Below are 106,565 nucleotides of genomic sequence, written 5' to 3'. Positions count from 1 at the left end.
GTGTGTGTGAAGCAAATTTCTCCCCGACGCGGTGTCTGTTCGAACTGAAACTTTTTTTTAAACAGTTTCCACATAGCTCAAGTGTGTGCAGCCGTTATTTTGGACTTATTTGGTGTTGCAAAATGTTTATTTTTATTTTATTTCGTCCGGACAGCGCATTCATGTTTACTCAGAAGTGAAACCTATTCAACTTTTGACCTCAATGTGAAGCGGCGCTAGCGCACTAATCTCTTCATTTACAACCTCTAATAATCAGTACAAGACCACATGGCCCCATGGTGTGCATTCATTATTTTGGACTTATTTGGTGGTACACGCATCGGGCGTGAGACACGCATTTCAGCAACCTGTGACGGCGTATGCGCATGCGGTTGATACGCGTGTGCGTGTGTGAGAGAGAACCCACGGAGGAGATGGAGAGAGTCCCACACAGCAACCAGGAGGACAGGTAGCAGCTCATACACACACACAATCTCAAAACACACCCTCACCACACATAGGTATTAATAATAAAAATATACTAAATGAGTAAAATAAAACAAAAAAACTGAATATTTATGCAAAAAGTACACAAAACAACAACAGAAAAGCACAAAAATATACAAAAAGGCTCCAAAAAACATACATTACAGAAAAATACACCAAGCGACAACAAAAATGACTCAAAATACACAAAACGAAATATTTATACAAAACATACACAAAATGACAACAGAAATGCACAAAACTACACCAAAAAAAAATAAATACAAAAATAAATGACTCCAGAATCATACAATGGCAAAAAAAATAAATAAATAAATAAAAAATGCACGAAAAGACAACTGAAAGATACAAAAATACACATAATGACTCAAATAAACATACATTACAGAAAAATACACCAAACAAAAAAATATATATAAAAATGAGAAGAAAAAAAACAAGTCTGGCTCTGTTAAGCGGGGTTCTAACTGGAACAGTGGTTTCATCAACGAGAAAACACCTTGGTTACCATAGTAACACAGTCCGTGGGTCAAACCTGCTCCTGACCAGGTTTAAGCAGCAGGCTTGGCTTAGCTGTAGACGCACTCTTATGAAACCACATCATTTTGAAAAAAGTCATTTAGTGATGCTTTAAAACACTCAACAAAGATCTACAAAAGCAAAAATGAGTCAAAAAGATTTGTTAGACTTTTTTTTTTAAATACCGCTTTAATACGGTATTTTAAAAGGAAACTAAACAGAATATCATGGTAAATGTTTTAATACATTTTAAATCCATACAAATGATGATAGAATAATTGTCTTATGACATGTTTAATGAGTATCATATTTTTAATGAGATATCAGTTTCCATGTGTTTAAACCATCAGTAATAATATATAACGATACGTGCGCAGCCATCGCCTCCGTTTACCGCACAGTATAAATTTGTCCATTCATTGATCAGAAATTAATAATGAGAAAGCTGTGGATATACAGAGAGGGAGGGGCTTCAGGGACAGTCACAGGGCAGAGCACTATGGCTCCCAATGACAAAGATACACAATCACTTTTAGGGATGTGCACGCAGAGCACAGCTCACCTGCAGAATCTACTGTGTTGGATGTGACATCCAACAGCACCGCTGCTGCTCCCGCTGTTCATTTAGTGCTGATTTCAACAAACTATTCATCAAAAACTCACCAGTCTCATAAATTACATATTATTTACATTACATTATTAGCTACATCATCTGTTTTATTAAACGCTGATAGGTGTTAAAAAAAACTTATCAAACGCACACGATCAGTGTATGATCACATGCTTCAGTTATTCTCTATGATAAATTGACTAAATAACACATTTTTTTAACCAGTTACTACTTTTAAAATGTTCAAACCACAGTCGGTCCTTTTTTTTTTTTTTTTTTTAACGTGTCCATCATTTATTTTCACTGCTCAGTAACAGATGATGTCACGTCCTGTTGGTCTCAGCATTGGTTCCTATTGGCTTCTCATTCATCGTAAAAAAGCTGCGGAGCATGCGCCATCACTCAATTAAATGTGATCGATCTTGTGGAAATTGATTCAGCGATATACATCACCCAGCCCTAGTGTTGAAACTAAAATTTTGAATGGTGACAAACCTTAAATCCTATGATTTAAGATTTGGTAAAGTGCATAAACAACACAATGAGTGTGGCCAACCCAAAGAATAGAGCTCTTAGTGTGGAACACGTTTTCTTTCAGGACAAAATTTCCCTTTAGCTTTGCATCAAAACAAATTTTCTTACATTGGATTAAAAAGTCAAAAACCAGTCGTATGCTTTTCTTCTGTTTTAATGCCGACAACATTGAAAGGAAACAGGTTTTCCACAAACACAAAGAGCCTTTAAACAGCAGCTAATGACCAGAGTTAAATAAATGAAGTGGAAAGTGTCCACCCAGGAGGAACCCCGCCCGCACGCAAGCACGCACACACGCAAGCACACACATACACACAGCAAAGCAGAGGACACTCATAGACAGACAGGAAGAGACAACATGCTCATGGAGGGATCCACAATGACCCACTTCCTCTTCAGCAGCGATGCAAACCAAACCAGAAACAAACTGGACTCTGACTATGAATGTTTCAAAAAGAAAAGATCTGATGAAGCCAGACAAGAGGACGACCATGGCTCACTCCTCGCCGCCGTTAGCCGTAGCTCTTAGCTTCTTCTTCTTGTAGCTGGGCCAGCGACACACGGGGCAGCAGTGGCGCCCTGCTGACAACCACACCACGATGCACTGCTGGTGGAAGGCGTGGCCACAGGGTAGACCCATCAGCAGGTCCTCCTTCAACAAGTTCTCCAAACACACCACACACTCGGAGCATCGCAGCATGTCGGAGGGCCACGCAGACCAAACACACGCACCCTCAGTGGTGAGGGGGCAGCTGTCCCTGAGCAGCCTATCAGCAGCCGGAGAGCTGGGGGGCGTGTCCTGTTCCGTCTGTCCGTCCTGCTTCACACCAGCATCTCCAGCAGCCTGCAGCCGCCATGTGGGCAGGGCTTTAATGTAGTCCATGTTCACCAAGGGGCGGAGCCAAAGATCAGGAAAGGCCAGGCGCTCAAACAGAAGGTTGGGATCCTCCTCCCAATCGGAGAAGTCAGATGGGAAGTGCTGCAGTGCTGCGATGGGATGGAGCAGGTAGGAGGTGTACCAGTCCCACAGACTGGCCAACCACTCCAGGTTGGAGGTGCTGTCATCCTGACTCCTGTCCCCACAACGCCGTTTCTTCTCAAAATAATCCACCAGCAGGCCGTGTGCCAGATAGGTGGACAGGAAGAGAGCTGGATGGGACGAGTAGAAGGTCCAGTCTGCTCTCACCAGACTGGCCAGGGTGGTGGTGTCAGCATAACGAAGCAGCTTCAGACTGTAGCCGTACAGAGAGTCCAAGTAGGGCAGCTGAAGAAGAGCCTGGATGGAGAGGAGAGCCAGGAGTGAGGGCTTCAATAACAGCACAGAGCTAACATCAGATAGCTAGCGTCAGAATAGCATCAGAAAGATAGCATCAGATAGCAACACAGAGCTAGCATCAGCGAGCAAGCATCATATAGCATCAGAAAGCTAGCATCAGATAGCAACACAGAGCTTGCATCGAGTATCTAGCATCAGATAGCTAGCATTAGATAGGATCGGATGGAAACAAATAGTTAGCGTCAGACAGCATCAGATAGCTAGCTTAACATAGCATTGGATAGAATCAGATAGATAGCATCAGATAGCATTATCAAAGAAGAAACAGGCTTTATTCTCTCCATGTGACAGGTTAGTAACAACTTCCTGTTATAATAAACATGCAGAGGAAGGACATGCACAGTCATGAAGTGGGTGTGGCTTCCTACTAACAACAATAATAACAAGAAGACATAGTCATCAACATCCCCTGCCAGATTGGTTGTCATTATAACTCCCAACCTTTTCCTAAATGTCCTAAATCTAAGAACTTAGATGTATACATAAGAAAATATTATAAAACTACCATCTTAAACGGTTTCTAAGAAAAGCTGTCCCCTTTGAAGATACTTCAAACAGAGTAAAAAAAACAAAAAAACAGGACAAAGGACAATAACTCCAGAAAAAATATTTGCGCACTTCTCATTTTTAAACTCCATCAACGTATTGATACCCTGAAGCCACACACCAAATTTGGTTATCTTATCAACTTGGACTACAGCTCTTCCTTCAATATGATCAGGCCTCTGAAGCTGACTACTAAACTGGCTGACGTGGGAGTTCCAACACCCACCCTTAACTGGATCCTGGACTTCCTCATGGACAGACCACAGGCGATAAAGATAGGAAAGAAGGTCTCTGCAGAGCTCACAGTTAGAACGTTAGCCCAAAACTCTTCTCCCTATACACATATGACTGTGTCTCCCCACGCTTTATAAACACAACACAGAGCGTGGGGGCTGGGCGTTCGCCTTCACATTTTGTGGTGGAGGACAATAATGTAACCTTTATTCATCACCGTAGTGAAAATCTCTGTATTTTATCCATTTTTCCCGAGGAATAGCAGTTGGATTGGGATTAAGGGACTTAATCCCACAGTGGTGGCATGGATGAGATTCGAACCGGTGACCCTCCGATTACAAAGAAATAGGTCACATGATGAAATTGCGTTTACAATATTAATTATGCATTAAAATAAGGACCAACATGAGCATTCATTAATGCAGGTAACAACAAAGGGTTTGTGTGTTTTTGTTGTTGGTACATGTAATTTAGCCTGTTTTTTGTGTAATTTTGTTGTTGTTTTGTGTATAATAGTTTCCTTTTCTGTTATTTTTGTAGTTTTCTTGTGTAATTTTGCTTTCCTTTTGTTTAATTTATTAATTTGTGGTGAGAGTGAGAGGCAGTGAGGAACATCTCCATCATTACTCATACTGCTCTTTTTACCAGTAAATAAGTTAAACAAGTGTGTATCAAACATTTGGATCAACTCCAGAAAAAGAGTGAGAACACGGCTTCAAGAATGAATTCGAACGATGTCTCACCAGGACAGGAAGCCAGGACACCAGCAGGATGGAGTTGTATGTTCCCAGAGTTCGTATCAGAACCACAAACCGTTTCACTGTGGCTCCCTGTTCCAAGGAAAAGGAACCATTAGAACATGAACATTCTGGAATATAAACATTTGTTTTATGATGGAACAGGAATCACACACACTGAGCCTTAAAATAATCAACCTTTTCAGTCCACAACCCCCAAAATGAAGTTTCCAGAGATAAGGTGGTTGAACACAGACATGAACATTGAAGAACAGTCATGTGGAGACAGGGCCATCTATAAGGGGGAATAACAGGGAGAGCTTTTTGGGACCCATCCATAGAGTTAGCAAAATGATAGTCCATTGATCTATGAATCAAATAGTCATCTTAAAGATTTAATCAGAAATAAAATGGGTTAAAAGCGACCAAAAATGGTGGAAAAAGTGGTGAAATGAGATCTTAAAAACATAAGAAATTGGTTAAATAAAAGAGTGGCCAAAAACTGACAGAAGAAGTAATAAAAAGGGTTCAAAGTGTCAATATTGCAACATTTAGTTTAAACTGGCAAATAATGGACATGACAAATCGAGAATGCAGTTAAATTGGTAAAAATAAGCATGAAATATGGTGAAAAGAGGTTAAAATAATGGGTCAACATATGCAATATTAGGTGGGAAAAGTGGTGGAAATTAAGGGTGCACCGATCACCGATTTTTTTTTAAAAGCCTGACCGGCCGATACTGATTTTGGCTGATCCCGATTTTTGTTTAATAACTGACATCATACACCTTAAATGTTTCAATCTTAGTTTATTGTAAAACATTCAACAATACAAACATGTTGTTTTAACTGCACATGAGGTAGTTAACTGAAATATAAATGAAAAGCTTAGAACACTGCTGTCCAAAATACTAAATTACATCACTTCCTTTAGTCTTTCATTTTTCACATTTTAAAAAGTAAATAAACGTGTCCAACAGGTTCCACTGCAGACCTGTTTTCAGCTCTTTGACAAAACTAAAGTGCACAGCAGTATTTTGGTTTTACATATAAACAAAATCACAGGGTTTGGCGTAGGTGACAAAATAATAATAATCGACAAGACAAACTAACAAAACATCTTAAACTACCAATAAAGTGTCCTGAGTTTTAAGTTTCCTTGCAGTGCAAAAATAAAAAATGTCCAAATGCAGCAGCTTTGTGGATATTTAAATGTAGAAATATTATTCTAAAAATAACTTGCAACAGCTGACAGGACAAAAGTCAAACATTCTACAGAAATAATAAAGTGTAGAATGTGTAACATTTTCATAAGTCAAAGGAAAATGACAGAATGACCATGACACAAGTTAGTTGTTCTCACACTTATTACAGTCACTTATACTGTTATAATTGTGATAATTGTATAAATCTTTGAATGGGTTTGGTCCAGAATACACCAGTGAGATGTTAGTCAGGTATGAACCTATCAGGTCTCTCAGATCTATAGACACAGGTCAGATAGTGGAGCCCAGAGCTCACAGTAAACATGGTGATGCTGCTTTTAGTTGTTATGCTGCAAAGAAGTGGAACAAACTGCAGCAGAGCTGAAGTCAGCATCCAATGTGAACATTTTTAAATCAAAGTTAAAGACACTCTTTTTCTCTATTGTGTATGATTAAGAGGGAGATTTTTGGTCATGTTGTTATTGATGTAATGTGTTTGTTGATGATTTAAATTGATTTTACTGGTGATTTCAAAAACAAAATTTGCCAATTTTAATGTTCTTATAGATTTTAAGCTGCTGAATGTTTTCTGTTGCACTTTTTGATCACATAAAGCATATTGAGTTGCCATGTGTATGAAATGCGCTATACAAATACATTTGCCTTGCCTTATACATTAGTGGAAGGGTTTTCTTCAAATCCAAAGCCATGAACTCCATCATTTTCCTTGTAGTAGCTTTGCTCTTTTCACAAATAAGGATTCTCAGCGGACCCCTGGTTCTGTTTACTATAGAGTCAAATGCTGCATACTTAACGGTGTGGTGGTTTATTAAATGGTGAATGAGGTAGCGTTATGTTTGCAGCTCCACCAAGGCTTATTTCTGCATTACAGGAATTATGAATTGCGATCCTTTGCTCTCTTTTTTTGTGTAAAACCGCCAAACTGCCGACATGCTAAGCTAACCGTGCTGTTGTTGTTATCCTGTGTAGCTGAGGCATGCACACACGCACACGAGCTGGTGGGCGGGGCTGTCAGTCAACTCACAGTAGAAGGGGACAGTGGCTGACTTTATGACCGACTTTAAGACCTTTGCGGAGGTTAGGGTTGGGCAAAAAAATCGACTTAATCAATTAGAATTTTAGATGAAAAGGATTTTTATTTTGCAAAATCGAATTAAAAAAAAAAAAAAAAAAAGTAAATTTTTTTTACATTTATTTTTTTTCCCACCACAGTTTTTTCGGACTTTTTTGCGTTCCGTCCTTGTGGGTTACCATAGCGCGATGTGAGCCAGCCCCCTCTTTGTTTACATTTGTTTACCCTTTGAATAGGCTATATGTGTGCCACAGGCATGCTTAATTTCTAATTCGCACTATGCTGAGATGCTAAGGGAAGAATTTATTCTTTTTTTTAATTGTAATGTTATATGTTATAAAATACGTAGTTATCTGATTTATAAATCAGAAATTTTAAGCTACTGTGAAGTTGCAGTTGCACCTTTGCTTAAACCTAGGTTAAAGCTTTTTAAAACTTTTTTTATTTTGGGATTGTTCTATGCATTTTAACTCTCAATATATCTGATGTCTGCAGTCATTTGTAAGCGCATTGAAAAAAAAATTTTTCTTTAAAAAAACTGAGATTTTTTTTAGGCAAAATTGCCCAGCACTAGTGGAGGGAGAAAAGATTGGCGGAAATTATCAGTTTCATATGCAAGAATCGGCCGATCCCCCAAAAATCAGGGAAATCGGCATCCTTAGTGGAAATGGTTTATAAGCACCAAAAATATTTTGAAAGTGGAAAAAATGTGTAGAAAAGGCTTTGAAATCTGATAGGGAAGTGACATAAATGGGAGTAATGTAGCAAAAATGCATTAATAGAAGCAAAAAAATGGCAAAAAATGGGCTCAAATTGTTAAAAAAATATTTTTAGTTTCGTGAAGGCATCTGGCGAGCCCCTCACAGTGTCTCACAAACCTAAATGGGGTCCTGAACCCATAGTTAACAACCCCTGGAATAACAGACCTGCAGACTGTCTAGCCTCCAGGTTAGCATTAGCATTATTATGTAAAACACCAAAAAGCTTTGGAAGAAGTTTCTATTGTTCCATTTAACACAAGTCCCTGTTTTGGATTGAAATCTGGAGTGTTCCAGAAGACGTGGCCCTCTACACCGGGAGTGTCAAACTGATTTTAGTTCAGGGGCCAAATACAGACAAGTTCGATCTCGAGTGGGCCGCAGAGGCTGGGAATCGAACAATTTCAACATTAGTACTACTTTGCATTTTCATGTATAAATTAAATAAAAATATGTTGAGTTTATAAAGCACTGACAATATCCATGCAATAGGTGACAGGCAGTGACAATTATTATTTAATTTGGGGAAACTTTTGTCAAATGATTTGAGGATTGAGCAGGATTTTGGAAAGATTAGGTTTCTATCAACAATTTGATCATAAAAATGACTTCCATTGTGATCTACAAGCATGGAAAAACTGCCAACCCCTGCAAATATCGTAGAGTTTAATTGAATTTGTGACAAATTCAGTGAAACTCTACTTGAAAGGTCTGGATGCCAATATATAGTTTGGATACAATACAGTGATTTAAATTTGCTCCCAATTTGTGCTTCATTACAATAATTCATTCCCATGAAAACTTTTTTTTTCTTTGAATATTGCCAAAATTCCTGAGCTTAACTTCTCATGGAAATTTGCCAGATTTTTTACGCCCCTTTGCAACCCTACTGAGATAACCACAGCTAAATTATTTGGTACTGTACACAATGACTCATGGTTTCTCAGTTATTTTTACCTTCCCCTGCGGGCCAATTTGGATGTTTTTAAACACATGTTAGGGGGCGTCTCCAAACCAACAGACTATGAAACATCATAGTAGTGTTAACTTCCACCCACGTCACCTGTGTAATGAAGAGGTCCATCCAGGCCAGCAGGTTGATGAGGACCAGACTGAGGACAAAGAGGTCATTGACCTCAGGCTGGACGGAGCGCAGGAAGGTGTCCATGGCAGAAAGAGAGAGGAACTCCCCCGTGCTGTGAGCAGGAAGCAGGAGGAGGATAGAAGGATGAGGAGCTGCGCTTGGAAAGCAATAGTAGGACAGTCTTGTGTTCATTAGGAATGTCACGGTATTGACGATGTCACGATACCGTGGTATTACAAGTGCTTCGATATTGTCGTGGTTATGTCACAGTATAAACTAATGAGGCGTTGTGCTTAAAAGGACGTTCCTGTGTTAGCTGTAGCAGACCCTTTCAGCGTAAACTACAAGTATCATAATGCTTTGGGGCGTCGTTATATGTTACAGACAATTGAGCCAATGGCGAGCGACAGTGCGAGCACAGAGGGGAAAGAAAACATGGCGGATGGAGGCAGCGAGCACAGCAAGAAGCGGTGTAGAACTTGTGGATGATGCAGCGGCTACAAGTCAGAGGTGTGGAAACATTTTGATTTCACCGCAACAACAAACCATAAAGGAGAAATGGTGGACGATATTTGGACTGCGATATTATTTGAAGTGTACCGTGTGCTACTCTTCAGAAAATACAAGCAACATGAGAAGCCATTTAAAAACTTGACGTCCTGAAAAATGTAGGAATTGTGTCAAACAAACAATGCAGTCTGGTCAAAAAACGGTAAAGGAAGCATTTATAACCAAACTTCCTCAGAACAGCTCAAGGGCTCAAGAATTATCAAGAAACGTTGCACAGTTACGGCCATTTTCTGTCATTGACAACATGGCTTTTAAAAAGTTATTGATACTTTAAATGCTCAGAGATACTAGTACTAACCTTTAACATTGACTTCATCTTTCTCTAGAAAAACCTAAAATTAATCTTGACACAGAATGAGGCAGTTTGCACTACTTTGATTTCCTTGGCTGTTTTTTAACAGTATTATTTAATTTAGTGTTACAAGACTGTTTTTGTACCTGTGTTCCTGACTCGTATAGAATTATTGCACTTAAGCTCAAGAATCTGTATCTGTCAATAGAACAGTGTTCAGTTTCTAATGTCAGAAATATAAAAGTACTGTATGACAATAAAGATAGTGAAATAGTGAACAGACAATTTCTCAATGGTCATCATTCTTGTTATTGTTAGCATTGCTGCTAACAGTGTGCCTCCCTGTAAAACCGTGAGCTTTCACACAATATGAGGTTAATACCGTAATTATACTGCACCGTGAAATTTAGATATTGATACATCCCTAGTGTTGCTCACCTGTTGCCATAGCGATAGATCCCCTCAGGCATCTTCAGGATGTAGGCGGGCCACTGCGTGACGCCGATCTCAGACAGGCTGCTGTGGTTGTCCCAGTGACGCACGTCCACGAAGATGAACTCGATCCTGCCGGTGAACTTGACCGACAGAGACGAGAAGAAAGCAGGAGGCTGGGACAAGTGGGCGAAGAGAAACATCTTGACTGGGTGCACCGGGTCCGCGCGCCACTCCTTCTCCAGCTGCTCCGAGCGTCGCAGAGTTTTGATTCGATGAGCCACGTGTGACGTCATCCAGCGGAAGATGTGCTCGGTCTCGATGCGAGGCCCCCTGTACTCTTTGAGCATGACGGTGCCCTTGGAGGCCGACGTCTGAGGAACGGACATGATGAGAGTGGAGCGCTGCCAGCCGCGTTTGATGCACGACCTGCAGGGAAGAAACGCCAGGTCAGCACGGACGCTCGCCATCGCCTCTTTAAACGCTGATTAACACCCAACCATAGATCTAAAGCTTTTCTTCCACAAACAAATGTCAAAGGTTGAAATTTCCACTGGCAAGATTGTTTTTGACTCCATCACAAACAATACATTTGTTGACAAATGGTCATGTGACTTCACAACACATTCAGCAAAGTTAGATTAAATCTGTACCGACAGAAGAAGAATCATCGACTTTTTTGTCCTGGTTTCACTGCATTTTAAATGAAATATCTCACATTTTCATCTTGCTAAATTCACAATACAAGCTCTGATATTTAAGGCGATCCTCCACTGTTTTACAAATGTGACCTAAAAATCTTAGAAATGTACTTATTAGAAGATCTATGCCTAATAAAACACATTATTACGCACCATATTTGTTTAATTGCCTTTTAAAAATGGGACTAAGAGTAATCACGGACTGTTGAAGACACAAAAACCCTTTTTGGGCACAGATTCACAGCAGTCGTCAGCAATGTGTGCGTCGTCGGTGGTGCAGTGGACTCCTCCTACCTGTAGTCATTAGAGCAGTTGAAGGTCCCAGTTCTGATCCCAAACTGGGACACTTTCTGAACCATCTTCCTCCAGTTAGAATGACTGAGCAGAGCCTCCCTGTCCTGAGCGATCACCTACAAAAAAATTAAGATTGTATTTATATTATTGGTTAAAGTAAAAGTTTTCTGCATGCTTACGTCAGCACATAAACAGGTTTTGACTGAACTGTTGGTTCATTCATTCAGAGCATGGACTTCAGCCCACACCACAGCAGGAAGGCTTACTGGCCTTTCTGGTATTCCTTTAAATGTACTCAAAGTAAAAGTTACTAGTTACTTTCACTACCCACGTTTATTGTTGGTAATAAATTTTAAACACAGTATGTATAAACTTTAAAAGGAAGAGACCAAATTTTGCACTATTGGAACTTAATTTATTTTCCAGAAACAGCATTTGTATAAAATAAAAAGTTTGTCAAAATGTGGAATTCTTTTTTTTAAAATAAAATAACACCAAAAAATTCAATTCAAAACAATAAATTCCCAGGCTAGCTACATTTATGAACTCTAAAACTGAGAAAATAACCTCCATTAAATGCTGTTTTGGTGCTGTACATTATGTTTAATCTGATTGGTCGGCTATGATGCAATACATTTGCTTGTTGTCTGGTCATTTCATTTTTTGTAGTTTCACAATGTCCGTTAATCATTTCAAAACAAAAAATATATAAATTACTCAGTAACTGTTGGGTGTAGAAATGTACAAGTACCCATGAAAGCAACTCAATTACAGTAAAGTGAGTAACTGTAATCCATTACTTTCACCTCAGCTTTTAAACCAGTTTGTGACGCCTGATCTTAGATTGAATCCAGTGTTCTAGTGAAGTTATTGACTCGTGGGGCGAGGTTTGAACGCTTTGATCATCTGTTGATCTGATGTCGTTTCTTTTATACAAATGTATCCAGTGTTGATCTACGATAGAGCTGTTGACTTAAACATTCATTATCTGTGGTTGAATGTACCTGGGAGTTATTGTGCTTATTGATCTAAGGTGTAAACTGTGAGTAGAACAAAGAGTATTACCATATCTCACATACTGTGCTGAAGTTTGAGGAAATAACTACAAAACAAGATTACAACCATTAGTTTCACTTAAAAAGCGAGCAATACGTTATGTTCATAATACAGGACATTTGGACCACACCACACTTTTCCATCATGGACAACAAATAAAATAGCTTTTGAGTGTCAGTAAGTGGTACCAGGTTGTGGAACAGTTTGTGTGTGGAAATAACAAAATGTCTGAATTTAAAGCCATTCAGACAAATACATAAAATGTATCTACTTGCAACATAAGTGTCAAAGGGAGAAAAAAATGATAAACAGGTGTGTGTATATTTATGTATGTGTATGTTTGGACAGATAAATGTATAGTTGATTACATGAATTGTATAATTATATAGATATATATCAATTAATGATGTCTTCTTTTAGAGTGTAAATAGGTGTATATTATAAGAACATGAATGTATAGATATTACAAGGGGTAGGATCACACTAGTTTATATTCAGGTTTATACTTCCTCCTACTTCGTTTCCAACATGTACAGGCTTCATGTGCAGCATTTTCTTTGTTTTTTTTTTTTTTTGTTTTTTTTAAGTTAGTGAGGATGCAGGACGCATATATTATCCGTTTTTTTCTTCCGTCACAGAATTTTGGCATGTTTCAACTACCTCAGTGTTTGACAATTAAGATGATCAAAATGTGTCAAAAAATTCAGCACAGGGGCACTGGTACTTTAGTGATTTGTAACTTTTATTAAAAAAAATGTAAAACATTTTTTTGTTCAAAATGTCCCCATTAATTTTGATTGGAAATTTCAGCATTTTAAGTTTTAACGGCTTTAACTTTAGCTGTTCAGCCATTCTTCAACAATTCAACTTTTAAAATACGCAGCTGTCTGATTGTTAATGCTAGGCTAATGCTAATGATAGGCAAATGCTAGCTATTGCTAGGTCAATGCTAATGCCAAAAAATGTTAATACCAGTCTTATGTTAATATTAGCTAATCAGTCCCTCCAGGATTTCGCGATATTGCGATCGTAACTATTAAACTATTAAAATCAAGCAAACGCTTATGCTTATGCTAGCTAATTGTTAATGCTAGCTTATGCTAATGTTAATGCTAGTTAATACTAAGCTAATAGTCATGCTAGGCTAATGCTAAAGCACTGTTCAATGACGAGGGCCAGCACCTGCATCCTCACTAGCATTTTCTTCAGGAAATGCAAACATTCTCATTATTATTATTATTATTTTCTCATCTCACTGCTGTTGTGTTCATGTTTGAAATAAAAATTAAATGACATCCAATCAAGTCATCATCATCATCATCATCATCATCATGTGTGGCTGAGCTCCTGACCTGAACCAGCCAGATTCCATCTTTGGTGTCCTCCACTAACTCATAGAAGTGCATCTCTCCACTGAAGTGTGTGCTGCTAGAGTCTCCGGCCTCGCTCTGCTCGTCCACCTTCTTGATAGCGGAGTACAGCTCGCCCTGAGTCAGCTCCCCTGTGGACCACCACATTCTTCATCAGAAACACTGAAATTACGTCTCTTATGATTTCTACAAAACACAAATTATCTCAAGGCTAAAGGTTTCCCAGGATGTGTGCATCCTGCATCTTCTTTGTTAGTTCAAAATTCTAAACAGTGAAACAAACAGTCCTTTAAAGTAAAACGGGTCAAAGAATGTCTTAAAGCTCTAATCTTCTTTGGAACATATTCCTTTGATACACACGACTCATTATTGAGTTATGGGTGTTTTGTTTAAAGAATATAACCAAACAAAACCTCTACAATCATATATGATCTTTGATGGACTAACGTAAAAGTACAAGTACAGTTTAAAACCATAACAGTGGCCATTATTGTAGGGTTTTGCATCCCCTGGTGGCATTTCCACATACAAATTTACAAATCACAACACATGTGACAACAGTATATGTAAAAAAAAAAGTCACAAATATTCCTTCATAGAGAAGATTCTTAAAGGAGAAGTACCATTTATTTTGGCATATTTTTAGGGGAGGGTTGACCAGTAAACAAAATAAATAATACAATAAATCATATTTAAAAAAAAAAAATAAAAACCCTTGGCACAACTTTGGAAAAAGTTAGGGCTGGTCGATATGGACCAAAACTCATATGTCAATATCTTTTCTCAAAATGGTGATATACAATATAAATCTCGATAATTTCATATTAAATAAATTCTTACCAGAAAGACAATTGTGGGTTAAATTTGCTAATTCAAAAAGCCACACAGGCACATTTATTAATGAACAGCTGCACAATACGTGACACTTTTAGCTTTTTCTCCTCCTAGGGGAAGGTCTGGGTTAGGACGCACTCAGAAATCCATCGAACAGAGCTTTTTATGTTTTTTTAAGAAGCAGCAAAAGCAGCCACTCCTAAAACAAGTATTTTAATGTAAAATAAGCTATAAAATATATATCAATATAGGCGATATTGTAATTTGATGTAACTGATGTAATTTGAATCTCAATAAATCTCCCAGCTCTAAAAAAAAAAAAAAAGCTGCTGCCAAAATCAGGCATTTTAGGCCGTAACAATAGCAGAAATTGGTCTTGAAATCCTGAATGTACTGAAAAATAGGAAAAGGTCTTGTTACCAATTTATTTATATTGGAATATATATCTGTTAGGGTTTCATTTTTTTCAGACAAGGTTTATCTCCTGACATGTTTCAACTGTCAACTGCCAGTGGAAACATGTCAGGAGATTTAAAAAATCCTGAAAAACCTTGTCTGAATAAACAAAACCATGTTAAAACCATGTTTAAATAATAATAATAATAATAATAATAAGAAAAAAGACAATGAACTTACTGGAATTATTACACTGGATATACATCGTTATCAGGATATAAATCTACCTATATCGTGATGTAACATTTTCTCCATATCGCACAGCCCTATCTGATGGATTTGTATCAGAGCTCCACAGAGAGCAGATGACGTGATGTTTTTGTTATTGTTTTAGGTGACGTAATGTTTTTGTTGTTGTTTTAGGTGACGTGATGTTTTTGTTGTTGTTTTAGGTGATGTGATGTTACCAGACTTCTCCACCAGCTCGCTGACGTCCCTCTTCTCGGCCAGCCCTGAGTATCCCAGTCCTCTGCACTCCAGGATGGTCTTTAACTTCTTGTAGCTCAGTGTCACCGGGTCCACCAGCTGCGTGGCCACTATTCCGGTCTCATACCAAACCGCAGCTTCGAAAATCCTCGCCAGCACGAACAGGACGAGGAAATATAGGAGCAGGAAGAAAAGCTTCAACCACATCTTCAGGCGGAGCGCTGTCAGAGGCCTCCAACGGGGCAGGCTTCACTGCTTCAGGGCCGCCCTCATTCAGCCATCTCTCAGACAACGGTCACCAGTTAGGAATTAGCTCCAGGTAACACACGGAAGCTGAGCTAGCTGGTTAGCTTAGCATTCCCTGCGCTCCTACGCGGTGAACAGGCCGGTGAGAGACCGCAGTGCAGCCCGTTGCTGAGGCCGTACAGGTCCGCATTAAACTACAACTGCACAGCAACGTCTACACCCGTAAACAAGCTCTTATTCTGCGGCTTCAGCGCAACATCAGCACAGCGCCACCTACTGCACAGGAAGATACACGCAACAACATATTAAATATAATTATTTTTAATATTCATTATAGACCCCTTAATGGCCACGTCAGATGACGTCACAACTGTAGCTGGAGGCAAAAACAGGAAACGCTGCTGGTTAAAGACTGTGGAGGCTAGTAATGTTACAGCTTTAGAATGACGTCTTGTTGAATGTTCATCTACATAAACGTTTACAATTTAAATGTTTACCTGCACTACTTTCCTATTATTATCATTTTATTTAGATTTGCACACATTAGTCTTTTACTGTTTATATTTTTAATAGTTGATCGTTAGTATTTAACATTTACATTGTCAGATAGAGCACAGTTCACCAAGTTAAATTCCTCGTGTGTATAACATATTCCATGGCCAATAAAGTTGATTCTGATTGTTGTGTGTTTGGTACTTTGAATAAAAAATGACTGGTAAAAGAATTGAAGTTGCTTGAGTAAAAGTAAAAAAAAGTACATGCTATTAAATGTTAAAAAATAAATAAAAGTAAAACAATAAGACAGGGGTTTTAAACCAGCAATTTCCATATCTTTAATTTTTTTAAGAACTTGTAGAATACTGGTACATGGAAACAAGTTAAATCTGTTACCTTTGAACACCTGGAGAATTTAGCACTCATAATAAATATGAATTGCAGATAAAATGTGTCAAGAAAAAAAAAAAAAAGGTCAATTAAATATTCTCAAAACATGAAAATGTTAACTATGAAACTAAGGAACCTACCTACAGAAAAAAAAAGCTTAAACTACACCAACATTTTTCATTTAGCCTGAAGAGAATCATGTTCTCCAGTTTTCTGGAATGGAGACGTGTCCTTTTTGGTCTGAAAATGAGTCGTGCTATGTGCTGAAAAGCCTTTCACAAGCAGCAGAAGCAGGTAGTGGCGTGTTTAGTTTTAGTGACAAGGTCTTAAAAGTAACAAGCTCATTTCTAAAATGTAAGGAATAGATACAGATACCGATATTTGTAAAAAAAAAGTAAGGAGGAAAATTTAAAAAGTCGCCAAAAAATATATATATACTCAAAGTACAGATAGTGATACCAGAAAAAAAACTACTTAAGTACAGTAACTTAGTATTTGTACTTTGTTACTGCTGGACACTGAGTGTACGATATGACACACTGTAGAAAGGCTAACAGTATGTGTCCTTTTCATAGTTGTCATTTATCTATTAATAATAAGACAACTGAATTAATCAATGATTATTTGTTTGATTTCACAGTTAAAAAACAGAAATTATTCTCCCATGTCTAAATAGTAACGCTAGGCACCTGTTTTTTCCCAGCTTTTTAGAAGAGGGAAACGTCCCCTATCCATGGAACAATACATTGAATTCAATGAAACCAAATGAAACTGGTAATAATAAAAGTTTATTAAAGCTCCCATGATGCTCCATGGAGGAAGCAGATATAAAAACCCAGTGAAATAAGATGTGAGTTTTTGATCAGTTTCATGCGTTACTCTCAGATATTTATTCATTAATGAAATGTTTGGGTGTTAAAGCAACAATAGAAAAGTATATTCTTAATATAATTAGCTAGAGTTTATCACCTTTGGGTGTTTGATTGAAACATGGCACATTTCTAAGTTGGCGTCTTAGCTTCAATCTTCAGTCACATAGTGCAAACATCATGTTTGAATGCATGGTTTTATGTTGAGTGTCAGGTGATCCATCAGCAGGCGGAGAGAAGAGATCTAATCAATGTCAAGTCAAGTCGGGATACTTTCGGCAGAATCTGGTGAATGCTTCGTAAATCGCCTGCCTGGAAACGGGAAAAAAGAAATGAAGTTTCAGACTGAATTATTCCATGAAAAAAAACAGTTGGAAAACTCATTTCGTCGAGCAGCGTGGGATCTGAAAACAACGATTAATGAGTTTATGAAACATGAGAAAACAGTTAAAAAATAAAAATAAAACGGTCTGCCATATTTGGGATCTGTTTGGGAAATCTTGGGTGCCTGTAGTGTAAATGTATATAACAATAAATGTGTTTAATGTACATAGTAAAAGTACTTTTTAAAGTCTTGAGGCATAAACTATGGAGAGCTGCCATTTTGGTCAGGATATGACACACTATCGTTGATTTGGCATGACCTGTCGCTTTAAAGAAATGGTGCATTGTGGGAGGTAGAGGTGTAACAGGTCTGTTTACATTGTGGTAAGTGTAGTTTTCTGTTGTGGTTCCGTGTGTGCTCTCGGCACCACTACCTCTAAGGATTGGCACCTGACGGCACCCTAACAAACAATAATGTTTTTTTTTTTTACAGAAAAACAGAAAAAGGAAGAAATAACAATAAAAGTAAAGGAAAGCAAATTCTCCTGACAAACTTCATCTTTTAGCCACAAGGAAATAAGAGGGAACAATGTGTGATGTTACAATCAAATAAGTTCATGCTAATTAATTGAATTAGTGACGCTGACTATTTATTTGAATACACAAACTATTTTTTTATAGAAAATTTACCAAAAAAATGCTGAAAAGCATGAATGTAGTTTACTTAAATTTAAGTTTGTGCTTTGTGAACAATGCAGTCATAATGTTCTTTATTCGTATTACACATTGTTAGCACAGTGATGAAAATAATAAACACTATTTGGTTGTTTAAGATCATTCATTGTGTTCATTGATTCAGTCATGTACCAAAATCCATTTAAATTGAAAAACGTTGCTTCTCGTGTTAAACATTGTTAGACCATTAATTTAGTATAATCGAGATTAATTACAAAGTCTCTAATTAATTAGATTAATTTTGGTAATCAGGTCCCACCTCTAATATATTTTGGGGTCAAACATGGCAGGTTGAACATTTCACATGATTTCTACAGCAACATTATTGTTGACGTTTCCTTTGGGTATTGCACTTTGTAGACGCTCCCTCACTCCGCTCTTGTTCTGCAGCTCATTGACATCAATGTTTATCTTAGTGGATAATGAGACTTTGATCCCATCACGCCTTCTGTCCACACCTCCAAAAATAATAATAATAAAGTGTGTTCAGAAGTATATAAGGCTGTACTTGTTTATAATACAAATGTATTGAATATTAATGCGAGGGTTACACATGAATAAACAGTTCCATTCAAATAAAATAAAAAATAAAAACTTTTACCAGTGAAAAGAGAACAAAGCAGGATAGTAATGTGTTTGAATACCTGAAGGCGTTCTGTTTAAAAAGGTATGCACTTATGTGTCCTCCTTTCAGATATCGGACCTCACAGCCGGGCCAGATTTCCTGCAGACTACGGACTCCAGTCCGAGGAATGTAGGCATCTTCTTTGGCCTGGACCACAATGATCAGACTGGTGTCCACGGGAACTGTTGGAGGCAAAGAAAGAGACAGAAGTTCTGAGCGTGTTCTGATCATTTTCCATTAAAACACAGACATGAACATTGAAGAACAGTCATGTCGAGACAGGGTCATCTATAAGTGGGAATAAAGGAGAGAGATTTTTGGGGTCCATCCATAAAGTCAGCAAAATGATGGTCCATTGTTCTAAGAATCTATGAAAACCACATTTATTTATTTATCTGAACATTATCCAGTTATCTGGGAAGTTTAATATTATTTACGTCATAGTATATAGTCATTTTAAAGATGTAAATCCTTGTTTTAATCACAAATAAAATCGGTTAAAGTGATAACTGCAACCCAACCCACTACTGTGAAGTGAATTGCTCGGGGATGAATAAAGTTTTCTGAATCTAAAATGGTAAAAAAGGTGGAAAAGATAGTGAAATGGGATTATAAAAACCACAGTAATGGATTAAAAGTTGTAAATTAGAAGTGGCCAAAAACAGACAGAAAAAGTGGTTCAAAGTGTCAATATTGGCTTGAAAGTGGTAGAAAAATGTAGGAACAATTAGTTTAAACTGGCAAATAATCAGCATGACAAATCGTGAATGTGTTAAATAGGCAAAAAAAAAAAAGAGGTTAAAAGTGATAGTAATGGGTCAACATGTGCAACATTAGGTGGGAAAAGTGGTGGAAAGAGTTTGTGTTGAAAATGACTAGAAAGAGGAATAACGTGCAGAAAAGTGGCAGAAATGGGAGTAATGTAGCAAAAATGCATTAAAAGGAGCAAAAATATGGCAAGAAAATGCGATAAAAATAGGTTAAAATATGGTAAGTTTGGTGTAGTTGCAAAACAGGGCTTAAATTGTTCAGAAAATATTCTTAGTTTGGCAACCCCCTTCCAGTGTCTCGCAACCCCAACCCTAAGGTTGAGAACCCCGACAGGTGGTGGGAAAACTTCATGAAACATATCTTAATAGGTATTAACTACATATTACTTATTAGTAATTATTAAAACATGTGTAAGCCATAGAACTGTAACTGACAGAATTTACATGACATTTACAATTACAAAGTCAATTATCTGAACTCAATCACGATTAAATTACAACAGCAACAGATATTTTCAACTACAATGGAAAAAAAAAAAAAAGTCATAATTGTAATTAATGGTCAATCATGCAATTACAATTATAATTGACCCCAACCCTGGCCTATAAAGAGCATTTGTAGAATGGAGGGATTTTAAGAATGAGTAGAAGAATGTATTTTCCTCATTACGGTGCTTTGTGTGACACCCACCAGAGAAATTAGCCATGTGTGTGCACTCGTCCATTACTCCCTTCATGAAGCCGATGGACTCCTTGTGCAACGACGGCCGGCAGCATTTCAGCACTTCAGCCGTTTCTACGCCGAGATTACTGAAAGAAAGAAGATATAATACTGAGCAAAAACAAACGGTGACGTTGAGCAGAGACGACTTCTTACACTGTTAGAGCAGACATCATGTCACTATTAAACCCAAGCACAATAAGTACAGGCCCTTGTGTTCAGGGCTTCACTTCCTTGTTTATTTTCTCATCTCCAATTCCCTCATCGTTTGAGACCATTAATACAGATTGGAAGGAGAACAGGATTTTAGAAAGATGATAACTGTGTATTGAGAACTAGAGCTCTCAATAGAAAAGGTTAATGCATCCATGCAATGTGTTTAAAGGGCACCTGTAGTTGAGATGTAAAAACAAAAAATGTGTTTAATGTATCACCAATATACAAAATATGGTGCAAAAGAAATGTTTCTGTAGGGTTTTTCTCCTGTTGTTATAGCAACCATTGGCTTTGCACTCTGCCATTGTTCAGAAACTGTAGCGTCTGAAGATAATTACCTGGACAGGGTCTCCAACCTGGCTCCGTGGCCGTTCACTGAGGTTAGTAACTGGTCCATCCTGTCTCCAGTTGTGTCTCTGTCATTAGCACCAACCTTCACCTCCCATCCTGACTGGGAGAACTGACCCAGCAGCTGCTGGAAGGAATCCACCTTCTTCAGAAACTCCGAACCCATCCTGAAGGAATCAACCTGAGATATGCACCATTTCATTATTATTATTACTATTCTTATTATTATTTTTACCTACAACAGAGTAAAAGCATCAAGTAAATTCTTCGACTAAATGCATCAGGTTGAGTTTTTTGGAGATTATCGCATCACACTTTATGAAACTTAAATCATATTCAGTGTTACAGTTATGCACGAACTTATTGGCACTATGGCTGGGTGATATGGACCAAAACTCAAATCTCAATATCTTTTTTTATCAAAATACCAATATACGATATGAATCTCGATAATTTTATTTCAAATGAAGTCTGACCAGAAAGACAATTCTGGGTTAAAATTTGCTAAAATGCCACACAGGCACATTTATTAACAAACAGCTGATCAACATGTTCCACTTTAGTCTTTTTCTCCTCTGAGGGACAGCATGTGTGAGTGAGTTCTGTAGTGTGGCTTGTTTAGGAGAAGGTCTGGGTTAGAACGCACTCAGAAATCCATCAAACTGTGCTTTTCATGCTGTTCTGAGAAGTAGTGAAAGCAGCCACTCCTAAAACAAGTATTTTAAAACAAGGAGAGTTCTGAGCAATGAGTCCAGATCTAAATCCCATCGAACAAGGAGAGATCTCAACATTGCTGCTTCAAATCTAAGAGACCTGGAGCAGTTTGCAAAAGAAGCGTGGTCCAAAACTCTAGTGTGGTGTAAGAAACTTGTTAATGGTTATAGGAAGTGACTGGTTTCATTTATTTCTTCCAAAGGGTGTGCAACTAAATATTGGATTGAGGGGGCCAATAATTTTGTCTGGCCCATTTTTGGAGTTTGGTGTAAAATTTTGTAAATTTTGGCTTTTTTTTGGTGTTCTTTTAATGCACACAAAGGAAAAAAAAAAAAAAACACATTTAAACCAAAAACATTTATAATTGTAACTATTTCTGGAAGAGAAAAATTCCAGGGGTTCCAATACTTATGTCCATGACTGTAATAATTGGAAAAGCTGTGACAGACAACAGCGCCACATCTAATGGATGAGGTCATGTTACCATGGTTACCCGTGGAGCAGACAAACACATACCCCACAGTACTCCAACAGATTAATGATCTCCTCCTCATACACAGAATTGATGGCGTACTGCTTCTCCAGCTCTGACCAGTTCACTGCTTTACTCAGGACACCCTACACACACAGACACACACGTACACACACACACGCACACACAGGATTCTTTGAGTCACTTAATAACTATATAATGGATATACAACAGTTAGTTGGGACTAAGTAATTTGATTGGATGACAGACATTCCATGAGTGATGATATAGTACTATACATACAGTATATATACATATATATATATATATATATATGTTTGATATAGTATAACAGCACTGGGACTTTTTACAGACATCGTCACTCAATAGCATTTGATCTTAAAGGGATCCTCCAATTCTTTTACAAGTTTGGCCTAAAATCTTTGAAATGTAGAGCCTGTGTCCCACCATCTTGAAATCATGTGATTGATGATGTCACACGGCCCCACTGCCTGTAATCATCCCATTGTTTTGTATTGGAGTGAAACATTCAGCCTGATTTTTTAGATCATTTAGTAGCTTTTTCAGTCAAAATGAAAACTTGTGCTGCTTTTGTTTGCTCTAAATAATCAGGAAAAGTTAAAGATGTCAATGTAAACCTCTGTTTTTTACAGAAAGTGAATAAAACAGTTGTGACCTAAAGCAAATCTGAGACTGCAGGAGGTGACTGTTCCAACTCTGCGGTTTGGTAGCAGACAATGAAGCAGAGAAGAAGAGCTCTCCTAAGGGACCTTTACTCTCCCTTAAACAATGTGTGGCTGAAGTTAGTGAGTAATCACAGTAATTTGATCGATACTCATTAATAAACAATCAACTGCTGGATTTGTATTATTTCCATAAAGTGAGTGGTAGAGATGTCAGTGATTAATCTATATCTATTGCTTCCAATGAATAATAGTGAGAGAGGTGAGAGACGGACTCAGGGCGTTACCGTGGTGAAAACACTGGAGGCAGTTGACCAGGACAAACAAGGAATTAAAGGGATGGGCTTTGGCCAGTTGGTCACAGCTAGAGAAGCCATCTGCAACGAAAGAGACATGTGGAACCTTTCATTTCATCACAATACAAACACCAGATTATATATGACATGATGGGTGCATCATCAAATTTAAAGATCTGAAGGAATTTTTATGACCTTTTGGATTAAATTAGTTCAGCTGTCGGTTCACTCGTCACTAGACTTTTCATTTTTGTCATCAACCTTAGGTCTCTTTTCCTTTAATAGTGCCATGTTTACATTAGAGCCATGCTCTCTGGCCTATAGACATTAAGAGTGTAAGAAAAAAAAACAATTTTAAATTGATTTTTTTATCTTTTTTTTTGGCAAGGTCTTTTCATTGTTTCTTTTTCAATTATACATACAAAAAAAAAAACCATGAACATCAATGACATTTTAATTTAGAACAGTGAAACACCCCCCTCCCCCACCCCACAGATCCAGCTGAGCTATTCTCTCAATGTTTTATCATCAATAACAGAAGTTCAAACATGCTGTGAAAGGGCAAGTTACAGTAAGTATATGAAATACACAAAATATATGCATATGTACACATACACAGACACACAATAGATACATGCCAATATATATGTACGCATACACACACTACATTTTTTTATATTTCTCACGGCTTCTTCTCAGAGTTCATTTAAGAAGAAACAAGGCCAACACACCCTTCAGAAGATGAATTCAGTTTCAAAATGAAGTCTAGGAGAGAGCTGGTAGGTGTGGATGGAAAAGAGGAGATAAATGTTACAGATCTGAAGATATCTAAAGAAAAGTGACCGCGGAATATTACATTTTGATGTCAATTGATCAAAAGAGGCAAAAGGGATCCTACACTGTTTTTACAAATGAGGCCTAAAACATTTGAAATGTCCTTATTAGAAAATCTATGCCTAACAAAACACATTATTTTGCACCATATTCGTTTTATTAACTTTTTAAAATGGGACTACTTTACAGTGTTCGAGTCTGTGCACCGCCAAGTTGAAATGACGTCAATGACGACGCAAATCACCCCTTCAGACCATTGAGTTCTATAGCAGTGAAGCATTCAGGATCATTTAGCTGCTTTTTCAGTCGAATTGACAACTTGTGCTGCTTTGGGTTGCTCTAAAAATCAGTAACATTTAAAAAAGTCAATGTAAACCTCTTTTGTTTACCGAAATTTGATAAGCAAAAACTTGTTCCAACTCTGCTGTTTCGTAGACGGCATGAAGAAGAGAAGAGCAGCTCCAGTTCCATGTAAATATACAGGCAACCAGGATCAAACTGCTGCACAGAGCAGCAGTATAAGTGATGGTGTCACGCCAAGAGCTGTTTTTAGTATATTTTACAGCTGATTCAGGACTCATTATCATAAGAGATGCTAACAGAAAGCTAACACAAGAGGAAGGTTAACTTTTATTAGGTTATTTATTAGGGATGAGCGAGTACAGCATTATCTGTGTATGTATCTGTTAACCATATGAATGATCTGTATCTGTAGCTGTACTTGCAGTGGGCGGGGCCTAACCCGAAAGTGGGTGGAATTTAACACGGAAGTGGGTTGGGTTGTCTTGAAACGGGCAGGCCTTTAACCGGTATGTTATTTTAAGCATGCAATTGATATGGGTAGATCAGAAATTATATTTATTGCTGATTAGAAAACTATTTACAGGACAACATCAGCATTGAGCTTCAGATCAATGGTTTTGATCACAATAGCAAACAAACTATTTACAGAACAAGTTTTGCGACAATGAATAAAACAGATGTCGTTGCAATTATGAAGTAAAATGTAATGAACAAGAGTTCAACATAACTTTCTTATTTATTGTGCGAGTAAGTGTGTGTGAGAGAGAGAGAGAGAGAGAGAAAGAGAGAGAGAGAGAGAGAGTGAGTTAAAAAAAACCAGCAGAAAGGAAAAAAAAAAAAAATCTCCCCCAGACAGAGACACAACGCGCTCGACCAAGCACCACGTCTCAACGAACCCACATTTACCAGAACTCTGCTGGTTAATAAGTACAAACCGAAGTAAAAAAAAAAACCTGAAGCTGAAGAAACCCTAAACGTTAATGGAAAACACCCGCAAACCTGAGTGACGGAGCACGCAGAGTGGAGCTGCGGGACACATTCAGTGACAGCAACACATCTGTATGTGTGTAGGGGAGGGTCGCTGTGACTAGCCTATCACAGAACGCAGATACAGTCAGCTACCCAATGAGGGTTTTCATTCAATCCAAGCACAGATATTGACTCGTATTACTTGTACAAGTGCTTTATCCGTACCTGATACTCGTATCAGCCAAGTATCCGGCTCAACTATAATTAATTGTTATTGAACTTTAGTAATTTTGAGAACATAATTGTAATTTACTTTCTGAGGATAAAAAATAATTGTGATTTAATTGTAAATAAAAAAAATTCTGGTAACTGTAATCATAATTGCACTGTAATTGAATATGGGTAATTGAAAATGTAATTGTAGCCGAAAAATGTAATTGAACCCGACTCTGCAAATCGCGAATGGCATCATATCGTCATATTCATGGCAATGCACTAGGGATGTAACGATTAATCGTAAGGCAGTTAAAAATCGATTCATAGGTATCACGGTTCACATCAATACTGTGAAAATTGAATCGCAGTACTTTTTTTAAACAGCAGGTGGCGCTATATATATTTATCCTTCTCTTGTCCAGAAGTGTTGGCGGCGGGCGGAATCTGCCACTACTTTCTTTCTGGCCACCTTCTACTCATAAACATGTTCATAAATGATTCCTTATCCCTTTAGCACCGAAAGAATATCTGTAATATTACGTGAATATCTGTAAAAGTCATGTTTTTCTATTAGCTCTGTCTGCTAGCACATAGCATCTCTTATTCACTGCAAGAATATCTGCATGCCAACCAACCACTGGGTTACCAGCGCCCTCTGCTGGTCCAAAACAAGTATCTGACGTAAATGCAATGTTAAGGCACAAAATACATTTTCAGTTGCATTTTTTAAAAAAAAAAGAACTATTATGCAGTTTTGCATTGTTTACTATAGAATTAGAATTAGCGGCTTCTTCTTCATTTGTATTATTCCTTTATTTATTTCTTTCAAGATTTATTTTTAGTTAAAGCATTGTTTTGAATAGTTTATCAAGGGATTCTTTTGACAATGAAAAATAAAAGGAAAATAGTACAGTATTTTTTCCCCCAAAAAAATAATGGATTATTCTTTAGTCATCATTTGTCTACAGTCCCTTTTTGTAAAACAAATCCTGACAGAATCATATCGTGAACCCAGTATCATGAATCGAATCGTATCGGGAGTTGAGTGAATCGTTACATCCCTACAATGCACACCACTAATAGACATGATACATGCATTTGTATCTATAGAGATCAGTGGCCAAGGCGGGCAAGCTGAGCTCATCTATGTATGAATATCTATGTTCTATTCGCCATGCGTTTGGACACTCCTGCTCTTTGGCTTTAGCAAAACAAAAAGGGGAAAAAATCATTTCCTGAAAGAAATCTTCCTCCTTTGCAGACTTACGTATCCTCCCATGGAGATGCCAGTCATTCCCAGAGGCCAGTATCCCTCTCTCTCTAACCAACGAAGAAGTACGGTCGACTCCAGAATCAAAGCCCCTCCCATCACAAAGAGGTCGGACACGTTCTTTAGACACGAACGCCTACAAAGTCAGGAACAAATAAACAGTGTGGTTACACCGTCTGAATGAAGCTACAAAGCAATAATGTTTCAATTAGAATGCACAACATGATCAAAGGTCATTAAAAATATAAATCCAATTATGTCATTAAACTAATAAATATTTATTTTTCTGAGAAAACATTTCAACACTATGAATTTTGTTAGTTCAGTCCACAATGATGCTACATTTATCACAAAATTCCAATTATAAATAATGTAAATATTAGGCTGTGCTTGGTATAAGAAGCAGTTGAATAGAAAATTAATAGCAAATAAAAAATGATGAGCGTAAACTAAACTTACAGTTGTTCCTTAGGTTTACGACAGCCATGTACACGCACAGTTAAGGAATTACAGTACCTGTCCCACAGAGCTGCTAAGCAGTGTTAGTTTTAATCTGAACCTATAGATGGAAGGATATAGTATGGGTTCTCCAAAAGCAGCGATGCAATTCCTGCCTCTTTGATCATCGGTCTGGCCATCAGGGTCCGCCGACGCCAGAAATGCTGCACGACGAGTCAAACAAATAAACAAAACAAAAATGAGTGAAAAAGAGTGTGTTTTTTTTTCAAATAAATTTATTTGGAACGCAACGTCTCACTATATTAATAAAACTGTAAGTGAAATGTAAATAAACTGACAAGCATATTTATAATAAATTGCAGCCTGATTTCCTAAAAATCACAAAAGAACATAAATTTGACATCAGTGATATCAAGCGTTATTAAGCTCTACTAGTGCTTAATTTTGGTTTACTAGTGCACGAGTAGACGTTAGCAGTAAAGTAAAAAGGGTCACGAGTGGCGGGGAAAGCAAATTCAGGTTTGCCATTAGCTTTTAAGAGTATTACGACCAATCACAGAGCTGGATTTGGTTCTAATCCCTCCCACTTCATTTGCATTAGGTCTACTAGTACTAAATTAAAAAATAGCAAATAACAAATATGGGCGGTGGCTTAGTGGTTAGCACGTCCGCCTCACAGCAAGAAGGTCCTGGGTTCAAGCCCTGGAGTGGACTTGGGTCCTTTCTGTGTGGAGTTTGCATGTTCTCCCCGTGCTGCGTGGGTTTCCTCCGGGTACTCCGGCTTCCTCCCAGAATCCAAAAACATGGAGTCTCTAAATTGCCCATAGGAGTGAATGAGAGAGTGAATGGTTGTCTGTGTCTGTGTTGCCCTGTGATGGACTGGCGCCCTGTCCAGGGTGTACCCCCGCCCAGCGCCCTATGAGAGCCAGAGATCGGCACCGGCAGACCCCCGCGACCCTGTTAAACGGGAATAAGCGGGTATGAAAATGGATGGATAGACAAATATGGGCAGTGGCCCAAATCCAATCACTTGTGTTCCCTATTGTGGCCCGCGGGACGGCCCTGGTCTAAAGGTTTGGACGAGTTGGCAGGAATATTTAAATGAGAAATATGTGAAAACGAGGTCAGCCTTACGTGGTCTCCAGTCCCAGCTAAGTGGATACATACTGGTCGGTTTTTCTGCCATTTCTTCGGGACGATGAACTGGAACCTGAAAAACACACGGACTGCTTTAACAAAACTTCTTCTGCAGTAAAAATGACATGACCACTGTTTAATTCATTAAAACCTTCTGAGGTCAGAGAGAAGAGTTCAAATCAAACATGCAGACAATATACATTTTGAAATGTTTGCTTGTACTTTTTAAAACAAGATTCTCTTGTGTGTTGATTACTAACTCTTTCCTATTGTGCATTTTCTCTATTGTTTGGGACTTTTTCTGCAGATGTATTGAAAGATTTAAAGCTGCTCACAATGATATATATTTTTTAATGATCAGATACAGACATAGCGTCGGCCTCATGGATCAATAAATCAAACATCGTTTGCTCAAAAAAGGAATTGAAATTGCTGCTGGAAAGCTTGCTTTGGTCTCCACTGTAAACGGTGTTGGACAAGTTTGATACATTGCATTGTGGGATGTGGAGTCCTGTAGATGAGTTTTTACTTCATTCTAACTGTGATTTCTAATGATTTTCTCTTTCTTTTGGCAGTTTTTTAAAATCCTGGGAAGAATGCAGTAAAAACACTTCTATGTATCTATGGCAGGGGTTCTCTTTTTCAGCCCGGGACCCCAAAAATAAAGGTGCCAGAGACCAGGGACCCCCACTGTAGCTGTAGGTGGTTGAACACAGACATGAACATTGAAGAACAGTCATGTGGAGACAGGTCCATCTATAAGGGGGAATAAAGTGGAGAGATTTTTGGGGTCCATCCATAAAGTCAGCAAAATGATGGTCCATTGTTCTATGAATCTGTGATAACCACATTTATTTATTTATCTGAATAATATACACTGGACGTTTACTATTTACTATAGTCATCTTAAAGATGTAAATCCTTGTTTTAATCAGAAATAAAATGAGTTTAAGTGAACAAAAACAAGGTGGAGAAATGGGATTTTAAAAACCAAAGAAATTGGTTAAAAGCTGCCAATTAGAGTGGGCAAAAACAAGTGGTAAAAAGAGGTTCAAAGTGTCAATATTGGAACAATTAGTAGGAACAATTTGTTTGTTAAACTGGCCAATAACGGGCAGAACAAAGTTGTGAATGTGGTTAAATTGGCAAAAATAAGCAATAAATATGGTGAAAAGAGGTTAAAAGTGACAATAATGGGTCAACACATACGACATTAGGTGTGAAAAGGGGTTTATAAGCGCCGAAAATGTCTTGAAAGTGGAAAAAATGTGCAGAAAAGACCCAAAGGTCCTGGCCCAAAGGTTGAGAACCCCTGGTCTATGGGGACTACACATCCCACATTGCAATTTGCAGCTTAGAAGTATCGTGTTCAATACCTGGCATTGACAGCTTCTGGGGGCAGGATGCCGGGGACCAGGTGTTCCAGGGGGGAGATGAAGTATCCTTCATGGATGTGACAGTCAGCGTGCTGCTCTGTCTGAAGGCAACACAATCAAATGTCATGAATGAGTCCTTTAGAATGGGAAAACACAGGAGGAAAGACAACTGACAACCTTATTTATACAAACTGGATAGTCCGCAGGAACCAGGGACTTGCATTTCTCTCTGTTGCCAATGATCTTTCGAAACTCAAATATTCTGCAAAATAAATAAGACCTTCACATTTAAATACACAAAACACTTTGAAACAATATCACAAGCATTTGGAATTTGAGGTAAATACACCTCTATCATGACACCTGTTGGTGGGTGGAATACATCACAAGTGCCATTACAAATTATGCAATGTATTAGTCATCTGCTAATTTTACGAATGTGGTAATGTGTAATAAAACAAGCAGGTTATCTGACTGCTAATGTTATTATTTATCCGTTGAGCCAAGATTGCAGTTTTTTTTTGGTTCTTTTCTAACCTTTTCAAGTCTTCAGGCTTCCCCCATCCCCCGATGAAGAGTTTGGTGAGGAGCAGCCTTCTGTAAACCACATCCAGTCGACTCACACCCATGAACCAGGCCCTGGCATCTACACAACAACATACAACAACAACAACAACAACCTGTGAACACCTCACAAACAGTTACAGCCATGCAATACATCTACCTACCACCCACACCCACACACAAAAGTTTTAATAAGCTCAAAAAGATACAAAAAGGCCAAACAGCTAAAGAAAGCAAGAAATATTGAAAAAGGTTGAAGGATCTTAGCATTAGCATTAAACTAGCATCAACATTAACCTAGCAGTAGCTAGGGCAGCACGATTATGGCCAAAATGATAATCATGATTATTTTGATTAATATTGTAATCCAGATTATAATCACAACTAGAATAATTGTATTTCCTGAAGAAAATGAAATTGAGGATGCAGGTGCTGGCCTGCATTAGTTAGCATTAGCATAAATGTATATTACCATTAGTATTAGCCAGCATTAGCATAACCTAGCAATAGCATAAATATATATTACCATTAGTATTAGCCAGCATTAGCATAACCTAGCATTAGCATTGATTTAACATTAGCCTAGAAATAGCATTAACCTAGCATTAGATCTAACCTAGCATTAGCTTAATGTTAACATTAACCTAACGTTAGCATCAGCTTAGTGTTAGCATTAACCTAACAATAACATTGGCCTAACGTTACATTAACCTAGCGTTGGCATTAACACTCACCTAGCATTAACCTAGCATAGCATCAACCTAATGTTAGCATTAGCCTAGCGTTAACATTAACCTAGCGTGGGCATCAACCTAGTGTTAGCATTAGCTTAACTTTAACATTCGCCTAGCATTGGCATTAACCTAGCATTAGCATTAACCTAACGTTACCATTAACCTAGTGTTAGCATTAGCCTAACGTTAATATTAACCTAGCATTACCCTAGCGTTAGTATCAGCCTAGTGTTATCATTAGCCTAACATTAGCATTAACCTAGCATTATCATCAGCCTAGCATTGGGATTAACCTAGCATTAGCACTAAGCTGAAAATTAGCAATAAGGTTGAAATGTGTTGAAGGTAGAAGCTGAACATGTTAAAGGTTAAATGGTCAAAATCGGCTAAAGAATATCTGGGGATGAACTAAAGGGTTTGAAATCTCCAAAAGAAATGAATGGGAAAGATAAAAAATGGAATAAGTCAAAAAGTTTAAAAGTTACAAAATGCCTCCTGCATCCTCACTAATTATTTATCATATTAAGGAAAAGTCTGTGCTTTTATTGCACTATTTTTTAAACAAACATACAGTTTACAGTGCAAAAAAAACTTTAAAATGGAATTATAATTAAAAATAATAATTAAAAAACAATTACCCCGAGAATTTAAAATGTACCAAAGGCTAACTGAATAAATACACGATTACAGTGTGAAGAGCACGTATTTTTATTTATTTTTTAACAAAAGCTTGGATCGAGGGATGACTTTCAATAGATCGCAGCGTGAAGCTGCTGCTACATACAAAATCCAGACCCAGAATCAGGTCGTCTGCAAGTGATTTAGCATCAGGTCCTCCACGAAAGTGAGTTCCAAGATGGGAGTGGGCTGACCGACTTCCGGTTGCTCCCGTTGTGCACGTATTTTAAATGGAAATATTGCCGACGATAAGGATAATTTAATCGTGGCAACCAAAATCGTGATCACGATTAAAATGTGACTAATTGTGCAGCGCTAGCAGTAGCTTAGCACTACCCTAGCATTAGTTTAATATTAAATTAGCTGACACTGCACGATTTTTTCAACGCATGCGTGAAACGCGTCTACATCCGGTCGGCCTATCTTACAGCAGTTTGAGAACTATTTTATGGATCGGTTGACTGTCACCATGGCGACAGTGTAAGCAATAGAGGATTTTGATTTTCCATCGGTCGAGTTTGGTTATATTACGTTTGGTTTACACAAAAAGATAAAAATAAACTATTTTTGTACGACCCTATTTTGATTTTGCCTTTTTTATTATTCATAATTGCAGACATTATTTAAAAAAATAAATAAAAATAAACTATGTTTGTCAGTTTTCTTTGAATAAATTAAAATATTTAAAAATAATTAGTTTGTGCATTCTAAACCTGCTGTGAAGATTTCCCAAATTATTGGAAATGTATGTTTTGAGTGAATCCTGATTTACTTTGGCTTTAATTTTATTCCCTGTTTGGTTTTTGATTGTAAATGTTGTGTATTGTGTTTTGATCATTTTTTTGTATTTTTTGTAAATGCTAATTTTTTTTTTTTTCAAACATAGTAGTCTATCTTTATTACTTTATTTATATCAAATACATCAATTCACAATACCGCCCATTTCAATCTCTAGCTTTTGTGTTAGCCTGCAGATATGGATTTAAGTGTTTGGTTGGATAAATTAAAATGTAATAAAAATGGACTCGTTTGGTGCATCGTGTCAGTCAGTTGGTATCATTATCTCATGAATATTATGTTTAGGTTTTGTTATTTCTATCAGTATATCATTGTTCCTTTAATATCTAAGTATTTAATTAAAGTATTACTTCGCTGCTGCTGGTACATAGACAAATCCATCTTGACAAGCATGTCATTTGGTATTTTTAAATTACAGACAAAGGCCAGAAATGTTTCTTATTAATATTTTATTTATAGTGGCTCAAAACTTGCTTCCCAAGCATTTATTTCAGAATTTAAACACAATACGACTTCATCAAGTGCTCAGGAAATATCAAAGTTTTAAAGACTGTTCAAATAAATAACACGTAAACATCTAATCAATGTGGATGTTAGTTACACAAATCAGTACATGAAGCATTTGTGCCCCCAGGGGGAGCTGTTACCCTGCAGCAAAGCACTCATCTTACCATGGTTTTTCCTTTTTGTCTTTTTTTCTTTTTAATACACCTTTTCGCGTGATGTCAGCACTTGACCTAGCAACGCGTGCTACCATTTTAAGAGGGGTATGCTTTTGCAGTCTGGCAGATTTTTATCGTGGAATGTCCAAATCCTGGGTAGTATTTGGCTGTCCTAACCATGCCTGGCTGAACAAAAATATATAATTTTACAGAATACCAACAGAAAAAGGCCAGAAACGGTAATCATGGATCCAAGCACTGAGGTGAACGTACAACGACGAAACCACATGGATCCCAAAATCAAAGAGGTCGTATGTTTGCAGTAGACATTTCGTTAATGGTAGCCAATGGGTCGGTCCATGAGAAAGAAAAAAATAAAGGGGAAATAAACATACCGGTCAAGTATCCTGTTTTGGCCGGGAAACTCCCGTATTTTACCCATCTTTCCCAGTATTAGTATTTTCCCGTAAAGATCCGATATTCAATGTAATGATAATTAAAAGATAGATAAATAAAAACTTTCCTCTGCCTTAATAAACTGAACGCTGTCACCTGAAATATCCTGAGTGGCAGTTCTCGCAATATTAGTGCCGACAGCGGCAACAAACGAACAAATCAGAAGAGAGATGGATGGATGTAAGAAGATGTTACGGCTAAAAAGTCATGTAAACCAACCAGATGTCACTTTTCTTCATAATGGTGCTTGGCCTTTGCCTCTAATCTGCTGAAATATTCCTAAGACATTGAGTAAATATTTTGTGTTGTACACGGTAAATAGCGGTTGTCAAGCAAAAGCATACCCCGCTTAAAATGGCGGCGCGCGTAACTAGGTCAAGTGTCAGGATGCTGATGTCACCGTGAAAAGGTGTATTAACTATTAAAAACACCAAAAGAACAGTCACATATTTACTAAGTAATATTAAAACATTTAACAAACGTCGTGCAGTCGGTTTACATTCAAATATCATGCCCCAGGAGCTCTATTGGCGCATCAGTTAGCATTAAAGTAGCACTGGATTTGCATTAGCTAAGCATTAATGTTAACTTAGCATTAGCATAAACATTAGCCTGCCAATATAATTTTCTGCCTCAAAACCTTATTTTATTTAAAATAATAATTTTTTCAATCAACTTTTTTTTTTTTAACAAGCCTACATTTGCCGTTTACGTGCGTTATAATAAATAGATTTTCTTTTTCTCAAAAAAAAATATTTTCTGTTGTACATTTAAAATTGAGCTTTAATTATGCAAAAGTAGACTTTATCTCAATGGAATTAACGCTTGGATACTCTATTATTAAAATGTTTATTAGCGAGGCTAAGTCTTGATATTATTTTAATTAGCGGTGATGTTTTCAGGGACATTTTTTAAGACCTTGAAAAGGTCAATGATCCATAACAATATGAATGAACAATATATTCAAAATGCATTATTATTTTTTAAGCAAAGGCAGTTATTAAAGTTATTAAAAAAAAAAGAAAAATTCACCCTCAGACCCCCAGGGAACACATGCTCCTTGTGTTAAAATATATTATATATATTATATACAGTAATCATATGAATATGTATTATATAAAAGATTAAATATATTAATATTACCTAATTTTGACATTCAACACTTAAATCTTTTCTAAAACTTTTCAGATCTAACCAGAAATATGAAGTTTATATATATGTATATACATGATAAAATGAACTATGTGAAACGTTCATGAAACGTGAAGTTAGTTAGATATGTTGAAGAGGTAAAGCCACAGATTTGTTTGCTTTATTGTTGTAATATGTGCTTTAAAATGTATATTCTATATTTATTTAAAGTTTAAATCAATCTGAAATTGTTTATTATGAAACAGATTGATTTGATGCTTGTGTACACTGAAAAATACATGACAAGACGCCCTTGAAAAAATAATCGCATATTAAATCGCGATCACAATATTGAGGAGAAAAATTGCAATTAGATTATTTTCCAAAATTGTTCAGTCCTAGTTACAAGTTAAAGTTAACTTAGTTCACCGAACTTGTAATTAAAACATTATGAAATACTGTACGATTAATAATTTACCTAAAATTTTTTGCAATTTATTTAAGCTACTTTTCCTGCACTGAAATTTGTGTGATTTATTAATGACTTACACTTATGTTTACATCACACTTGTTTGGCAGAATTTTGTTACATTGTCGTGGTGAATGCTTACAAGACTGCAAGTCAAAGTATTGAAGTTTACAACTGTAGTTGATGTAGATGAATATAAACTGTCTTTAATATTAATTCACACTTCATTTTCCTTTATCTTAACATAAGCCCAGCCTATAAGAAAGAACAAATTATGCATAATGCATCTGATATTGTTATATAAGTGTATATCCACACGGAAACGTATGAATAGACCCCGGGACTATTGACGTACATTTTCCGGACGTTTTCTACATAAGCGTAATGTGCCTGTGCGTTTACACCGTGCCAAGATGGTTGAGTGGTCTAAGGCGCCGCATTCAATGATTCTTCCTTATGCTAGCGTGGGTTTGAATCCCGCTGTCATATTTTTTTTCTTCTTCATTTTAACATATTTAACACGTGAAATTTCACCTTTAAAAATACCTATACGAAAAAAGTTAACATTTTAGGGTATTTCCTGGGTTAGGGTTATTGCTAAAACAAAAGGGTTAGCGTGTTTACTAAAAATATGAGCTAAAATAAAACGGAACTTTAAGTCACGTGGTGCACCTACACGTCACCTAAACTAGCCAATGAGGGGCGCTACATATGAATAGAGTGCCAGTCTATTCATACATTTCCGTATCAATAGCCACGGTTTATTGTTTAATTTTACACATTACATTTATATTTTGATATTATAGTGGAAGTAATTAAGTCGCCAACGCAATATTACCAAAATAAATTAATTAATTAATTAAAAAAAATAAAAATCAATTACATTATTTTCCCAAATCGTTCAGCTTAAGCATCTATTCTACAATGGATCCACACATGTGACTTTAGTAACACAATACTGTCATCTTGTCATTTAATTCATTCCTTCCAGCTTCACGACACTTCTGTCCATTAAAGCATGAATGAATGACACCGACTGACTGAATAACAGTTAAACAACCTTCAGTGACCGCTGACATTGTATATTCCAACGACCACTTCCTTCCGCTAAAATATGGACGGTGTGTAACTCACAGGCAAAGGTTAGGACAGTTACATAGGTTATTAGCTCACATGTGGAAAAACAATAAAATGTGTCCAAAGTTCATGTTCCAGCTAGCGATACGGTAGCTTTCCCTGCCCTGATCATTCATCGGAGAACCTTTCACACGGTGTAGAGAACAAGTGACGGTCAGTGAGTGAGTGAGGAAGACAGAAACAGGAGCTTTTTACGCTACCTCACACCGCACACAGGCGTCTGTTCTCCTAAAGGACGGCTCTGCTATGCTAACATCTGCTAACCATGATAACCCCTAGAACTATGCTTCTTCTTCTTCTTCTACTGCTACTACTACTACTTCTTCTTCGTTTTGTTTTATGGCGAGTGGCACCTAGCGTTACAGGCGCGTTATCGCCACCTACTATACTGGAGTGTGAACCAGTATGCTACTGCAGCTTCACGCGCAAACCACCACGCATGCGCGGTGTACACATCCTGCCACTACGTCTAACTACTTGCATGAATAATATTGAGTACTTTTACTGTGTACTTTTTGAGTAATCCTCTGTCAAAATCATATACAGATCACAAATTTAAGGATATTTCACCCAACTTTGATGTAAAATAAAAAGCTAATTTCCCATAAGTAGTCCATGATTCATATTTTGAGTAACTTAGCACTTCATAGACTACTTGCATGAATAATATTGAGTACTTTTACTGCGTACTTTTTGAGTAATCCTCTGTCAAAATCATATGCAGATCACAAATTTAAGGATATTTCACTTAACTTTGACATGGAATAAAAAGATAATTTTCCATAAGTAGTCCATGATTCATATTTCACTGAACTTAGTACGTCCTAGACTACATGCATGCATAATATTGAGTACTTTTACTGTGTACTTTTTGAGTAATCCTCTGTCAGAAGTGCTAAGTTACTCAAAATATGAATCATGGACTACTTATGGAAAATTATCTTTTTATTCCATGTCAAAGTTAAGTGAAATATCCTTAAATTTGTGATTTGTATATGATTTTGACAAAGGATTACTCAAAAAGTACACAGTAAAAGTACGCAATATTATTCATGCAAGTAGTCTATGAAGTGCTAAGTTAATCAAAATATTAATCATGGACTACTTATGGGAAAAAAAGTTGTTATTTTATTTTATGTCAAAGTTAGGTGAAATATACTTAAATGTTTTTCTCTCTTCCAGCAGCTCTGCAGGGCGGTCGCATTGTGATTACCGTAAGTGTTGGTATAATCGCGCACAAGAAAACAACGTGCGCCTGATTTGACCAGGCAAACGCGAACCACGGCTGGCTTGACCGCAGTATCAACACACAGTGCGCGCACACGCATTGAGACGCTTCACGGCAGTTCACTACAACAAAAGAACACGTAAAACAAGCTGTAACAATGTTGTGATGACGTGAACAGCGCGGTCACCGCGCGCTTGTCTGGAAACGGACCAACGTGTCCGTGGACTGGCAGAGTGGCTGGATTTAATACATCTGATCACTGAAGTTATTTCTAAGCAGAGTTAATGGATCAGTACGTGTGTTTTATGTTTCTGTGACGTCATCACGGTAGTACCGTGGGACACCGACACAACAATCTGAAGCACGGCACGTATGGCGTTATATTTGTGCCACAACTCTGCTGTCAGTACACGTCTGAACTCGATCATGACTGTAAATGGTCCGCGTTATAAAGATTATCTCGTGATTGGATTTAAAATTAAACCAGCGCGCAAAAGACATGTACACAGAGTTGTGTGTGCGTCTAAAGAACATGATAATGATAATGATAATAAATAAAACCAAGAAGCTGATTTTCATCAAGAACTTCAATGCACTTTGTGTTTTAATTAGATAACATATTTAATGTGACTCTCTTCCAACAGCTGTCAGTTATAGGCCTGTACAACATTATTTAATGTATAAATGGGATCAGGTTAAACATTTAATTATGTTATTTCATATTGTGTATTGTCGGAATGTCAGTGCTAAATAAACATTTTCATATTTTTAATTAATTTATTCTTTTAAGCATTAATATTAATTTATACAATTGCAATGTTTTAATTTTAGTGATTAGGAAATGCAATGGGGGGGGGGGGACTAATAATTTGCATAATAATTTGGGTGCATCCATAATGGAAACTCCTGCAGATCATGTTTCATTTAAATCCTAAAAAAGAACCAAAATCACAGTAATAATAATAATAATAATGCATTGGATTTTATTTTATATAGGGCTTTATCAACTGACACTCAAAACGTGACATACCACTTTCAGGTGTTGCTTTTTTACTGTGATATATTGGTGAAGCGCACTGTGTGTTGATGCACTGATGCATGTTCTGCTTGCTTTTAAAATGTAATCGCCCCGAAATAATCCCCATTTTTACAAAAAAAAAAAAACCAAAAAAAAAAAAAAACCTGTAATCTGATTACACGTTTTTAAATATACTGTCACAGATTACAGTTACATGTATTTTTTATACTGATTACGTAACACCGTTACTTGTAATCCGTTACTCCCCGAGCCTGCTCATACATAGCGAATGCAAGCAGGTATCGACTCGTCAGCCTGGACAGAAGGACCCGCCCACAGCCCTTTTTTTTTTTGGCAAACAAACAGTATACAAACAGTATATAAGTACATACAAAATACAAGAAAAGAGTGCCAGGGGGTTCACATACAGTACATTCAAACATTTTAAAAACTGTACAGATGTAAATGGTTTTTTTATTTTCTGATTTTTTTTAATGAGATTTATGTAATTTATTATATAAAAATGAAAGTGAATGAAGGTTTGTTTTTGATTGCTGTACTTACACTTATGGATGTAATATTTTGCCAAAATAATCAAGAGATTTATTAAAAAAAAAAGCATTTTCTTTAGAATATTTAAAAAAAAAAATAAATAAATAAAACGCACAAGAAAAAATCCTCCCATTTCAGTGCAAAGTCTTTGTAAAGATGGATTATGAGAAATTGACTGAAGTCTTTCCATAAAGTCCTTGAGTGTGAGCAGGACCAGAAGAGGTGTTGCACTGTTTCCGAGTCAGTTCCACTAAAACAACAACTCACATCAATGTCTCTTTTAAACTTGGTCATGAAATGTCTGGCTGGGTAGTACTTATGTCATATTGTAAAAGACACTTCTTTTACCTTATTGATGATCAGATACTTATTGGGGATTGAACAAACTTTTTTTCCAGTTTATATCAGCTACAAAACTGTTCCAGTATGATTTATTGTACGAGATAGAAATGACATCCTTTTGAAATAAACTCTGAATGTTCTTGTTACTGTTCTTGGATGCTGGTCTTTGATTTGACATTGCTTTTACCGACTGCTTGAGTCATGAAGTAAACGCAATGTCAAAACGCAAATGGAAAAGACAAAGACAAAACAGAAAAAGTAATGACAAAATATTGGTTCACTGTATATTTCCACAGCATTTCCTTTCAATTTTGGCACTCCTGTGATTCCGTAAATGGTCTTTCTATGGAATGCAACCTTTACTCATCACCGTAGTGAAACTTGTCTTTGTTGTCGCTGAATTTACTCTTTCCCTCCTTTGTTCTTCTCTTTAGCGCTGCGGTGCGTAGACAGTTGCTGTTTGGGTCAGCTCTTAGCAGCAGTTCATCCAGGGGAGAACTCCTCGCATGCAGCCGCAGTTCTCTTCTAACATTATGTTCAGCACTTTGCCGGTGGCGACGGTTTGTCCTTTGCCATAATGAGGAGACAAGAGGGGAATTAAATGAGAACGTGCATCTTCTCTGCTTATTGGAAGAAAAATAAGTCACATTAAAACAGGGGTGGACTGGGACAAATATTCCGCCCTGGCATTTTCTATTCAGACCAGCCAGAACTTAAAAAAGAATAATATAGAGGCAATGTCGATGGGTCTCGATGCCGAAAAAGCGTTTGACTTCGTGAGATGGGTATTTCTTTATAAAGTTTTAAATAAGTTTGGATTTCATCATAGTCATTAATACAATACAATCAATATATAACAACCCAACAGCAAAAATTTAAAGAAATGGCAGTCTGTCAAAACCATTTACTCTTGAAAGATCTTGCCGCCAAGGCTGTCTCCTCTCACCAACCTTATTTGCTTTATTTATTGAGCCTCTTAGCCAATACACAAGGGAAGATAATCAACTTAAAGGAATAAACATCTATGGAAATGATCAGAAGTTGTCCCTTTTTGCTGACGATATTTCAATTTATTTAGGCCAACCCAATCAATCTCTACCGAGACTAATGATGACATTAGAATAATTTGGATCCCTATCAGGTTTTAAACTAAATATTCAAAAAACTCTTGTCCTTTAACTACCAACCTTATCATGGCTGCTTTGTCTTTTTCAATCTCTCACCACTGAAGTCTCAAAACAACAATTTACAGAATGGGATAAGATAATATCCCGTTATATGGCTCGGCAAAAAAACCTAGGGTAAGATACAGTATTTTACAACTGTCAAAGGAAAGGGGAGGCTTATCCGGGTTTGAGGGACTACTATCATTCTGCCCAGTTAAGACCATTGGTCTGCCAATGTGATCCAATGTTGGATAAAATCAATGTTTAAGATTTGCGGTGTGAAAGGAAAATAAATTGATTAAAGCTAAAATGATGTTAAGATGGTGTGCCTTCGATACACAGTTTCTATATATATATATATGTGTTTCATGTCAAGCTTTCAAACATTTTACCATTTAAAAAAAATGCAATCGAGGGGTATAGTGATGTTAAATATTAAAACCTATTTTTTTCATTGATTAGGAAGAATAACAAGGTTGCCAATAGATAGTAAAGAAGTTAGATGATATATATTAGTTTTTAGTGTATTTTACAGCTGATTTAGGACCTGTTATCTTAAGAAATGCTAACTAAAAGCTAGCACAAGAGTAAGGTTAACTTTTATTAGATTATTTATTTCAGGTTCAGTAATTATGATTAAACTTAAGTAATTGAGAGTGTAATTGTAATTTTGTTGCACAGATTGCAAACATGGGTTGGACTAAATGGAAAAGTAATGCAATGGTTTAAGTCATACTTGGAGGAGCGAAGCTATTTTGTAAGCATTGGAAACTTTGAATCTGACAGATTACCAATGTCCTGTGGGGTTCCTCAGGGATCTGTTCTTGGACCCCTTTTGTTTAACCTTTACATGCTTCCTTTAGGACAAATTTTACAGAACTGTAAGGTTGATTATCAGAGCTATGCAGATGACACACAACTATATCTATCACTGAACCCAGATGACCATGGTCCCATTGAGGTGTTGTGTGACTGTTTAGAAAAAATAAACTGCTGGATGAGTGAAAACTTCCTTCAACTAAACCATGACAAGACGGAGGTGATTGTCTTTGGTAACAAGGAAAAGAGGACTGCTGTCAGCAATTATCTTGAGTCTCGATCTTTAAAAGCTAAAGAACAAGTCAAAAACCTTGGTGTTCTGATTGACTCAGATCTTACATTCAGCAGTCAGATCAAATCTATCACAAAAACAGCTTCTACCACCTAAAGAACATCTCCAGAGTGAAAGGTTTAATGGCTCAGAAAGATCAGGAGAAACTGGTCCATGCTTTTATCTCCAGCAGACTGGACTATTGTAATGGTCTTCTGACAGGAATCCCCCAAAAGAGCATCAAACAGCTACAGCTGGTTCAGAACGCTGCAGCTCGGGTCTTAACCAGAACAAAGAGGTCAGAGCACATTACTCCAGTTTTAAAGTCTTTACACTGGCTCCCAGTCAGCCTCAGAATAGACTTTAAAGTTCTGCTGCTGGTGTATAAATCTGTGAATGGGTTTGGTCCAGAATACATCAGTGACATGTTAGTCAGGTATGAACCCAGCAGGTCTCTCAGATCTATGGACACAGATCAGATAGTGGAGCCCAGAGTTCACAGTAACCATGGTGATGCTGCTTTTAGTTGTTATGCTGCAAAGAAGTGGAACAAACTGCCAGCAGAGCTGAAGTCAGCATCCAATGTGAACATTTTTAAATCAAAGTTAAAGGCACTTTTTTTCTCTACTGCATATGATTGAGAGAGAGATTTTTTGTCATGTTGTTGATGTAATGATGATTTTACTGATGATTTTAATTGATTTTACTGATGATTTCAAATGTTCTTATTGATTTTACTGATGATTTTAAATGTTCTTATTGATTTTAAACAATTGAATGTTTTATCATGTAAAGCACATTGAGTTGCCTTGAGTATGAAATGCGCTATACAAATAAATTTGCCTTGCCTTGCCTTGCCTTGCCTTGCCTTGCCTTGCCTTGACTTTCTGAGGATAAAAAATAATTAATTTGAAAAAAAACTGCTGGTCACTAATCATAATTGAACATGGGTAATTGAAACATAATTGTAACTGAAAAATGTAATTGACCCCAACCTTGCTTTTATCCAATGTTTGTCCTTTTAATTTTTTTTGGCCACTTTTCATCCCAATAAGCAACTTTTCCCAATAAATACCACTTGTTTCCTTTTTTCCCTACATTTTGCCTCTTTTTGTTCCACATTTTGCTCATTAAAGCTAGCCTTTGCCATTAGATATCACCTGTTTCCTCTTTATTTGCCCATTTTTTTGTCCACTCTTGATTACTTTTGGATCATTTTAGTCACTTTACACTCTTTTCTTGCCATGTTTTTGCCACTTTTGGCCACCTGTTACCATGTCTGCCTCCACTCGCTCGTCAAAAATCGGATCTATAATAGTATATAGTAGTATATCCATCCCTAATGTTGAAGAGGTAAAGCCACATATTTGTTTGCTTTATTGTTGTAATCTGTGCTTTAAAATGTATTGATTCATTGATTTGTTGCTTGTGTTCATTGAAAAATACATGACAAGAGGCCCTTGAAAAAAATAAACGCATTTTAAATCGCAATCGCAATATTGAGGAAAAAAAAACGCAAACAGATTTTTTTCCAAAATCGTTCAGTCCTATCGCTAAGTCAGATGGCCAGTCCACCCCTGCAATAAAACAAACATTTGAAATTGTAGAAACAAACTAAAATGCTTGTTTACCTCTGCCCCGCAGCTTGAACCTGCCCATCTGAGGGAAATCTCTGAAGGTCTCCAAGCAGATGAATCCTGCGGTGCGGAGTCTGGCAAGACACATCTGGCCCTGCTTCACAGAGCGTGGCGATGCTTTGCTCTTTTTTCCCGTCTTCTTGTCCACGAGACAATATAAGGCCTGAGGTCACAAATAAAACAAGAACAGACATGTTTAGAGAGCAGTGCGACTTAGCAATAACATTTGATTGAGTTTTATTATAATAGGACACATTGCAAATTAAAATCAAATATGATTATATTTCAGTTTATCATATCCTTTGTTGTCATCAAAGATAGAACCAAAAGGCTACAATAAAGATCCCCATTAAGAAACTTATAGTTCCTTCCATGGCCACAAGTGCAAACGGGCATACTTTAAAAAACTTTGAAGTATTGACACTTCGATAAGGAAATAAAGACATTATGCAGCCCTAATTCCCAGGCTTAAAGATAGGTGGTGGAGTAAAAGCTTACAGTGATTTTGACTGATTCAGTGCAGGTGTGGAGGAAAAGCACTGCATTGTAGCCGGGTCTGATGACCAACCCCTGCTCGAGGATTTCAATCTGAAAGAGTGAAAGAAGAGCCACAGTTACTGTAGTTAGGACAACTAAAATAGCCTGACGAAAATATTTCCATTACAAAGAAAACTCTTTGGGGCCTCACTGAGTCACTGCAATAATGTCCCGGGATTAATTAAACGAGCTAAGATAGCTCGTTTAATTAATCCCGGGACATGCAAAATTGCTAAAAAAATTGCTAAAAACATAACAAAGGAACAAACCTTTGCTCTAACGGTAATTCTTTATTTTAAGGTGTAAGCATGATGACAATTAAAAGCACCTTTACCTTTGTTACTTTTACAAAACTTGGGCAAACCACATGTTTCTACACCAGTAGGGGTGTGCATTGCCATGAATCGGACAATACGATACACAATTTGCATGTCACAATACGATATATCCCGATACTAAGCAATATGAAGATCTGAGCAGCTCCTTCAGTGACAGACTGAAACACCCACAGTGTCGGACCGAGAGCTACTGCAGGTCATTCATTCCCACCGCTGTACGACTGTACAATAAAACAGTCTCGGACATTGTAGTCTGTAAATAAGTATATATAACTGTATCTCTTTGCCCCGGTCTGTCAATATGTATGTATCTGTATCCTTTATTCTTTTTATATTGTTTTTTCTATTTATATTTCTAATTATGTACAACTTCTATTATTGTATTGTTTATTTTATTTTATCTACATTGCACTATTTTTCGGGTGTCTTTCGAGTTTTTCTGTGTGTTACCTTTTGTTGTCTTTTTTTATTGCACTTCTTATTGAGCTAACATGTCAGTAAATTTCCCCACTGTGGGATTAATAAATCCTCTATATATATCACAATATTGCTAATTACAAATTTCAGCTTGTGGGAACAAGTAAATGGTAACTAACTCTAATTTAAGTACAAAAATGAAAAACAAGTGGTATGTTTATCAAAAAAGTTGAACTTTTGCTTCTACAACAGATTCTGTTAAGTTCTTAAATTATATTTTTTTAATTATATACTGTATCTATATTCTTTATACTTTTTTAATATTATTTTTCTATTTATATATACAGTACATAGCCTCTATTATTGTATTGCCATATTTTATCTCCTTCATTGCACTATTTTTCGGGTGTTTACACTTTATCAAAGCTGTCATAACAGTAAATTTCCCCACTGCGGGATCAACAAAGTTACTCTACTTTACTCTAAAATAAAGTGCAATCTACTTCCAAGCTAAAATGCATTGAGGAGTGAGGTAGTTTAACAAGGTCTGATGTGGTTCACTGACACCTAGTGACCGGGTGTTTACGTGCTATGCATATGTTAGCGCAATTTAATGTTTATTTTCCGTTACAAACCATGATTAAAAAAATAAATACATTTGGACATCTTTGGATCAATACGATAATCGCGTGGTGAAAAATAACAATATGTCGCCAAATCGATTTTTTTTCTTACACCCTTAAAGCTGATATCCTGAGTTTCTGAGAAACGTCTCAATGTCCCGCCATAAACCGCTCCACTCTGCGGTCTACCAGAAGCCACGCCTCTACCTTTCTGCATGCGCATCGCGGAACATAACAAGGTTGCATCGGGTCACAATGATATAGAATATGGGTCATCGTTATTCTTTTGGCGATGGCCATTCCTGAGGTAAGAAAACCATATTAACCTGTTTGCTGTTGTGACACGTGGCATGGTTTTCATTCACTTTCGTTCACGCGTTCACTTTGATTGACAGTATCCGCTACAGGAAGTCAAAGCCTATTGGCTGGGCGATCACAGCGCTTTTTTACATTTGTATAGGGGTCTAAAGGACGAAGGCGGGACTTATATACATTAATGTATATGAATGACCAGCGGCAGTAGACCATAGTACAAGACTAGTTAGGTGTTTTTTGGCATTTCAAAAGAATGATACATAAACATAGATTTCTTAGAAACTCTGGATATCAACTTTAAAGTGCAGACTTAATAGTGGAGAAATCTCTCCAAATAGGTGTTTTGTTTTACTGAATCCTACTGGACTCACTGGCAACACTTGATGATGAAAAGCAGAGCAACAGAGGATGAAACAGACCTGGGAGCAGCTCGGTATAACTGCTGGAGTTATAAAACAGTTTTTAACAAAATAAAACAATTAAAAATAATAACCACCCACAAAGAGAAAGCTTGGAAAGACCTTCACAGTGCAGATGCTGAGCCAATCAGCAAAAGATTTAGTTATAGAGGCATACACAGTAAATAAATCACAGGGCTTAGTTAATCAGGCTTGTTTTTCCTCGTGCTGTCAACAGATTAAAAATTTTGTACGATTAATTAATCTGATTAATCTCTTTTGTAATCTCACCTAGAATTGCTGAGAAATGCCAACATGTGGTATTTTCATTTAACTTACATTATTGTGGCAGATCGAAACATTTATGTATAACAAAATGGGTTTATAAAGTAATTTATTGTTTGTTTTTAACAGACTTGAACCATTTCCATTCCACACTTTTATGATCAATACAATTATTGAACACCAAACTTGTTGCTTTTTATTTATCACAGATAATACATAATAAATAAAACTGATCCATCAATCACAGTGCTGTAAATTAGCACATCAAAAATAACATTGTTCATCACAAAATAAAGTACTGTAATAACATCAAGTAATCAATAGTAGTAGCCCCACATCCACTACCACCGATAATGGTTGACTGTACACTACAATCATTTATCCTGTACCGTCCGAAGGACCGCTGTCTGTGCTAGCAGCTACATAATTAGCATTGAGGTGCTAGCTGCTACATAGTTAGCATTGAGTTGGGAGAGCTCCGCTTGAAGGCTGGAGGGGGAAGAGTTCTTTTGACCCACAAACTCTTTCTTGCAGAAATTGCACACAACTGGGCTTTCGTATTCCATCTGGTGTGTGTGGTTTTTTTTTTTTTTAACTAAAACGTCCACAAAGACTTCTCCTCAGGTTCTATCGTTGTACTCGGGCATCAGCATTATGAGTATACCGGAAATGAGTACAATGAGAAAGGTTCCGCGCTTTTTGGGGTGCAAAAAAAAACAAGCGGTTAACGCAATTAATTTTTTTAGTGCTTTATTTTTTCCTGTGATTAATTAATCGCAATTAACGCGTTAAAGTGACAGCCCTAGTTTTTCCTTCCATATAAAGACATGTTTACATTCCATAGATTACCTGTGCATCAAAGGTGCGACTGACTTGGCAGAGGTTGTCAGGACTGCAGAGGATGAACCCAGGGAGGATTTCATCTACCTCAATGCCCTTGAGTCTCAGCTTCAGGTTATCACCAGGTGCTGCATTTTCTGTCTCCACGTCGTCACGCTGCAGGCTCAGAACCTCCACTGTGTGCTGTAACACAAACACGCACACATCAGTTTATGTTGATGTTCATATGTTTAACCACCGTATTTTCCAGGTTATACAATGCACAACTGTATTGGCAGCATTCCAATAATTTAGCAATTTTCCAAGAAAAATCCACGTAATGGCCGCTCCGTGACATAGGCCGCACCCTATTGGCTGATGAGAGCACCCTTCAAACGACCTGGCCAATCAAAACGGGCAGGTAGACGGACAGCTATACTCCTGTTAACGGAGATTTCTGTGTATTCTGATCAGTTTTTATGGATGAGTTTACATCTCCACATGAAGTCACATCCTCACTGCTCCACGTCTGCATATCAGTCCGTTTACAGCTTTTTTTGGTCACTTTTTACTGGATCCAGACTGATACAATCCTCCCTCATCCATTCTAATGAACATGCGCTATTGCCCCAGAAGAGATGGCGTAGAGCAGGGGTCACCAACCTTTTTGAAACCAAGAGCTACTTCTTGGGTACTGATTAATGCGAAGGGCTACCAGTTTGATACACACTTAAATAATAATTAGGGAGATTTTCAAAAGAGCGGGGAGTTTGCTTTTTAAAGAGAAAATGAAATAATTCAATTTCACAGTGTTCTTTTATTTGAAAAACACATATAAAGTAAAGAACAAATTCCACAGTACCCGTGCAAATGGTAAATGGTGGTAGTAGTAGAATAAATAACATAAATAACATAAAATTAAACAAAAAAGGCATACATTGCATAAATTATCCATCAATCTATGCAATGTATGCTTGAAATAAAAATAATCAACAAAAGGAAAATTAAACATAGCCTATACAACAACGGCTATAACCATAACAGAAACACTTCCCTACACATGGTTGGATTTGATTTTCTCCCGATTTCCTCACTGACATTGTCCGGGCGGACCATCCTTCACTGAGCGCCGTTTCCGGCCGGACAATAATAACGATTACACCTCTTCTTATGCGGTGTAATCGTTATTATTATTACAACAATATTATTATTATAATAATATATTACGCCGCATAAGAAGAGGAAGAAGAGTCTTCTTCCTCTTCTTATCCGGTGTAATCGTTATTATTGTCCGGCTGGAAACGACGCTCAGTGAAGGATGGTCCGCCCGGACAATGTCGGGCAAAAATCAGGAGAAAATCGGGAGGGTTGGCAAGTATGTATTAAACACAAAAAAACACTTTACATTTTAAGTGTTTATATATATGTATTGTCATTTCTAAGTTACATGTAAGTGTGATTTAAACAAGAATAGCTAAATAAATAAATCTATATATATAAAAGCTCACTGGTAAGTGCTGCTATTTGAGCTATTTTTAGAACAGGCCAGCGGGCGACTCATCTGGTCCTTACGGGCGACCTGGTGCCCGCGGGCACCGCGTTGGTGACCCCTGGCGTAGAGTCTGGAGAGTCAACGGACACGATCTCTTCTGAACAAACACAACATGGTGATTTGACAACTAACTTCATGCTGTTTATTGTTTCCTTCTTTTACAAACTGGCTGAGTTTTACTGTATCCACTGTATACATAGTGTTGCAACGCGCTCTCTCTCTCCGTGTGTGTAAGATACGTAAGCTGTCAGCCTCAGTCCGCAGCTGCGATCACAAACCTAACGCAATGATTTGATATCTTTATGACATTTATTATTTCCTACAATTAAAAACTGGCTGAGATAGCTTACATTTGAAATGCTATTGTACTTTTTATATGCTCTTTCCACATTAAATGAATATGTGCGCACAGCTCCCCGAGGCCAGAAACTTCTGTTTATTACCGGTATTTTCTTTTTATTTAAACCATCAGCAATCTCCTTTTAGTAGGGATGTAACGATTAATCGTAAGGCAGTTAAAAATCGATTCATAGGTATCACGATTGACATCGATACTTTGAAAATTGAATCGCAGTACTTTTTTTAAACAGCAGAGGGCGCTCTATATTTATCCCTTCTCTTGTCCAGCAGTGTAACGGCGGGCGGAATCTGCTACTATTTTCTTTTTGGCCGCCTTCTACTCTTACATGTTAATGTTACATGTTAATAAATTATTCCTTGCCCCGTTAGCACCGAAAAAATATCTGTAATATTACGTGAGTATCTGTAAAATCAAGTTTTTCTATTAGCTCTGTCTGCTAGCATAGCATCTCTTCTTCACTGCTACATTAGCTGCATGCCAACCGACCACTGGGTTACCAGCGCCCTCTTCTGGTTCAAACAAATATCTGACGTAAATCAGTGCAATGACAGTTTTTTTTTTCTTTAAAAGTCCAATTGTTAAGGCATAAAATACATTTTCAGTTGCACTTAAAAAAAAAAAAACTATTATGCAGTTTTGTATTGTTTACTATAGAACCAGAATTGAAATTAATAAGCTTCTTCTTCATTTGTATTATTCCTTTATTTATTTCATTCAATTATTTTTAGTTAAATTGCATTGTTTTGAATAGTTTATCAAGGGATTCTTTTGACAATTAAAAATAAAAGGAAAATAATACAGTATTTTCTAGTTCCCCCCCCCCCCCCCCCCCAAAAAAAAGGAATATTTTTCAGTCATCATTTGTCTACAGTCCCATTTTGTAAAATAAATCGTGAGAGAATCGTATCGTGAACCCAGTATCGTGAATCGAATCGTATCGGGAGTTGAGTGAATTGTTACATCCCTACCTTTTAGGCACAGAAAATAAAAATAAACATTTAACGGATGTACGACTTCTGCTGTCACTAGCTCCTTCTACTCGGACAATGTCTTGCACACGAACCGCGATGCCTCCGTCTTGTGTTATTAAAGCTGTGAGTGTTTCACTTTTCCCACATTATCCGAAGTTTGTTTTTAAACCTTCAGTTCACCGTGATGTTCAGTGCCTGTTCCAGATTGGTCATTCCGCTGTAGGGGTGACTCTCAGTCATATTCTACCTTCTGACACCAGCTTTCACTGGACACGTGTGTGCCCAGTCGGCCGACGGACTGAAAAATTCACAAATAGAGGTGCCCGCTACATTGGCCACACCCTAAACTTTAAATGAAGAAACAATAGCGTCCTATAAGCCGGAAAATACATTAAATGTTCTGGTTAAAGGATGCTATTTCTCCCTGGGCTGCAGCGATGTCGTAAAATCAGGAGTTATACACGTGTTCCACTTGTAGGGAAAGAGCAAATTGTGGTGAGGAGGACTCACCCTGTTGGGCATCATGACCAGCTGCTGAGCTTTACTTATGTATCCAGACTCCAGCTTCCCAAGAACGAATGTGTCCTTGTCCTGCAAAAACATGAATGAGTCAACACACTAATAACTTCCAGCAATATCCAAATCAGAGCTCAAACAGTGAGAGGAATGACTGTGTAGAAGCAGATGGAGCACAGATGTACAGAATGTTAAAGGATTCACCTCGTATTTATACACTATGGGTAATCTGACCGGTCCTCTTCTGGATCTGGTGAAGTTTGGCAAACTGTCCAAATGGGAGTTCAAAGGCAAACCACTGATAGAGGAAAAAAACAAAATGTCATTACACTTCTGTTGATAAAACAGTGAATAAAAAAGGAACAATGCGCTCCTGTATTTAGGGAAATTTAAAAAATGCCTTGATTGTGGGTGTTGCTACGAGAGTAGTAAAAACACGCCCATTCACAGCGGCCCGCCCCCACAGCGCTGCACAATTCCACATGGAGCTATCAATCAATGGTCACTGAGAACTGTGAGAGAAGGAAACCAGTCCCTCCTCCCATCTTTTATGGGGGGCGTGGCCAACAGTGCCAGTTAGTGACGTCACTGGCAGTGTATTCATACGTTTCCGTACGGCCTGAAATGATTACGCTATTAGGGGAAAAATGTTGCCCCATAATGTAATAACGAACGCAAAACGTAGAAACTTGTTACATTCTGGGCAGAAAGTTTCAACGTTTTGTGCTCAGCATCTTGTTACATTACTGAGAAGTTGTAACATTTTGGATTTTATTACTTTTTTTTTTTTTTTTTTTACAGCATTCCGGGCTGAGGACTTCACATATTTATTTTTACAACAATTCACTTGTTACATTTTGGGTGGTTGTTACATATTTTTATGTGATACTTTGCCATTCAAAATGTGTGATTTCATGAAAGAGAAAGTAAGACCAAAGTAGAGGTTAAATAATAAAAGATTATTGTAATATTTTTGCCTGGTGTGAAGACGGCAAATGTTTTAATGCAGTAATTAAGCTTTAAGAACCAAAGAAAAGCACAAATGTTTACTTACAATCTGTGTCCTCCGATGGTTGATTTTCCCTCATCTGTAAAATAAAAGAAGGCAGCTCATTTAAAATGACAGTAATCAAAGGTTTCAAAGTACAACAGAAATCACCAGAGAACGTACCGACGTGACCGATTAACACTACATTCACGTTCTCTTTCTTGGATGCATCAGGTGGCGCCGCAGCTACTTTGGGCATCTCCTCCTTTTCCTCTTCCATCATCTCCTCATTCTCTTTACTCACGGCGCCCTGCTCCTCACAGGCTCCACCCACCCCGGGATGTTCCTCCGGTCCTCCACCTCCTACGACTCCCTCCGGCTCCTCCTTCTGCTCCCACGTCTCCTCCTCTGTGGTCATGTCTGCTTTCGTGTTCCCGTTTTCCATAGGTGCTGCACGCACAACACTTCTACGACTTTTAATTCCTCTGACATCAGTGAAACTGCCCTTTGTGCAGTCACAGCTGATTCTACAAAGATTCCGACTTACCTGACTACAGGTAAACATAGAACTGTTCTATGGTATCCTGAGTTACCATGACTACCTGTCAACACTGAGCTGTTCCGCAAAGCTGCATTTAAGACAACTTTATTAAATAATTTATGAACGGTATCAGTGCGTTAAAATACGTTTGCCCCATATTAAATTCTCTTCATTCTGTAGGTTGTGGTAATGCACCAAAATCCATTTTGCCACATTGAGCTGGATTCGGCCGGGAATTTAACATCTGATGCAAATCTGACTTCATATGTGCAAATGGGAACATTAAAAAAAAAAAAAGAAAAAAATTAGGCCAAGATTCATGGCTCCACCCTGCAAACACCGTAAAAATGATCAAAAATCCATGGTTAACTTCTCTAGATGATCTCCAGCAACTTTGAGCCCTGTTGGTGAAATGCCCTCGGAAAAGTGTGTTAAAATAGTAAGTAAGTAAGTAAGTAAGTAAGTAAAGTTTATTTATATAGCGCTTTTTTTCAGACCAGGGTCACAAAGTGCTTCACAATTTACAGTTTAAAAAGGGCACAATGCATATAAAAGTCCACTACAATGATGCTACAATGTATAAAAGAGTCCATTCACAAACAGGAGTGTGTCAAGAAAGCCTCCATAAAAAAGTGAGTCTTTAGATGACTTTTAAAAACATCCACAGAGTCCAGCATCCGCAGAGTGTGTGGAAGAGCATTCCAGAGACGAGGAGCTACCGCCTTAAAAGAGTGATCACCTCGTGTTTTAAAGCGGGTGCGGGGGACCATCAGCAGGTTTTGAGAAGAAGACCTCAAGCTCCTGTTTGAAACATAGGGCGGGATCAGACCCTCAATGTATTCAGGCGCCTGGCCATGAAGGGCCCTGAAAGTCAGCACAAGGATTTTAAAATTCATCCTGTAGATGACAGGGAGCCAATGTAGAGTTTTTAAAATAGGAGTGATATGGGCTCTCCTACAGGTACGGGTCAGGAGGCGTGCAGCAGAGTTCTGGACCACTTGAAGACGAGCCAGATCCTTTTTGCTAAGGCATGTAAACAGACTGTTACAATAGTCCAACCGTGAGGAGACAAACGCGTGGATGACCATCTCAAGCTCAGGACCAGAGACTATGTGTCTCAGCTTTGAGATGTTTCTCAGGTGGAAGAAACAGTTCCTGATGAGCTGCTTAGAGTGACGTTCTAGGGACATCCCTTCATCAAAAATTACTCCAAGGTTCCTTATAGAACTTTTAACAGTGCTACTTAGGGCGCCAAGGTGCTGTTTGATAAGAGGAGCAATAATGTCCGGGGCAACGACTAGGGTTTCCGTTTTACTGGAGTTCAGTTGGAGGCTATTTTCATTCAGCCATTGTTTTACCTTTACCAGACAGTTTGTGAGGGAAAGCACGTTTTGGGGTTCGGAGGGCTTAAAACTGCAGTACAGCTGGAGATCATCTGCGTATAGGTGATAGGAGACATCAGGGCACTGCTGGATCAGCTCACCGAGAGGGAGTAAATAAATCAGGAACAAAAGCGGCCCAAGGACCGAGCCCTGAGGTACACCCCACTTTAAATCCGCAGTTTCTGACGTTTCGTTGTTGTAGTACACAGAGAATGTTCTACCGGTCAGGTACGATCTGAACCACTACAACACAGGGCCCGACAAGCCAACCACATCCCGCAGTCTGCCAACCAGGATATGATGATCCACCATGTCAAAGGCAGAAGACAGGTCCAACAGGACCAGGACGGAACATTTTTCAGAGTCTGCAGCCATCATGATGTCACTTGACACTTTCAGCAGAGCTGTCTCAGTGGAGTGAAACTTTCTGAAGCCGGACTGGAAAGTATCAAATGTGTTGTTGCTCTCCAAGAATGATGTCAGTTGTTTACAGGCTAGCGTTTCTAGAACTTTAGCCAGGAACGGGATCTTGGAAATTGGCCTGAAATTCTGAAGTTCTGATGGGTCCAAGCTGGGTTTTTTCAGTTGGGGTTCCACCACAGCATGTTTAAGGGAACACGGGAACACACCAGCCGAGAGAGAAATGTTGAACATTTTAGTGATCAATGGACCGATTGATTCTAAAACGTTGATAAAAAGTCTAGCCGGGACAACGTCAAGACGACACGATGACATTTTCATGCTTTTTATGGAAGAGAGAACATCCACTTGAGTGACGGACTTAAAGGATGACCAAACATGAGGAGGGGGGTCAACACAGACTTGACTGCCGGAAGGAGGAGAAGAAATATTATGTTTTATTTCTCTGACCTTATCAATAAAAAAGTTGAGAAACTCATTGCAACCAGCCCTGCACTGTGCGGTGACAGCGGTTACAGCAGGCGAGACAATAGTGCTTATTGTATCAAATAGCATCTTTGGGTTTCTCTTATTAGAGGCTATCAGCTGGCAAAAGTAATTAGATCTACTATCTAGCCTCCTCGATTTGTCCATTTAAGGAGGCGACCAGTTCCTTTAAATGGAGCCTATGGACCTCCAGCCTGGAGGAGTGCCAAAGGCGCTCGGTTTTACGGCACGATCTCCGCAGAATCATAATCTTGTCGTTAATCCAGGGAGACGACTGTCGACAAGTCGTGTTACTAGTTTTAAAAGGGGCCACTTGATCCAGGATAATAGCACAGTGACTATTAAAACAATGCAGGAATTCATTGGTTTCAGTGCAGTCATTAAAAACAGAGGGATCAAAACTAATACAGAATCTATCTGCTGTTGACTCTGTAATAATCCTCCTCTCTACTTTCACGGGTAGAGCACGGGGCTCAGGATGGACCACCATGTTAAAGAAGACACCACTGTGATCGCTTAGGTAGACGTCTTCGACACTCACGTTTTCCACCTTCAAACCAAGTGAGAAAATCAGGTCCAGGGTGTGCCCTTTATGGTGGGTGGGGCCTGAGACATGTTGGATAAAGTTAAAAGCTTCAGTCATAGCTAAAAGATCAGCTGCTGGGGCAGAGACATCATTATCAATGTGCAAGTTAAAATCTCCTAGGATTAAAACCTTTTCCAGCCTAATGATAGATGATAAAAAGTCAGAAAAATCAGACAAGAATGCACCAGCAGGGCCAGGGGGACGATAAATTAAAACACAATAAAACGAGTTTTTAGAACCAATTTGCATCATGAGAGACTCAAAGGTGCAAAAGTTCTCCGTTTTTAACACTCTGCACTTGAACGCATCACTATACACGGTAGCGAGGCCACCACCGCGGCGGGAGGGGCGGGGCGCACCCACAGCCGAGCAGCCGACCGGACACAGTTGGTTCAGATGGATGAATTCTCCTTCCTTTTGCCCCGTCTCGACGAGGAAAAGGAACTGCAAATGTTTTGAGGAGAATAATTCATTCAAGGAGAATGCCTTATTTGCAATGGAGCGCGCGTTGAGTAATCCAAAACGGCTGGAAGCCGGAGGGGCTGTCCCATCCGAGTGCTCTGGGATTGGCTGGAGGCATCTCGGGCGATCACATGACATCCAGGTGTAGCGACTGCTCAGATGACGCTCTGCCGATGCAGACACGGGAGACCAGCGCGGCGTCGGGGTCCAGGTATCACCTCCAGCTCGGAACCGGGCCCCCTCCTTTATGGATGAAGACACGCGGAGCGGCGGAAAGGCAGCACCGCCGCTCCCACCCTGCTGCTGGAGCGGAATAGGACGGAGCCACCGGCAGCCTCTCGGAGGACGAGCGAAACCAGGCTGTTTCCATGCGGCTCGTCGGAACTGGACCTGGATACCAGCCCTGCAGCCTCTGCGTCTTGCTCTTTTTTTGGGGTTACCTGGAGGTCGCAGCAGTAACAGGTAATCCTGGGAATTTGGGGCGCACACGAACGGAGGGGGAAAAATGTTCCTGTAGCTGTCCCAGTCATTAAAGCGGTGTTCCATTGCAGCTTTAATATTAAAGAGAGAGTGGCGATCATATGACCATACAGCACCAGCACAATCGCTGGCCATCAGAGCAGATATGATGGCAGAGATGATCAGTAGCGAGGAAGGGAAACGACATTGTAGCAGACACTGTAGCAGAGAAGCAGCAACACAACCAGCGGCAGAACCAAACATAGGCGCCATTTTGCAATCCTCACATGCTACACATGATAGGACATTTGTCTCATATTAATTTCTCTTCACTCTGTAGGGGACGTTAATGCGCCAATGTCCGTTTTTCCACATTGAGCTGGTTTAGGGGCCCGGAGTTTAACAATTCGATTCACATTTGATGCATATCTGAGTTTGTATGTGCAAATGGGAGCATTTTCCAAAAATAGAATATTTTCTCATTTTTGCCCCAAGTTCACGGCTCCACCCTGCAAACACCGTAAAGTTATCAAAAATCCATGGATCACTTTCGGAGTCCATTTCTCTAGATGATTTTGAACCCCGTCAATGAAACTCCCTAGGAGCGAAAAGAGCAATTTTGCAATTTTCAATTCAAGATTCTGGACTTCCTGTGTATTTTTTGGCGTGGTCTTAATATTTTTTACTTGTCTTGTCATGGTCTACTTCTATGTCAATTTTCATGATTCTACAACGAATTAATGTTTTTGGCCATTCCTATCTCGTAATGCGTTTTTGGCATACTTGGGGGCGCTGGTGCGTCAAATTGTTGCAATTTTAAAAATGGAAAGAGCCAGAAATTAGAGAAGCGCGCGTTTGAATTTTGTTTTAATTTTTGAGACTCTACATAATGGTTCAGTGGGTAAAAATTAGATGAGTTGGTTCCGACACCGAGAAACAAAGAAGAAAGAAAGAACGAAAAAGAAAAAATAATAATTCAACCCAATAACAATACATTTTCAGAAAGCGCAGGGGCATGCCTACGACATGACAAGGGTCCCTGGTCACTGACGGGTACGTGGCATTCGCATAGGCGTTGCCCCTTCCATCATAGTGTGGCCACTGTGAGGGCAAGCGGCCCATCGCCAGCTCGTGGCGCTCGGGCTTAAAAAGAACAACAACAAAGTGAGTGGCGTTTTGAGTCCGGTAACCCGGCCTAAAAGTAAATATTCATTTTAAGTTTTTTTTATGCTCATGGGTGATGAAGCGCTCTGAACCAAAGAATGAGCCGACACACATTTCTACCTAATGCCTTGAAAAGATTGTGTGATACATTTTGTACTGCTGTTCTGGGCGTAAATGTTACAAGCAGTTCTGCGGACGTGAAGTCAAATGATGAAAGTGAAACACAAGAGAAAGTGAAACACAAACATGGGCGCAGTGTACACAAGAGACTCATCGGATCTATTTACAGAATCCATGTATCAAAGATAAGGATAATCCATGTTATTGGGCAGAAAAAGGAACATTTCAATGATGTATTTCTTTAAAATTGTCCTCTGCTCCATTCCCCTTCCACCGTAAATCACTGATCTCACTGTTGGTTGCATTCTTCAGGGCAACAGCAGCTGCAGCAGGAAAGCAAGCAACACTATGTGACCGAACACCAGTTCTAAATATCTGTCCGAACCCGACCCGTTCGGTGCCGTTGGGTCCCGTCAGCTTTCGGTCTGGTGTCCATCCTCTATCCACAATATCAACCCCAGTGATAAACAAACATTAGATGCATGCTCCCGCAGGGGCTTCTACACTAACCACCGTGGTGTTACTATGGTGTCTGATTTCTATTTCCTGCCTGTCATACAAGAGATACTGGACTTTACGACAGTATTCTCTCGTATCGTAAATAACAATGGTCTTGGTTACTGGGGTAACGCCCGCAAGGATTCGGGGTAGTTCCTGCTCTAACCTGCCATGTTTCTTATGTGCTAGTTTGGAGCAGAAGTAAAAGCCTGACCTTACCACAAAGCTTTGTGTGTACATTTGATTACTTTACATGGTGTCAGAAGCTGGTGACGGGTGTACGGCTTCAGGGAAATGGCAAAGTTTAATCCACCGCAGAATTTCCCGTTCGACCGCCTGACTGAATGGAGTGATTGGAAGCAGCGTTTCCGCTTGGCTGTGAAACTGAAAAAGGAGGACGTCGAGGTCCAGGTCAATTCATTAATATACGCCGTGAGCCCAGATGCTGAAAACATCTTATAAAGCTTTCACTTTTGCGGAGGAATACTTTTACCCCAAAAGGAATGTAATTCACGAGCGCGCATGTTTCCACCAGAGAGTGCAGCGGCCCAGTGAGAAAGCTGAAATGTTTATCAGATCTCTTTATGAACTATCGGAACATTGTGACTTTGGGGCGCAGAGAGAGGAGGCAAGGCAAGGCAAGGCAAATTTATTTGTATAGCGCATTTCATACACAAGGCAGTTGGAAGCACTGCTTATATTAGCCTAAAATATTCAAGCCGTACGCCAGTCCGAGGAGGTGACCAGGTAGGTGTACTACCAGGGAGAAGCGTGCGCAGCGGTGCAGGTTATGGAGAGAGAGATATTCAACATGTTAGCCCCTAAGCAAAAACTGGTGCAGTCAAAACCTCCACCAAGCTAAATTGTATAAGGAAATTTCAGGCAAATGCAAAATACAAGGAAAAGCACTACTCATTCCCAGTGTATGTGATCCATAGCCAGACAGCTAATAACCTGCTAGGCAAAGACACAGCGTGCCCAATGGGATTAGTCAAACGCATTGAGGAAGTGCACAAAGCATTTGGCCAGCACGGGACTCTCGAGACCGAGCCAGTCAAAATAGGACTAAAAGAGAACACATAACCATATGCAGTGCACACAGCTCAAAGAGTTCCCCTGCCTCTCTTAGAGAGTGTAAAAGAGGAAATACAGCGCATAAAGGAAAGCAGAGTTATCAAAAAAGTGACTGAGCCGACAGACTGGTGCGCACCAATGGTGCCAGTCCCAAGACGAACTGGCAGACTGTCAGTGCTCATCTGTGTAGACCTGAAAAGGTTAAACGAGGCTGTGAGGAGGGAGAGATACTTTCTTCCAACTGCTGAGGAAATCACTGCAAAACTGAGTGGCGCCATTTTTACATACCTGGATGCGGCTTCGAGGTTTTGACAGATACCTCTATACCCGGAAAGCAGTACGTTGACCACATTCATTACACCTTTTGGGAGATACACATTCAAGCGTCTCCCTTTTGGTATCACGAGCAGATAGAAAAAGAATGTCTGGCAAGCGTTTGGGCATGCGAAAGATTCGAGAAGTACCTGGTCGGGCTTAAGAACTTCAAGTTGGTCACGGACCAACTGGTGCATATTAAGCCAACAGGCGGAGAAGGCAGCGTGGAGCCCCGTAGCGGTAGCTGGGGCCTCGGTCTCTTCCTCCAGCTCCCGTGAATCTGATGGTGCTGTCTCTCTGGAGTCCATCTCTGTATCCCAGAGTTGACAGGCTGTGTGAGAGCTCTGTGGCGATTTAAAAACGAGCCTTGTTTCTGGTGTGTTTCAGGCTTTTAGCAGCAAGTTGAATGAAGTTACAGCCTTCTTAGAGTAATACATGGAGCCCGTGGAGCCGCTGTACCGACAGAGGGTGGCAAAGAGCTGCTCAGCGCCAAGAGTCACAAAAAAAACAGAGGTGACAAGAAACAAAATACAAATACTTTGTCACTGTACTTAAGTAGGTTTTTTGTATCTGTACTTTGAGTATTTCTTTTTTTGGCTACTTTTTACTTTTATGACCTTTGAAGATGACGTCACATTGTACAACAGGTTGATGGATCTGCTGCCACAACTAACAGGGCTGGGTACCTGTTTAAAGTTGTCCGTTGGGGCATCTGGCGAGAGCTGGCAGGAGGATTCACTAACTGTGGTTGGGTTAACAGTAAACATCTCATGTATGAACTTAAAAGGGAAAAGATGAAATCTTGCACAATTAGAACCTAATCCATTTTCCACAAAAACATCTGTATAAAATAAAAGGTTTGTCGAAATGTACAATTCTTTTAAAAATAAAATACCAATAAAATCAATAAATAATTCCCAGGCTCCAAGTGTAGCTACATTTCTTAACCTCTAAAACTGAGAAAATAACCTACGTTCAATGCTAACACTGTGCATTACATTTAATCTGATTGGTCGGCGATGATGCGATACATGATTGTTGTCTGGTCATTCCATTTTTGTAGTTTTAAAATGTTCATTGATCATTTGAAACCAAACAATAATATTTTACTCAGTAATGGATGGGTGCAGAAATGTAATTACTTTACTTCTTTTAAAACGTATTTAAGTACAAGTAAGATTACTGATTTAGAAATAGATAGGATCAATGATAGGAATCTGAGACAATAAAAAAATTAATTAATGGCAAGAGAGGTGTTGTTTAAAAGTGATCACAAACTTTAATGTTTCCACTCTTTAAAAAGTACAAGTTCAAAGCATGAAAACAACATCACAGACACAAGTGCTTCAGTTATGGATCAGATAGGTTCATTTTAAAATAAGTTGTGTGTGTTGAAATTTATTTGGTGAATTCATTAAAAATATTGTCTACTACATCAGCCTGTGTGGATCCTCCTTAAAGCTGAAGTCACAGAGCAGTGACAGGTGGTCAGAGGGGTAGTGGTATGAAGGAAGGCGTTCTACTCCAATCTGCTCCTCAGAGGGAATGTCCAGTAGGCTGTCCACACTCAGAGTGTGGTGGCTGTACCAGATGTAGTCCAGTGTGCAGCAGCTCTCTCCGGATGGACGGATCTTCCAAGTGGTGTAGGCCGGCTCCGCCTCACCGTCGGAGCTCAGCAGCTTGTAGGCAGAGTTCAGACCGAGGGACGAGGAGCTGAAATGTCGATAAACGTCCTCCGAGGGCTTAGCGTTGAAGTCCCCGCACACGACCAGAGGGAGGGCGGCCGACGGCGCCTCTCTCTGCTCTGAGATCCTACGTAAGTTGCGCAGCAGGTCAGCGCCCTGCGCGCTCCGCAGCCTCTCCCAACCAGTGCGAGCTTTCAGGTGAGTGACGGCCACGCAGAACCTTCGGCCCGTCACCCGACACTTCAGCGTCTGGATGATGGCGACCTGGTTGGTGGGCAGCATCATGGCCGACAGCCGCAGGTGAGCCGTGGCCTGGAGGTGGAAGCGTGAGCGTCGGTGGAAAAGCGCGCAGCCGTCTGGCCCGTTGTTCTGTTCCACGTCCAGACAGGGGGACGAAGGCTTGGCCAGGAAGCTGCCGTGGTAGCCCAGGCTCGCCATGATTGGCTGGAACGTGTCGTAGTAGTGGTCGACCTCCTGCAGACACACCACGTCAGGGCGGTAGGTCAGGATCTCCTCCAGGATCAGGTACTTCCTTTCATGCCATTGGAGAGCATCCAGGGGACAACGGACGAAGCAGTCCTTCCCCTCACCCAGAGCTGCACACACACACACACACACACACAAACAATGACATAAATAAGGAGCTACTGAAGTAGTTATTAATCACAATTAGTCATTATGTTAGGAAAAACATCTGTATTTTTATTTAACAACTTTTTAACAAACAATATATGAATAGTTTGGAGTGCAAAAGAAAAGATTTAAACAAAAATAATGATAAATACTATTAAATTTACCCCAAAATGTTAAATGTACTATGGGCTAACTATAAATACACTGTTACAGAGTGTAACGCCTTGAAAAACAATTACAACATATAAAGAAAAGTTAAGAACATTAGGCTTAAGCTATAGGTTTTGAGCAAGAAACAGCAGCTTGTCAACATTTTCTGTCTTGAGTGTCTGCTGAATTAATTAATGAATACTAACTAATTAGGTACTTATGTCAATCAACTCATAGGGGCGTGTCAACACGTGCAACACGAGCACCCTCCCCATCTGAAAGAAGAGAAATGAAAAACAAAGAGGGAGACGTATAGACTAATATCTAGATGATGGATCCATGTTTTATTTCCACCTGGCTTCAATCCAGCTCATATCTGAAGCAGAGAGAGGCGGGGCTCATGGTGAACAGACCAGGCTGAGCCCAGAGCATGTCAACATGTTGCTTTTTCTGAATAAAAACTCTCTCATCAGTCGAGTTTACAGAGTGACCTGAAGCTGAAGTCTTGCTCGCTTGTTCTTAAGGTATCTTAATGAAACCTTAATCATGTGTTTGTCTCCTGGTGGTTGGCTGAATACTGGGGTTGAGAAAGTGCCTGGTTTGATATGCAGCTGAGCCACATTTTAAAAATAAAAATCACTGACGATCAGGTTAGTTTCATCGTGGAGACAAAAATTGTGATCATGATTAAAATGTGATTAATTGTGCAGCCTTAGTGTGAGTTTGAATTTAAAATATGCTATGAGTCCATTTGGTAAAGAGTCATAGCTTTTAACTGAATCAGCCTCCTTTGAGAAAACACCTCATTATTTTAGAATAACTTCAAACACATGAAGCTTTTACACAGAAAGGGGAAATGATTCAATCACAAAGAGCCTGGAAAGACAGACATATGGACATACTGTATGTGATATTTCAGTTTTTCTTTTTTAATAAATTTGCAAAAATTTCTACAATTCTCTTTTTTTCTGTCAAGATGGGGTGCTGAGTGTACATTAATGAGAAATAAAATTAACTTTTTTGATTTTAGTAAATGGCTGCAATGAAAAAAAGTGAAAAAATTAAAGGAGTCTGAATACTTTCCGTACCCACTATATTCTATGATTTCATAGTTGTTCTGTGCATTCCGGGCAGTGGAGAAAACGTTCTCTACCACAGGAGATACAGTAACTGCACAGTGGAGCATGTTGACCAGCTCCTTTTCCAACTTAAAAGTTTACAATCCTGAGACTGAAGACAGCAATGATGATGAGTAGCTGCACATTTGCCTCTGCACTTAAAGTATATTTCCTGGAATTATTCATTGTGTTCTCTTATCTATCCACCTTTTACAGAGCTTGAGACTGTGCCCAAATTGGTCGCATATGCAACTATTTTTTCAGTGTGTGCCAGTGAAAATTTCATCTGGTCGCATCCGTGCGTAGAGTGAATCCTAAAGGAGGAAATGGTAAGAGCACGCTGAGGCGTCTGGGCATCGGACAAGGGGCGGGGGGGTGGGGAAATGCGCACCGAATAGAGTGAGAGAGCGTACACGCGCAGCTCCCAATATCAGCTGCAGTCTGCGAGAGAGGCTTCTCAACACAAAATCGGATAAAGTCAGATATGACTCCACTGATACTGTGGAGAACCTCATTAGAATCAGCATCGAGGGGCCAGAACTGATGGACTATGATGCCAGGCCAGGTGTTCAGCTGTGGTTCTCAGTAGAAGAGGGTTAGGAGACCTCACTATAGCTGGCCCATCTGAACCTAATTCCATGGGGTGAAGCAATGCAGATGTTTAAAAGTATGACAACGCCACAAAGTGAGGAGAAAAAAAGACGCATCAAAAATGGTGACAATCATTAATATTGTGATAATTAGGGCTGGGTATCGCCAGGTACCTCGTGATACGATGTATCGCAATATTTTTTGCCCACAATAACAATATTATCATGATACAGCAATAATCGATATATCACAGAGGACATACATCCACGATACATTATGGTATGTGTCACTGAAGAAATTCAGTGTTTATTCACTGCACTGAATCCATTTCACAGGAATTACAAAACACGTCAATATATTTTCACATGAATGACAGCCAAGTAAAACAAAGTGTATACTGCACAGTAGCTCTTCTTAACACACACTGACCACAACTAGTCCAATGTCCTTGTGTTATGTTTAAGTCTTTAAGGGAAGACTGATAAAAATTAATGCTTCACCAAAATATTGTTAAAGATGTTTGTGCAAATTAACTTTAAATCATTAAAAACAAAATGAATGTAGAAAATAATAATTTCAGTGCAAGTATTATCAACTTCTCTGTAAACATGGACACATATTAGTGCTGCTTAACAAGCACAATTAACTTGTTTTAGGAAAACTGGAAAATTTCACTGCAAATGAAAACCCTGGCATCGATGGTCTCATCCACAACAACACGCAACTTTTCCCACGGATCTTCTGTAGCTCTGATGAGATGTTAACACACACTGAGCAGGTAAAGCTGTTCAGAATACCTCAGTGCTTGATGGGAAATGGACGGAGTTTCACAAGCACAGCAAAGTTAAGCAGGATATGGTCGACTCTGTATTTAGGAGTCAGTGATGATTTGCGTAGTTTTTTGGCAGTTTAGACGGTGTTTCAGGTGGTTTAGGCGGTGTTTAATGTAGGAGAGGGAGGACGGTGCACCTAATCAGCGCTCCACAAAAACATTTTCCCACAAAAAATAAATAAATAAATAAATCTTTCCTTGCCTCACTGTGACGCATTTTATGTTGATTCTGTCCATTCGATTGTGTCCACGATTCCGTTAACATGGATTGTTTAGAGCCCTATACTTAACTTGTGTAATGGGGGAAAACGTACCGCTCATCATCTTATCAATATTTTGGCACACCCTTAGTGATAATCGTTGAATAATCCAATCGTAATTTAATTGTGAGGCGATTCCTTAGAAGGAATTAAGAACATTGATAAGTGAGAGATAAAAACTGAGGATGTTCCCCTATCGCAGTCTGTTCCAGATAAATCCTAAAGATAGAAATCAAACATAGATGTGCGGTTGCCAGTCAGTGCCTACCTTGTGCCAGAATGTTCCACTGCATCACACGAATGCTGGGGTTGTGTTCACGATGCGGGACGTCCCCCCTCAGATAAACCAAGTCTCTGTGAGGTCGGGGGGGGCGTCTCTGTAGAGCCTTCTCACATTCTCTCAGCACTTGATCTGGGTCTCCTTCCGGTAGGTCTTGGTCCAGGTCTTCCTCTCTGCTCTCCTTTAGGTACAGGTCTTGTTGGGGCAGAGGGGCGCTGTTTAGAGACTGGGTCAAAGTCCCGACCAATCTTCTGCTGCTGCTGACACCCATTGGACAAACTGAAGGACAGGAGAACAATAAGGTCACTTAATTACTGCTGATACAGTTTTACTATTTAAATTAACCATCTTTGAATGTTTATTTTCACTGAAACATTGTGAGAAATGTTTTTAAATGTTGCAGGTCTGGTGTATGGTCAGTGGTATGTTATAAATAATATATTATATACAAGATGCATTTTTTTTTCATACTCGAGATGGATTTTCTATACAATTAATTGAAAATGAAACATTTGCATAAATTAGGAAAAACAACTGTTTTTCAAGAAATGTACTTTGATCTCCTGACATGTTTTGAACTGTCAACTGTCAGTCTTCTTCAGAGGTGTCTGCTGATCACTTTGATGTGAAAAACAGTAGTCTGAATAAATGAGATCTTAACATTATTCAAAAACAATTTCCTGGAATTATTTCCTACATTTTTAAGTTACTGCTAGCCTTAAATATGATCTTATCATCTAATTAAAGTGAAACCGTGAACATGTAGTATTTAAGAAGTGCATTTCTAACTGGCAGCCCTTCTGATTATACAGTATTTATAAAGGAGCTCGAAGTTTCAGAAAGGTTGGTGACCCCTGGCGTAGGGGATTGCTTAATGTGGGGGCATCCCCAAAAGAACATTTTGAAACGTATAACCTTCTGAAACACTATTTCCTGCATTTTGAGGGTCACATTTTGTGAAGTGAGCCAAAGTTTTTGTTTTTTAAAATATTTGTAAAGTAAGTTGTGAATTGGTGAAGGGTCGTGATGAATGGAGTAAGAGATGCTTGGTATAGGTCCTCCACAAATAAATACTGGTACCTCAGAGACACTGTATAGACAAGAAATAACATTGTATTCAAAAGACTGATTCCAAGACGCTCTTCGCCTAGCGGTCGACCAATGAGCATCATGCGAGTCACAAATACCACGGGGCTAATTTGTATCGGTTTCCTGCAAAATAGAGCAGAAAAAGAGAAGCTGCCAATGTGTCGGGACAAACCAAGGCTGTCAATTACATCCTCTGGACACATTGCCCGGGTGGGCGCATGGGCAGGCATCTTGGTTTAAACATAGACCCACAAATAGGTGTTAATTACATTGTTCTCCATTCTCTGAGTTGTTCCTGCACCAACAGTAAAGATGTTATATTTTCTTCAAATTTAAATGAGGTACTATGTGGGACCCGCAGTAATATTGGGACTGTTATGGACAATGATAGATGTGAAAAAATGGTACCAACTCACAAAAAAGGGCTCTACTAGTACAACAGATGGGAATGGCAGGACCTTACACCATAGAGTACAAGACACTGCATGACAACAGGCCAACGAGAACAGCTGGGAAGAAGCAGAGTAAGATAGCACCACCAACAGGCAAGAGGACACAAAGGTCTGTAGTGTTTTTAGAGGGAATTTGAATTGAAGGGACAATGCACATTTATAAAGAAATATGCTGTAGATGAGTGAGAGTTCGCCAAAATGGGCTAGTTTTCATCTGGAGTCAGGATATAAATATATTGTAACATAAAACTTTTATTTATCTGCCTATAACTAAACTAGGTATTAGCTAATAGTAAATATTTGTGTTGATCACAGAGGCTTCAGTGAGTGGAAACTGATACGATACAGATATACAGTACATGGCAAATCTAATCATAACCAACTACACTATAGACAAATAACTTCAGTCTTTCACAGCAGAAGGTAGAAACGTAAAGCAGAGAATCATCCCCTACACCTGACCAATCAAAGAACAGCACAAAATACTCACAACAAACAGGAAGTAACGGTAACGCACTCGTACACTAAAACTATCCGACGGATGCCGTGTTTCTTGGTGGAGGCCGTTCGTCGTCTGTGGGTCAGAGCGAGCTAAATCTAGGCTGGGTGGAGGTATGCAGGGACAGTGTGACTCTCATCAGACGATGTGCTGACTCAGACACAGTAACACACACACACACGTCTACAATCCACACCAACCCTCTCTCTCTGTGTCTCTGAAACTTTATTTACATTTTCAACAAGACAAGAAGAAAAGTGTGTTTACAATTACAACACACAACTTTTCAATAGAGAAAACAAGGCTAGGCTTTATTTAAAGATTTCCTTGATGCAGACACATTTCTGTAAGCAATTATAGTGGGAACACTTTACTTGAAGTTTCATACATTACGCTGTCATTAGCATGAGTAAGATGTCATGAAAGCTATCATTAAGTGTTATTTGCTAAATTATGACATCTTTTGCACAATTATAACACCTTTGGAGCTATGTGTGCATTTTTGGGGTTAGGTGGAGAGATCTAGTGGGGTAAGGGTTAAGGTAATGAACGACACTTAATGATAAATAATGACACCTTATTCATGCTAATGACAAGTGTCATGTCATAATAATGACAATGTAATGTCAGCTTTATGTATAAAACGTCAAGTAAAGTGTTTCCATTATGGTTTTATGTTCGTAATTGTTTTATGTGTTCTGCAGGGGTTACTATTACCTCCGCCAAGCGCAAAGCGATAGGGTTATGTTTTACCCTCCGTTTATTTGTCTGTCTGTCAGTTAGCAAGACAACTTGAAAAGTTATGAACGGATTTGGATGAAATGTTCAGGAATATTGATTAATGGGACAAGGAACAGGTGATTACATTTTAGTGATGTTCTGGCTACCAAAATAAAATATATAGATATATATCTATTCATTTTCCCATCCACACTGTGGAACTTCTTGTTGACGATGTCATAGGTTCTCTCAGGACACCACTGATGATGTCATCAGTATTCCAATTAGAAAAAGAAGAACAAAAATATAACTGGCCCTCACACAGCATGATTTGTAACAAGGTTGCAATATTTTAACAACTATTTGTCAATTAATAATGTCATTGTTATTTCAAATGCTAAAGCTATGTTTTGATTATCAATGAATCTAAAAGTGTTAGGGATGTAACGATTAATCGTAAGGCAGTTAAAAATCGATTCATAGGCATCACGATTGACATCGATACTCTGAAAATTGAATCTTTTTTAAACAGCAGAGGGCGCTCTATATTCATCCCTTTTCTTGTCCAGCAGTGTAACGGCGGGCGGAATCTGCTATTATTTTCTTTTTGGCCGCCTTCTACTCTTACATGTTAATGCTACATGTTAATAAATTATTCCTTGCCCCTTTAGCACCGAAAAAATATCTGTAATATTACGTGAATATCTGTAAAATCAAGTTTTTCTATTAGCTTTGTCTGCTAGCATAGCATCTCTTCTTCACTGCTACATTAGCTGCATGCCAACCGACCACTGGGTTACCAGCGCCCTCTTCTGGTTCAAACAAATATCTGACGTAAATCAGTGCAATGACGGTTTTTTTTCTTTAAAAGTCCAATTGTTAAGGCATAAAATACATTTTCAGTTGCACTTAAAAAAAAGAACTATTATGCAGTTTTGTATTGTTTACTATAGAACCAGAATTGAAATTAATAAGCTTCTTCTTCATTTGTATTATTCCTTTATTTATTTCATTCAAGATTTATTTTTAGTTAAATTGCATTGTTTTGAATAGTTTATCAAGGGATTCTTTTGACAATTAAAATCAAAAGGAAAATAATGCAGTATTTTCTAAAAAGAAAGGAATATTTTTCAGTCATCATTTGTCTTCAGTCCCATTTTGTAAAATAAATCGTGAGAGAATCGTATTGTGAACCCAGTATCGTGAATCGAATCGTATCGGGAGTTGAGTGAATCGTTACATCCCTAAATAGTGTATATATAATCAATGCAGTACTACAACACAGGGTAGACATCACAATATGGATGGAAATGAGCTGCTTGGCATAGCTCTGCGCTCTCCGAGTGCTTTTCTAGATGCTTTTGATATCTAACTGTAATGACTTCTGTGACACAAATGTAATCATATCAATCAATGTTACTTCACACATGTTTGGGGTAATAAAAAAAAAAAAGTGTTAATTCTTGGGTTGGGCGATATGCCTAAAAAATGTATCACGACATAAGTGTTTTATATCAGTCGATGTAAATAATTATCGATTTGTTTTTTAACCTATTCAAAATAAGGACTAGAAGGAAAAAAAAAAGTCAGAATTTAAATCTTTTTTCTTTTAAATGTAATCTTTAACATTTAAAAAGAGGACAACATGACTATGGAAAAAAAAAAAAAGAAAAACGTCAAATAAATAAACAAAGTGGTCAATATGCAAATATAGACTTTAAATAAAATGCTTAATCAAGCAAAAATGTGAAATGCCTTTAGTAAATAATAAATCAGTGCACATGTGGTGGGTTACATGTCTCTATCTCATTTGATTGATCTACAGCAGGGTTAGTTTGCACTTCCATGTATAATAGTATTAAATGTTTGTAAGGCATCATCAATATCCAAGCAATAAGTGAAATTTATCAGTCCCTAGAGGATCTTAAATTTCCTTGATTTCGTGACAATTTTTCTTAAATTAATTTTGGGGGAAAATGGGCAGTTTAATTTCATTTGTAAATTTGGAGGCACTGAGATATCTTCAACTGAATTAGTTGGTAATTTACACAATGAGTCACATTTTCGCTTGTCTTTTTTTGTTATAACTTTCTCCTGAGACCCGAATTGGGAGTTTTAAAGGGTCAGTGATCTACAATAACTTATGCACAAGCAACCCTACAATAATAAACATGAACAGACAGTCCAAAAGGAAGAGCCAAGTCCATGTTTACGTCACCCGACTGATATAGGTTGCAGTGTCTGATGTATTGCTTTAGCTGAAGGGTCCAGTGCACACACACACAAGCAGCACTATTGACCCAACTCTCATTTCTTATGTAACCAATCCCATTAGAGTTGGTGTATAAGGAGTTAAGACCTGTCCTCTCACAAAGAGACCATTTAAGTGGCTAAAATAAGGCTGACCTGGGTCGGAAATGTACATGGTTATGCATGAGTGAGGGGCTTGTGCAGGCATAAAATCCACAGCACGGACCAGTTTATTCTTAGAGAGAGGTTGGGAAAAGAATGTTACCCAATCAGTCCTGGGTCTCTGGTTTTCCCTATGGAACCACTGTTAAATATGTTCGTGTCAGTTTATCCAAATTTCGGTTTTCTAATCTTACTTTTATTACTTCACTGGCTATGAAACCTTCCAAAATCATGTCAAGCATGCCAAATAGGGTTAATTGAGTCCACTACTGTTGTTATCAATTGTATGTTTTATATGCTTCAAATAACACCTAAAAAAGCCAGAAATTCCAAAGTCGCAGCTCCGACATAGACCATAGCCCGAGTAAAAGACAAAAAACGCCATTAAACATTATGAACCTCTCACACGCATAAGGAAAGCTGTTAATACAGACACACGTGTGTATGTTTGAGGAAACTTAACAGAATAACGATGCTTTAGCATCTTAAACGCAGACGACAATAGCGTGTGATGACACGCTATGTTGAGGCTGTTTATAGAGGAGAATAATACCATGGAAATGGGACTGATTCATTTTTATTTGCCATTTAATGATTGTTAAAGCTTTAACTACAGCTGTGCTGTGAATCAACCTCAAGCAGGGCTGGTACAATGCAAAATATGAGCGCCGATGAGTTATCTGACCAAAACAAAGATGGCGGCGCCGGAGAATAACTAACACGACTGGCTCCTCCGAGTTTCAAAAGTGCAAGGCAGTGAAGACACCCTCTCTTTCGTCGAAGGTAGCTGTTCCCCGTAACCCTCGTCCTTTATCCTGGGTGTGACCGGACGGCAGCGCGTCGACGGTACAAGGAGGAAACACCCGCCGACAGCAGCAGCACTCAAGCACACTTCTTAAGGTATTTTATTTTTCATTGAATGCTACTTCTGACTCTGAATGCATTATTTTGTACTTTTATATTCTTACTTGAACTTTATTTTGGAATTTTGAGTTGAAAAGCATATATAAAAACATATATTGCAATGTTAAGGAATTCCTGTTTTTTTTCATTTTAGATATGTAAATCATCATATATAAATTACTTTTAGTCAATTAATGGGGAGATAATCGATAATCGAATTAAACTGGAAAAATGAATCGTTAGATTAATCGATGCATCAAAAAAATTATTGCTAGATTAATCGTTTATCCCAGCCCGAACCTCAAGTTTAGCTGAGTGATTATAGCGATAAATTCTGACTGCATTAAAAAGAAAAAACTGCGTGGAAATGAGTGATATTGTCCCAAAACATGCATGTGAGCAGAGGTGTAAAGAGTACTGATATCTCCTACTCAAGTAGAAGTACTGTTACTTTATTGAAATTTTACTCAAGTACAAGTAGAAGTAAATCCTACATAAAATAGTCAAGTACAAGTAAAAAGTAGCTCAATTAAATAGTACTCAAAGTAAGAGTTACTAGTTACTTTCACCCCCACGTTTATTTAATTTAATTAATTTGAGATATACCATAGCTTTATAAGAAGTATTGTCAGCAATTCTATTTTTCACTTTAGGCTCTAAAAAATGGCCTTCGATTCACGATTTTCAGCACTTTCCCTTTTCCTCTCCACTACATTATCATCAACCGTATCCATTAAAATCCGAGAACAACTTTTTGATGTAAATTTTTTAAAAAGGAATGAAGGGCATGAGTTAATAGAAAATGAACCATTGAGTTGTACCCCAGTGTGTGATGGCTGTGGCCAACTTTCATGTTGTCTATTCCACTCCGTTAGCACAAAACGGAGTGGAAAGACCTTCATCATTCAACCGCATGCTAAACAAAAAAATAGGAAGAATTCAGCTCCTGCAAACTTTGAATTCCACGATTATCAACCACCCAAATATGCCCCTAATTTAGCCCATTAATTGGTCAAAGTTCTTGTTATCGGTTAACGGCTCAAGATTGAACCCTGAGCATCTCTCATGTGCTCTATAAATAAACTGACTTGACTATAGGAAAAGATGCTAGCAATTAATGGCAACATTTGCAACAAATTTGTAGATGTGTGCTAATACATAAGCTAATATTGGCATTTATCGAAAGCGAAAAAGTTCCATCGGGACACCCCTAATCGTTTTTTTTTTTTTTTTTTTTTAAATACAGCACTGGTTTATTCTGCCTGGTAAAAAAAGGGTAACACTTGAAGTTTTATACATAAGGGCTGCCATTACGCTGTCATTAGCATGAATAAAGTGTCATGAAGGCTATCAGGTGTCGCTCGCTAAATTATGACACCTTTCAGTTATGTTGGCATTTTTTGGGTTAGGTGGAGGGCTCTAGTGGGGTTAGGGTATGTATATATACATAAAGGCTGACATCACGCTGTCACTATGACATGAGACCTGTCATTAGCATGAATAAGGTGTCATGAAGGCTATCATTAAGTGCTGTTTGTTACCCTAACCCTTCATTAACCAAACCCCTAACCTTAACTAACCCCACTAGTTCCCACCAACTAACCCAAAAAAAATGCCTCAAAGGTGTCATAATTTAGCGAGCGACACCTAATGACAGCTTTCATGAGACATTATTCATGCTATAACGATATTGCAGCCTTGCGTATCGGTTGATACGATATTGATCCGATATCAGCATGAATCATTGATGCTTTTATTATTTTATTTTTTCTCTTTAATAGAAATAATAATTACTTATTTTGTAGCGTGGAATGTTAGAAAAAGCTTGATAGAACAATAGTCAGGTATGAGAAAAACTGACCCATTTATTATTAATCAATTGGTTACATAAATTTTAACCTTCAACATAATATCTACAGTATTCTGGAGTTGAATAAAATAAATTTTAAACAAAAATGTGAAAATTTGAATCCGATATTCGTTTTCAGGCTGATATCGGACCAATATCCGATATCGATATCAGATCGGGACAAACCTACTTCGCATATCTGAGACACAGCTCCCACACCACCCTCAAAAGGTAAACTCATATTACTACAATCTTTTGGCACAAACGACAGTTTAACATAATGTCTTTATGACTAATAAAACAGGTTGGGGAACTGTCATCATTTCACCTCAACTCTAGCTTGTGAACTTTCAGTTAACAGAGAACTGAACTAGAATCAGACTTTTACAAGGGATTACAAGACTTGGAATTCAGTATTAAACCTTCATAAATGATTAATCATACTGAGATATCAACACTACATATAAATAAACATATATAGACAGTAAATTAATACAAAAACATCACGTTCAGCAGGCTTTAACTCTACTAAGTACTAATTACATCTGTATTTATCTTTGTGAGTTTGAATACTGGAAAGTTAATCAGATTTTAGATGGAGATCATTGGTGACTCGAGCTCCTGAGGGCCCCTCACATCGTCCATGCGGGCTACTTGGTGCCCGCGGGCACCGTGTTGGTGACCCACAGTGAACTTGAAAGTGTTTAAGTGTCCACTTTGACACCCATCATTGACCCTGACCGAGGACTGAAGCCTCTCCCATTCCTACCTGCTGTTGGCGCGGTCTCCATCCGGGGGCAGGCACCGCTGAGCCCCCTACCTCCCACTGCTGACGTAGCCGAGGATACCGCTCCTCTGGCCGGCTGTCTGCTCCGGGACGACGCGAACAGCTGGTTGATGAAGGCCAAGCAGCGGCGGGCTGGAGTCATTGTTGTTCTTCTACGGTCTTCTGCTCAACGCGGACACCACGCGCTGCTAACTAATGTTGTCCTTGTAACAACCGTGTACGGGTCTGGAACTGTCCGGACCGAAACGCTTTACATTCAACTTGAGCCGAGTGTTGGACAGAAAGCCGGTAAAAGTTACGTCAGGGGTTTCGAGCAAGCAGCAGAACATCCAGTACAAAGGTGTTCTTTACGAAGGAACCGTGTGTTAGTTATCGCCCAGAGCTTCAATTCGAATCAAATACATCCCAAAGAAGATATACAAAGTCCACAAAGAACAACATTACATATTTTTTTCTTCAAAATAAGACACTTCCACGTTTTCAACGTTTTGACGATAACGGACACCCCTGTTTTATGTTGGTTCGGTCCAGCTTGTGACAATGTGGAGGCTGCAGTGCTAAAAGGAAGGAAATCAGACTGTGGGCGGTGACATTTGGACAATCGACCAATGAGCGTTCAGTGCGCTTATTGTGACGACATCTGACGTCAGTAGCTGACACACGTCATAGTGCGTGTCAGAAAAACTGCGCACATGCCATGAGCATTAGTAACAACTGTGTACAATCAGGTCTGTGAGTAAGAGGGAGGAGTAGTATTAGTAGTAGTAGTAGTAGTAATAATAATAATAATAATAATAATAATAATAATAATAATAATAATAAACAGGTGCTTTAAATTCTTTATGATTTTTAGTTAATTCTTGGCCTACAATAGTACACACTACATACATACTTTTTTCTCTCGCTTTGTTTGTGATTAAAAAAAGGTAGAGTGGAGGTTAAACAAATAGTTGACATTACATAACTAGTTAAAGGTTACCAATGGATGTGCGGCTTTTTATTTATTTTGCTGATGCTGCTGATAGTGATGTAACAAGTCACTTGCAAAACATGTTTTCATTTAGTTGTAAAAAAGGAACAGTAAACAGCAGCGGTGCTCAGTACTGATTAAAAACACAGATGAGGTGCTTATATGTGAACCTAGCATCTTTTCTGTTTTTGCAACTGTCAATTTACTTTCCAATATTGTACAACAAATGTTTACATGCACACATTTTCCACATACAATAATAATAAATTGTGGCACAACTCTTTAAAACACCTTAAAACGTGACATCAAAAATCTAAAATAGCCAAAACTTTAGAAAAAAAACTTTGTAAATCTGAGGTTAATGTTGGATCAGACACAGGAAAGGGTTTAGACAAGCCTGACACAAATAAACAATACATAACATGTACTAAGGGGTACAGAATACAGATAGATGACCTGTAAACTTATCAGAGCTTAGTACTCTCTGTGTGCTTTTGTTTTGATATGAGTTTTGAGTTTAGTCTCTTTTGTTTCTTGGAGCCAATCATATTTCATACTTTTCAGGTCCTTTGATTAACTAAAATACTAGAAAAATCCAAATCTGGTTTTGCTTTTTCCATTATATTGCAGCCCCTTAAACCAATGGTTCTCAACCTTTCCAGCCCGAGACCCCCAAAATAAAGGTGTTGTAGACTGGGGACCCCCACTGTAGCTGAAGGTGGTTGAACACAGACATAAATATTGAAGAACAGTCATGTGGAGACAGGGTCATCTATAAGGGGGAATAAAGGGGAGAGCTTTTTGGGGTCCATCCATAAAGTCAGCAAAATGATGGTCCATTGTTCTATGAAGCTGTGATAACCACATTTATGTATTTATCTGAATAATATTCATTGTTGCTTGAAGTTAATTAATATTTGCACCAGAGTAATGTAATATGATTTCAAAAGTAGGAACAATTACTTTAAACTGGCAAATAATGGGCATGACAAATCAGAAATGTGGTTAAATTGGCAAAAAATAAGAACAAAATACGGTGAAAAGAGGTTAAAAGTGACAATCATGGGACAACATCTGCAACATTAGGTGGAAAAAGTGGTGGAAAGGGTTTATAAGTCCAGAAAATGTCTTGAAAGTGTAAACATGTGCAGAAAAGGCATTGAAATTTGATGAAGTGGCAGAAATGAGAGTATTATAGCAAAAATGCATTAAAAGGAGCAAAAATATGGCAAAAAAGTGATGAAAATAGGTTAAAATATGACAAGTTGGTGTAGTTTCAGAAAAAGGGTAAAAATTAGCAAAAATGGGCTGAAATTTTTCAAAAAATATTCTTTGTATCTTGAAGGCATCTGGAAACCCCCTCCCAGTGTCTCACGATCCCAAAGGTTGAGAAGCCCTGCCTTAAGCCCTTGACTTTTATAAAGTCCTATAATGTGAAAATGTAATTGTATATATAAACCTGTAGGAGTCACAACATAAAGTTACAAAAGCTGCCACCATTATCAGGGATGACAGCCTGATCTCAGCAAAAGCCTATTTTAACTATAGACTCCTACTAAAAATGTGATATTCTATCCAAACTCAACAGTAGTAGCATTTAGCCTGGATTGAGAATAATGATAATGAAGAGTAGGAAGGAAATGTTTTCGTGATATTCTTTTGTGGTTTTTAGAATCATTCTCATCATTTATTTTATTGTAATATTATCTACAGCACGCAGCAACATCATCATTTCTCCATGTCTCATCCCAAATCTGATCAAACCTTGTAAACTAGCCATTTTCTTCCTTTAAAAAGGACAAGAAATATTGAATTATGACATATCTTCACTAAAATAATCACGTTTGGATGGTATATAATCCACTTTGTGCATTAAAATCATAGGCTTTTCATACCACAGCAGAAACAAACACTTCAGTTACAACTACTAGTCCTTTGAAGAAGCCACCACAGCCCATTAGAAATGCAAAGGTTCCTCAGGAAAAATGTTATCTGTTGTTCTGAAGTATTTTACCAAAAGTGATCATCAACCATCATCACAGGAGCAGGAGGAGAAGTGGTTCAAACCTGCAGTGCAGCACATTTTGTTAAAGGCCTTTTCATCAGGGAAGACATTGTGTTTAAAATAACTGTGCACTGTAGTGTTGTGGTAGTCAAGACCGGTCTTGGTCTCGAGACCAAATTTTAAAGGTCTTGGTCTCGTCTCGGAAGCATTTTGACTCGGTCTTGTCTCGGCCTCGGGCTGCTCGGACTCTGGATTTTCCCTCAAGACCGTTCGAGACCAGCACTAATCCCTGCTATTTTTAAACTTCTTTATAATTTGATAATAACAAGGAGAAGAACGGAATAAAACAATCCTTTATTCATTCTTTAATCCGCATTTACTCCACCTCTGGGTCCTAGTTCCTGCCGTCAGGTGAAGCCTGTTTCGTTTATCGAGGTCCCTGTGTGTTTAATAAGTCCGTGTGTGTCCGTGTGAAAGTCTGCATGTTTATGCCTCTGTCCATCCACTCCTTTCATTATATCCATATCTTTTAAGCCAGGCTTTTATTACATAGTGTCGGCTGTAGTCTGGGCCGCCACCTTCTTGGATTATGTCGTCACCAGCGCAAGCGCAGAATGACTCAAATACCTGTAAAGAGGTCTTATATTAGTCTATTTTCTTTTTAAAGTGGTGTTTTTTGTGGCTTTAGACTCCAATTACATATTTGTATTAAATATGTTCCCTACAATATAAATAGGTTCACAATATAACTATTTTTTTTTATAGTTTCTGTTTCCACTGTATCCAGAATAATAATAATCTTTCTCAACAACTGTTGATTGATTTGTCACATGACTGTTCCAGGGTTTGAGTTTGTTTTATTTAGTTTCACCATGTTATTTCTTGGCAGAAATGCTTTTAAACACTTGCTGTACATTCAGCTGACATAAAAATCTTGTTTTCAAATATGTAGAATAATTGTGAATTTATCAGTAGCAGTAGTAGTTTTAATATTTTAGTTATTTTTTTTGCAGGCACCTTTTTTCTCCGTCAAATGTATTTAAAAGAAACTAAAACTAAAGAGAGAATGTTATTTAACTGTCGAAACCCTGTCATAATTTTAATTGTTTATATATATTTTTAAATTTAAAAAAAAAATGTTCATGGTCTTGGTCTTGACTCGGTCTCGGTGCATTCTGGTCTTGGGCAAGTCTTGGTCTCGGATAGTGTGGTCTTGAACACAACACTAGTGCACTGTATAAGCTTTATGGTTGAACAGTTACAGGTTTAGCCAGGAGGGGGCACTGTTGCCTTGTGTAGAACAAGTTGACCATGAGAGCTGAGTGAAATGTGTGTTCCAACATATTTTCCCTCAGGAAATTCATCTTTATTCAGTAGTGTTGAGACACAGACATCATCCATCCTACAGCGGCTCTTAAAGTCAATGTATCTCAGATACTGAACCCTGAACCCATGGTGTAAATGAAAGCTGACACACTGCTGGCATCACTAGACCGAATTAATATTAAGAGTTTTTCCAGGATTGATTTATAATGATCACACCAGCAGCTACCTACTGCGTATTCTACGCCAACTTTGTACTTTGTTAATGTCCCACTACTGAAACCTGTTTTACAATCCCCATTCCCACATCCCTTTTAAAAAAAAAAAAAAAAAAAACATTTTACTGGATTCTTTGAAGGAAAACTTTTAAGCCCAAGACAAATTTCTCCCCAAGGAGACAAATATTATGGGGCACTGATTGTAAAGTTGCCAACATTTAGCAACAAACCACGTTTAGATGTTACTTTTGACCAGATTTACAGCAATATTTGTGAAATTTGCGATATTTACATTTCTCGTAAAGATGTATTGTCAATGTTTAATCTAAATGTTAAATCTAAATGTTTAATCTAAATGTTATATCAAAACCTAAATGTTAAATATCTATTCTAACTCAAAATGTTAAATATTAAATCTAAATGTTAAATACTACATCTAAATGTTAAATGAAAATGTTGAACATTATATTTTAATTTAAATGTTACATTTAAATCTAAATGTTAACGCTAAATGTTTGACATTTGACACTCAGAAAGCTTTTGTCATCCTCAGGCTAAACTTCAAACATAACTTGCTAGTGAGCAGTTTTCCTTCACAAAGCGCTATTTAATTCAGAATATACTCATCTTTTCTTACTATTTTATTGTTCTACTTTTCATTTTTAATTGATCCTTTTAACAAGTAACGTTTGTGATACATTACTTTAACATCTTTCAGCAGCTTTAACCAACAGTTTGTTGTTGTTTTTGTTACATTTATATTCTTGTTAAAGGGGGTTGAACACTACTTCCACCGTTCTGTCATCGTTAGCTTTATTATTTCACTGCAAACTCACTTTACCCAGAACACTAATATAATGATCAGATATGTCTGTATTCCAGCTTCTTGAAATAGACCCCAGGTTATTTTCAACTGGCAGAAATTGAATCAAAATAAAATGTAATGAATGAAATAGAAAATGTGGTCCAAAAACTGAAAAGCATCCCACGAGGATGTCTCCTGTTAAAGCAGCTTTCTCTCAGTTTGAGTAATTTCTTTTAATTCTTTCATCCCTTGACTTTTAGTTTATTTCTTCCAATGAAACAGCCTCTTTCATGCTACTAATGTTGGGTTATGCACTGTTTTTTTTTTTTTTTTTTTTAAATCTTGCCTTCACCAGTCCATTCAAAGCTGCTCTAGGCTCCAAATGTGTCCCAATAATTGTTGGGAAACATCAAACATTGGTTCAAAAATACGAAAACAAAACAACCCTGACACCATCCACCTGCAGAGAATGCCAATTACCCTTTGGAGAAACATCCCAACCAAAACAACGTGACTGACCTTATCCGGTCAGTGTGTGAAGGTCCAAAGCTGTCACGTGTGGTTGTGTTTTCCCTCATCCAGCTGAAGAGTTGAAAAAAACAACAGCAGGCGATATGCTCTTTGTTTTCCACCTCTTTCCACAGCAGCAACGATGAACAGGAACAGACAGCTATGTTCAGGCTTCTCTCTCCATTGGTCCCACAATCTTTGTACAACAAAGAAAAAGATGCATCCTCCACTACCCAAAAAAAGAAGAAGAATTAGAATAAAAGGCTTGAGGGGATCTTGCAGCTTTATATCCAGATTTTCATAGATGATATCTTTTTGAGATAGAGGGCCCTATTGAGCAAATGTTCTCAGAGTTTCATGGGGACACATGGTTCATTGGAAGGTCAACATACAATATGGGTTCCTCCAACAACCACGTTCCTGCTAAGCTATTCGCTAACATGCCTGTTGGACTGGTACTATTAGCTAACATGCCTGTTTGTCTGTTTAGTTTTTTTGACCTGGAACAGCTGTTGATTGTAACCGAGCTGCCCAGACTTCCTCAGTGACACCAATGCTATATCCATAAATTCATCCAAAGTGCACATAACCTGGTTGTTGTTTGGCTTGTCACTTCTTTTTAAGGAAGTGTTTACCATAACCACCTCACAGGAGGAACAGAACAGAAGGATGCTTTGAAAAAGTGACATTTTACATGAATTTAAACTGAAAATGAAGGTCCTCCCCAATAGGGAACTCAGTCTAAAACCTGCCTTTTTCCCTCACCTCTCCTCCTGTTGCTCTCCCACATTTCATCTAAATATGGGGCGCCGCCCTTGTGGCGACCCACAGTTCTCACGTTCTTGTCCTCCCCTGTTATATGTGATTGTCTTTTCATGTTTCTTTGGACGGGATGAAACTGAAATGAAATCTCGTTGCTTTGTTGCTCTGTAACATGTGCAATGAGAAATAAAGCTGATTCTGATTTAGTTGTACACTTAGAGCAGAGTGCTAATGTTCACCGAGGCCGCTGCAGAGCCTCAGAGTGAGAAACATTGTTGGTATGTCTCACTCTTTGGAATTTAACTGAACTCCGCCAACAAAGTGTTGATTTATTTCACAATCACTTGGATCAGAGGAGACGTATTTCATACCTGCACCATAATCACAGTGCTGCACTCCTAATGAGAGTGTTAGATATTTGCCCAAGCCCTCATTCTACATGCAGCAATGGGTTTGTGGTGTGAGGAAGGTCGGCTCTGACTTTGTCCGATTAAAGCTCTACTCTACACTTCCTCTGAACTTGTGTTCAGAGGAAGTGTGTCTGCACATGCTCTTATTTTGGTTCATTGCAAAATCACACCGCCATCTATTTGCCTGGCATGTATACTACATCGTTTTTAATGCTTCCCGCGGCCTCATTTAAACAGACTGTTTTGAAAGATCTGCTGTGTGAATGCAGAACTGTTTGGAAACAGAAACAAAAACAGAAGCAAAATGTTAAAGTGTAAACAGGGCCTAAACAGGTACAAACTTGACTCTGCTTTTTTTTACTCGTTTCCCTCACCTCCACAGCTTAGTTTCTGTGCCTGGATAAATACAGTAAGTCTCTTCACTTTTGTGTCTCTCCCTCTCATTTTCTCGTTGGCACTTGAACGTTTTGTCCAGACTGCTGACACGCCCACCTTTGTGTAAATAGGCCAAAGACGTGTATTGCCGTGAACAGAAATCACTGATGAAATAACAAGAGAAATTTACTGTTATACATTTATTATTCTGGAAAAAAGCTTTTGGAATTGGCCATTGAGATGCCTGGTAGTTTAAATTCTACAAATCACAACAAGTATTCTTTCTTATCCTTACGTTCCTCTTAGTTTAGAATGTGTTTTCAGAAAAACACTGAGCACCTCTGTAAACTCCACTTCAAACTTTTCACGCGTTTATGAAGCTCTGAATCTCTCCTCACTTTTGATCTACCGCCCTGGTCCCAGATGACGATCAATCGTTGCCTGTAATTCTTCTCCTCACATCTCCAGACTGAAGTTGAGTGCTCTAAAAGCATCCGATGGAGGACATTGGAGGGTGAACCTCTCACTGTGTGCCCTCCTCTTCTTTCATCCTCTTTCTTCGTAACCAACTGAGTCCTCGCTCCATCTGTGCTGACGAAATTTAAAAGATTAACCCATCGTCTTTCTGTTTACATGCATGATTATTCTTCCTCTTTTGCTGTTTCCGTGTGCCCAGTTATCCATGGCCTCCACTAACAGGGAGCAACTGGGAACAAAGGCAGCTCACTTCAGTGCATGAAGAGGATTCTTTGTGAAGAGGTATTCATAAAGTAGGCTGAGGATTTCTTTGTGCTGGGAAAGCAGCGGACAGCTGCCTGCCAATGTCAAGGGAGCCCCACAATAGACTGTACTTTACCTTTGAGGAGGGTTCATGCAAACATCTTTGATAGTGCAGCAGTTCGAGCAATTCAGTGCGCTTTACATGATTAAAAAAACAACATTTAGAAAACGTTAAACAGACTTTGAAATCAACAACAACCCTCGTTCCACTTTTTTTGCAGCACAACAACTAAAAGGTTTGGCATGCAACACTTTATTCCTCTTAATTCTTGCAATTGTTTTATTTTCAAATGATCGTTTTTGAAATATTTCATAGGAAATCAATACATTATTATTTCACTATGGGGCGCCGAGTGTAAAGTTGCGCATGCTAAAATAAATAAATAAATAAACAGCAACTTTTTGCAACATTTTTTTCCTGTTACTTTTGACCAGATTTACAGCAAAATTTGTGAAATTAATGATACTTCTCATAAAAATATGTCAATGTTAAATCTAAATGTTAAATATGAAATCTAAATATAATGTTAAATCTAAATCTAAATGCTAAATGTTAGCTCTAAATTTCAAATCTAAATGTTAAATCTAAACATTAAATGTTAAATGCTAAATATAAATGGTGAATTTGCACATTAGCTAAATATTTAGTTTCACCCGTGACATTTAGATTTAACATATAACATTTAGATTTAGATTTAACATTTAGATTTAGATTTAACATTTAGATTTAGATTTAACATTTAGATTAGATTAAATCTCTTCCTGTTTTTTTTTTTTTTTTTTATTTTAAAAATCACAATGTTTTAGTGAAAATAAACATTGAAAGATATTTAATTTAATACAAAAAAACTGATCAAGTGCAGCAGAATGTAACTTTACTAACACATGTTTTTATGCGTTTTTAAATTCAAATATATTTACCAAACTTCTCACTTTGTTGAGTTGTCATTAGTTTATCTTTTTTTTTTTTTTTTTTTTTTTTATGTCTATGTTTATCAAATAATTAATTACCTTATTTTTGACTGAGCGATCGGCTGCACTGAGTCTATCTCAAGTGGAAAACATGAACAGTTCATTGGAAGAAAAGGTAACCAGGGCTCTAAAGCAGCTGAATGCTTTGATGAGGACTCCGGGGATGGCCGTTCATCTGCAGTTCTTCATTTGGCCTCTTGAGGGCACAGGAGTGCCAGAAACAAGTTAGGCTGTGCAGTGTCCTATGGCAAGAGCCAGATTGATGTGGAGCCCTCCCTCTAAGTCGAGTTCTCCACATCGTGTTTGTGAATACCAGGAGAGTCCATCTTGCAGGCAAGGTTAGCAGTGTCCATCAGATGTTGACATGATGCTACATGGTACAAACTGGTGAAATATGCTGAAAGGAGGACAAGGTAGTGTAACTAGTGTGCACAACAACAACAAGAAATATAGCCTCAAGCGGCGATAAACGGCCCTTGCCTTCGCCGTGCCACGCCGCCGTTTCCTGTGCTACCTTTGCCTCGCCGCCTTTGCTGCACTGCCTTCACCAAATTGCATTGCCTTTGGCAATCTGCGCCACCTTTGCTCTTCTACCTTTGCCGTTCTGCCTTCGCTGCACCGCCTTTGCTGTGCCGCCTTCGATATGCTGCCTCAAGTTCATACAAAGACATAATATAACAGTGCATTTTTATGAAGGTAGATTTGTTGCAAAATATGAGAGCTTGAAGAATGTGACGTGAGCTTGTGTATAAATTTAATGTCACAAATGATGAGAACACATTTATAGACTGATATTTACACATAAAATTACAGCTGCAAACGTAATTCAATATTTATTCACATGTTTTTTATTTACTTGTGTAAAAGTGTGCTAAAATAGGACATTTGTCTCATACTAAAATCTCTTCACATTGAGCTGGTTTAGTGCCGGGAGTTTAACAACTGAGTCACATTTGAGTTCTCTAGATGATCTCCAGCGATTTTGAACCCTGTCAATAAAACGCCCTAGGAGAAATGTACGGTGGCTGGGAAGTGTCAAGTGAATGCATTTACAGAAACGAACACAAATGCAAAATGGCCACAACGGAAGTGTATCTGCAACGGAAGTGTTTCCAACGGAGCAGTATTATGATATGATAGCCTGATATGAAAAATATAAGCGTATCCTAAACAACTTTCACTTACTTTCATACGTGTTTTGATGTCTTTTTCCTGTTCTTCTCTGTTCTGGTGGGTTAAAAACATCCGCCAGAAACGTGTCCGTCTGTAATACCGGTCCGTCGGAAACACTTCTGTTGCGGAAACCCGGTGGCTGGGAAGTGTCAGGTGAATGCATTTACAGAAACGAACACAAATGCAAAATGGCACAACAGCTTACTATACATGCAGTGTGTTTAAGGTGCAACTCTTAAGTTGTGCTAAGGTTGAAAAATTGCTCAGTGTTAATTTTGGAGCAGCTGTTTTGTGCTTTATATGCACATAATTACACATTTAAATTTATGGTTGTTTTATAGCAGTTTTTGCAAGGTAGATTTGGTCAAAATGTATTCCGAATGTTAATTCAAATTGCTTTCATTTCTTCATTTTAGAAGGTTTTTTGTGTTTATGTTGAACATTATGCTAGTTTTTGTACTTAAGCTGTAAGGTAACCTTCTAAAGGCTAAAACACAACTGTTTTTATGATGCTGAAGCCACTTTAATTTTTTTTCATCTTTAATTCTTTTAACATTTTCTGTTTCTGCTGGTCTCAGATAAATAAACTGGCAATGAAAAAATACTTAGTGTTTCAGACAGATTGGTGTTTGTAAAGACTAATACTGAGCAGAGTTTAGTACTGTGAATGCAAATGATGAGCATCTGTAGGGTTGGATACAATAACATTTCATTTATCAGAGGCTTTTATCCAAGGTAATTATAATACTGGAGCAGTTGGGTAAGGAGGAATTCAGCACTGATACAAAGCTGTATTGACACAATTGACCCAAAAAATAATACATTCTTCAATTCTAAGGAACTTAAAAGTTACTTTTTCTAGTATTTCATTAGTTTTTGGTGTATGTAAACAAAATAGTAACTTTGTGAATGAAGTAACTAGTAACGGTAACTGGTTACGTTTTTTCAGTAACCAGCACAACACTGGCCGATGATCAGCTGGATGATTAACTGAATAAGGAGGATGAAGCAGTCTATTGTTAATAGCTACTGTCAGCTGATGGGGCTGGCTCGCTTGACTTTGGTGCCTGCCTGAACAAACGCAATGCTCAATTTGTGAGTATCTGTGCTGGGCAACCAGCTCTGACGTGAAAGGAAATGGATGTGCTTTGAGCTATGATAGATTTCATTAAAGGAGAAGGCATTTGACCTACTCACTCTATTCTGCACAGTATAGGAGCTACTTTCTGCTAATGGATCCACTTAGAGAACAGCATGACTATTATTCCTCCCTACTTTTTTCCAGACTTCTGACCTTACAATGCTGCTTTTCTTACCTACACTGAGCAGATCTGTAGCAGAGTAATAAGACAAAGGTCCTGAATGTTGCAAATGGTTAAAAGTAATGAGAAGTTCTGTGGTAAGGGAGAGTTGGTAGTGAAACTGGGACAGTGGTTTTCCTTTGAGAAGGTGAGGCAGACATGACGTTCTAGGAATGCAAAGAAGAAACCCTGAAAAACAGGAGAAGTGGGAAAGCTAGAGAGAAGTAAATAAATGAAGTGTAAGGCACAGGATGAAGAAGACATAGAAACACGTATGAAAGTAAGTCAAAGTTGATTAGGATACTCTTATAATTTTCATATTAGACTATCATATCATAATACCGGTCCGTCGGAAACACTTCCGTTGCGGAAACACTTCCGTTGCGGAAACACTTCCGTTGTGGCCATTTTGCATTCGTGTTGTGACCTTTTTGCATTTGTGTTCGTTTCTGTAAATGCATTCACCTGACACTTCCCAGCCACCGCATTTAAGGCATACATAAGAGGAGAAATGATTAAGCTCACAAGTTCCAAGACTAAACAAAATCATGAGAAAATTCAAACACTGGAAAAACAAATTAAAACATTAGAATTAGCACTTTATGAGAGCAATACTATGGATAACAAAAATTAACAGTAATGAGAGCTGAGTACAATAAACTGACAATTGACAAAGTTGCAAAAAATCTTTTTTGGACCAAACAAGCATATTATGACCAGAGAGAAAAACCAGGCAAACTACTGGCCTGGCGGGTAAAAAAATGCAAGCTAAAAGAGCAATAAACAGTATAATGACAACATCAAACATTTTAACAGAAGACCCAACTGAAATTAACGCTACCTTCCGAATTTTTTATGAAATATTGTATAAGTCAGAATATATAGGAGACAAACCACAACAACAAGAGACATTTCTTGACCAACTGCAATTTCAGACCCTATCTGAAGATGAAAAGGAAGTACAAGACAGTGAATTAATAGTAAAAGATCTTTGTGAGGCTATTGGTAGCATGAGCAGTGGGAAAGCACCTTGTCCTGACGAGATACCTATTGAGTTTTATAAAACTTTCAAACTGAAACTCATACAACCACTATTAGACATGCTTAGTGAATCATTTAATACAGGAACTCTACCACCAACGTTACGATGGGCTATGATAACTGTAATATTAAAACCTGACAAACCACCAACCAGCTGTTCATCCTTTAGGCCCATCAGTTTAATGGGATGCGATACTAAAATATTATGCAAAGCTCTTTCTAAAAGGTTAGAACAGTGTCTTCCCCAGTTGATCAGCAATGATCAAAACGGTTTTGTACTGAAACAACAAGGATTTCACAACATTAGAAGAGTTTTAAATATATTGTTTGAGAAAAGGAATGCAAAAAGTACTACATTGCTGTCAATTGATGCCAGCCAAGCATTTGATACGATAGAATGGGGATATCTTTTAGATTTGCTTCCCAGATATGGACTGGGTGAAACTTTTCTCAAATGGGTTAAATTATTGTATACCAATCCAATAGCAGAAGTATTGACAAATAATATAATCTCCAAACCCTTCAATTTACAACGTTCAACCAGACAAGGCTGCCCACTGTCTCCACTGCTGTTTACTTTAGCCATAGAACCCCTCGCGATTGCAGTAAGAACACATAGAGATATATCTGGCATTAGAATTTGGGACACTGAACATCGCATATCAGTATACGCGGATGATAAAAAAAAAAAATTCCAACACATTTGAATAATAGCATCCCAAATCTGATCACATTGATTGAAAAGTTTGCTGAATTCTCCGGGTACAAAGTGAACAAATCTGAATCAGTATTAATACCCCTAAACCAAGAGGAAAGGCTCAATCCCAATATAAATACACCATTTCCTGTCACACAGGATGGATTTAAGTATTTGGGTGTTTGGATAACCCCCAAACTTGGGAACATTGTTTCTATAAATTACGACCCCCTGGTGGACATGGTGGTAAAGACGTTGGATCGATTGTCTAATTTGAAAATTTCAACGATTGGACAAGTACATTTAATTAAAATGTCTATTCTGCCTAAATTTATATATCTTTTCCAGGCACTTCCTTTCCCATTACCAAGTATTTTTTTCAAGAAAATGAATAATATGTTTAGCCAATTTATTTGGAACAACAGGAAAGCTAGACTTCGGCTTAGGTTATTATATCTACCTTATGAAAGAGGAGGACATGGTACTATTGAGCTACCCAATCAAGCTCTGCAATGTCTTATTTTTTATCTTCCACACCACCTGCATGGGTGAATATTGAATATATCAGTGTGGTATACAGTACATAAATACACTGGTGAACCAATAGGTTTGTCACAATTTACTCCTATCTGGAGAAATAGACAATTCAAACCTGGTAAATCAGATGGGGGATTTAAATTATGGGCAGAAAAGGACATCAGGACAGTTTACAATCTTTATTTTGAGGGCAGCTTTCTCACATTTCAACAGCTTTGTCAGAGGTACCAGATTCCCAGAAATTTTTTTTGAAATATCTACAATTAAGAAGTTTCATAGCATCAAAACATAAGACAATGGCGACCATGCCTCCATTATCAGTGATTGAGGAAATTGTGTTTAATAATTTGGAAGGTAAAAGACATACTGTAACTAGATTTTATAACCTACTGGCAGGCTATTCAACAGAATCACGCAGATTGATTAAATGCTTGGAGAACAGACATACAAGAAGACATTAGTGATGAAGATTGGAGGATGGCGTGCCTAAAAGCTCAGAAATACTCAATCAACACAAGATTAAAACTACTTCAGTATAAATAGTTAACAAGAATCTACACAACCCCCGTTATACTCCACCATATATCCCTTAATGAAAAAGGAACTTTAATTCATTGTTTATGGGAGTGTCCTAGGATTCACATTTTCTGGGGGAAAGTACTTAAATGTTTATTATACATGACTGGAAGTAATATTCCACTGAAACCAAGCATTTGTATACTTGAGGTATACCCCAAAGGTTTTACAAGAACAGTGAATGCAAAGGAAATAAGAATGATTAACTTTGGTCTTCTCCATGCAAGGTGAATGATTGCACTAAGCTGGAAAAATACAGAACCACCATTGTTTGGAATGTGGAAGAAAGAGTTATTGAGCGGCCTTGGGCTGGAGAAATGATCATATATGATTAGGGGTAGACATAGATAATTTGTTGACGTTTGGGATTCATTTCTGTCCTTCTTGTCAAATAAGTCATGTGTCACTGACTGAAGAGAAAATTGTTCGTTGACCTAAATTGATTTATTTTTATCTTGTTTTTTTTTTTTATGTCTGAAATGATTGTGACACCATGTGAGGGGATGTTTGTGTTGTAAAAACGTGTCTAAAGTGAAGCCCAGTACAAGCTTTATCCCACAGCCCAAGGCATGTCAGTGCATCGTAGACCAATGTTTGTGCAAGAACCGCTTCAGCAAACCCAAGCGACGCCCGGGGCCCGAAGATGCAGCCAGGCCAGCAGAAAGAGTGGGGGCCAAGGAGCCTCAGGCCAACCCCCCATGACCAAACAACCCCCAACACACCCGAGATCCCAAGCCGAAAGGCAGCCACCACCCCCCATATACACACCCGAGAAAGCCCCAAGGAGCCGAGGACCCAGCGCAACCCGCCACCGACCCCAACCCCAAGGTCTCCCGCCAACACCCCCCCACCAAACCCCTCAAGGGGAGGGTCCAGAGAGCCCCCTGCTCGATACCCTAGCAGAGGAGCAAAGGCCCATTGTCAATGACATTTTTCTGTATCGTTTAAATGTAGTGTGGTTTATTCTATGTCAGCAAACCTAAAGCCTAAATCACAGCGGAGGCCGTGAGTGACCATCACCGGCACAAGCAGCAAGAGAATGGAAGCACAGGAGAAAATCTCATCAGAGTGATAAGTGAGTGTGATCATTCTGCCAACAATGAGGTTGCGAGAGAATTAGATTCACAATCCAGAACAAATGACTTTAATGACTTTAGTCTTATTGCATGTGGTAGCGTCCCCACACTCTCTCACCCTCACACTCCCCCCCACTGTAATAATCTCAACTCCTGATCTATACAGTTCAATCCTTCTTAATAAGTTCAAAGAAATCCTGTGGAAAAATGGCATGAGTGAGTTTGACCTTTTCTGTGACAAATGTGGAGTTTTCTAATGGAACAGTCAGAATGATGATGAGTTACTGTAAATACGTTTCCTGCAGAGCATGAACATCACGAGTAGACCAGGAAAATTAAAGCTTCATTGGGTTAACTGGACGCGCCTAAAATGAAGACAATCAGTTCAATTTAGGACATAAAACACGTCAAATAACACAGAACAAGAGCAAAGGGAATGGTAAAAAAAAAAAAAAAAATGTTTTCACTCACAAAATAAGAACAAATCAAAGTGATAATAGCCTCTGATTGACTGTCACAGAGGTTTGGTCTTTTTTCATCGTGTGAAAAAAGGCTCGACAGAGAGAAGCGTGTAACGAAGTTCATACATTACTGCAGATGTAACACACAAGTGAACGAAGACAAAAGCACACTTTCACCACTAGAGGGCACTAAGTGGTTATTCCTTTTCGCTCAAAACAAAGAATTGAATATTAGAAGAAAAAAAAGAAAAATCCCCATGTAATATTATGAGCAGTATATTTCTATTATCCATGCTTGGATGATGCACTATTCTGATTTTGTAAATTATATGCAAAAATAACAACAACAGAAAAACAAGATACGATAATGTAAAAGGGAAAACTTTCATTTGTTGCATCTGATATTTAGTTTATTTCAGCTTCAAACTTCTCCTCCACTGTTTTTATAAGTTTGGCCTAAAATCTTAGAACTTCTTAGAATATCTATGCCTATACTAAAATGCATTGTTATGTACCATATGTATATAAATTGCCTAAAAATGCAACTACTTTACAGTTTTAGTACCTGTGTTGGCAAGAGGTGAAAGTATTTGATGACAAGTACTCATTTTAATGAGTAGTTTTATTTCTAAATCAGTATTTTTTCTTGTACTTAAGTACGTTTTAAAATAAGTAAAGTGATTAGTTACATTTCTACACCCAACTGTGAGTAAATTATTTTTTTTTCGTTTTTAAATGATCAACAATTGTTCGGCATTAATTGACAATGTGAAACTACAAAAAATGAAATGACCAGACAAACAATCAAATGCATCACATCATAGCCGACAAATCAGATTAAACGTAATGCACGGTGCCAAAACAGCATTGAATGCCGGTTATTTTCTGATTTTTAGAGTTCATTGGTGTTATTTTATTTAAAAAAGAAGTGCACTTTTTGACAAACCTTTTATTTTATAAAGATGCCTTGCTTATGTTCCAGTTGGGCAAGATTTGGTCTCTTCCTTTGTAAGTTTATACATGAGATGTTTACTGTATGCAAGGGAAACGTGCCAAGATTTATTACCAGAAAAAAAAAAAAAATAAAGTGGGGGGTAAAAGTGACTAGTAACTTTTTTTTTTACTTGTACTTGAGCATTTTATGTATCACTTACTTGTACTTGTACTTGAAGAAGATTTCAATCATGTGACTTCAGCCATCAGAGCGTGAGCTGTTGAAGAGAGAGTAAAGATCCCTTAGGAGGAGAGCTCTTCTTCTCTTTTTCATCATCTACTACCAAACCGCAGAGTTCCTGTCGCCCCCTATGGTCACATTTTTTTTTTCAGGTCACAATTTTATCCTTTTCCGGTAAACAAAAGAGAATTACATCGACATCTATGACTTTGAAGTTTCCTGATTATTAGGAGCAACTAAAAGCAGCACAAGACAGGCTGAATGCTTCACTCCAATAGAAAACGATGGGCTGTTTACAGGCAGAGGGGCCGTGTGACATCATCAATCACGTGATTTCAAGATGGTGGAACACATGCTCTAAAACTGTAAAGTTGTCCAATATTTTTAAAAATGCAATTAAATCAATGCGGTGCATAATAACGTGTTTTGTAAAAACAGTGGAGGTTCCCTTTAAGGTGAATGGGAAGAGAGAGTCAGGACCAGTTGTTAATGGATATCAACAGACGGAGTTGGGGGAGGAGAGGTAACACCAATAGAGACGTAATAAACTGCATAATAAAAGCAAAAATCTAGACTACACATTTCAAAGTTAAGGTACGGGGGCCAAATCCGGTCCTTTCAGCATCTATTTTGGCCCGCAGGAGAGGTGTAAAAATTACAAATAAACCACAAGTCATTGTCTGAATTACCAAGTAATGCAGTTGCAGATATCCGAGTGCCTTCATATACACAAATTCAATGAAACTCTACAATATTTACCAGGAATCATATTATTTCTGTGCTTATATCACATGATGGAGTCTTTGTTTATTTCAAATTGTTGCAAGAACTCTTAGTTTTTTTTTTTTAAACGTGCAATTTTCCTCAAATTATTCTACAAATAGTTTCCAAAAAAAATAAATAAAAAATTGGTCACAAAATCAAGGAAATGTGAAGATCTTACAGAAACCGATATTTGTAACACATTGCTTGAATATTGTGAGTGCTTTACATAAATTACATTATTATTCATATGTTTCCCCGCCCACAATGATCAGCCCTTTTGACCTCAAAACTACATGAATTTAACATCTCTGATCTAGACAAAACAGACCCGATCTCAGCATACACATGAAAATAAACCAATAACAAGTCCACAGATCCCAAATCGTGGCCCTCATCTACTGAAATATAAAAGTGGGATGACATATTGGGCGAAGATATCACAAAGAATAAAATGTCCAATGACATCTTTACATGTTGCTGTGCTGTGTATTTGTAAGTCAGTGTTTCTGGAATCCTGGAAGTGTTTAATACTTAGCCTTTAAATTAGAGCTATAAAGTCAGATCAGGGACGACGGTACCTCCAGCTACATGCTGCCCTCATTGTTGTCTTTACTGGAGCTTATCTCCACATTCTCCCCTGACACTGGCTGTTTTGACTGCAGGCTGAGGGCTCAGAGAGCGTCTTTCTGTTTGCTTTGGGAGCCTTTGAAGTTTTCACATCACAGAGCAGCACAAACACTGTCACTTTCTGTGTTTCACCTCACTGACTGTGCACGCAAGTTGTAGTCTCCGTGATTTGACCCTGATCCAATACCAATTAATTAATGGTCAAATGATTTTTCATGGTGAGGTCAAGTAGTCAAGAATCAGGTACGTATTAGATGCTTTTCTGATTTTCAGAGCGTATCAGAAGGTTTGTTTGTTTTCTGCACCTCTGTGTGAATTCAAAGGCTGAGATTGATGGGCTGTCACAAAGAGCCCATATATAGGACATATAAAAGGCCAAAGATCGACTGTGTCCTCACACACTCTTCAAGCTGTGAGACTCAAACTCTAAAGAGGCTTTAATTCCACACATTTTGTCCGTTTCCTTATTTAAACAATGGTTGAAATCATTTTTTAATTTTATTTTTTTTACAATATTTTGAACTTCCTTTTCACGTGAACAATTGGAGTCGATGCAAAAATGTCATCTTTAAACATACCTTTTTCACTTATGGAGCCAATAAAGAATTATTTTAAACAAATCACTAACATTTTCATGCTGTCTAAATGTAATTTGTGCATTTTTGTTTCTAACTTGATTTTTTTCAGCCGTTTCAAATCTGCCTTTAAACGCTAACAGCTGCTGTCTTGCACACAGGTGACTGGATTAGTCATTTAGTGAAACTACAGGTGATATTTCTATGTGCTAATTAGCTCAGTGATAGAGACGATGTTCCATGATATAATGATGTCTTTGACTTAATGATTTATGAACTAATCACATGCTGTAGAATTTGTCTCTGCGCCAGAAATTGTGAGTTTAAGCCTGAAGTGATTGTAATCAGTAACTAAGTAAGACCTGTATTAGCAACGCAAATACATATTTGGCAATCGAAAATGACAACCTGTCTCTGGATTTGTTATTTGTTGATAAATTATATAATGCCAGAAAAACAGAAGACTGACCTTGACCTTAAATATGACCTTGAACAAAGGTCAATGGCACCAGTCTGAGCACTGTCTCTCAATTTGTGACCAAGTTATAGGGAAAAAATATATATATCTTTTGTTTTTTGTTTTGTAATGTCATGAACTTTGACCCCTGCCAATCTTTTTACTGGGAGGTCATACAGCATCGGTCCAATTAAATAAAATACTCCACTTAAAATGCGCGTTTCATAAATGTAAGCATTAAACTTGTATGATAAATGTTCGTAGAGACATGGGAAATTTTGGTTTCTGACACTTGACACAACCTCGACCGTGACCTTGACATTTTGGCTCCAAAAAAGGTCAACTGCACATCTTTGACATTGCCCCTATAAAATACATATGTGTCATCAGTGCTGCATTAATAGCCTAGGAGGAGTTCCAGGACAAATAAGAACTCCTACGAGAACATGTATTAAATACAATTAAACTTGAAATGTCGAAAAATCAGCAATTGTAAATAAAAAACACATTTGGGTCAGCTGATTGGATCCAATGCAAATAAATGAATGATGAGAAATTAGTGAAAGATATGCAGAAAGAATATCAATCAGTTATCAATAGTCAACCTTTAGTGATTTGATTGTGTTTGTCCTGCGTCTTAGTCTGTGTGAAGGGAGGAGGAGAAGAAGCTCAGAGAAAAACTAAAAGTATGATCCAGAGCTCTAGGAAAAGAAAGGTCTACACCCACAGAGTTATACACAACAAGACTTCCATGTTGTTGTTTTTTTCTTCTTTATCACTAAACATATCGACAACAAAGAGAGCTGCTGTTGGTGTGGGCGGGCTTTCATTGGCCAGGATTCTGACCGTCACAGACATCGCTGAAACTCTCTTTAATACAAACTGTAACTTAAGTACTGATGATTATAGAGCAGAACCGTATAATTACTTTGGAGCCCTTATAAGGAAGGAAGCTTGTTTTCTTTTGAAAACGTCACCACATTCCGTTTAAAACATTTATACATTTATACAGCGTTTCTACTCGGGGTGTAACGATTCATTTAAGCAATGATTTGATTCTAATCACGATTCACTGTTGCCGATTCGATTTGCGGATGATATTGGTTAATTTAGGACGATTTGATCCAAAAAGATTCCGTGACTTGAAATCGATCCAGTAACCAGTGTAACAGACCATTCCCTTACAAGAAACATTTGATGGTAAATGTATTCACATTTTATTTGAATAAAGTCTAACCAACACTTCAGTTTAATTGAACAGGATGTTCACTTTTCTGCTCTCATTTTCAATACTCAATACTTTTTTCAATAAAAATACATATTAGCTTTACCTGACACTTTTGATTGTTTTTTCAACTTAACAATAATACAATATTAAGTAAAATAAAATGAAGTGCAACATCTGTTCAGGTTAAATGAGCAGTGGTTGAACCTGATACTTTTGGTGTTAACATGATGAGGCTTCTGCTAGAACACATCGATATAAAATCTGCTGTGTTTAAATCCAATGCGTTATTCCCTTGTATCGATACAATTGATTGATTACCTTTCAAAACGATTCTAGATCGATTAGTGTCATCAGGAAGGACAACACAGATCATCGTTGTTGGATCGTAGGAATATAAATCAATTTATCCATCGATCCTGAAGCGATGTGCCTAACCTTTGATCAAATCAGGATGTCTTCAGGCATTCTCAACTGGTGGGTCGGGACCCAAAGGTAGGTCATGAACGTGTACTGGGTGGGTCGCAGACAGCTGGTCAAAACCAAATTGATACTTAATGTCTATTGTGTTGGGGATTGTCTTTTATCTTGAAAGAAACTTTTCTTTTGACAGGCATACTGTGAAATGCATGTTGCACAGGATAATATATTGATTTATATTTAACACTGTATATGTGTGTTTTCAACAGTGGGTCGCGATTTAATGACCGTGGCAAAATATGGGTCCCAAGGTGAGACCAGTTGAGAACCCCTGTTTAAAACTTAGTTTACCTCTTCATGCGAAGTGCTTGAATGGATGAAAATAAATAGTCAAATCATCTTTCACAGGAAGTTCACTGGCAGTTTTTAACAGGAGAACTATTCTAAAGTGAGTCAGTCACTGTTGTTCTTGGATAAAGGGATGTCATTCATATCAAATTAGCATAAATGTAGCACACACCCTCAGAATATTTCATTTTTTTGTCCTGACTGAAAACTTTGTCACTATCATATTAAGTATCTTTTTTATTCAGAAAATTACAAAGGGATTCATTAGCTTTCTGAAGCAAACACACATTAAAGTGATGTTTGGAGCTCAGTTAAAAGCTGTGTGAAGGAGAGATTTACACTAAATAGGAACATTTTGACCAGTGCTGTTTTGCTGATTTTACCAAGTCATACCAATGATAATTAGATTATTAAAGGTCCTATATTTTATGCAAATCTACTTTTTTGAGCTTTTAACCTTGTTACAATGTTAATTCCTTATCAAAAACACCCCCAAAGTATTATTGGGCTTCCTTCCTACATCTCTGACAAATCCACAATAATCCTGCAGTCTGAGATGCTTCTCTGCCCTCATCTGAAAAACGAGCAGTTCATCATGCTAGTGACTTCACTAGCATTACGAACCGCCCCCTCCAGGAAGTGTCTGCTGCCGGTGCCACGCCTCCACGGTGAACACTGCAGTGTAGACATCCTATCGCCTTTGACTTGATCTGACGTGTTTGTGACCCAATGCGACCCACCGGTTGAGGTGATAAACAAATGATTATCACCTTAAATGCACTATTCCTGTGTTTAATAAAAATGAGGAGGTGAATAAAGTGAATTAGCATCTTAACACTCTGGTGAGTGTTTGAAGCTGGTGCTGCTGGTGGATGAACGCACACAGCGCGGAGACGGACTCACACAATAGCCGCTTAAATACCCATGTGTTTTACTGTAATGTGCTGTTTTTGGCTGAAAGCCATAATAACAGTGTGTGGATAGCAAGGGAAGATTGCTTTGGTGATCACTGATCTGCGTCAGAGCGAGTCATGCAGGCAAGTCAGTGTATAGACACACCCACTCATGAATATGCATAAGCAGGCAGCAAACAGCCCATTGGTCAGAAAGTCACTTTTTAGAAAACAGGCGAGTTTGGGAAAATAAACCTCAAATACTATGTTTTTGGGGTTCTTCGAACAAATGGAGATGGGTGAAAAAGGCATGATATGGGACCTTTAAGATATGATCTGTTCAGGAAGTGTGGTCATTTTAATACTCAGAGGATTGTTGAACAAGAGTTCTGACTTATTTTATAAATAGAGCTGCAGAAACTCACCTTTAACAGTTTTTTAAATTTCTGATGGAAAATTCAATTTAAACTTGTATCAGCTCATTTCTTTGTTATGCATCCACTCATTCATCCTTTGAAACTAATCTAACCTCATAAAGCTCGTTCTGACCTGAATGACTGAGGGTCTCCACCCAGTACAAAACCCTCTGGTCATCCTTTCAAATGTAAAAGTAGCTTTTTTCATTACGTAACATCTAAACTCATCACTGTGACACTCAAGGACAGTCAGGCTTATTCCTTCTATTTCCTAGTCAAACTGACATTAAGCAGCAGATGATACGATATGAGATGCCTCTCAATGCCACTGATGTAGACACAACCTAAACAACCGACATGGGAAAGTACAGGCCTTCACGTTTACTTCTACTGTCCTTTTAGTGACTCAGTTAAACATAACATGCATGTTTTTGGACTGAGAAAAGAATCTTTAGCAAAAATAATCAAAGATAAATAACAAAAACAGAATAGACACATATTATAGAATTGATTTAATCAATTGAATACAGCAGAAGCACAAATCACTTTTTTCACTGTTGAAAAATGCTTTGTAAAGCTTCACCAAATGAGTTTTCTGTTAAGACTAAAAAAATGTCTTTAAGCTCCACTCCAGGCCTAATTCTCTTCCACATCAACAGCTGATCAAATATTGAATCACCCGTTAAATCCAACTAAACTCCTAAAAGCATTTTACATTGGAGAAGCAGGTCATTTAAAGGTCTGTTAAAGATCAATAATAGGTAATACTGCAGATCTAAACTGATTATGGCACAAATAATAAATAATGCCTGAGATTTACTTTCCTCTTACTTCATTTTTTAGTGATTTGCATTTTTGTGGCTCTCCTGCACTACGGGTCACTCTTTCTACACAAACCAGGTAGGACATACTAGGAAACACTTACCTATTTACTTTTTTTTTTTTTTACAAAATGTCCAGTTTTGGAGGGAGTTAAACTAAAATATTTACAGTTAATAACATTCCCAGAAGAGCTAATTGGAGTTTGGTACCTAAAAATCAGGAAAGTCTTTCTAATGCTACAATAACCTTTGATACTACAGTGTCAAATATCAATATATGAATGGGGCCCATTACTCCGTATGTGGCACAGGGGCGCCAGGGGCCCCATTTTTTAAATTACTACTCTTCCATTAATGCTCATTGAATCGGGCTGTAATTTCACATTGATATTCTATGAGCGGATGTCAACAGCCTCTTGGAGACCTTTTTGAAAGAGGGGGGACGGGGGCCCGTGGGCCCACCCCTTTTTTTGGTAATTTCAATATTTATCGTAACATAGTCGTGTGATATATCGTTTCAAAGGCAATTCAACGTAGATTATGATTTTACATTGTACAATTTACTTTGTTTTACTCGGTGGAACTGAGTCATTTCACTGAATTCTCGTGAATGTGGTACATGCTATTTGGCGTGGGCTGCGGGCCCGGCTGTAGTTCATCAGAGCTTGTTAACAAAGTTTCTAGTTTGGGAGGAATTAAACGAAAAAGACGAGCAAATCTCTTGAGTTAACATTATTATTAAACCTTTATGATGCAACATTGTCAGGTCAACGTCTCAGTTTAAAAAGGGTTTTAATTAAAGCAGCTCTTACTGTTTGTGTTTGTGTGTTACATGGTGGACCGACACTGACTTTCTCTTTTTTCCCATCATTGTCCAGCATCTCTATTTTCTCTTCAATGGAATGTCCAACGGTGCAAGTCTAGAAAAGATTCTGCTTTGTCATGATTACTTTGTACCAGTCTCATTCAAGGGCTCATTTTAGTGAGAGGAGAGGCTTAGCTGACAAGTGGGAGGAACTGCAAAGAACCAAACCCCGGGTGAGACGGTAAGGAGGTCAGAGTGACAAAGAAAGAGGAATTACCAAGAACAACATTGGTGAAGCCTGAGAGCTGAAGTACAGTGAGGGATTAGGGAGGGAGGGGAGCAGGAATGACTAAAGGAGTGGGTGGGAAACAAAAATCAGGATGAGGACTCTCCTCCTCGTGCTTTAGTTCTACTTGAAGTTTGGACTCACCTAGGCTCAGTGGTTCCCATTAGGGGAACTTACACCAACAACAACAAGAAAAAGATGACCAAGAAATGCGCATCAGCCCTCAAAGGTGAAAGGGTGGCATTGAACGGACATAGCACCACTTCAACAGGGATGGATCCATCAGGAAAACTACAGGATGAGCTTCACGGGTCAAAGGTAGAGCTTGGGAAGAAGGTCACACTGCTCAGAGGGATCTCCATCATCATCGGCACCATCATCGGAGCTGGGATCTTCATTTCACCAAAGGGAATCCTGAGATCCTCGGGCAGCGTGGGCATGTCTCTCATCGTATGGATTGCCTGTGGCGTGCTCTCACTTCTGGGTAAGTTTCACTGAATGTTCTCACAATAGAGTATTCAGAACTTTAGACTTCAGACAAGTTAAAACATTCTACCATCAAATAGCCGTGAAGTGTTTAGGACTCAAAAGTTGGTTTCTAGTTGAAGATATTTCTGCCCAGTCACAGATGGAAACACCATGAGATGGAAACACCTCTAAACAGAGTGTTTTTATTTGACAAGTCTTTACTAAACCATAAATATAGATCCAAACCAAGAATCCAATAATCAAATAATTGTTGTCATGATGTCACACATAAATCACACTTGGTTTCTCGAAATGTATTGTTCATTCCTACATCTTCCTGTTGGTAACAAGTTGTTTCAGTTTTTCCAGAAAAAGATGATGAAACAGTTTGGTTTCATTACATTCAGTCAATGACTTTACTCACGCCCTGCATTTACCAGTAAGTGGCAGTTGCATCATTTCAAAAACCACGTTTAGGGTTAGTTTAATACGAGTAATCAATCAAAATGTTAATTATTCATTCAAAGTGTGTGCCAACAACAGATGACGTTCGTGTGTGACTACAACCTGTGGTGCAACATGTGGAGTCACTTTCATGGACGTGTTCAAGATTTGACGTGAAGTAATCACACGATGAGCCAAGACCTAGACATGATGTCAATGGCTAATGTAAGCTGCTCACAGCTCACAACAAAACACAAACCTGCATATAAAAGCACAATAACGCAAGAAAAGATGATGAGCTCTCAGGTTTTGTTAGAGGAAGTCTTCCTCGACTTTTCTGCCGGTATGCAGGCCTGCCTTTCTGAGAGGAAAATCCTGCTTTTGCTGTCAAGCCAATTCAAGGCACACTTTTTAAGGACAAACCAAGCTGTTCAAAGTTTCAAATCTTGTTCCAAAACCTTTAATCATCAATTTTTTATGTCGTTTGCGATGCATCAAGTTTGACCAATGTTGGGAATACATTACAATGTAATGCCGTGACTTTAAGTACTAATCTGACACAGCGTTCGGCAAATTTTGATTTAGTTTTATTCATAGGCAAGGCAAGGCACATTTATTTGTAGCACATTTCTTATACAAGGCAATTCAATGTGCTTCACAAGATCAAAAAGTGCAACAGAAAATATTAAATTCTTTAAAAATCAATAAAAACATTGAAATCAGCAGTAAAAACATTAAATAAACAATAACATGATTAAAAATCTCCCTCTCAGTCATACACAGTAGAGAAAAAGAGTAGATTTAAAAATGCTCTGTTCAGCTCTGGCAGTTTGTCCCTCTTTTTTGGGGCATTACAACTAAAAGCAGCGTCATAGTCTTTTGACTAAAAAATTGCGTCATCAAGACTATTTCTACTAAATGACGTTTAGATTTTAGTTGACCAAAAGTTAATTTGATTGGATGTCTTTAAAAAAAGAAACTTAATTCTGATTGGATTTTGTCCCATGAGTACATTTTGATTTCGTTTTTATTAGTCAATGAAAATAATAATTGATTTTCATTTGCTTTTTTTTCTTTTTAAATAGTCATAGTCCAGTTTTTGTCACTTAAAAAATACAGTCGAGGTAAACTGTGAAAAAAAAACAAAACAATGGAAAACCTTTAGTAAACAAAATAAACATGGATTAAAAACATTACTTTACCCTTAACTCTTACTTTATGGTGCTTTACTCCATCTTTATGTAGATTGGTGAACAAATTCATTGTTGTTTTTTTTACACACTCTGCCAAACAATCTGGAGTGGTGACAATCAGTGTTAAATTTTAGGGTAAATTTAGATATTTTTTTTCAGTCATTTTTGTCAACTATTTGTCAACAGGACTATTTCAGTCATAGTCTAGTTTTAGTCGACTAAAATATAAAGGATTTTTTTTCAAGCTTGAATTCCCATTGATAAACTTGATAGAATGGTATTAATGTTTCAACCTGTTTCTTGTGTTGTGGTCTGTGCATCAGCATTATGGGTATACCGGGAACTGGTGCCATTACAAAGGTTCCACGCTATTTAGAGTTGAAAAAAAATCATTAACAGCAATTTTTTTTTTTTTTGCGTGCATTATTTTTCTGTCATTCATTAATCACATTCAACACGATAAAGTCCAAGCACTTAAAAAAAAGAAGTATAAGCTCCTCTAACAGGCTGCTATTTATAAATGAATACACCTTAGTTGAGTTCCGGCTGTACAAAGAGACTTCAAAACACTATTTAATGACTGATGAGTGGGTCTGTGGGGGGTGTCGCTCTGCCCTGAGGACTCTCCCATAAAGCAAATCAGGACAAGCGTTGTTTCCTCCTGAGTGACATCTGCTACTTGTTTTGACAAGAGTTCAACATTGTGAAAACCTGTACTTCACATGTTTGGCTGATGTCACCATACTGTAATGTTCGAGAGTGTTTAGATGTCCAGAGGAGAGGCTTCTATAGGCTGAAGTACAGTGACAGTTACAGCAGGTATAGTGTAGGCTTCCAAAGAAACTGACATGAAAAAACATGTTGTCGACATGGGTGAGATATTTTTGCTCTTGATGGGTGTGTGTGTGTGTGTAATTATAGTAACTTACACTCATTCAAACAGGAAAGGTGAGTTCACAAAAATACAGTCTGTACAATACTAACAATACAAAGAAAATATAAAAGGCAGTTAGCAGCAGTGTTAACTGTGTCGACTAACAATTATTGTCAACTATATGTTTTAAGTGATAATAACTACATTATGACTTATCGGGGAAAAAATACACGTGAACAAAATATGATATTTTTGTCGACTAATATAAACGAAACTATATTGTTCACATGTGGTCCAATCAGAACTAAGTTTCTTTTTTGTAAATTTGAGTACCATTAAATACATCCATTATCAGCTTGATCAATGCTAATCGAAGCTTTAAAAAAAATGCGTTATATTTGATATTCTATATCTGTAACAGATTTAGTCGACTAAAATTCAAATGAAATTTAGTTGACTGAACTAAACTATAAGTGAAATAGTCTTGATGACTAAATTTGGACTAAAACTAAATTTTATTTTAGTAAATTCGGGAATAAAAGACAAGTATTTATTGTGAATAAAATGCCTTGAATATGTGGTTAAGATGGTATGAAGCACTATAGAGGTGAGAGGGAAACATATATAAATAAAGTTGAATTGAATTGCATTGTGTAGAAACTTTGTTGTCTCATGTCTCATTCAGTGGTAAGTAAACACTAAACTTTATCACTATATACTGTATGTTAAAAAAAACATGACCACAAACTCTTTTTTAACTCTGTCACCGGTGACTCACTTTGAGTGTGGGCTCGTGCATGCGAGGGGTCGAGAACGAGCAGGGAGACAGGGATTGGTTAAAAAAAAACAAAAAACGGTCAAAGTTTTACAGGTTTACAGCTGCTACAGATGATGGATTTTCTTCCGTCCTTTTTCAGAGCACATTAGATCTTATTTTTTGTCAGGACATAAAGAAAATTTCAACCAAAAACTTAAAAAGTGTATCTGGAGAAAATTACCTACCCTACCTTTAAGTTAAAGATTGATTTGCTGTGTGTCTTTTGCATAATGGTGCATGGAAAGTGAAATAGTCTGAAGGTAAAAACTTGGTATCAGGTAGCTGATATGAGCACAGAGCCATAGACAGAACCTGAGAGCTCTGCAGGATTGACTGGGAACGTTTGTGACCTGAGGCAGTGACGTTAGAGAAACAATGAGATTAAAAAAAAAGAAAAAACAATGGTTTTTAACACAGCTGGCAAAACTTCCTGCACCAACCTCTGTGTTTTTTTTTCTTCTATTCAATGATTTGCAAACTTTAACTTGGCATAAAACAATAATGTCATGAAAGTATGTCAAATTTGAATCGGGTATTTGATCCCGCACCAACTGAAAACTATTTTAAGTTGTCATGACGCCATTTTGCCGCGAGGTAAACGTGTGACTGTAGAAATACGCACAGGGAAGCAAACCCAGTGACTTTTTCTTGGATTCATTTTCTGTCTAGTATGTGGGTTTTATAGTTGTGGGTGTGGCCACAGTACTAGCAGGATTACTATTGCAACAACACATCATCAGTAGGGTAAATCTAACCTGTCTCACGTAGCTTCCTACGTGATTTAACTATTCTCAGCGACACATTTATCATCTAGATTAAAATTTTGCATTTATGTTTCTCTTATTTTCCCCCTCTTTCTCTTTTCTTCTTCTTCTTTGTCATTTCTTAATGGAAAAAAAAATGAAAAAAAGGGAAAAAATGAAAAAAGAAAGCAAATGAAAAAAGAAAGTAAATAAAAAAAGGATTCAGATTTCAGATTCAACATTTTAATTTTACATTTTCATGCTAAAATGAAACATAACATTTAAAAATTCAACATTTATATTTCAATACAAAATATAACATTTAAATCTAACAACTGAAATGTGAAGTTGAATTTAATTATATAATTTAACACATACATTTAAACATTGTATTTAAATGCAACACTTAAAATTAAAATATTAAATTAACATTTAGATTTAAATATTTACTTTTTACATATAAAAAATAATGTTGACAATTGAATATAATATTGTTTACATGAATTTCTGTCTGAAATGAGTTAAATGTGAAGGTTAGCTAAATATTTTAAATATTACAGGAAACAGTGAGTAGTACATGTGTGCTTGAAGAGAAGCAAGGGTAGCAGAAATATTGGTAAGAAGTGAAAACAGTGTCCTCTCATTTGAACAATATATACTGTCTATTTAAAATTGTAGGTTATAGCAGAATGAAAAACTCTCTTGTCTAACGTGATGAACTGGGGATGAATTGGGATCAGTGTTAGTTTGATGCTGAGTTTGCAGACGAACTGCATCGTTCTCTAACGTCTTTGTGTCCTCTTTGTGTCTACAGGAGCTCTGTCCTATGCTGAGCTTGGAACCTCCATCACAAAATCAGGTGGACATTACACATACATCATGGAGGCGTTTGGACCAAAAATGGCCTTCATTAGACTTTGGTCTGATCTCATTGCTATAAGGTAATATCAACATGTGGCGTAAGTCTTTAAAGCCAAAAATGTGCTGATAAGTTAGCAGCACATCACTCCTACGTGTGCTTACTTGCAGGTTTACACACAGATATGGAGTGGTAGATTGGTAGTGAGCTGAATAAACACCTGAAGATATTCTATAGAGAAGATCATTACCTGAGCTAATGTAAAGGCAAGAGTCCAGTGTAAGTGGATTACCAGTTACCCTCTCCCACTATCCACTGCCTCTGCTACAAAAAAGGCTTCGATATCATTAAATGTACACATAAAGCTAAATAAACCAATAAGTCATATCATACACAGAAAATATAGTGGTTTAAAGTGGGGAGCAAAAACTCCCTTAGAGAAGTTATCATTCCCTTCAGACAAAGACTGAGGTAATCCCACAATGTCAATCCCTCATCCTTTATATTTATCATTATTATTATTATTATAATTATTGTTGCTTGGTTGTTTCTATGTGTTTTGTTTCACGCACCGACTGCCAAGTCAAATTCCTTGTACTGTCCTAAAAACTGTACTTGGCCAATAAAACATTTCTGATTCTGATTCAAGCTGCAGTGCAAACTTTTACGAAGCGTTTCACTATTTTGATCTACAAAAAGAAGGAATAAAACCTCAAGCCAATATCCAGTAAAATAAATGAAAAAGAAAGGATGGTTGGTCTGTCATTTTTAATCCAACATGCTAACTTTCACTGCCAGCATTGTCTAGCTTTTGGATTCCTGAAACTGTTCGTCATAATTCTGTCCTCACGGGGGACGTCATTATGGTGAACAGTTTCAGGTTTTAACATAGACTTATAATGCAGAGGTTCCCAAAGTGGGGTATGGGTAATTTCAGGGTTACGTAAATTGTCATGAGGGGTATGTGAATAAAAAATTTAAACAGTGTGAAACTTTGGAAACCAAAATATAAATAGAGCAGCAGTCAGCAGCCAACTTGCGTTGCCACAAATTACACATTGGCCTGTGTAAGACCACCCTCTAGTGGTGAGAAAATTCATTACATGACCATAAGGTGCGTCCAAATAGTCCCTCCTATCTCTTTTCCTATTCACTTTTCCTTAACTCAGTGGATCACATCACGGTGTTAAGGAAAGGTTTTAGGAGACTTCCTAAAGGAGTTAGGGAAAGGCCATCACGTTGTTTTGACAATCATATGCACTTCCACTAGTGAAGTATTAATCTGACAGCGGCGAAGGCTAGTGATGTCTGCCATGGTGAAAAAAACTACAAATTTCATTAAATGGACTACAAAAAGCACATTTATAATACTTACCCCTGTGCCTCTAACCACTGATATAATCTCAAATATCACTAGGCAACGAGGAACACTCTCACATTGAGAATGGTTGCTCACATGCACCTTCCACTCAGAAATCAACATTAATCCAAAATAAGTAAGATTTTTATGAAACGTATGCATGATATACAGTAGGCCTTCAAAACATTGTAGGCATACAAATATACAACCGCAAAAACAAAGCATTCCTAAGTGAATGGAATATGTTGAATAAAACATGATCTCTTTTTCTTGATCAACATAGTGCTCTGTTTTCAGTCTTTGTGAGTTTCCGTGAACGCTTGAATGAGCGTGTCCCTTTAAATGTTGCTGCTGCTAGGAATTGTGGGGCAGCATTATCTGGTCTACTTTGGTAAAGGATGCATCAGTGTTTTCCAAGAATAAAGGAGGTTATAAAGGAAGCATTTAGCCTCCTTTCCTCTGCTTTTAGAGAATTAGAACGCTCCTTATCATGGTCGCCACTTAAGCACTTCCGGAGGTTAAGGAAAAGTGGATAGGAAATTAGATAGGAGGGACTATTCGGATGCACCCATAGAATTAGGTGAATATCATTGATTGATTTCTACCTGTAACTATCACTTATTCCATCATGCACAGCTAACAGATGAAAATGAATAAGATGAAATGTAGCTATTACTAGTCAGCCCACATTTAAAGCATCACCTGCCAGTGAGAGAAACATGCAACATTCAAGGTGCACGGCTGACCAAGATGATAGCAACCGAGCTATTAGCTAATAGCCATGGACAGCAGAGAGGAGTCAGAACAGTGGTTTCTTTGATTGCAGCCCCATTAAGAACTGGTATCTAAACAGTGTCCTGTGCCCTATAGACCAGCAGCAATGGCAGTCATCTCTTTGGCCTTCGGTCAGTACATCCTGGAGCCTCTATTCATGCCGTGCGGCATCCCACCGATGGCGGTCAAACTGGCAACTGCCACAGGGATAAGTATGTAGCACACCTCTACGTCTGATGACACATTAGTGCCTCTGTATATCTGTGTTGTTATTATGAACTGTTTGAACTCGATCTGAGTGAGTAGAGACGAACCCGCTCACCTGTGTTATGTGTACTCTTCAAAAACACAAGGAACAGAACAGAACAGAGAGGAATGGCCAGACTAACATCAATTTTCTATAATGTTTAAACAGATGCTATATCGTATTATGTCATGAGAACTTTATATCTTTGAAAGAAAAAAAAAAATCTCCTATCTTGTGTCGCATTTCAGAAAAAAGGTATACAGTACATTAAGGCGCATGGTGGCTTAGTGGTTAGCGTGTACTCCTCACAGCAAGAATGTCATAGGTTCAAACACTGGTTTGGACACTTGGGTTCTTTTCTGTGTGGAGTT

At 38.0% G+C, this 106,565-nt stretch overlaps 5 protein-coding genes across 7 annotated transcripts in view; 1 reads left to right on the top strand and 4 right to left on the bottom strand.

Annotated features, from left to right (window-relative positions):
• Positions 1-1,876: 1,876 nt before the first annotated feature.
• On the bottom strand, positions 1,877-16,083 carry rnf103 (ring finger protein 103). Its single transcript, XM_028458990.1, has 7 exons — positions 15,555-16,083; positions 13,840-13,988; positions 11,432-11,547; positions 10,443-10,865; positions 9,122-9,254; positions 5,009-5,095; positions 1,877-3,425 (listed from the first exon to the last, which is right to left on the bottom strand). The coding sequence occupies exons 1-7, from the start codon at positions 15,778-15,780 to the stop codon at positions 2,646-2,648; spliced, it is 1,914 nt and encodes a 637-aa protein (XP_028314791.1). The 5' UTR covers positions 15,781-16,083; the 3' UTR covers positions 1,877-2,645.
• Positions 16,084-17,473: 1,390 nt separating this feature from the next.
• On the bottom strand, positions 17,474-37,044 carry abhd18 (abhydrolase domain containing 18). Of its 2 annotated transcripts, none has more exons than XM_028458991.1 (14): positions 36,892-37,044; positions 30,600-30,708; positions 30,240-30,324; positions 30,063-30,163; positions 28,684-28,759; positions 27,668-27,752; positions 27,550-27,577; positions 27,088-27,226; positions 23,490-23,579; positions 22,543-22,644; positions 21,303-21,493; positions 20,719-20,837; positions 19,277-19,439; positions 17,474-17,885 (listed from the first exon to the last, which is right to left on the bottom strand). In XM_028458991.1, exons 2-14 carry the CDS (start codon positions 30,689-30,691, stop codon positions 17,828-17,830), a joined length of 1,329 nt encoding a protein of 442 aa, XP_028314792.1. In that variant the 5' UTR covers positions 30,692-30,708; positions 36,892-37,044; the 3' UTR covers positions 17,474-17,827. The 2 variants fall into 2 exon arrangements, with proteins under 2 accessions (XP_028314792.1, XP_028314793.1); XM_028458992.1 differs by having other exon boundaries at positions 28,717-28,759.
• A 2,936-nt stretch (positions 37,045-39,980) lies between these two features.
• On the bottom strand, positions 39,981-52,595 carry LOC114471174 (eukaryotic peptide chain release factor GTP-binding subunit ERF3A-like). The gene is made up of 8 exons (XM_028459794.1): positions 52,028-52,595; positions 51,911-51,944; positions 51,061-51,154; positions 50,851-50,931; positions 47,487-47,660; positions 44,223-44,312; positions 43,719-43,887; positions 39,981-40,398 (listed from the first exon to the last, which is right to left on the bottom strand). The coding sequence occupies exons 1-8, from the start codon at positions 52,407-52,409 to the stop codon at positions 40,304-40,306; spliced, it is 1,119 nt and encodes a 372-aa protein (XP_028315595.1). The 5' UTR covers positions 52,410-52,595; the 3' UTR covers positions 39,981-40,303.
• Positions 52,596-60,610: 8,015 nt separating this feature from the next.
• LOC114471134 (nocturnin-like) lies at positions 60,611-74,153 on the bottom strand. 2 transcript variants are annotated; one of them, XM_028459735.1, is made up of 3 exons: positions 73,594-74,153; positions 64,889-65,179; positions 60,611-61,632 (listed from the first exon to the last, which is right to left on the bottom strand). In XM_028459735.1, the coding sequence occupies exons 1-3, from the start codon at positions 73,751-73,753 to the stop codon at positions 60,782-60,784; spliced, it is 1,302 nt and encodes a 433-aa protein (XP_028315536.1). In that variant the 5' UTR covers positions 73,754-74,153; the 3' UTR covers positions 60,611-60,781. The 2 variants fall into 2 exon arrangements, with proteins under 2 accessions (XP_028315536.1, XP_028315537.1); XM_028459736.1 differs by lacking the exon at positions 73,594-74,153 and adding an exon at positions 66,932-67,071.
• Positions 74,154-98,394: 24,241 nt separating this feature from the next.
• The window catches only part of slc7a11 (solute carrier family 7 member 11), a 25,223-nt gene continuing 17,052 nt past the window's right edge, over positions 98,395-106,565 (top strand). The window contains exons 1-3 of the mRNA XM_028459390.1: positions 98,395-98,899; positions 103,769-103,895; positions 106,044-106,159. Coding sequence (XP_028315191.1) covers positions 98,614-98,899; positions 103,769-103,895; positions 106,044-106,159 — 529 coding nt within the window. The 5' untranslated portion in view covers positions 98,395-98,613. The remainder of the gene's footprint in view (positions 98,900-103,768; positions 103,896-106,043; positions 106,160-106,565) is intronic.

Source organism: Gouania willdenowi, chromosome 10, assembly GCF_900634775.1.
Source record: "Gouania willdenowi chromosome 10, fGouWil2.1, whole genome shotgun sequence".
In the NCBI taxonomy this organism is placed as follows: domain Eukaryota; kingdom Metazoa; phylum Chordata; class Actinopteri; order Blenniiformes; family Gobiesocidae; genus Gouania; species Gouania willdenowi.
This window is presented reverse-complemented; position numbering and strand designations above follow the sequence as displayed.

Bases quoted from the DNA above. Each gene is read 5' to 3' on its own strand.
- rnf103 (XM_028458990.1), bottom strand. From the start codon at position 15,780: ATGTGGTTGAAGCTTTTCTTCCTGCTCCTATATTTCCTCGTCCTGTTC. The intron at 11,548-13,839 runs GTCAGGAGCTCA...ATTTTTTTGTAG, and splicing joins ATGGAATCTGGCTGGTTCAG to GTGATCGCTCAGGACAGGGA. The intron at 9,255-10,442 runs GTGAGCAACACT...TCCTGCTCACAG, and splicing joins ATCTATCGCTATGGCAACAG to CACGGGGGAGTTCCTCTCTC.
- abhd18 (XM_028458991.1), bottom strand. From the start codon at position 30,691: ATGGGTGTGAGTCGACTGGATGTGGTTTACAGAAGGCTGCTCCTCACC. The intron at 30,325-30,599 runs GTTAGAAAAGAA...TTTATTTTGCAG, and splicing joins AAGCCTGAAGACTTGAAAAG to AATATTTGAGTTTCGAAAGA. The intron at 22,645-23,489 runs GTAACGCCCTGA...CTGTGTGTGTAG, and splicing joins CCTCCAGTGTTTTCACCACG to GGTGTCCTGAGTAAAGCAGT.
- LOC114471174 (XM_028459794.1), bottom strand. From the start codon at position 52,409: ATGTTTACCTGTAGTCAGGTAAGTCGGAATCTTTGTAGAATCAGCTGT. The intron at 50,932-51,060 runs GTGAATCCTTTA...ATGTTTTTGCAG, and splicing joins CCATAGTGTATAAATACGAG to GACAAGGACACATTCGTTCT. The intron at 43,888-44,222 runs GTAAGCTTTTAC...TTGTGACCTCAG, and splicing joins CTGAATCAGTCAAAATCACT to GCCTTATATTGTCTCGTGGA.
- LOC114471134 (XM_028459735.1), bottom strand. From the start codon at position 73,753: ATGACTCCAGCCCGCCGCTGCTTGGCCTTCATCAACCAGCTGTTCGCG. The intron at 65,180-73,593 runs GTAGGAATGGGA...CCTGTCCTTCAG, and splicing joins GGAGACCGCGCCAACAGCAG to TTTGTCCAATGGGTGTCAGC. The intron at 61,633-64,888 runs GTAGGCACTGAC...GTGTGTGTGCAG, and splicing joins GTGGAACATTCTGGCACAAG to CTCTGGGTGAGGGGAAGGAC.